This window comes from Meriones unguiculatus, chromosome 1 (genome assembly GCF_030254825.1).
Source record: "Meriones unguiculatus strain TT.TT164.6M chromosome 1, Bangor_MerUng_6.1, whole genome shotgun sequence".
Taxonomy (NCBI): Eukaryota; Metazoa; Chordata; class Mammalia; order Rodentia; family Muridae; genus Meriones; species Meriones unguiculatus.
Genome location: NC_083349.1, coordinates 58,750,589 through 58,891,630, shown reverse-complemented (window position 1 = coordinate 58,891,630; position 141,042 = coordinate 58,750,589). Strand labels below are relative to the sequence as shown.

Below are 141,042 nucleotides of genomic sequence, written 5' to 3'. Positions count from 1 at the left end.
TGTAGACAAGCGCCATCTTTGGTCTGTAGGGTCCAAACAGCAGCTCTACAACCTGAGATGCCCGCGCTGATGGATTTTAGACTTCCTCTAGGAAAGCGCCTCGCAGGTCTCCTGCCCTGTTTGTGTCTGCGGCATTTCCTCATACAGAGGGCGCTCTGAGCACACTCCCGGAGGTCAAGGGCAGAGCTGATAATTAGCACCAGGTACAGCAGCAGTATTTTCGGTGTTTCCATGTTTTGATGGCTCCGCCGACCTTATTTAAAGGAACATGTGTTAATCCATATGAAATACCTTCCTGGGTAGAATTTTAATGTTTTATTTTTGGTCAGATCATTTGACCACCAGTCATCTAAGCCATGGAAGGTGTGCCAATTTTTTTTTTTTTTAATGTATACAGTATTCTGCCTGCATGTATGCCTGCAAGCCAGCAGAGGGCACCAGATCTCATTATAGATGGTTGTGAGGCACTATGTGGTTGCTGGGATTTGAACTCAGGACCTCTGAAGAGCAGCCAGTGCTCTTAACCTTTGAGCCGTCTCTCCAGCTTGCTATACTGTCAATCTTAGTGCACGTCTAATAGATTCATGTCTGTGTGCCTTATAGGCTTTAGTCCTGCGTTCATCTACTGGATAAATGTTACACGCCACGAAGTCATCTGGTACATACTAAATATTCAATCTCCATTTCATTCTTCCATTAAACCAACACATTTGGGAGAACTTTTACAGGATGAGGCCATCTTTACCTATTGAGAATGTATCAGTGAACAAAACAGACCTGACCCTCCCCATTCCCCTCACCCCTTTCTTGGCTCTGACATTTTAGTGGAATTTACTTTCATTACACTGAAAATCTCAGCTTCAAGAATGAACTCTACTTTCTGGCAGGCAGGGGAGGCACAGCCTTGAGGCAAAACACAGCTACGGCCCAGCATGGGACAGACCTTATGGAGTCACAGTCAGCAGACACCGTTGTCCTCTCACTGTCCACATCTCCTCGGTCCCTCCTAGTTCACTTTTCCTCTACTGTTGGGTAGCATTACTACATTTCTCAAAATCTCCTCTGCACCAAAGAATTGGATTTATTCTATGGTATGCCACAGGCACTTGCTTCAACTAAGATAGTTTTGCATACAATGGAGATACAGATCATGGATGCTTCTTTCTCTTTCTTTCCTTTCTTTTCTTTTTTCTCTTTTCTTTTTTCTCTTCTTTTCTTTTTTCTTTTCTTTTTTCTTTTCTTTTTTCTTTTCTTTTTTCTTTTCTTTTTTCTTTTCTTTTTTCTTTTCTTTTTTCTTTTCTTTTTTCTTTTCTTTTTTCTTTTCTTTTTTCTTTTCCCTTTCCTTTCCTTTCCTTTCCTTTCCTTTCCTTTCCTTTCAGGGCAGATGCAGGAGCCACGCATGGAGGCCGTCCCCTCTGCAGCTACAGCTCAGGATAGAATTACATACTGTGTGCAGAGCGATGATCCTGAGCCTCCGCAGGATGCTGAATCGCTGCGGGGAGATTTAATTGTGTTCATTAGGCTACTTATTAAAGCAAGGAAATGGACTGAGGCCATTTAGAGAGATTTCACACAAAAAGTGTCTTCTCATTAACCCGTAGTTAATCAGAAACCCAATTAACCAATGTGCTCTGTTCCAGGATCCTCTCCTTCCAGACTCACTTCTTCTTTACAGCCATGACCAAATCACTGATCCGGAATCCACCATCTTACATCTACACCACGGAAATCAATGGATTATTTCATCCTCTACAGGACAAAATGCACCCAGAGACAACTGGGAACCTCGGAGAGAGATGATTGTTCTGTCAAGTAACAGACATGGATGAAACGTAGAAGCCTCGGGTTTTCCTCAAACCTTCTGCACTCTCTTGAATATGTATAGAACTGAAAATCCCACAAAAATGAGAAATGAACCTGGCACAGTGGCATGTGCCTGTACTAACAGCTTGCAGAGTCTGAGGCAGGGGGATGCCTGGGTTGAGGGAAGGCTGTTCTACCTAGGGAGATTGTGTCACAAAGCAGAAAGGAGCAAAATAAAGCAATGCAAAGTCACGAGTTTCTTCCACAGATGCCCTTGGCCCTGCCAATCTGGTCCTGCCCACGTACTTTCCTTGGTCATGTGAGTCTGTATCTTAGAGACACTCCTTCATGCTTCTCCTTCTCCCCTAAAGATTTCTCTTTATTTTTCACTCTCCGAAAATACTCTTCCTTCAAGTGATGATGGCACACACCTTTAGTTCCAGTACTCGGGAGGCAGAGGCAGGCAGATCTCTGTGAGTTTGAGGCCAGCCTGGTCTATAATCAGTTCCAGGGCAGCCACAGCTACACAGTGAGACCTTGTCTCAAAATAATAACAATAATAATAAAAATAATAATCAGAAAAGGAAAACAACAAAAATATCCCAAACATACAAACAAGCCAAAAGCCTCTTCCTTGGGGCTGGAAAGATGGCTCAGCCGTAGTGATGTTCTGGCAGAGGACCTGACTTCGGTTCTAGGGACCCACATTAAGGGGTTCACAGGGAGTTACTGCCTGTAACTCTTGCTCCAGGGGCTTCCACCGCCTCTGGTCTCCACAGGCACCTACTTGCATGTGCACACATACCCACACCTACACATGCATGCAATTAGAAATAAATTTGAGAAGTCAAATCTTAGAAATAAGCTCAAAATGTAGCTCAGTGACACAGTCACACACACACCCATGCACAAACACGTTACAAATGAATATCATTACTAGTGAGAATGCAAGCCAGCAGAACTCTTACAGAAGACAAGAGAAGTGCCGAGGGGTCCATGACTGGGTTTCTGTCTAAAGGAGTTAAGATCAGACTATCAGAACCACCTGCAGTGGTTCTAGAGTGCACCTAGAGTCTGAGGGGAAGGGAACAGGGATGGGGCGGTGTTGGTCAGTGGTTTAATGTGGCAGGCAGCTAGGTAGCAGTAAATTTTGGTGTGCTGTGGCTCACTAGGATGAAAAACTGACACAACATATATGCCTCATAATAAGCAGAAGGGAGGGTTTTCACGGTATTCAACATAAAGACAGAACGGTTGGTTGAGCTGGCAGGATGGATTAGCAGGTGCCACCAGACCTCATGACGGGAGTTTGATCCCTGGTACCTGCATGATGGAAGGAATAAACTGACTGCTCAAGCTTGTCCTCTGACCATATGCGCCGGGCGGCACACACTCACACACTTACACACACTCCCGAAAACACACACGAACAAATGTAACTTAAAAAGATAATTGAAGGGTGATGGATTATCCTGACACAGAACAGTTTTGAATGCGTGTCTGTGGGAGATGGGGAGGCAGAGAGTGAGGCGGACAGAGGCAGGGTGACAGAGCCAGAAATCGGGGCAAAGGATGCATAATTAGAGATGCAGAGACACAAACACGTCAGGCCAAAATATCGCAGACAAGAACTAATGCCTGACTCGGTGTACAGCACGGCGTGGCGGTTCCCGAAACGCTGTTCGCCTCCGACAGGAGCGCACGTCACCTTTGTTGCTGCTTATTGTTGATTTTCTCGGTCTCAGTGTTTTGCCTACAAGTGTGCACGGGAACCACGGGTTCGCCTCATCACACCCCCTAGGATTGGAGTTTCAGCCGGTCGTGAGCCGCAGCGGGGTCTGGGGAAATCGGACCCAGCCCTCTGCAAGTGCAGCCAACACTGTTAGCCGCTGAGCCATCTCCCCAGCCTCCGATATTTGTGTTTAAAGTCCCACAGGCGTGTGGGGAGGTTTTGTTAGGCTTCTCCTCTTGGCTGCTGATCTGGCCCAGCTGGGGCTCATCTACCTGAAGGCCCACAAGGTCAGCGCGGAAGCAGGTGGGGACGTGCTGCCCCCTGCAGGACACGGGGGCGCCTGCGGCCCCCGGCTCTGTTAAAGCGCCATCCACGAGGCGAGCCGCGCTGTAGTGTTTGTTCCTTGCACTGTGCGGCGCTGCTGCTCCAAGTGTCACTGTCCTGCAAGCAAAGGGCAGAAAAACTTCATGACTGCAGAAACCGGGCAAAAGGGGGATGGCCGGGAGGTAGGAGATTGGGGAAGTTGGGGAAGAAAGCTAGCGGGCTTTCTGCCCACGGAGCTTCTTTAGGCTTCCCCATCTGACCCTTTCAAGGAGGAAAGCCACCCCGACCCCCTGACAGACCGTTCTTGGGATGCTTCCAACAGTTCCAAACCTGGCTCCCACTCAGGAGAACTGTCTCAATGACTCCTGATTGCATCCCAAGGAAGTCTGGTTCCTAAACGAGGGGAAACTCCCAGTCACGGCTCCCTGAAAGCTCTCCAGAAGACGTTGAGGTGTGGTTTACAGAAATGGGAGAGCAGAGGCGACGTGAAGGGGCTTGGTCCTTGTGGGACTCTGTGAACAAGCTCCCTTTTCTCAGTTCAGTAACAACCAACAGAATGGTGCAGGTGCAGGCGCGTTCTCCGGAAGACAGGGCGCAGATTACGGAGGACGCCCACTGTATGTCTAGGGATCTGCTTGCCGAGTGCAGCCTGCTCAGTTCCCTGAAGCCTTTTTAGTGAGTGGCCCTGTGACCCACCTTGTCCCTGACTCGAAGGACCAAGCCACACTGTCCCCTCTCTGTGTGCTGAGCATCACGGGGAGGGAAACAGGACAGGACCTGGCTCTCCTCAGCATCATTCAGATCTGGGCTTGAGTCCTGGCTTAACAATTACCTCACAGCGGGATGATTTAAAATGTCCGCCAGCATTTCCTAATCCTGATTGCAATAGGAGACAGTCACCTGCCTCCCAGGCTGCTGCAAGCCTCAAATGTGATCCTGGACTGTCCTGGGGGCCCTGGCTGCCTGTGGTGTCCCCTGGTGTCAACTCTTCCCAGCCGGGGTTGGGGGGATGAGGGGGGGGAGTGATAGCTTTACAGCCCTTGTGATGCCTGGTCTCTGCAATGCCCTGCTCCCAGTGACCTGAATCCACTATGTGCATTTTTTGTTTTGTTTTGTTTTTATACCCTGCTCAGAAGTCAGCTGGTTGGCCTCAGCACCAACATCCTGTGAAGGAAAGAAAGCGAAGAAGCGTCCATCCTCCTGAGAGTCAAGGCAGGTGGGTGATATCAATTTATTTATCCGTCCTTCTCTCTCCAGAACAATATCCATGGAGCTTACCCTCACAGCGGCTTTCCGGTATCGGCGCCCAGCAGAGCATGCATCAAAGCGCTCTTTCCTAAATGAGGCTGCAAGTTTCTCCAGGTGTGGACCCCAGGCATCTGCCGTTTAACCCCTGTCAGATCACAGCTGGAGAAGCTCACCCACGCTTCTCCTGGTCCCAGAGTGCGCCCACCAGGGCCAAGCAACAATGAGCACGAGCAAAGGAGCTGGGAAGAGAAAGGGGAAGAACTCACCAGCTAAAGGTCTTCACGGTTTCCTCAGCCACGGGAGACCGAATTCACACGCATTTTAAAAGAAGTTCCTGAACCATGTTTTTCTGACATGTCAAGGCCCAGCCCATGGGGTCACACACCTGTAATCCTGGCACTTGAGAGGTGGAGGCAGAAGGATCAAGTTAGAGGCCATCCTTGACTACCTAGCGAGTTTGTGGCCAGCCTGGGCTACATGGAACCATGTCTTTGTAGCCAGCCTGGGCTACATGCAAAAAAAAAAACCCTAGAAGTTTCTTAAAGTGTGATTGCATGTCTCACACGTGGTCCAGCCAGTCCGTTTCTAGTCACTCACCCAGAGCAAGTGGAGTATGCAGCAGCCAAGGGCACCAAATGCTCGCAGCGGCTTGATTTTTTTTAAATAGTGGGTAAACAAACAAGGGAACCGGAAATAGTTCAATACCCATCAACAGATGACTGAAAAACCAGGGTCTGCTATACTCACGCAATGGAACAGTTATCCACAACGAAGAGAAATCAATTCACGAAACAACAACTCGGAAGGATCTCAAGGATCTTTGAGACACAGAAAAATTATCTAAGCAAAAACCTTCCACAAACTTCATAATTCCACTTCTATAAGATTATAAAAATGAAACATTAGTGTGTAGCAACAGAAAGCCCATCAGTGCACGCATGAAATCCTCAAGGTTAGCGCAGGGAGACTGCATTAGTCTCAAGGTTAGCCTGAGCTGCATAATAGTTGAAAACAGTCACACAGTGAGACCTCCATCTTAAAGGAAGGAAAAAAGATAGGTAGAAAGAAAGAAAGGAGGAAAGGAAGGAAGGAAAGGAATTGCGCATAGGGAGGGAGACGTATCACACACAGGCACCATCTGCTGGAATCTTCAGGGAATGGGCTGAGGAAAGTTGGGGAGGCGGGGGGGGGGGGGGGGAGCCCTGGAAGGCTCTGCCCACTGATATGGAGAGCAACAGCAGAGCCGGAGCTTCAGTTGAAGGCAGAGGGTTAGAGAGCCTTCCTTGTGCTTCAGGAGTCAACAAGGTCAAGAGGGGGAAAGGGGGCAGGGAAGCAGACAGAAGATGTGGGAGGGAGATGCCTGGACACCCCCCCTTCCGAAGTGAACCAGGGTGGCAGTGAGGTGTCATTTTGAAAGGATCCTTGCTGCCTCGATGCCTCACCAGCCAGAAAATTCTGTGAACTGTATTCTGCAGAAATTCAGAGCAACAGTCTCAAGTCAATCCACCCGCCGGAACCCTGCCCATAGAGTCCCTCTAGACCACAGGAAATGGACCTTGAGAGTTCGCAGGATAACCGGAGTCTCCAGCTGAATGCCCAGTCTATAGATTTTGGCCTTAGCAGGCTATTGTTCACAAAAGGCTTCCCTCTAGGCACTGTCTCTGCGTCTCTGGGTCGCTGTAGATGCTGGGAAGCAAACCCAGGCAGGGCCTTGGGTGTGCGAGGTAAGTGCCCCAGCCGTAAGCTATCCTCCCCAGCTGGTGCTGTGTTTCAATTGATCTTGCTCTGGGCGATGAGTCTGCCTGATCCTGGTGCCTGAACTATCGGCTCCCAGTTCCTGATGGGGGTACCTGCCCCGCACCCACTGACAGGCCAGCAAGACTCCAGACCCAAGCACTGTACAAGCCCTGCCTCTACGAGGGGTTTATTATTCCTCGGGCGCTTTCATCCTTTTGCTTCTGAAATTAGGAACTTCCCCTTCGAGAGGAAAACCAGGCAGATTAACGCTCCCCGCTGGAGCGACGTATGGGTCACACCTGAGTCCATTAGGTAAGTGCTGACTTCTGAGTGATCGGTCAGCGCCACCACAGCCTGGCCCCACCGGAATGTTTAGATTCATCAAGCTGAAGAGGGCAGTTAACCGTGAGGCTGATGAGAATGCTCAGCAGGTTGGAAACTCTCGCTGCGCAAGCCCGCTGACCTGAGTTTGACCCCTAGATCTCGCGGAGGAAGGGAGAATCAAATCCTAAAGGCTGCCTCGGACACCTCTGAGAGTGCGCATGCCGCCTGCTCCCGCACACACCGTACATAGACGCACAATACAGTGTTTTTAAAAGAATATAGCTAACTGTAAAAATCCAGTCCGTGAAATAACCCCAGAAGTCTCAGTGCAGTCGTGCAGGAGCCGTAAAAACCAAAGCGGGATGATCCCACCTTGGGCTAACAAGTGCTGATTCCGCACTAATGACTTCCACCGGGAGCCAGCTAGATGGAGTCCCGCACAAGGATCAAGGGATGTGTGAGAATTCATTGTTGTTGTTGTTTTCTTTCAAGACAAGAGTTCTCTGTGTAGCCCTGGCTGTCCTAGAACTCTGTCTGAGGCCAGCCTGCTCTACAGACAGTCTGCTCTCTGCCTCCCCAGTGCTGAGATCAAAGGCGTGTACAATCACACTTGGCTCATACAAATATTTAACGAAATGAGAGAGGCTACAAATAGACCCTAAATGAACTAAAACAGAATGAAATGAGTAAATAAGTACAGGGTTTGAAATAGGAATCAATAAAGACAGAAATAAAAAATTTAAATTAAAAATTTAAAGATGGGCCTGGAGAGATGGTTCAGCCATTAAGAGCACTGACTATTCTTCCAGAAAGACCCTGGTTCAATTCCCAGCACCCACACAGCAGCTCACAAATGTCTGTATCTCCAAGCCCTGACACCCTCATGCACACACACCAGGCAAAATATAAAATAAAAACAAATTTTTAGGCCGGGTGAGGTGGCACACACCTGTTATCCCAGTAATCTGGGAGGCAGAGGCAGACATATCACCGTGAGTTTGAGGCCAGCCTGGTCTACAAAGCGAGTCCAGAACAACCAAGGCTACACAGAGAAACCCTGTCTCAAAAAAAAAAAAACCAAAATAAATAAATAAATTTATTTTAATAAAAAGAAAAACAGTTTTAGAGATGAAAGCAAAGCAAAAGCAAAACAAACAAAACAAAAAATCTTGGAGTGGTGGCCTACACTTTTAATTAATCCCAGCACTCTGGAGGCAGAGGCAGGTGGATCTCTGAGAGTGAGAGCCAAACTCCAGCAACCCTCCACCCCACCCCACCCCCGACTCAAAACAGAACACACAAAGCCAACAACCAAAGAGGAAACCTCAAGCCTCACCGCTGGAATGGAGATAGACTCCCAAGGGATGGAAGACAAGCCACACGGATTACAAGATTCAGACAGTGACAAACATGAGAAACTACGAAAAAAAAAAAACCAAACATAGCCAACTATTTAAGACGCCATTAAAGCAATCCAAGCTTTGAGTCACAGGGACAAAACAAGGAGATCCTCAAGCTAAGGGTGTGAGCATCCGAGGAAGCTTCACCGCCCCAGCATGAGCCTGGCTGGCATCCCAGCAGGGAGCAAGGGCCGGCCACACCCTCCATCTGCTCCCATTCTCCTGACTGGGTGCCATGGTAGGCGGTGGGCTCTGCATGACTGTTACACCGAAACAGGGGGTCGGGAAGGTAGAGGTGGGCTGGAGGCCCCGCTCAGTGGTTGAAAGTGATTATCGCTCTTTGGCAAGCTCCTGAGTTCATGTCCCAGCTCTCAGTCCTGGCAGTGCACAGCTGCCTGTAAATCCAGCCCCGGGAGAGCTGTAAATCCAGGGGGCTAGCCCCGCTGGGCACTGCAGAGCCTCTCTCTCTGTCTCTCTCTGTGTCTCTCCCCCTCTCCCTTTCTCTCCCCCCACCCTCTCCTGACGTGCAGCTCAGTATCTATTGACCACAGCCGCTTGCCCCAAACCCAGCTAGTTCTCCAAGAAGCCCTGTGCGTTTTGTTTCACTCCAGACTCCATAAGAAATACATTTCATGCCTATATTTTTAAGTGAACACCAGGTAACACAGAAATATGTCCCTTTTTCCTGGGCTCCTTTTCTATTTCCATCAGAGGCCAAAGGGAATTCGTTCAGCTTAGGGAGACAGGGCAGAACAATTTCTCTTAGCATAAACCTATTTTTCTGAAAGCAGATTTTTTTTTTTTCCTAAGTAAGGGATCGGGCTGGACAGTCCCCATTGCTCCCGTTTGAGATGCGCTAGACTCAGGCATTTGGAAAAAAATGAACATCCATTCTGGACGTCGCTGGAGTCTCGTTATGAGCCCAGCTTTTACAGTTTGTATGCTTTTTTTCAATCTTTTCTGCAAACCCCTGGTATTGATCGTGTCATTCTGTTCATGCTTCTAAGGTTAGTGTTTTCTGCAGGCCAAGAGAAAATCCGACTGTGAGGGGTCGTTTAAGCTCACCATTTTATCGCATTAATCTAAAGTGTCTGTTTGATGGACTGAGTTTCCAGTGTCCACAACTTCCATTGCTCTTAGAGGGTCAATAGGTCAGTCTTTCTTTCCAGTGCCAAGGGTGGCATTCTTCTCCTTCTGCATAAGAAGACATTTCTCCTTTCTTCGGCATTATTGCTTCCTTTCTCTGCACCAAGTCTCAGCCCTTTTCTTGTCCTCTGTCCCTTCTGGTTCTCCCTGCCAATCTCCTGGAGCTGCATTCCACCCACCGGCCCGGACAGCACAAAACCTGTAGGCGTAGGTTGTTCATGTCATCCTAAGTAGAATTTCTCCATCTTAATTCAAGGACTCTGTGGAGCCCAGGCTCCATAGGCCGTTGCTTCAGGAATACTCTGCTTTATTTAAAATTTTATTTTATGTGGCGTTTTATATACACATATGTTTTTACAAAAGCAAAGAGAAAAGATTTACAATGAGCCCCCATCGCTTACCCTCAATCATTTTATGAACTGCTGCCAATCGTGGTCCACCTACACTTTCTGCGGCATTTTCAGCGCTGTGTATTTCTGCTAGTCCAAAGTCTTCCATCACTACCATAGTGAAGACATGGGAAGAAGGAGGAGAAGGAGAAAGGAAGAGTCCTCTGATCTAAAGATCTAGAGCTAGTAAGTAGAGAGACCCCAGGAGACCCATGAACAGACATGTTTACCCCAGGGGAATGCAGCACACAAAATAAACAAAATGCCAAACTTCATTCAAGTATAGGTTTGAGTTTCACTCTGCTAGGGTGTGGAGGTTAGCAAAGGCAACAGGCATGGTTGGCTGGGACCAACAGGGGAAGTACGGTTACTAAGCATTTGGAGTTAGTTCCATCGGGTCTTGATGCTAATGCCGAAGTGCCAAAGCCTGTGGATTCAGCCTCACAGAGCCTTCCAGCCTGTCAAGCTGGGGACGAAATGATGGGACCACTCAGGTCACGGTGGTGGGAGCGTGTGGCGGAGGCGTTTCTTTTGTGTCTTATTTCTGTGTGTGAGGACCTGTGTACGAGTGTCCAAAGATAGAGTTGGATCCCGGGAGCTGGAGTGACAGGCAGTTGTGAGTGCTAGGAAGGCAACTCGGGTCCTCTGGAAGAACAGAAAGTCCTCCTAACGAAAGTGCTATCTCCTCAGCTCAAGACAGGCATTTCTTATATCATGGTGGGCCAGCAAGTGGAGAAGAGCACAGGAAGTGGGTGCTGGGAATAATTTTTCAAGTCCCGCCCTGAATGAGACACTGCTGCTAGCCAACCTCCACTTCCCAAAGACCCCAGAACCCCTCCTCCACCCGCCCACCCCCACACCAAATACTGACACCAACTGGGGGATCAGAGTTCAAAACGTGAACCCGTCAGGGGGCATTTCAGATTCAAATTATAACTCACTTTCTTGCTTTAAAAACACAAAGCTGGGCTTGCATCCACCAGTGCCAGTGCCTGGAGAATACAAACATTTTCAAGCCTAAACTGAAGAGGTCAGTGACTGCATCAGAAAGCGAAACAAAAACCCTACCCAAGCAGTGACCGGGTAAAAAGCTGCCACAATGCCAGGCTTTTAGAAGCCAGGGTGTGGGCAGCTGCTGGGTCCCTTCCCTTCTCCTGTAAATGCCAAATGCCAATGGCTTTTATGCAGCTTGGCTTTCTCAGCAGAGCTCACTGCAGTATACAAAGAAGGGTTCGGAGGAGGACTTTCCTATTAGTGGACCAGAAGAGGGACAGAAGGGGGGAAAGAAGGAGAGAGGGTGGGGCCTGATGAGGGAGGGGTCTACAGCTGGGATATAAAGTGAATAAATAGTAATAAATAATAATAATAATAAAAGAAAAAAGAAGGGTGGAAATGAGGATGAAGGACAGCCTTGGCCCTGTGAGATCCCCTTAGCATAGACAGGGCGTCCCTAGCAGGGGAAAAGACTATTCCTCAAAGACTCCAGATTTTTTCAGAAGAGGCTCTGCCTGAGCTTGCCTTGCACAGCTGTGCCGGGGCTGGCTCCTGGGCTTTGCCAAGAACTATTTAACAAAGGTTAGGTTCATGCTAATGTGGAATTTTGACGTGTGTTTAATGTAAGGACTATCTTTAAAATGGACACACCTCTTTTCCTCTGCTGTTGAGAATTGAACCCGGACCTCATGGATGTTAGACAATAGTCCACCACTGAGCTGTGTCTCCAGACCCTTAATTTTGCTTTTTTATAAAAGAAAGATCTATCTATGTGTCTATCTGCCCATCTATCTATCTATCTGTCTACCTACCTACCTACCTGTCTGTCTACCTATCTAGCTAGCCAGCTGTGTGTATGTATGGGGGAGGGGGCAGGGTGCCTGTGTTTGCGTGTGCACATGGAATCCAGAGGAGGATGTCAGCTCTTCACAATCATTCTCAGTGTGGTCCCTTTCAGGCGGCATCTCTCCCTGAGCCTGAGGCTAGCGTCTTCTTGGCTAAGCTGGAAGCCAGAGGCCCCAGTGATCCTCCTGCCTATTCCCCTTTAGAGCTGGGGTTATAGTTTGTGTAGGACCCCTCTCCTGCTACCAGGGTGCTAGGATCCCAAGTCTTATCCTCACGACTGTGTAAGAGCTCTTAACCACGGGGGCATCTCTCCAGCCATCACCCTCCCGATCATCCTAACTGGTTCATATATGTTTATATGCTACATTGGGATTTACAAGGATCATGGTGACCTCAGGTTCCTGCTGCAAACCTCACCTTCAGGAGGTTGAGGCAGGAGGAATGCTGTGAGTTCAACACCAGACTGGGCTGCACAGTAAGTTCAAGACTAGTGTGGGCTACAAAGTAAGACCTTGTCTCAGCAAAGATTATATAACATAATTCAGATTAAAATAGTCTCGGGGAGCTGGAAAGATGGCTCAGGAGTCAGGAGTCTGGTCTGTCTCTTTCATCAGAGGGAATTCAGCCCAGTAAAAAAAATTCTGAGACTATTTTAAATTTTTATTTCTTTATTTTATGTATATGAGTGCTTTATCTGCATGGACTCCTGAGTTTTCCTTTGAACTCATCTTGAGAGAATCTTTCTCTGGCTCCAGTTTCCACTGAAGTAGGTCCCTTTTCCCACGGGTCTTCCAGAGCCCTACTCCTCCCAGGAGTCCACACGAGCTGATTTTGCTCCCAGGGTTATCGAGGGTTAAAGGCTTGACCCTGACTACCCAATAGGTTCAGAACCCATCCTTAACAATCCAACTAAACAAGTGACAGGGAGGAGAGGAGCGTTGTGCTTGCGTAACTGGGACTGTTGCTCACAAGTGAAACTGGGAAACCAGGTTCCTTCTCGTTCTTAAAAAAGATTTAAGAATGAACTCAAAAGGACTCGCAAGAGCAATTTTATTAGGGTTTTTGTTGTTGTTGTTTTAGTTTTGGGTTTTTCTGTGTAGCCTTGGCTGTCCTGGATTCTGTAGACCAGGCTGGCCTCGAATTCACAGAGATCTGTCTGCCCCTGACTCCAAAGTGCTGGGATTAAAGGCATGTGCCGCCACCGCCCGGCTTTATTAGGGTTTAATAAAGAAAAGCACTTTTCTAAAAAATATAAAAACTTTAATATAAAATCTTACAAGTAAAAAGAAAAGAAAAGAAAACCCCACGCAGTAGCTAACCAGATGCTAAGTATACACATCTCAGCGAACTGCTACATAGTTAGAACAGCGTTGTGTGTGCTCACCTGCTCTTCTCTGTTCTTCTGCAGTATACTTTGTTCATAGCTTGGTAAATTCTTTTGCTACCCACGTCACTGGCCTTCTGGACACGGAGTCACACAGAAATGCACAGTTATGTTCAAAGGTGGGGCCTGATGGGGCCTGCCTCCTGGGCTGGCAATGGCAAGGAGCTGAACTCAGGCTCTGCCAAAGCAACATTTGTTCTGTAAGAACCCTGGCCACTCCCCCTTGTGACCACCTTTGTGTTCAACTGATTTTAGGCTCTGCCCAAAGGATCTTGAAGCCCAGCTGGCATTTGCTCTGTGTTTTTCCAACCACAGTTTACCCTCTCGTAAGGCTCTTAGTTCCTCCTCGTCACCTCCTCCTCCTGGAAATGTTTACCTGTGTCCAGTGGCACTGAAAAGAAGGATGGAGAGATTGTGTGTCTCCCTTTCAAGTTCTGTTCGTGCCTCAATCCCTGGGAAGCATCCTAAGGATGTTGAGAGCACTGTCTGTGATTGACTAAAATGCTGAGTTGTTGTGGGTTATTAATATTCGTTATCGATTTATCTTTTAGTTAAACAGTGGTTATTCCTAAACCAGCTGTAAACCCAAATCACTACAGAGACTAGGATTTATTTAATTAAACTAGAGCACAATGCTGGGCAATAGTTACTCCATCCTAAACCTCCAAGCCCGCATAGTTTTCTCCTGTTCAGATTTAACACATAACACTTGCTTTTAGTCATATCTGAGGTCCGGTTCATCTCTCCTCCTGGTTCCAAGTCCTCTCTTGCTGATCTCTGCTCCTGACTCCTCGCACTCGCTTCTTTCTCCTCCCCTCAGGACCAGGATGTCCCACCCAGCCAGCAGCATTGGCTGGTTGTTTTATTGAAAATACAGAGAACAAATGGTGGCATGTTTACACAAACTTGAGACAGGTGATGCTTAGAATAAAAGTCACATTGCAATGTCTGGCTTGAAGCCAGATGGTGGGTTAGAGAGATCAGCATTTGAATGAACAAGGGTAAATTGTACATTATACCAACACCGAGTCTTCATCTCTGACTTCGGGGAAAATGCTTAAGGCAAAAAGATCCCAGGCTATGATCAGTTGTGATTCTATACTGAGCTTGTCAGAGGCTAAACGACCATGTTCCTTGTTTAATCAGATCTGTTCTGAGTACACTCTTCTCTGCCACATGTCAGCACTGAAAAGATAATTCCCAGAAACAAAGCTTCAGGCTAACTCCGGGCTAGGTTTCATCTTGGACTTGAGCCTGGACAGACCTGGGCCAACCAGCTCCAAGCACGACCAAAATGACCATGTATGGCCAAAGAGCCCGAGAGAGAAGCCCTGGATGTCTGGACACGCCCCTCCCTCCTGTTCCCCAATCAGAGTAGAGGCTAGGTCACCACCCCTAGAGATTCCTAGGACCCTTTAAAAGCCATGCGCCCTTGTCCCATCAGGGTCGCCAATTTTCTCTGATTGGTGGCGCTCCGCATGCTGGATTTTGCTGCAGAATAGACACTCTTTGCTTTTGCATACTGTTTGATTCTGAGGTTATTCTTTGAGCAATTCTCAAACCCTTACCATACCAGGCCACAGACGGCTCAAATAGGGGCCAGTATGTCCCATGCTAGCTAGGGGTAGATCTTTGCTCAGGGGAGGCCCTGCTTGGAAAGACTCAGAAAAGCTGACCCCCTTCAAGTCGTTTCTTACAGGGACAGTGAGTAGCCAGGTCTAGGCTATGATACTTCCTGGACTGGAGGAAATGAAGTTTGATCTGCATTTCCTGGGTGGGGTGGGGCACAAGCTCCACCCCTGCCACAGATCCTACGAGGCTCGTTGTTAGGTTTGAGGCTACAGGATGATGGGAGAGCCCACCCACTGCAGCCCCTTTCTTACCGCACCTCTGCCCCTACCCTCGCCCTGCCTGTCTGTGAGTCTGTAAATAGGCAAACAGAACCCCTGGGTGCCTAGTCAGGCCCTATCAAGGTGATGCGTGTCATTTTCACTTTCCCAGGGAAGCCTACAGATCTCAGTTATCAGAGTCTGAGGTATTGGGAGCGATGGCACTCCATACCCTCTTCCTTTGAAACCTCCGCAAAGAACACTCAGGCCCAGCCCCCCCTCCCCCCCCCCCCCCCCGCCTGTGGACCTGAGCGCTCATCAGAGACCGTCCATTCGGTCTGCCTCAGTGCCCCTGTTGTGATTGTGGAGATCTGGACTGTCACAGAGCTAGAGCCAGACCACTCTGGGCTATCTTTAGCTCCCTTGACAGCCCTGCGCTGCCCATTTCCGTGTTTGATCTAACTTCCTGTATCAGGTAAAACCCTTTATGGAATGTACAGACTCCCATGCCACAGGCTCGGCATGTCATTAGATGACATCTGCGACCCATCATAGATGCGTTAAGAAAAACTTTTTACCATCAATCCTTTTGATTTTTTTTCTGTAAAAATATTTATTTCATGCATATGGGTGTTTTGACTATATGTGCATCACAGGCATGCAGTACCCAAGGAGGCCAGAAGGAGACACCAAATGTCTTGGGATTGGAATTACAGATGTTGACACTGCTGTGTGGGTTCTGGGACTCGAACCTGGGTCCTCTGGAAGAACAGCTAGTGCCAAGGCACCGCTCTAGCCCCAGTAATTTATTAAGTAATAATAATAATAAAAAAAGTTGTTTGGTTTTTCTTTTAAGTTTTATTCAACTATTTATATATGTATATGTGGGGGTGGGCCTCAAAAGCCAGACGTGGGTGTCAAATCCCCTTGAGCTGGAATTACAGGTAATTTTGAGCTATCCAACGTGAGGGCTGAGAACTGAACCCAGGTCCTCCGCAGGAACAGTAGGAGCCATCTGTGCAGTTCCACAATAATGCGTTATTAAAAATGCTTTAATGCGAGGGACTGCCTCTGACATGAACTCAGTGTCTGGCTCTTTGATCACCTCCCCCTGAGGGGGGAGCAGCCTTACCAGGACACAGAGGAAGACAGTGCAGCCACTCCTGATGAGATCTGATAGACTAAGATCAGAAGGAAGGAGAGGAGGACCTCCCCTCTCAGTGGACTTAAGGAGGGGCATTCATGAAGAAGGGGGAGGAAAGGTGGGTTTAGGAGGGGAGGAGGGAAGGGTTTATGGCAGGATACAAAGTGAATGAAGTGTAATAAAAAAATAAAAATAAAGAATTAAAAATAAAAAAATTCAAAAAATGCTTTAATGCATGACTTTTTTTGTTCTATTATTATTATAAAAACCCTTGAAACTGTTACCGTTGGAACGTGGCATTAACGATAACTTAAATCTGTACTCACAGCTGTAGTCACGCACGTTTGACTTGAGGTGAGAGCTGTGTTTTCTGCATCCGGAGATGTGAGAGGGACCCTACAGGTGGTCATGGCAGGCGGGGAGGAAAATGTCACAGGTGGGAATGAAAACCCAATTCAGATTGACTTCATCCACCCACACCAAACCTCGAAGAGTCTGGGGCTGGGGGGTTTATTTGCCAGTGTATGCAAACCCAGTATAATTTAATGAAAAGTTTCTTGGTATAACACAATCCCTGGTGCTCAAGGACGCATATGCACTGAAACTCAACTCAGAGCACATGCCATGTCTTCTGAGAAGATGGGTTCTGGAGCTAGGCTGCCTGCATTAGCTTAAGGGCCTAGGAAGAACCTGGCCTGGTCTCGGTTGTACAGATCGTTAGAGGGCATTTGGGCTATTAGCTATCTCTTGTCCTGACGTGGGAGCTTGGGGGAGCCCCTGGCTATACAGATAGTGTAAGGGCCATTTAGACTAGGAGGTTTCCCTAGTCCTGGTTGTGGGAGCTTGGGGGAGCCTCTTGCTGTAAGGGTAATTTAGATTACTCACCACATCTGGTCCTGGTTGTAGGAGCTTGATTTGGCCTGGCTCAACAGATAACACAGACCACCTGTTTAGCACTTCCATTACCCACGTTCTGGCTGGAAGAACAGGTTTTTGTCAATTCCTTTGAGAGGCCCATCCCGTGTGCTTATCGGTCCTGGTTTTCCTGGAGGTCTGTGGGCACAAGGACCTTTATGCTGTGCTCTCTCTCAACAATCACAGCGGGTGACAAACGACTCAGGACTGTTTGCGGTTATATTTTTGTTTACTTCTTACAGAATTCCGCCTGCAAAAGGCCTCCCTTTTCAGGCTGTATATTTTAGAGAATGACATTTTTATCTGAAGTGAATCCATACAGCTTAAAAAGCAACTGTCTTGAAGCCGCTTCTGCGGCATTTCCCATGCTGACAGGGCTGCACAACCACCACTCTGGCTTTGAAATTTCCCAGCACTTTATGATGTGACTGGCTGCGCAGGAACCAAGATAGCGTGGACAGACATCGGTCCAACTGCTAGACTAGTTAGACAAGGGACCTTAGAAATGAGACCTTCCCCAAGAATCTGATGCTGGGAGAAGGGAAGGCACCAGCTGGGCGGGGACTTGTCTCCTGGCAAGACACGTCTTCACCCAGGTGAGACAACAGGCCAGACCTCCTTACAGCATGCCACAGAAGCCCTGATAAGGTGGGCCAAGGGCGAGCAGAACCACCTCTTTCTGTTTGTTTGTGTTTTGTTTTTCAAAACAGGGTTTCTCTGTGTAGCCTTGGCTGTCCTGGACTTGCTTGTAGACCAGGCTGGCCTCGAACTCACAGAGATCCAAAATGACATTGTGTGAACCTTGGCCCCCGAATTATCCCTGCTTGACTAACAAAATTGCCTACAGCCTGGGCTGGATGGAAGAGACGGAGATGGAGTGAAGGTTCTTGGGCTTGTGGGATCAAGGAGGGGCCACGAGGAGGAGAGAGGAAGAAGGAAGAAGGGAGCAGCCTATTATGGGTTGGCATAACCAGGGGACATGGCCTAGAGCAGCACTGAGGACTGGCCTGATGGAGCAGAAGCAGCCCATATGGATCATGTGCAAGTATTTATGGGGATATTGAATGGGAGAAGGCAAGATAGCTTAGAAGGTTAATGTCTGCCCAGTTCCAGAGATTTAAGGCTTATAATAAGTCTAACAGGCATCTATGTCTTCTATTGTAAAATAGCACGTTAAGGAATAACTGCTGCTGTATTAATGACCGGCGCTAATTAAAATTAACAGAATAATTAATTCATCGTACATATTCCTTATTAACTGTATGAATCAATATTAAATATTAATGTTTCCACAACAGTAGAGCAAGAATGTGTGAGGGACACAAAATGGAGAAAAGCCTAATTACTACTGTATCCAGGGAGAAATTTAGACTAATGAATAGACCCACTATTGTTAAACTAGTTTTGTTTCTGGTAAAATGTCTACTGACGCTGCCCATCATGTCTCATCAGTGACGGGAGTAACAGGAGACCCAAGCACTCCTCTGTTCTACAAGTCTCTGGAACGTTCTCAGAGGGAGACGCTCAGTGAAACACCTTCCTGTGTGTTTATGTGTGACCCAACTTTGCCTACAATCCTTCCAGTTTGGATGTTTGGGATTGCAATAGTTATCTGATTGTTGCGAGAGCCGAAAATAAATAATAATAATAATAATAACCCAAGGACAGCAGAACAGACACATACAAGTAGGATGCGCAGCTTAAGGAAGAGGAATCCAGCTCAGCACCGCTCTGAGTCGCTGTTTTACCAAGACAGACATCTAATCCCAGAGTCCTCTTGTTCTATGACATAGCAAAGCTCCTTGTCACTAAAGATAAAAAAATTATCTCAACAAAGATCTCTTTTCCTACTGATTGAATGACCTTTCCTTCACTTCTCAGCTTGAAGCATACTGAGTTACAGAGACATTCCATTGTGTTCTAGCAAGGTCACGTTCAGTGGCCATTATTTGCTCAGTGTTGGAGCCAGGCATCTGTTGGAGGGAGGGAGCTAGCTCATATTTTGGTGAATGCTCCCTACTGTACCTTAACCCCATCTCTGCTTCCGAGTCACACCCCAAATTCTTCCCCACCCGATGACTTACCAGCTTTAGAAATTCTATGACAAATGTTATTTCTTCCCTTTCCTTTAGCAAAGTATGAACTGAAGACAATTAACAAGACACTTCCTAAAAGGTTTTGTTGTATCGATAGCGTTGGGCAAATACCTAGGGAGCTGTCTGTGATAAAGGTTCTTGCCTGAGATGTCAGAAAGGTTGGGAAGCCTCTGGGAGGTGGCCTGGTACTCACTGGCTGCTTCTCAGAGAGGCAATGAAAGAGAAAAGAAAGACCAGCATAAAAGGAGCAAAGCCCAGAGAGATGGGGACTAGAAGAGAGAGGAGTCAGAAAGGAAGAGTTGCCTTGAACATTTGACAAGAATACTTTGTAGAGCTGGGCACGGTGACACATACTTTTAATCCCAGAAATTAGGAGGCAGAGGCAGAAGGATCTCTGGGAGTTCGAGGCCAGCCTGGTCTATAGAGCTCAACAGACTACACAGAGAGACCCTATACCAAAAAAAAATGTTCAAGAGTGGGCTTTGGTAGCGTTAGTTAGTGGTTAACAGACCATTGAAAGTTGGCCCAGTTCGTTTATGGAACAGAGACCCAGCTGACCCCAAACTCAGCTACTCTTGTGGCTCCCGTCTCCAGTCCTTTTAATCCTGGCTAGGACCGCGGCCTTAGATACTTTCTTCCGGTCGTAAGCCAGGCCGAGGGCAGCCATGCAGTCGATGAAGAACGTGCTGAAGTTGACGTGCCAGTGGTACTCACTGACGGAGTAGTCATAGGGGAAGGTGTGATGGTAGTTGTGGAAGCCCTCGCCTGGAACAGAGCAAGGAGAGCAGTTAGGGGCTCAGTGGCTGCTGCTTCCTCCTCTGTGCAAACCTTTTCCTGTTGGCTGCTTGAAACCTGGAAGAACCCAGCTGTTGAGTGAAGAGACAAACCCCCAGTCTTGCGTTCTAAAGTGAACAGATGCCCTCAGAGGCATCTCAGGAAACCAGCTGACAGCTTCTGCTCACACATGCCTGTCTGGGAGCCTTTGTCAGAGGAAGTTTCCATTATAAGATAAGAGGATGGAAGAGGAGCTGTGTCTGTGGGAACAGATTTTATGATGGAAAATATCAGAGCCTTAGGAAAGAGGACCCCAAGCCCCACAGGGTCTGCACACGGGTGGCTGTGGTTAGGGCAGGGCAGAGGGTGGGAGCGGAACTGTTGCTAAGCACGCCACACTGTTCCCCGTGAACTGCTGTTGCCTGGGTAACGGTTTCAACAGGGTGGACAGCAGCTACCAACACTTAGCAAGGAGTCGTGGGCAGTGTCAGCAGTTTCCTTAGCCACTCCTGGCTCACGGGACACTGCTCTGGCTGCTAATTCTTTGAACTTTGACCTTGGGGTGGGAGAGGCGCTAGGAACACAGAACTCTGAAGGACATCCTTCATGGGCATCTTGCAGGATGAAGAACAGAAATTCTGGATTCATGTTCCTCTCCGTGATCAGTTTGGCATTTTCCTGTTCTCTGCGTGGCTCTTCTTTCTGAACTGATTCCAACAATACTGACCCTTTTCAGGTTTCGGGAAAGAGTGTGAACAAGAAGAGTCATTGAACCCTGAAGATTAAAAAACACAGCTAGGGAAAGTCAGAAGAACAGAAAGAATGTGAAGAGCCAGAGGAAGTGGTGGAGGGACCGCTGTGGAAGGCTGATTTCTGCGCCACTGTGGCAGCTGTGACTGCTGCCCAACGTCTGTGCAAGACTGAGCTGGTCAACACCCAGCCACAGCCAGAGGAAGGGCCCATGGGGCACTTCCCTGAAGATTCAGACTCAGTTAATGGTTGAGAGAGGAGAGATGGACATTTTCATCAGTGGTGTAGCCACTTACCAGTGTCCGTGCTTCTGAGAATAAAGCTTCAGCTGTGCGCCACCCCAGGAAAACTCGCTGGGTCACAGACACACAAAAAGATATGTGAGTGGGAGGGCTAGTTGGAAAGCAGGGGATTGGCAGGAGTTGGAGGGGACAAGAGAGAGCAAGAATGACTGAAATCATGCACACGCATGGAAATGCCATCCATCCTTAGGTGTAATGAATATATACTAACTAAAACATTTTTAAGTTAGAAGAAAGCATGCCTGGGTTCTGGAGAGATGCTCATTGGCTAAAAGCACTTGCTGCTCTTGTGGAGGGCCTGGATACAGTTCTTGGCACTCACGTGGTAGCTCAAAACCATCGGTAACTCCAGTTCCAGGGGACCCCACACCCTCTTCTAGCTTCTACAGCAGCGCATGCACATGGCGAACACACACACACACACACACACACACACACAGAAGCACTCGTGCATGTAAACATAAATTAATCTTTTTAAAAACAATATCTCAACTCAGAACATAGGGGCCCGTGCCTTTAATCACAGCAATCAGGAGGCAGAGGCAGGCCGAGCTCTATGAGTTCAAGGCTAGCCGGGGCTACACAGTGAGTTTCAGGCCAACCCTAGCTAAAAAATAAAACATCAAAATACCCCCAGAGGTAATGGAAATTATAGAGAAAACAACAACAATTCCTTCTAACCAAACAACTCCAACCAAGACTTCTCAAGGTATACACTCTGGGCGGTGTGGCGTGTGGCTAAAGGCACTATAGGCTCTGAGTTAGACCTAACCATTCCTCCCTGGTTCTTGTCTGACGTGTAAAATAGAGTCCCCGTCTCTCTGTCTCTCTCTTAGTCTGTCTGTCTGTCTCTTTCTCTCTCTGTGTCTATCTGTCTCTCTCTCTCACACATACACACACAGGTAATTAAATAAAACAAAAACTCCAGGGCAGTCAAGGATGAGGTAAGAAGGTTAGAAGAGCAGATACAGAGAGGAGAATCACAAGAGAGATGAAGCAAGAGCCCGGCAGCCACTTTGCGACCGTGAGGATTCAGGAGCTGGGGAAACTCACTGTACAGCCTCGGCGCACTGGCCCAAGACACACATCAGCCTGTGTTAGGCCATTTCTCTGAGAAGCTCAGAGTCTTATAGCATAAGTGGTGGGGTTTTTCCTTCAAGCTGTCAAATCAAGACGCTATATAATGGTTGGAAGGACCTAAAAGCTGGAGGAGGATTCGGGAAACTACAGTTGAGGTTTGCTGAACTAGGTCAGGGTTTTCCCTCCATACACAGCAGGCCTGCGTAGAGAAAGCACTACGCTTTACTGGTCTCTCCTCTGAGCTTACTGGTCTAGTTATGCATCTGCTGCCCCTAGGAAGATGCAACCTGACTCGGAAGCAACTGGAAGAGGAGAACTTAAAAAGCATTCAGTCACAGTTGGTGATGGTTTGGGAATTAAAAATCAATGGATTCCATACTCCAACCAAGGACTATTCATGGAGATAACCTAGAACCCCTGCACAGATGTAGCCCATGGCAGTTCAGTGTCCAAGTGGGTTACATAGTGATGGGAAGAGGGACTACCTCTGACATAATCTGACTGGCCTGCTCTTTGATCACCTCCCCCTGAGGGGGAGCAGCCTTACCAGGCCACAGAAGATGACAATGCAGCCTCTTCTGATGAGAACTGATAGTCTAAGATCAGAAAGAAGGAGAGGAGGACCTCCCCTATCAGTGGACTTGGGGAGGGGCAAGCATGCAGAAAAGGGAGGAAGGGTGGGATCGGGAGGGGAGGAGGGAAGGGCTTATGGGGGGATACAAAATGAATAAAGTATAATTAATAATAAAATAATAATAATAAAAATCAATGGATTCGCCCTCATTTTAGAGTGGCAACCTAAGATCCAAAGAAATCATTAAAAATAAATTAATAATAATAGGTTTTAATCTGGCCTCTCCGGCTTAGCCTTGGTGCTCCAATCAACAACCCACTTCAAGTAGTCTTCACGGGAACTGACAACTTACCAAAAGCTGCCATCGAAACCAGGGGGTTCTCCCGGGCAGCAATGGTCCTGTCATAGGGCCGATAGCCGTAGAGGTGGGCGGCGCTGTTCACCAGCCAGGTGAAGTTGAGAAGCAGGGCGTAGCGCAGGAGCGTGCTGACACACAAGCTGTGCTGCAAAGTTTCGGCCCAGAGGTACCAGGGTATCAGTGTGGGCAGGATGAGGCCGATGAGCATGACGGCGACCTTGTAGTACCTGTGTAGAGAGGGCACACGCTGAGTCTGTGGGGAGGAGCCACGAGCACACTCTCGAAGCCCACATTCGCTGGGCTGGGCTGTCTCTTCTCATGCACTAGGAATGCAGGAGGGCTGTGTGTTATCCCACTCTTTACACACACACACACACATGCACACAATGCGCATGAGTGTTTTGCCTGCATGTATGTATGTGTATCACGTGTGTGCAAGTATCCAAAGAGATCAGAAAAAGGCACTGGATCCCCTGGAGCTGCAGTTACAAGCTGTCTGCCTCCATGTGGGTGCCGGAAATCAAGCGGGGGTTCTCTGGAGGAGCAGCCAGTGCTCTTCACCCCTGAGCCATCTCTCCAGACCTTATTTCACCCTTTAGGTGAGAAGTGCTGGTGGGATGTGGGTTAGAACACGGGTCTGTTAACCAGAAACCCGATGTTTCTTTTCACGGAGTGTGAGGCCATATTGGCCAAACAGGTCTGGCTCAAACCATAAACTCAGCTGGTAAATTCTGCTTGCTCAAGTTCTTGTCCAGCTCCCTTTGGGATGCTTTCTTGGGTTTACCTCCATCTTTGACACGGAATGTGTGACAAGTGTCCGCTCCCTGCTACTACCCCCTAGAGCTTTGCTCTGCTTTCCAGGAGGCATACTGAGTGCCCTTGGCCACCTACAGTCCTCTGTCCCTTTGGAGGCTTTTTCATTCTTCACTCCCAGGCCACCGACATTTCGAGGAATTGATTGACAGCTGTAAGGCAGTCTGATAGTCAGCTTTGTATTGACATTGTCTGTATTCAGCTTCTTGCCTTTCCACTCTGCCCTCTGCTTCCCTGGCCGGGGTCTTCTGTATCTAACTTGTTTCCCTGACCTTCACCTGTCAATCGAGGGCTGGCTTCACCTGTACGGGGGCAGCCGTTCTGAAGCGTGCCTCTGCCCCATGATGCCAAAGGCCTCCTTCAAGGAAAAGGACCATGTCTGTGGTGTCAGGCTTTATTTAGCTAGCCTCATGTGCTGTGTTTACATTGTCTCTGTCTGCGCACAAATGTCAGAATCACTTGTTTCCGAGGCTGGTTTTTTGTTTTTTTTTTTTTCAGTGACTTTTCCCAGAAGTCTTAGTCTCCATGAATGTTTCACAGTATAGACCATATTCTGCCTAACTTCTGGTTATTTGCATTCCTGCCTATAATACAGGCTTTTTAAAGAGAAGGACTGCATTACTTCTCCAACTGTGTCCATGACTATTCTCCATCAATGAACATTTGTTGCATTTGATTTGTTCCATGGAAATACCTCAGAGAGAAAGGAACAAAGCAATAATCCATGCTTATGGGCCTGTGAGACATTAGAGAATTGTTTCTTTGTTTTGTTTTTTATTACAAGCATGCAGAGTAAAATCCTTCAGCTCTTATTTAATGTGTTCTATCAGAAAAACTAGGGTCCCTAATCTCCATGTGCCCTGGGTTCCACCCCACCCACCCACTCACCTCCTCTGGAACATCACCAGCTTCTCGGCTTTTAGGTCAGACATGTCCAGTTTCCCACCCTTCTCTTTGACAGCCGGGTGTTTGCGCACCAGCAGCCAACCCACGTGAGAGAAGAAAAAGCCCCGCCGGGAATCATGGGGGTCGGCGTGCGTCTCTGTGAACTTGTGGTGGGCGCGGTGGTCTCGGGCCCATTCATACACATCATTCTGGAAGGACGGGAAAGAAGACCACACCAGTGAGAAGACATGCCCTCCTGGGGGAACCCTGTGCCCTGATGTTGCAAGGATACAAGACTTCACCTCAAAAAGTCCCCAGGGACCCGATCTGAAGGAGGCCTCGGGGAGCACCCTCCTTTGCACACCTGGCCCTGAAGCAGCTGACAGTCTCAAGCCCAGCAATCACACTGCTGCTTCCTTCGGTTGTGTGATGGGGAGATGGAGCATGGGGAGGTCCGGGTAGGGAGCCAGTAAGAGCATGGCAAAGAACACTAGTTCTCAAAGAAAGGGATTTGAGACAGGTTCCTCGTGGAATACCTAGTCATCGGGCGCAGAGACTAGGAAGCAAGTGCTCCTGGGATCCTAGGAAGCTGCTCTATTAAAAGGGTACAGGGATGTTCACCTGATGCCTTTACAAGTGACAGCTCACCCCACTCAGTGTCAGGGCCAGCTGTGTAATTCATGAGCCTCAGCACTTTTCCCAAGGACCTCTGGCTTATTTGCAACTCTTTCTATCCTTTCAAAAAGGCATCAGTGTCTCTTGTTGTTTTTCTGTCCCACCAGGACATCGGGAGCTGCTGAGGAATAAGTTGTTAGGTGGGAATGATTAGACACACATTAGAAATGATTAGGTGAGCGCCCAAAAAAGGGGGACTGGCTTGATTTCCTCGTACTGCCAACGGGGCCTGCTGGTGGTGTCTAAAAAGCAATAACAGGCTCCTGTCCCTTTCACTTTTCTCAGTTATGATTTTTTGGCCTCAGAAAACTTCAATAGCTGACATGCCCAGCACGGCGGTCACTCAAGGAACCACAGCGTCAACCTTTCCGACCTCTTAGTGACCAAGTGCAGGAAGAGGCTGAATCTCCTAAGACAGGAGGGTTTAATGAGTTCTCCGATGCCACAGACACAAGGCTTCTGCCTGCCATGGAGGTGGATTTTTATTATCTACAGCAGAGTTCCCAAGACTGTGGCATATTAGTTTTGATCCTACTGGGACTCCTGAGATAGACCTTACAGCATGAGTTTATTGAGTGTTCAAGAAACCAGACTCAGCATTTGGCTCATGAGCTGTAACCCATAAGGTAAGCTTGAACAACCATGGAGAGCAGCTCATACAATACGGAACCTGGGGACCTTGGGGAAAACAGTGGTCCTATAACAGGAGAGGCCTCCTATTGACTCCTATTGACTCCCATTTCCTGACTCTGGGACGCCCCCCCCCCCCCGTGTGGACCCGGCACTGAAAAGGACAGTGGCTGTCCCGTTGGCGCTCCTTGGGGTGCTGACTTGCTGCACAGTGGCCCCAGCCTTCACAGAGCAGACACAGCAGCTTCTTACCTGGAAAGCCATGGTGTTGGCGATGATGAGGAAGAGCCGCAGCGGCAGCCGCGCTTTATAACTTCGGTGGCTCCACAGGCGATGAGCCCCGGCTGTGATGCCCAAACCAGCAACTATATTATAGAACAATCCTGCCGGGAGATAGCGGGTCCCATTGTGGGTCCCTTTGGGTCAAGGCTGTCCCTTTGCTGACTCTAGTTCAAGTCTTCTTCAGAGGTTAGTGAGGGTCCTTTCTCCCCGGAACCTTGGGGTGCCTTGGTCTCGATAGCTTGTGGCTTTGAGCACTTGAGTAGTTTCATTATGCTCCAGTCTCTCTATCTGGAGATGGAGAAAGCTCAGAAGCCTCAGAAATCAAGATGGCAACAGGGCTCTTACTGCCCATCTTCAGGGGCAGTACCGGAACCTATCAACCCTGACCTTCCTCTATCTGTTCTAAGTTGTTCACTGCCACAGAGTAACCCTCAGAGCCTTGAAAAATAGCAACCAGAGCAATTTGGTTTGGTCAGTTACAACAACCCCAGATTTTAAGAGGTCACAGTTGTGCCAGTTCACCATCTGGGACAACAACATTTCAGTGATGACACACACCGTGCTCATATCAGGGAGAGCCAGCCCTGCACAGTGCTATGTTTCTACAACGGCCTGAGCTTGACCGAGAATGTTAATATTTTCACAGTTACCGCACACCTTGGGTACTGGCTGTGATTACTTTTGCATCTTGAAGAAACATAGCATAGAAAAGCCTGTTTATCCAGAATCAATCGCACTGTTGCAAAACTGCAGCCGTGGGCGGAAGCCCAGTTTCCTGTACCATTCATCTCCCAAGGTCTGTGCTGAGATCCCACACCTCTCCTCTGCTACATCCCTCTGACCGGCTGCTGCTGGCTGCCAGAACAATGCTGTGTGACTCCGAAGCTGGCAGCTGGTGGTGACTGCGTCAGGGCAAATCAGCTCGGTGCTGTTTGTGCCCTGGACGAAGGATGGCTACCGTGGCCTGCCTCACTGTCTTTGCAACCAAGGGCTCAGACGGATGTTAATAGAGAAGGAGGCCGTCTACCCTTGCTCTGTTCCCTGACTAACTATGCTCACGACAGCTGGGACCAGAATCACATACATGACCTGACCCTGAACCACAGAGGAGCCAGGATTCTGCAATCACAGAAGAAAAGAAAGGGCTTTGGCCAACGCCAGAGGCCCTCAGGGGAGCACCCTCAAGTGCCTGTGTTAGTTCCATGTCACAGGTGTGTCTGGGACACTGGCTTTGCAGGCACAGGCAGCAAGCACAAGGGGATTGGGACAAGAGCCCAAACACAAGGGTCCCCTCCAACCTCTTGTCTGCCAAACAGACAGCTCAGTTCAAAGATATTCGTTCAGTGGCCCCATAGTTGCTAAGCAACTCCTTGAAGCATTGTCCTAAGAAATGGGCTGGAGGGGTTTCCCCTCTTAGCCCTCATGTTAGCGCCCCTGCAGGACAGAGGCTGAGAACGGCTGGGAAAACACACACCTGACCTAAGGAACACGACCTTCCTGATCGATCGATCGATCCACGTACCACTGTTGGTACCTGGAAGAGCTGCAGTCTTGAGAACGGGCTCTCCTCAGCTGCGCTTCCTGGCACCGGCAGGACGTCTAAGGTGACGTTCCAAGGACCAGAGCTCACCTGCTGGAGCTACTCCCAGGATGAGGGCAGCCAACTTGTACATCGCTGCCCTCCTAGAGACAGCTACCAGAAGGTCCTCTGCCTTCCAGAGAGAGACCGCCGGCTCACCATCCCTCAGAGGGCAGCAAGGGGCCCTGACCTACAGAGCCCTGTCCTCTCTTCCTGATGTAAGGAGTCAGGGGAGAACCTACCTGAAGGCACGTGTCTGTGTGCATCAGTCCACAATCCCACGGGTCCCCACGGAGCTGAGCCACCACATAAGGTACCCAGTGACAACTCTCTTCTTTGTTACCACAGCCTGAAGGTCAGGGTTTCTCAATAGCCCGTGGGGCCCTCCTCAGGCTCCCAGGCCTCCCAGCACAGGCCTTGGTTTTCCTGTGGCAGGCAATGCTGACCCAGGAAGCTTTTCAGAGACTGCCAGTGCTTTGCCATACATTTGTCTCTCCGCCCTTCATAGGCTTTAACATCCGGGTTAAAGGACTTTCAGAACTGACACCCCTGCACCATCAATCCCACAAGGCTCGTTCCCAGACTAGTTATCAGTTATCAGGGAGTGGAGAGGAAATTCGAGGAATCTGCACAGAGAGCAGTTACTTTTCTGTCTTGTTAGAGGGTAGGGAGAGGCCTCGGGCACTGACTCAGGAATGAGGGGTTGGGGGGATTACCAAAGAGCCAGGTGTAGAGCTTGCAGGAGGGAAGCAAGGTGACCCCGTACAGGGCTCCTACGTGCAGCACGGCCATAAGGATGATGTTTCTCCAGACGTACTCCAGCTTGGGTGGGGGCCCCTCCTCATCCTGGTAGCTGGGGTCGTGTATGTCATCTTTCATTTCAGGACGGATGTCCTCTTCCAGGTAGAGGGGCACCGTCTTGAGCTTTTCTCTTCCTCCCTCCATGGCCCCAGAGGGCAGTGCTGCGACGGTAGAGGTGCCACAGTCGCTGGAGACCTTCAAAGAGAGGGAGTGGACGGTCAAGGGCAGGTACATGAGGGTAGCAAGGGGGTATTTCCCCTGTAAGACAGCCAAGACAGTGGAGGCGGAGACCGTGGCCCCGGTGCCCAATTCATACAAAGATAGAGCACACCCCTAGATGGAACAGAGAAAAATTCCCAGAAACTACACAAGATGTGTTGACAACAAGACCTCAAGGGGAGGGGCCAGGAGAGGAGGTGAAATAGTTGTACCTCAAGCGACACACAAAGGAAAATGCACACGCGTGCAGAAAGGTACTGGCGGGATGGGGTTTTCCTTAAAGTCGATTGACAATAAACTGCACATCCCTCACTTGTCTCATCTCCGGCTCCTACCAGATGTCAGCAGAATCCCACCTGGTACCAAAGAGCCTGCTGTGGGGGCTGGGGGCGGTGACTGGAGAAAAGCTGACCTCTTGTGGCAAGCGGGCCTTCATCTTGGTTCCTTGGAAGCCTGGATCCCGGTGTGACATCTGAAAGCACAGGATCCAGACTGAGGATGAGTCCGGAGGTCACCGAGCGCCACGTACCAGGCCAGCCGTACAGGCGTCACCATTCAGTCCTGCTGTGTGCGGATAATTCCACGCTCGGGATTTAAATAGAGGGCAGGTAGAGCCGGCAGTTGGTGACTGCGTCCGGTATTTGCTCAGAACGTTTCGTGGCTGCCAACAAGGGATAAAGTGTTAAGGCAGCCCCATGAGGAGATGAAGGCTGAAGGCGAGCGAGCGAGTGAAGGGAGGGGGCAGCCAGCAAGGCCCACACTCATCTAAAGTAAGGCTACGGCGTAGGGCACACAGTAAGAGAGAGACAACTTTGCTCCAGTTCCTAGAGAGACTGTTTTTCAGCACTCTGGAGAGCTTTGGCCAGGGGGAACGTGCTACTCTCTTGTCTTGGCAGCTTTGGGTATCCAGAAATCTGCTGTCCCGCTGGCACACAGCCCTTTGCTCCTCTCTCCTGGGCTTCACCTCTGTGGACCCTGGGTCCCTGCCAGCATCTTGGGCTAGAGGAAGCTGGGGTCCGGTTCTTAAGCTGCCCCGTTTGCACAAAGTATTCTCAAAATGGGAAATCAAGTCTGGGGGCAGGGTGAAGAGTGAGAGTCAAGGTCAGGTGCTTGGCAAATGTGTCACACTAGGGCCCTTGCACAGCGGGGACATCTCATCTGTGTCCATCACAATCCATCTCCTCTTTCCACCCACCAGGTGTGGTGGGGGGGAGGCGGCCTCCGCCCCCGGACCTCGAGGCAGGAGCAGGTGCACGGCCGCCTTCTCACTCAGCCAGTGCTGGCTCTTTCCACCTGCTCAGGATGCTCGCCACCAATCCAGAGCACCCTGACCGGCTCACGCGCACAGGGCTGAGTGTCTTTGCCCACGCTCAGTCACAGGACACGGTTCACAGGAGGCGGCCACCTCCAGACATCAGTGTCCAGTCCCTTCCCTATGTCCCTGCCTCGGGAACCTCTGCTTCAGAAGGGAGGTCTGAGGCTCTTCCATCAGGTTGGAATTTGGGCATCTCCTGTAAGGGAAAGGCAGGGATCCCAGACAGCTGCTTATAGACAGCAGAGGTGCAAACACTCGTGTTTGGAAAAAGAACAGTGAGGGGGGTACTGAGCAATTCTTACAAGCTAACTTAAAAAAGCTTTTGCAAAAGTCTCCCTGCAACCTATGACCCCATTTTAGGGAGGAGGAAACTGAGAGATGGAGAGAACCAATAACTTAGCTGTGGTTCTAGGAGCCAGCGACTCAGGGGAAACTGATGATCACTGTAGTGTGATGCCCCAGCCCAAGCTCAGAACGAAGCTGCCCTAGGGTCCCAAGACAAACTGGTTTTGCAGCCCATCTTCACTAGCTCCATGTCAGGGCCAGGAAGCTCAAACTGCAGGGCTCTGCACTCACGGGTCTCCTGAGACATTTCCCCCTATGCAAAGGAAGCCATATGAGGGCAGGCACGCCCAACTTCTTCCTCTGCAAAAGCTTCCTTGACCCCTCTGTTCCGCCCTCATCTAATGGCCAGGGACCCGACTGTTTCGATGGCTTTACCACACACTTTGCTTTGCTCACAACTTTGCTTTAACAGAGATATTGAGAACTATTTGCCCTGGGCATCCTGACGCACACGCTTCATCCCCGAACTCAGGAGGCAGAGGCAGGAAGATCTCTTGAGCTTGAGGCCAGCCTGGTCTATAGAGTGAGTTCCAGGACAGCCAGGGCTACACAGAAGAAAACTGTTTTGCAAGGCCATCTCACTGGTAAACGATAAGCTTCCCTTTTCGCAGGAACCCTGACCTTTCCTTGGTTTCTCTAGAGCATTATAAAATTTCTTGCAGTCATTCATTACTCAATAGACACTTCCCAGAGATGAGAGATGAGCTGCAGGATACAATAAGGGAGCAGTGAGCATTATACTTTCCTTGAAATGTGATTGTAAACGAGAGCTGGAGAAACCTACAACAGCTGTTGTAAAAGTAGGTGTGGAATTATCCAGAGCTGGGAGGAAGTGAAGGAATGGACACTTGTCCACTGCTTATGGGCCTGGAAGTTGCCTCGACTGTTCTGACGAGCAGCCTTTGAACCTAAAACAGATACGTGCACACTCCATCCTGCAGAAATTCCCACTCCAGAAAAACTATTTTCTTCCATCATGCCTGTAATCCCAGCACTCTGGAAGGCCGAGGCAGGTGGATCTCTGTGAGTTTGAGGCCAGCCTGGTCTACAAAGTGAGTCCAGGACAGCCAAGGCTACACAGAGAAACCCTGTCTTGAAAAACCAAAACCAAACCCAAACAACAACAACAAAAGCTTATTTTCTTCAGTAACTTTAATTATGGCAATGTTTTGTGTCTTCTGTCTGCGTGTACTTTTTGCTGTGCTAGGGATCAAACTTGTGGCCTTGCACATACCAGGCCAGGTGCCCCACCACTGGTTTTGTTTTTGTTTGTTTGCTTGCTTGCTTGCAGAATACTTATTAAGGTTGTTTAATATACAATTCTTCATTTGACATTTTGGAAGTCCTTTATTGCAAAGACAATCCTTTTGTCTGATGACAAGCAGCAGCCATAATGATCATTCTGGACATCCACACTGGGTAAAGTCCATTTCTTCTTGAGACTTAGGTTTCCTTCTGTGTTTCTGAGGTGATATGTTTATTATTTCTGCAGTGTTGGGTGGCCCCTGTTGCATCGGTAAGTCTGGGGATATACTTTCTTTAGAAGGCTGAGAAATTACAGATGAGTGAGAAGGTATGCCAGCTGATCTCAAAAGCTTCTGAGGCACTGGGTTTGGGCCTGTCTCTTCTGTCAGGGAACCTTATTGATGGAGCATGTGGCTTCACTACCTGCATGACCCTGCTGGCAGAAGCCATCTTGCTGCCCACCTTGACCCCTCCCCACCTCAAGCAGAGGCCTTTACCACTGGTTTTTAAGAGAGGGTTTCCCTATGCAGCTCAGGCTGGCTTGGAACATGGTAGTTTCCTGCCTCAGCTAGAGTAGCCGGGCACGTCACGGGCTTTGTTTCCTGTTGTTTTACGGGAAGAGCTTGAAGGGGCAGTCCAACACTCCAACACACAGTTGGAGGAGATCACCAGCAACTAGGTCAGACAATTCAGCCTCACATGTCATCAGTCCTGTGATCCGGAGCCTTAATCCCCGCAGTCAGAAGGTTGAAGCATGACCATCAGTTTGAGGACACCCTGGGCTGCAAAGCCAGTCTCTGTTTCAAAAACAAACTTTTCAATCCTATTCAGCACATGGGAGGCAGAGGCAGTTGGATCTCTCTGAGTCTGAGGCCGGCCTGGTCTACGCAGTGAGTTCCTGGCCAGCCAAAGCTACCAAGTGAGAATCTGTCTCCAAACAACAAACAAAACCCCTACTCAGCACAAAGGTCTAAACCCAAACTTTTCCTAGGCCCAGGGAAGCTCTGAAGCTGAGGGGACAGAGCACTTGAACCTACAATCTGCGCGTGGCCGTTTTCGAGGGTCTCACAGTGAGCGTCCTTCCTTATCAAGAACTCTGAGCTAAAATGAAGCAGGGCCTGGCAGAAGAGCCTACCTGGGCTTGAGCATGAGAGCCTCCTACCTGGGCTTGAGCATGAGCCCCGCTGCCTTCAGGAGACCCCACCTTTGGGACACTTGACCTTTGTGAACATCTGTGAGCTCCTCAAGCACCCAGAGGGCATCTAATCCAAACGAAAATTTCTTTGGTTCATTTATACATTTGTTCTCGGTTTTTTTAACTAAAAAAATGGACAATGGTGGAGAGCAGAAGCAACTGAGAGCTGCAGATTAAATTAATCATTTATCAAAGGAAAAAAAAAACAAAACAAAGCAACCAACTAGGGGCTAGGGAGATAGCGCCTTGGGTAAACTGTTTGCTGCATAAACCCGAGAACCTGAGTTCAGACCTCCAGTGCCCATGTGAAAAACACAGAGTGACAGTGCAAGCCTTTCATCCCGGGCCAGGAAGGCTGAAACAGGAGGATCCTCACGTGTTATGCACGCCTGCCAGACCAACGGGGCCCATCAATCTGTGAACACCAAGCTCAGTAAAAGACTGTCTCAAAAAAAAAAAAAAAAAAAAAAAAAACCTAATAAGGTGAAGAGCAATAGAGGAAGAACATGCAGCATATCAACCTTTGGCTTCAACACACACATGTATATGCCTGCACCTGCATAGCACACACACACCCCACCCCCACATACACCCACACACACCCACACACACCCACACACACACACACACACACACACTATCCCAGCATGGTGGTACATGCACTCTTGGCTACCTTTTCACTTCACTTTGTTCCCTTCCCTGGGGTAAAAGGCAAAGGGACCTTCAGCTGTGCCTTTTATACAGACTCGCACTCGTTGGCGATATTACTAGCTCTGATTAAAAGGAAGCCTATGAGACAAACAAGAACACTGCAGGACAAAACTGGAAGGAGACCGATAGACCAGATGTGCTCGCGTTGATTGCACAATACTAGACAGTGGAGAGAGTGATATTATTTAGTTATATTCAAAAGAAACACTGACCTCGGGCCAGAAAGCTTGTTGGCAAGCACCTGACCCTGGCCTGAAACTCACAGAGAGCCAGTCTCTCCAGCCCCATTTCACTTTTTTTTTTTGGTTTTTTGAGACAGGGTTCTCTGTGTAGCCTCGGCTGTCCTGAACTTGTTTGGTAGACCAGGCTGACTTCACAGAGCTCCACCTGGCTCTGCCTCCCTGAGTGCTGGGATTACAGGTGTGCGCCACCACACCTGGCTGGAATGTTTCAGGTTTTGATGAAGTGGGAATGATCTGATTCCCCCCCCATTCACACTCTGCCTGTGGGCTTTGACCTATAGTTATCTTCTCTGTGATAAGAAATTATTATCTAATTTTCAAGTGAACAAAGCAAAAATGGACACTTACATTCTAATCATGTTAAGGTTGTATTTATTTTTATTTTATGAGTCTGAGTGTTCCCCTGTATGTCTATGTGCTACTGTAAGATCTGGGGTCTCACAGCTCAGGAGTTCAATCGCACCCTTCCCAGAAACTCCCCCAGACCAAGACTTGTTGCAAAAGCAAGAGGTTTATTAACCATTGTACAACGGGGTCACTCCTGCTGGTCAGCAAAGAGTGGCACCGGGAGACAAAGGCCTTTAGGTTTTTAAAAGAAAAATTTCGGGAAATTTGAAGTTGCAGTTTTGGCAATTTAGGATTGGATGAGGAAGTTATAAAGTAAGATAATTGACTAGTCTTAGGTGCTCAAGCTTGGCCAGTCCTGCCAAGTGTGGATGCAGCTGCAATTGAAGGTGGGGGTGGTTTGCTCATCCTTGAAGATTAGGGGCTACAGACTTTTGGCTGGAGGTCAAAAGCTACTCAGAAGAAGTTTAGGTTCGTTGCTAAGAAACGCTATCTCAAGGACAAGGGTCTGGTTCTTCTTTTGCTGAGTGAAGGTCATTGCTTGCTTGCCCTTTTTTTATATCTGTCCTCACAGATAGGGTCACATTCCTTCACTCTCTGGAAAGGTACTAAGAGGCTTTAGCTTAACCTGGACCTAAAACTCAAAACTATAGGCTTTAGAAGACATATAGGTTACAAAGTTAGTCCAACCCTTTCACTACGTGTATGTCAAATGTGCACAGAGGCCAAAAGAGAGCATTGGCTCCTTTGGAGCTGGGGTTATAGATGACTGTGAGATGCTGTGTGGGTGGTGGGAACCAAACTCCAGTCTTTGACAAGAGAAACACGTGTTCTTAACTGCTGAGCCATCTCTCCAGCCCTTTGATTTTAATTTGAGAGAGAGACAAGGAGAGGGACAGAGAGCGAAGGGGGTAATGGGATAGGAATGTGCACAAGTGTGAAGCCGAGATGATAACTATTTGATGGAGTCAGGACCCTCTGTCCCCCTTTTGGTGCGGTATAGGCATCAAGTCCAGGTTATCAAGCTTGTGTAGCAAGCACCTTTACTCATGAGCCATCTCATTGGCCCAATAAGAAATATTTAATATAGTGGAATAAAGAATTGGGGTTCAAAAGCTCTCAATAGTTTCCAAAGTTAGGATGAAAAAACTAACATTTACTAGGGATACTTTTAAACTTCTATGTTCAAAATATTTACTTAAAAACCTTGGAATGGGGCTGGAGAGATGGCTCAGTGGTTAAGAGCACTGGCTGGGCTTCCAGAAGACCCAGGTTCAATTCCCAGTACCCACATGGCAGCTCCCAACCGTCTGTAGCTCCTGTTCCAGGGGAATCCGACACCCTCACACAGACATACATGCATTCAAACATCAATGTACATAAAATAAAAATAAATTCATTAAAAAAAAAGTTGGAATGGAGAGGAGCCAGGGTTACCGTTCACTGAAGAAAGGCAACCATAGACTTAGTAAATGCTCAGTCGATAGTGTCCAGAATATTGTTTTTAAAAAGTGATATGTCAGGCTGGAGGAATGACTCAGCGGTTAAGAGCACTTTCTGTTCTCCTCAAGGACCCGGCAAGGCCACCTTCGTTAACATCCTCCCTCTCATCAGAGAGGCCTTTAATAATTGTGAGGCTGCCAAACTCAGAAGCCATCAAATGCTTCTAACTCACCTAAAGGTTCAAACACCGTTACTTGAATGCTGAAGCAAAGAGCCTTGCACTGTCACATGATGATGTTCTATGTTACCAAGGGCTGAAGGGAGCGGAGCCCACTGTGGACCAAAACCTCTGAAACCGTATTCCCGAGTAAGATTTCATCCTGTAAGCCGACTTTCTCGGGCATTCTGTTATTGTGATGGATGAAGAGACTGGCTATCAGTCATTCTTTCCAATAACAAAGATGTGATGTGTCTTAGTCATGGTACTGTGGCTGTCAGGAGACACCATGACCAAGAGAACTCATAGAAGGCAACATTTAATCGGGGCTCACTTCTACAGGGTTGGTTCTTCGTCATCATCATCATGGTGAGGAATATGGTGGCAGCTTTTCCCTTCCAAATCAAGGACTTCATGACTGTAAATGTGATCATTTTAGTGGTGAGCTGAATTAACTCATTTTTTTTTCTTCCACAATGTGATGGTTTGAGTAAGAATGACCCTATAGCATCCTAGATTGAATACTTAGTAACCAAGGAGCTGTTTGAAAGCGTTAGAAGGGTTAGGAGGCGTGGCCTTGTTGAAGGAAGTCTGTCCCAGGGGGTGGGTCTGAGGTTTCAGAAGCCGTCTCTCCCTCTCCTCACCTCCCACTTTGTTTTCATACACTACACGAACTAGAGGGGAACAGCCAGGCGTCGTTAGATAATTTATTTGAGACTGAGCTACCCTAGAGTCTTGAGATTAGGGAGCTAACACGTCAGGCAATCTCAGTTTGGCACAGGAAAGTGAGGCAGTCGTGGAGAACACGAGGACCAGAAGCCGACAAGCTTCTGCAGGTTGCAGGAGGCACAGGAAGAGGCAGTGGCTGGAAGCAGTTCTCAACCACTGAGAGCGACCCCGGTGTCCAATGGCTCCGGCCCTGAGGTCAGTGGGTGGGTAAGTCTGGAGCCCTCCATCGGCCACTGACTGCCACAGAGCTGGAAAGCAGCTGAGTGTACGTGATCCCTGCAGCTGCCCTCCTCAGGCAGGGGGTCAGCGCCCAGGGAGACTGATCGCAGCACTGTGGTTTGAATCCACGCTCCCAAGGTAGGAGTCTCAGGAGGGCGAGAATCCAACTAGACCACAAACGTAAATATACGTGTGACCAGAAGAGGGCGCCAATGTGCAGCGAAGGGACGCTACCCCGGTGAGCAGCCAGCAGAAATCAGGTCACCCAACGCTCAGCAACAGCTTAAACCGGGGAAAAGGCAACAGCCGACCACCTCAGCCCCCACGCATGTCCCCAACAATCTCCATTTTTCGAGGGCCCAGGAAGGAGATGATCTAGCACCTCATCTTTTGTTTTCCAGCCCATAATTCTCTTATTCTCTTTTACTATAATTTTACAATACTGTAACTTTCAAATGTTTCTGACGACTTATTGGTTATCCTCCTTTAATTTGTCCGTCTTATTTTGCTTACCTATTTTTATTATTGGTCAATATTTTTTCTTTTACCTTAGTTTTGGTTTTGCCCCAAGTTTCCTCCTCTCTCTTCCAAATTTACAGTATTTTGACTTATTTTTTTGGTGGGGCTTGTTTATCTCCTTTTTTTTCTTTTAAGTCTCATTTTCCCCCTTTTACATTTATCTACTTTTTTTTTTTTTAGGGCTGGGGAGATTTCTCAGCTGCTAAGAGCACTTGTTTCTTTTTAGAGGACTGAAGTTAGATTCCCAGCATCAACATAGCAGCTCACAACCATCTGTAACTCCAGTTTCAGGGGATTTGACATCCTCTTCTGACTTCTGTGGGCACCAGACATGCAGGCGGTTTACAGACAAACACTCGGGCAAGCATTCATACACATAAAATTGAAATGAATTAAAGCTTTAAGGAACCACACCTTCTCATACTATTGGGACATCTTTCTGTCTGTTTTTTATGTTTATTTTCCCCAATCTCTTGCTCATTTCTTTCCCCTCCACAGCATTCTTCTCTACTCTTCTGTTTCCTATTATTTACACTTTTCTCTATTCTTTCCCTTTCTCTGCCCACTTTCTTCATCTCATTCACTTGTTATTTCCACATGTTCCTTAAATGGCTTTTAATTTCAAAACACTATCTATCTATCTATCTGTTTAACTCATTCTGTAGGCCAGGCTGGCCTCCAGCCCAGAGACCCACCTTCCTCAGCATCTCAAGGGCTGGGGTTGAGATGTTGGGTGTCATCACTGCCCAGCTTAACTTCACGATACATTCCAAAGTGGTTTTACCACGTTCAGTTGTATGGCCGCTGGCAATCCGTTAGTGGGCTGTTAAGAAATGAGTAAGCGCCTAGTAGTCACAGATGACCCGAGAAGTTAAATCAAAAGGATATAAACAGTTCAAACAGTCAACAAGATTGAGACAGTAACTAAGTTTCCCCAAAAAGTGAAAACCTAGGGCTAGATGGATTCATTGCTGAGCTCTATCAAACCTCTAAAGAAGAGATAAGACCAGAGTTCCTCAGTTTGTTCCGTCTGGTACAAGGCGGGTAGGAACTGTACCAACCTCATTTGTACCAAAGCTACAAAGTCACCACTACCTTGATATGAAAACTGGGTAAGAACACACCCACTAAAAAAAAATTAAGAAAACTATAAACTAATTTTTCTGATGAACACAAAAAATTCTCTTTTTAAATTTTGTTTGTTTGTTTGGTTTGTTTTGTTTTTTCCAGACAAGGTTTCTCTCTGTAGCCTTGGCTGTCCTGGAGCTCGCTCGGTAGATAGGCCTCGAACTCTGACATCCATCTGCCTGGCCCCCAAGCACTAGGATTAAAAGCGTGCGCCACCACCTCCTGGCGACAAAAAAAAAAAAGAAAAAAAAAGAAAATTCTCAACGCAATTCATGCAAGCTAAACTTAAGAGCACATTAAGAAGATTATGTGTGGTGGTGAATGCCTTTAATCCCAGCAAACTTTTGACAACTCCTACTCCCGTGTTAAACACTGACTTCCTGCTTTCAGTCCAAGCCTGCTTCTGTTTCGAGCTCCTCTTTTTGCCGGTGGAAAGGCTGCTGCTGCAGAGATGCGAGCTAAAAGCCTGCCCTGGGCCGTCCTCCCACCCCGCGCCCATTTCACACCCATCAACTGAATGTTGATTCTGCTCCAGAAATGCTTCTCCGACCTGCCTTCCTTTTCCACTCCCATGCCCCTCGTGGAGTTTTCCAAGGCCTGGATTTAGCCTTCCAACCCACGTGGTCCCTCCCCTCCTGCCACCAGTCACTTTCTTAAATACCGAGCTCTCTCACCGCCGCCCCTGAATTTTCCCAAAACTCCCACTGCCCACTCCACGCCCCTTCATGCCGGCTGACATCAGCCTGGGAAGTTCCCGGCGTGCTCTCCCCTCTACCACGCTCTGCCTCCTGCTCCATAAGCCTTTGCACTTCGTGGATGAAAATAAAACGCGCGCTGCTTGGCCTGGGACCTCCTCCTCGGAGAAAGCTGGCGATCAGAGCCCACACTCAAGGTCACTGGTGGGGCTGGGCTGGCCTTGCAGAGCCCAAGGCTGCATCCCCCAGAAAGCTCTCTGTTGGCTTCCTCTGTGACCGCCAAGGGCACCCACAGGCTTTAGGGGCGGAGCCTCCTGAATGGAGCAGACGCGCTCTGGGCAGAGTGGACGCAAGTGACCCTGGGGCCGATGCAGACGCTGACCGCTGACCACTGACCGCCGACCGCTGACCGAGAGTAACGCCCTCGCCCTAGCTGGACCTCAGCCGGCAGGCACTGGCACAGGGCCAGGCCTGGAGGTAGAAGATGGTTGCATGCTTCCCTCTAGCTCAAGGCCTCAGCTTACCGAGCGTTGGCGTGTAATAGAGCTGTGTGTGGGGTCACTAGGACAGTGATTTATAGTGTCACATGGCTGGGGGAGGGGGCGTGAGCGGGGGAGGAAGACACGCTGCCTGCGAGGCTAGAGGCATGGTTGGAGACTTTGGCTGAACAGCGGCTTCCACTTTACCCCAAGGGGACTGGCCTTCCCTTCGAAAGGGGAAAGAAAAAAAGGGACAGATGTTACAGTAAGGGTGGCGGTCAGTCAATACCGCTGTTGAAAACTGTTTACCGCACAAAACGTTAAACAGATTATCACAGGAAAAAAAAAAATCTCATTCCTGTGTACACAAACCAACGGAAAGTGGGTGCTAAAACATTTGCACACGAATGCGCAGAGTACACGAAGGCGCAGAGTATTGGTCGGGAGAAGAGGGGGACAACTCAGCTGCTCACTACAAATACGATGGAATGTTAATACTAAAGAGTAGTGGAAAACGGATTTATGCCGCCCAGGTGCTCCCTAGTGTAGTCCTGAGCCTTTCTGAGGGTGAGCTTTCAGGTGGGGGTGGGGGATGGGGGAGTGGGGGTGGGGTGGGCAACCACGTCTTCGGTTGACACATCTCAGGAGGCAGAAGGGGCGCTAGAGAAGCCGAAAAGCAAGGTTAGTACATTTAGAGACTCCCAGAACGGTGGACTTTGATGGATCAGGTCTTTGTTTCCGTGTTGGCAGGTTGGGCTACCTGCGTGCCGGGTTCCTGGCCTGGATGGTACTTCCATCGTGATGTCGGTTGTGTTAAGATCTGGGAGCCTGTTACAAAGGAGACACACGGAACATCGTGCCGGGGTGGGGGTGGGGGGACACCAGACGCGGGCCGTGTGACAGTTTCTCTGACGTATGCAGAACAGTCATGCCTAGGCACAGCATATTGGTTCATGCTACGGTGGGAAAACCATGAGGAGTCATTTGAATGGGCGTGGTGTTTCTTTTTGGGGTGAGGATAATGAAATTTTTTAAAAACTAAATGTAATGAGGCCCAGCACATCGGCGAACAGGTGAACACCATTAGTCCAATCACTAGGGAGGCAGGGTCCAGCCTGGCCTAACAGAGTGAGTTCCAGGACTGCCAGGGCTTCAGAGAGAAACCTTGACTCAAACAGCCAGATGATTAATAACGGTGGTGGTTAAACAAAATTATGAATAGACTATGTAGCTGTGACCTTTATTATTATTGTTGTTGTTTTGTTTTTTTCTGAGACAGGGTTTCTCCGTGTAGCCTTGGCTGGCCTCGAACTCACAGAGATCCGCCTGCCTCTAAGCACTGGAATTAAAGGTGTGCGCCACCACTGCCCAGCTGATTTGTGGCCTTTAAAGTGGTGTGTTTATAATGCCATTCATTCATTCAGTTAGTTTGTTTGTTTGTTTTGTTTTTAAGAGTTGGAGATGCCATCTAGGACATCCTGCTTGCATGGCAAGAGCTCTACCTACATCATCAGCCCCCAATAAACAAAGAAAGCACTTAACTTCTACTCCAAGGAAATGCCAGTTAACAAATGTAACTAGACCAATACACTCTGAGGAGAATTATTCTTACCCCCACCCTTCCTTCTAAAGACAAAAAGGAGGAGGAGGAGGAGAAGGAGGAAGAAGAAGGAGGAGGAGGAAGAAGGAGGAGGAGGAGGAGGAGGAGGAGGAGGAGGAAGAGGAAGAGGAAGAGAAAGAACACAGCCAGGCGTGGTTTTGGGCCTCCATGCCTTTCACAACCACTTTTCTCTCATTTCCTCTCCTTGCTGGCAGTCTTTCACAGCCTGGCCCTGCCCTGCCTACTCATTGTTCCTTGTGGGAAATGGCCAAGATGCCAACCGACTCTTGGATGCCCCCAGCACCAGCAGCACCATGAGTCAGCACAGCGTACACTGCTCTTTTGTGAGCTCTCTCTCGCCGCAGAGCAAGCTGGGTAGGACAGTGGGTGAGCAGCGGTCACCGGAGGAGGAGCGCTCTTTCTGCCTCCAGCAACCTCAGGACAGAACCTCTGACCCTGGCTTATCACTGGGGCTTATGGCATTTGCTCAAAATTCATTGTACAAAAGTCAGTGCTTTCTCTGTGGCACAGAACATTAAGTGCAGGTCACAGAACAGCCACTTCCTGTGACATTTGCCACCAAGTACCGCTGGTGAGGTTCAAGGGAACATCCACAACAGAGAAAGCTGCCCTTGGAATGCTCGGAACTTACAGAGAGGCCAGACTGTAGCTAACAAAAACAGTGAGGAAATGCCAGCACTATTTATAGGGTCTGAGGGGTGGGTGTAAAACTCAGGTGTGGCGGATGCTAGGGTGAGGCACAGGGGCACAGGGAGCTGCGTCTGTCACGCTGGGTGACTGTGTCCGAGTCCCTCGGAGACAGATCTGCAGCACCTCTACTCTCACTGCTTCTAAATGAACTACCACGGGTCAAGCTGGTCTCATCACCAGCTTCTGATGTGAGACAGGCATCCTCCAGCCTTTAGCTTAGTGGAGAAGTGTTACCGTCAGGGTCCCTGCATCTTGCAGCCTCCTAGACTCTGCGCTTGACTCTCCAGCTTGATGAGGTGCTGCATTTGTGTTTAGCACAGACCCTCTTCACATATGTAGAAGATGCTATCTGGCTTTTTCCGATCACTGTAATCTGATGTGGCAGGATTATCACAGAAGCTGCTTTCTGTCACACGGTCAGTCTTCGTCTCTTTGAAGTCCAGAGATCACATCACTGTTGGATTAAATAGAATACAGAGAAGCGTGTCCTTCAACCACAGACTTGAATTTCCCACTGTTAAGATTTATGATTAGTGAACCAGGGTGTTGTGGGCCCAAGCCTTTAATCCTAGCATTCAGGAGGCAGTAGATGGATCTCTGGGTGTGAGGCCAGCCTGCTCTACAGAGAGAGTTCCAGGTGGGTCAGGGCTACACAGAGAAACCCTATCTGGAAAAACCAAAGATAAAAAATAAAATTTATGAGTAGCTACTTTGGGTGTATTTGCTCAGTAGAGCAGCCATCCCTACAATGTAACTTTTGGAAATGTTCATTCCTGGCCACGGAAGAGGGCTCACGACTTTCGGTTCTTCACTGGCAGCTGGTTAACACCCAGTCTGCCTCCTGACTCCAGCCATTCCAGAGATCTCTTACAGGCTCCTACAGCCCCTCTCGTGTCTGACTGGGAAAAATCCTCCATGTTGTACTTCGTCCTTTCGGCTGAGAAATACCGCATTATATGGAAAGGCCACTTCATGATCACACATCCGCTGACAGACTTTTGGATTGTTTCTGCTTTTGCACTATTACAGAATATAGGTTTGAGCATTCATGTACAAGTGTTTCGGGTGGACACCTAGAAGTGGTCGGCTGGTGACCTGTACCTGCATGTTGTTAACGCTCTAGGAGATGGCGGGTCGCCTTTCCGAAGGAGGAGGTATCTACAGTCCCAGCTTCCCACCAGCAGCGAATGAATGCAGCGAATGAACGCAGCCGTCTGTCCACACCCTCAGCAGCACCTGGCATTTACTTTTCTTTTTCATTACAGCTGCCCTAGCTGAAAGGAGGAGCTTCACAGTGCCGCTAGTAGTACACCTCTCCTTGTACTACTGCCCATCTGTGGGTCTTCTGTTCACAAATGTCCATTCAAATACCTTGCTTTTGGTATCAGGTATTTATTGTTGCGTCTTTATTGTCTTTTTACTTTTGACGTGTATGGGTTCTTTTGCTGTGGGTTAGGACTGTTAGCGCAGTCCTATAGCTCTTCCGTCCATGCAGAAGAATTTGGCTCAGTCCTGCTAAGAGCAGAATGAAGGCATTCATTTTGTACTCTTTGCTTTTTTTGTTGGTCTGGTTTGGTTTGGGTTTGAAGACACAGGGTTTCTCTGTGTAGCTTTGGCTGTCCTGTAGGCTGGCTTGTTTTGAGCTCAGAGATGCCTGCGGGGCGTAAAGGCATGAGTCACTATGCCTAGCTCACTCCATATAGTAGTAGGCCCTGGTCCCAAGCCACCTTTTCAATTTCCTGATGCTATCTTTTGAAGGAAAAAAAAAGTCTCAATTTTAATGAAACCTAATTTGTATAAAAAGGTTTGTTGCTTTTAATGTCATATCCAAAAAATTATTGCCTTGCCTCATCTTATGTATTAGGACAGAGATGTATACCAGTGTTTTCTCCTCGGAGACTTTCAGCTTCACCTGGTATATTCCGAGTTCACAGCTGCACGTGATGAGGTCCTGGGCCAACCACGGCAACCATCATGTGTGGATATCACTTGTTTAACTCCGCTGGAAGACTCACTTCACCTGTCAAGTATTAGTTAATCGTAAATGTACGGCGTATTCCACTTAGTCTGGCTTTATGCATTTTTACTAATGCATATTAATATGTATTATGAGTAATGTACATTTTCTTTGCAGAAAGTTTGAAATAAGGAAATAAACTTCATAGGTCTTTGTGTGTGTGCTCAGTTATCTAACCCTGGGTCTCCTGAATTCCCTTGTGAATGTTATAATCTATATATTCATCCACCTAAGTTGACTTGGTAAGGATTTGCTTGAATTTACAGGTCTGTCTTGGGAGCATTACCATCTTTTTAAAAAAAAGTTTATTTTTTATTTTTTAATATTAATTATTCACTTTATATCCCAGCTGTAGCCCCCTCCCTCATTCCCTCCCAATCCCACCCTCTCTTCCTCATCTCCTTCCATGCCCCTCTCCAAGTCCACTGAGAGGAGAGGTATCCTCCCCTTCCATCTGACCTAGCCTATCAGGTCTCATCAGGACTGGCTTTATTGTCTTTTTGTGGCCTGGGAAGGCTGCTCCCTCATCAGAGGGAGGTGATCACTTTTTAAAAATTTTGTTATTATTTATTACAATTTATTCACTCTGCATCTCAGCTGTAGCCTCCTCCTTCAGCTCCTCCCGGTCCCAATCTTTCCCTGTTCCCCAGCTATGTCCCTCCCCTAGTTCACTGACAGGGGAGGTCCTCCTCCCCTACTATCTGACCCTAGCCTATCAGGTCTTATCGGGACTGTCTGGATCTTCTTTCTCTGTGGCCTAGTTAGGCCCCCTTGCCAGGGAGAGGTGGTCAAAGAGCTGGCCACTGAGACAGCCCCTGCTCCCCTTACTAGGGAAACCCTACGGTGACTGAGTAGGGTAGAGGCTGATTCATCAGAGGATCCTCCAAGCCCAGATTTTTTAGGTCTGTTGGTCTCCTTGTAGAGTTCCCGTCCGCTTCAGGTCTTTCTATCTCTCCCTTCTTCCATAAGATTCCCTGCACATACTAAAATCTACAGTCCTAAAGAAGCTAAACGAGGACCCTAGGGCAGAGGCTTAATCCTCATTCAGAAGAGCAAACAGGCTAGACATGGGAAATAGAAGCCAGGGAACAGGACAGGAGCCTTCCAGAGGGGGCTTCTGACTTAACCCACCAGGGTATCCGAAGCAGATGCTGAGACTCAGCCAAACTTTGGGGCTGATATTAAGGCTTCCAACCTACAAGGTTCCCTTTCCTTATTTAGGCATCTCTTTTCTTTCAATAATACTTCCTATTTTTCTTCGAGACCGGGTTTCACTCTGTGTTGGCTGGCCTGGAGCTCTCTGTAGATCAAACGGGCCTCACGGAGATCCACCTGTCTCTGTCCACATCCTCAGCAATCCCTATACTGCAAGTGCTGGGATCTAAGGTGTGAACAGCCAGCTGGTTCCTTCGTACTTTCTGGTGCAGCGCTGTGGAGAACTTGAGCATGACACCTGTTGCTTTTGATCTTGCGATGATTCAGTTCCCTGTCAGTGTTAAAATTATCCACGGCTGGTTTGTGGAGGTAAATTTGTTTGCCTGTTTCTGGAAGCACATTAATGTCATTCAGGTAGGTCCAAGTGTTTAGTTTTATTTCTTCCCCCTTTCCAGCCCTGGTAGACATTTTGGAGGACATTCCTGATTTTTCTATGGAAGCCATAGGGCATTAGGCAATTCATTCTTCATCATTATCTTTAACTCTTGTGACATGGCTTAATTTGCTAGGACCTTAATCTACTTTTAGCCTCCTACAAAAACATGCAAAACAAAAACAGAACTTATTAACATCTTCTGGGAGTGTTTACCCTTGGACAAGAAGAGGGGAATAACATTTGGCCTGGCTCTTAAAGGCTGGCAGAGTCAACATAGTCTCTGCTTCTGGGTAGTCAGGACTCCTGAAGTCCTGTTGGGTTGCTCGGGAAAGCACCTTCACACACTCAGGGTCACCTTCTTGCTAGATGCTCCATGACGACACACCCCCACCCCGCCTCCTGGGCCTCCCCTTCTTTCAATTTTGAGGTGGCCTCACTAGGCCTTGAATTTTGAGGTCTTTCTCCTTTACCCTCCCAAGGAGCCGGGAGTCCGGGCCTGCCCCACGGCCTTGCAAGGGTCTTTTCGAATGTTTCAGGTGAACAGACTCAGAAATTGAGGCCAGCTGCTCTGCGTACTCTCAGGAGCCCAGCTGGCTGGAAGTTCCTGCTGGGAAGTCAGACTTCTACAGCCTGTGCGTTCCTTTTATACCTACGTCGTGTCAGTGGAAGCAGAAGAGGCTAAGAGGAAAACAAGACGCAATGTGCCCATCTTAAAAGACTGTGAAAGCCTCCCTGGGATGGCCTGCTTTCTTCGGGCTACGACTGTGCATTAGCTCACTCACAAAACACCTGCCCCTGAGGACAGGACATTCCTGAGACAAGAACAGGCTGCACTGCCCAACCTGAGCCGCTCTCAGGCACTCTCTTGGCTGGGTCTGTTTGGCCATGATACAGAGACCTGGCACTTTTCCAAGCCGAGGTGCCAGCTGGTGATATTTCCGATCTAATGCCAACTGACTACTTGGTTTCCTGTTTCCGGAAATGTACCTCAAATTACACCTACGAAAGGCAGGGCAGGTTACTGGGGTATGACTCACACCTCGTAGTAGCAGAGGCTTAGCCCGGCCTGCCTCTTCTTCCTAAGCGCTGGGATTAAGAACGTAACACACCACCCATCCACCCACCATCTTTTTGTCTCCCTACGTCCTGGGAGACTATTATCACAGCCACAACACTGAAAAATATTGCAGTCAGATCCATTTCACTTTTATTATGAACAAACACAACCTCAGATGAGTAGAAATACTTTCGGAAGTTGATATTAATGAAAATTATTAGATTACAAACAACTACTGTTGCACATAATAAAGGAAAAATCCCACCCAAGGAAGGAAATGGAGTCCTGCATGTTTTCATAGCAATGAGTATACATTATCTAAGCATCCAGTCTCTGAAAAGAACGATGTGGATTAACAATGTCATCTGGGACGTAGGCACATGTCAAGTCCATGGTGGACAGGTACTATAAAAATGTGCAGGACTTAAATATTCCTCTGCCGAGGATCCCCAAATGTTTTATAAAGAGCATTGAGTCATGCTCAAACCTACCCGCTGAGGTAGGTCCGGGTTATTATCCCAGTCTCACAGAAGTAATACTGAGTCACATTATTGTTAAATGTCGTGTCCAGTGCTATGTATGGTTCGAGTTTGTCCCCTAAGTCATGGGTTGGAAACTTAATCCCCAAGGCAACAGTGTTGACAGCTGGGTCCATTAAGAGCTGATTAGGTTGGGAGGGCCCTTCCCTCATTAACATCCTTACCCAAGGAGCGAATTCATTATTGTCAAGAGCGGGGACTGATAAAAACAAAAACAAAACTAGAGCGGTAGGAGGCCCTGGCCTTCCCCACCAGCATAACACGGCCAACGCTTTCTTAACTTTTCTTTCTATTAATCTATTTCAACTAAAAGAAGACACTCAGGATACTAGCAAACCATGAAGAAAAGCTTTCTCTTTAAATGCTACAACCAGCTTTTAAATCTTAGAAAACAATTAACAAAACCTACGAATCACACACGCTCGAATTACTTCCACCATCCATCAGCTATGGGCACTTCATCCAAAAAGCCCTAAGAAAAGTTCCCCAAATGAAGCCCCCAAAGGGATTACTGCAAGTCAGCGCGCAGCTAACCCTCCAGCCAGGTCAGTTTCCATCCTGCCAGTTACAGGCTCTCTGGTTTCAAGGGATCTGCAGAGGAGGCCAGCTCAGGCTCACAAGCAACACTGGTTAGGGAAAAGGTAAGGCACCCAGGTCAGCCTTCAGCATGTCACAAGGGCTGTTAGAGTCAGGTCTTAGTTTATTAATCTGTCACTTGATTGGAGCTTTAAAATCTTGAAAGCAGTGTTCCTTACCGACAGATACTTAAACGGGGTCCCCAGCCATGGCATGGTTCAGGATCCATGGGGCAGGCTCAGAAGAGAGTTGCTTTTACTTTTCACATATTATTAAGTGGATGCCCAATAACCAGTGGAACTAAAATCATCCAAAAGGCATTTCCAAGGAACAGGGCCACAGGTCAGCTAATACACTCTACTCTCCCTCCAACCACTGGGGCTCAGCAGTATCTATAGCATCTGTTATGCTACCCAGTCAGGCTTCTGCACTGCTGAACGGAGCTACGGGGACAGATACGCCAATCAATCTGCTGAACAGAATCCTCTATGCAAAGTTCGCGGCATCTCAGATCTCCTCTTAGCTGAAGCTCTGCAGAAGGCCGTGGCTCCGGGTATAAGGAACTCAAACCGAGGCACTTACGAACACAACCTGGGTTCTTGTGCTTCCCCCGTAGCCAACATGCCCTCCTCCTCCCACAAGCACCACACCGTCACCCAGGAGAACTGATTAGCCCAAGGAGCGTTGCTGAATGCAAGCAGCACTGAGCATGCTCTACCCTGACTCATGTTGGAGGCTGAAAAAAAAAAAAAAAAGAAAAAAGAAAAAAGAAAGCTTGTCTCGCTCTGTCATCGGCACACTGGCACAACGGGAGCCTTTGTTTTGGAATGACTCGAGACAAAGAGCCCCTCTGAGCCACGGACGTTTCTACAAAGTTTGCCAAACTTTCTTCTTTAAACGTCAGTGTCAGCAGCCTGGGGAAGAGAGGTGGAGAATCTGACAGCCACAGGAAAGGGACAGCCAGCTCTACCTCACTACAGATACAGGATCCCTGCACGTCTTTACTGCCTGCAAGGACACGGGACATTTCTACCTAGAGCAAGACCAAATGTCAAAAAGAACAACAAAAAGCAAAAAAACAAAAAAGAACCACCAGCATACAGAGACGCCTAGCAGAAAAGAGGCAGATGCAGGAGCATGAAAAGATTATGGTCGTGTAGCCCACCAAGCAGAGCCCTATGCATAGGCTGGGTGGTCCCAGAGCTGGAGGCGTGTGTCAGCACTGCAGGGAATGCCTTACTGCAAAGAGAAGCGGGACTGAAGAGAGCTAACATCTAGCCTGCTCCTCCAGAGGGTCCCCAACTTTGTGAAGTCCCCTGGCCATGGGCTCCCAGAAGCTTTCCTTCGCAAAGTTAACAGGAGCTGCCTACAGTGTCTCCATCCCCGCTGCCCAACAGTGAGAGGAACAGAGGATGTGTTCAGCATCCTTTTTTTTTTTTTTTTTTCAGAGGGAAGCACTCTAAATGAGTATTTGTAGGATCCAGGTTGGACTTGTTTTTGTCTCTTCAGCTTTAACTGCGACTTAAATTCAACTCTTAAAATCATCCCATTGCTTGATGTATGGAAATGCCATAGCCATCCCTAATTTATGGGGACGATCAGCATCTTGAAGATGTAAGAGCAGAATTTAAGAAAAGTTGGGTCTGCAGCTCACAGAAAGCTCAAAACTATGAGTGACTGTCCTCATCAATCCCAAACATGCTTCACTGAAAACCTCTTGCTCTATATGTCCTTGTTATTATTTTATTCACCATCTAGCCCTGGCTGGCCTTGAGCTCAGAGATTCATCTGCCTCTGCCTCCTGAGTGCCTTGATTTTTAAGGCGTGCACCACCACGCCTGACCCTATGTCCTTGTTATTAAAGGAAAAGAAGATCCCTTTTCAGTAGAGACCACTTTTCCTACAAATCGTTTTTACTTTATTTACTTATTTTTAATCTTCAGCCTAGACTACTCTGATATATGTGTCACCAAGTCCCATACTTGTCACCTACTCAGAATTAGGAGGAGGCATACTGTGTGGAAGGGCTGTAGGCCTGAGCACAGGAGACGGCCCTCTCCCACCTCTCTGAAGAACCACAGCCTTTGTGTCCAATATGGCCCCTTAAGACTGACCTGCTTTGCAAGCTCTCTGCCAAATAAAACTATGTTTCCGTTCCACCTGGCAAAGCCTGGGCTAAAAACAACAGGAGAAATCTCGGAGGATTTTCTTGTATCTCTAACTCAGAACAAGCTTAAGAAGAGTTGGGGATGGGGCACAGACTTTAGACCCTTGAAACGTTGGCATACTCTGGAAGGTGAGCACTGACCTATATGGCTGCGCAGCTGCTGGCTTGGGAGGCATTGAGAAATGAGGTCAACAGGGACAAAGCAAAGAAAAAGACAATGGGAAAGAAAAGAGAAGATCAGCTTAGCATCAAAAGGAAGAGCGTTTGGCTTTCGATACACTTGTCCGTTTTACCGTACCAGAATGGGTTAACTTCATCATTTTAGCATCTGGGTAGCAATACTCAGTAGTTAATTAACAGAACGTTAAGCCTCTGCCAAGCTGGCTTTTGGATCAGACACTGGAAGACCCCAAATTCAGCCACTCTTACAGCTGCCGTCTCCAGTCCTTTTAATCCTGGCTAGGACAGCCGCCCTGGACACTCTCTTCCGGTCGTAAGCCAGGCCGAGGGCAGCCATGCAGTCGATGAAGAACGTGGTGAAGTTGACGTGCCAGCGGTACTCACTGGCGGAGTAGTCGTAGGGGAAGGCGTGATGGTAATTGTGGAAGCCCTCGCCTGGAACAGAAGCAGGGAGAGCAGTTATAGACACCCTCAAAGGCATCATGGTTCCATTTTCAGTGTGGGATTTGCACACCTTGCTCAAATAATTCCACTTCTAAGAGGATCTTAGCACTGTAGAGTATAGGTAATTTATTTCAAACATAAATTAAAAAACATGAGAAGAGTAGTTCTCTGAAGAGATGGTCTTATGTAAGTTATAAAAAGGAACATTTTAAAATTATTTTTAATATCTGTATGCATGTATATATGTATTTATACGTGTACATGTAAGGAATGGCATGCTGGTGGTAGTCAGAGGACAGCATGCAAGAGTTGGTTTTCTCCTTCTACTATGAGGGTTCCAGGGATCTAAATCAGGCTGGTCACTTTTGGCAGGCAAGTGCCTTTACCAGTTGAACCATCATGCCAACCCAGAAAGGGTAGTTTTCATTTTTATTTTGCTTTTCGAGACAGGGTTTCTCTGTGTAGTCTAGGCTGTCCTGGACTCACTTTGTAGACCAGGCTGGCCTTGAATTCACAGCAATCCGCCTGCCTCTGCTGGGATTACAGGCATGTGCCACCATACCTGGCTCAGAAAAGGTACTTTTAATAATAGCCAATGTGGCCTAAGTTAATGAGTCTTACACAGAGATGAGCACCGACCTGAAGAGTGTCATTGGATGACCAATAGCTCTTATCACTAAGGAGAAAACAGGCACAGGTCTGCATAGGAAAAAAACGTAACTCGAGACCTTTGTCAAAATCTGTTCTCAGAAAGGAGAGGAAAATGTGGGCACAGAGAACAGAGGCATGCATTCATTCACTCTGACAACTGACACCGGAGCCACAGATTCAGTCAATAATTATCATCAGGAGCCAGGTACAGTGGTGCACGCCTGCAATCCCAGCACTCTGCAGGCAGAGGCACGTGGATTGCTGTGAGTTCAAGGCCAGCCTGGTCCACAGACTGATTTCAGGAGATCCAGGGTTACACGGAGAAACCCTGTCTTGGGGGAAAAATATTACAATCAAGCGGTCCAGTACGCTTCCCCAAGCAATACTGTGGGGAGCAGAGCTCTAGCATAAAGTAGGAGAAAATAGAAAAACAAACAAAGAGAGGGCGGCAGGGAGGTGGTGAGAAGGCACGGGTGCTGATGGCCATGGTACAGGCACCGCTAACGGATAAGCCATGCCCAAGAACACTGTGGAGATAAAAGTGCTATCAAAGTGCTACCCATGTAGCATAGTGCACTACACTAAATTAGAACCAGTGTCCCTTTCACACAGTGCGGCTAAATAAAAACACGAGGCTGACATTCACGGAGTGCCCTGAGCGGACTACAGACCTGCCAGAGGTAACTAGAAAATGGAAGCACTCAAAGGGCCTACGAGAGGCTGATTGTCACCCTTTCCATAGAACCTTACCGCCTCTCAAAAGGATAACAATAAAAATTTACACCCCCAGTCTTACAGTGGGAAACAGAAAAATCAGGTCACTGTGACTCCGCTGGCCCCTGGCCAAGTATCTCCAGCAGCAAGCCAGCAGATGTGGTCAGCTGGGGACTTACCCACAGCTCCCATGGAAACCAGGATGTTCTCCCGAGAGCTGATGGTCTTGTCGTAGGGGCGGTATCCGTAGAGGTGGGCGGCGCTGTTCACCAGCCAGGTGGCGTTGAGCACCACGGCGTAGCGCAGGAGCGTGCTGACGCACAAGCTGTTCACGAACGTCTCGCCCCAGAAGTACCAGGGCACCAGCGTGGGCAGGATGAAGCACATGAGCAGGAGACCAGGCTTGTAGTACCTATGGTGACACCGTGTGGACATGTCTGAGAAGTGTAAGAGAGGACTCTGACACTTCCGTGAACTGTCCACTCCCTGCAGGCAGGGCTGGGTTCCCCCCTCCCCCATCCCCACGAGTAAAGTGTAGAAGGGACCAGCCAAAAAGAAAGCGGTGGAAGATCTGAGCCAACGCTGGTATCTCACTGTTCATGGGGCAAAGTGGATGCAACAGATGATTCTGTTATCACAGTCGCCTCCTGGGCTGCTGTCCCCCTGACCCTGTGTTTCTCTCATGACCTCTGGAGTCTTCCTGAAGAGTGTGGTGTCAAGCCTCCATTTCCTGCCACCAGCACTCCTAGTTCCAAGGGCCCACCCCGAAACACCACACTGCAACACTATCCCTCTCCCTTATGTAGACAAGGCCGCAGATACAACAAGGGGACTCCCGGTGTCCTTCAGCAGCCACACCCTCCTGTCACGGCCTAGAAAGTTCCTGCTTTTACTTCCTTGCTTAGGTCCTGCCTAACCTGTATCCCTCCCAAGAATGAGCAACACTTCCGCCTCATGCTGCTGCCAGAGAACCCGTTAGTAATTCTCGTGCTAATTATGTCTGCATGGAGGACTCCATAGAAAGAGCATTGGCAATATATCTTTTCAAGATTTTATTTATCTTATGTATGAGTGTTGCCGGGAGCCAAGGCCAGCTAGTGGAAAGTTACAGACAGCTGCAACAAGGTCGTGGGTGAGAGATTTATGTTTCCAGAACTTATGAGACATCTGTTCGTCAGGCTAGACATTCTGAAATCTTAGCGGACATTCTTGTAGTATCTTTTAGTAAATATTCTTGTGGTGTTCTGCATCATCGTTAATCACCCTGTTATGTTTTGTAAACTATTTTGCTAACACATTTTCCCTTCCTGCCTTCTCCCTATAAAGTTGTGTAAAAAATTTCAAATTAAAAAAAGCAAAAAATTATAAACTTGCTCTCCTTCTTCGCATCTCTTGTTCCTATCCCATTCTTTTCACCCCTCCTTAAAAACCCATTAAACTCCCGCTAAACAAGAGTGTTCTATCTGCATGTACACCTGCACGCCAGAAGAGAGCATCAGATTCCAGTACAGATGACTGTGAGCCACCATATGGTTGCTGGGAATCCAGCTCAGGCCCTCTGGAGGAGTAGATAGTGCTCTTATCCACTGAGCCAGCTCTCCAGCCCCTGGCAATATATCTTTCTTGTTCCTTTTTATCTCACACCTGGCACTTCACGGGGAAGGGCATCATTCCTGGAACACAAGGCTAATTTAGGTCACCGAATTCTGCCTGCACGGTCCCTCTCTGAAGCCTTGGTGCTCCGTGCAGCTGTGGATTCAACAGCACTCTCTCCTAAGCCATTCCCTTCAGCGAGCAATCCCCCTGCTCTGTCTGTGCAGTACGGGAACAGCTTGACCTGCATGATGTCCTAGCCTTGTTCTCCCGTAGGCTACCTCCTTCAAGATTAGGTCCACTGCACTCTGTTCTTCTTTTCCCCCACCAGGGAAATAAACAGGGCTCTTGTTCTGATTTGCATTTAGCTGCTTCCAATAAGACAACACACACAAAGGAAAACCAGTTTACCACCATGGCCTATAGGACATTAAAAGTCGTTTTTTTAAATGATGTGACCATGTAGACCCAGTAAAGCCATGGCTTTTATTTTATAATTCCTAATTTAAAAAAAAAAATGCAGAGTATAATACACCACACATTCATTCCCAGGACCAGAATGTCAGCTACTATCCTCCTCACTCACCTCCTCTGGAACATCACCAACTTCTCGGCTTTTAGGTCAGACATGTCCAGTTTCCCACCCTTCTCTTTGACAGCCGGGTGTTTGCGCACCAGCAGCCAACCCACGTGAGAGAAGAAAAAGCCCCGCCGGGAATTGTGGGGGTCGGCGTGAGTCTCTGAGAACTTGTGGTGGGCGCGGTGGTCTCGGGCCCATTCATACACATCATTCTGGAAGGACGGGAAAGAGGAACCCAGCGGTGAGAAGACATGCCCTCCTGCTGGATGGCAAGGACCTAGATGTCTGTGAGGGCCTGGGACTCTCAGTCTGACTCACAGAATCCTCAGGACTCTGGCTCAAGAACATGCATAGGGTAGAGATGAGGGACGCTTCTCTGCCTCACACTTGCCTTAGAGGCACATACAAAGAAAGCAACTTAAAGTCCTGGAGCTCCACAAGAGCAGGTCCCTTCCTGAGGCTATATGAAAGGGAGGATATAGCTTAGCCACAGTCCTCACATTTCAGTAACAAGTAAGATCCTTGCAGTTTTAATCGCATGTGTATGTGGATACAGGTGCATACATGCCATGGCCCCCGTGTGGTCCAAGGACAACTTTCAGTCATCAGTTCTCCCCTTCCGTACCACAGGCTCTAGGGATCAAACCCAGTCCTGCACGGAAAGCACCTTGACCCATGGAGCCATTTTGATGATCCACATGGCAGCTTTCAGCCAGTGACTACGGGAGCCCGTGGGGCCTCTTATCCCCTGGCTCCCAGAGTGAGGCAGACGGCCTTGGGTCCTAGGGCGCTGCTCTGTAGCAAGGTCAAGAAATTCCACCCTAACTCCTCCACCGAGTGTCAGGCCCTCCCGCCTGTATCAAGGACAGCACGGAACTCATAGGCACGTCTCCAAAGGACCTCTGGGTCCTGCCATACCTTCCAGAGTATACCACTGTCTCTTCCTACCCCTTGTCTCCCGAGAACGTGAGGAATCTTTTTTGTTACTCTGTGGAGCCTTGGCTGTCCTGGACTCACTCTGTAAACTGGGCTGGCCTCAAACCCAGAGATCTGCCTGCCTGTGCCTCCCTGACTATAGGGATTACAGGCGTGCACCACCGCACCCAGTGTGAGGACTCTTAAGTACCTCAAATCTTGACCAGGCAGAGGGGACTATGCTTTGGCTTCCTGGTTTCCTCTTGCTGCAAAGTAAAGCCACCATGGATGTCCTATGTCCTTAAGCCTTAGGATCCACGAAGGTCCCCTCCCAATTCTGGCCCTTTTCTCTGTTATGTTTGTTGCCTGAACACTATACTTCCGACCATAACCTCACACAAGACTGTAGTGTCGATGGAGCTAGGCTCTAGGTGCGGTCATCTGTAGAGGATAGTGACAGGCTCTACTACCTCAGAGGACTTATGTAAACGCGTGGTGTTTGCTCTAAAACAACAGAGCATTTCACCTTCTCTCCCACTGCAGAGGAGTCTAAGAGCGTGAGTGTGGCGTTCACTAAGAAGCCAGAGTCAGTGCTCCATCTTTTCCACTGAAGACCCACACCAACATGCTATGTTGACACCACAGGGACCGTGACATGAGCACCCGGGGATCTTCTCGTTTCCCTGCCCAGCGACGCTATGGTACAGGGACTTCAGCACTGAGTCTGCACGCTAGGGGACCACAGGGGAGCGGAAAGGGTGATGGCTGCCTGCGTAACTCTTACCACGCGTTAACCCGACAGCCCACCACGGGGTAGAGACGCAGCCGCGGCACCAGCTTCTCACCTGGAAAGCCATGGTGTTGGCGATGATGAGGAAGAGTCTCAGGGGCAGCCGGGCCTTGTAAGTCCTGTGGCTCCACAGGCGGTGAGCCCCGGCTGTGATGCCCAGGGCACTGATGACATAGTACAGGTACGCTGCAGGACAAGAAAGTTGGGGCATCACCATCAGGCCAGTTATTCAAGAGAAGTAGGTCAAAGACGGTTTCCTAACACTAGTCAGCTTCTCTGTTAGCCTTCGGATGAAGCTGTGGTTTTCCCCGAAGCCCTGGGATGCCTTTGTCTTTGAAATCTCATAGATTTTTACCACTCCGTGACACTCACCGGTCATCAGGCATCTCTAAGGGCATCATTCAGGGCCTCTCTTCTTTGACCTCTAACTGTCCTCTAAGATGTTCTGGTCAGGAAACTGCATTTCCTCAACCCACAACCCATACCCAAGGGCATTTCTGAAACAGCAGCCAGAAAATCTGGGCAATGTGTAATTGGAGAAGCCAAGTGGTGACACGCCGAATGGGCGACCGCACGCGGAGCTTTTTCCAGAGGTACAGAAGCATCTCAACACTGCAGCAGTATAGAGGGCAGTCATATTTGCACAGTGGCTCAAGCATTACCAAGAACACTGTTGGAGGCGGGGTTTTCTACCCCTCATCCCTTGTTGCAGTTCTACCAACCCAGCTCCCAAGGTCCGTGTGCCCAGTTCCCGTGTCTGTCCTTGGCCACACTCCCGGCTCTCACCCTGAGTGTCGGGTGCACTGCTTCCCTGTCCAGCTCAGGAACTGCCACTTGTAAAGTCTAAGTGGGACGGAGGAGAGCGCACCCCCACCTGTCCCCTCCATTAGAACCTGGGAGCCTTGGCAGGAACGGCCAGGACTGATCCCTCCCAAGGAACACCAAGAAACAAAGGACCTTCACAGGCTACAGAACTTAGTTGACATTAGAGACATCACACGTTGTACAAACTGTGTCCTTCTGTGGACAGATAACAGATTCCCAAGAACCCTCTCTCTTCCTTCCCTGTCCTGTCCCTCCTACATGATCCCAAGAGAGCACGAGATGGCATACTAAGGGAAGTTCTAGCCAGGAGACAGAGACACAAGAACCCAGGCAGTCTTGGGCCTCTTCAATCCACCTCTCAGTCTAGCAAACCGGAGGCTTAGATCCCTCTCCTGTCTTCTGGAGAAAAGTCTCCACAATAGTGGGTACGAAACACCTCATCACTTTTAACTTCAGGAATGGGCTGAGGGAGCTTTGCCCATTAGGTCTCTCACAGTGTTGTCAAAGATGTCCATTCAGCTTTGGGGTTAGAGTCCACAACGGTACAGAAGACCCTTAAAACAGCCCAATAAGGCTGGCAGGGCGCACAACTATCTAAAGGAGTACTCTACTCCTACTGCTGACAAAGATGTGCTGTCAAGACCATGAGCAGAAGCTGGGTGACAGCAGCAAATTTTTAATCCCAGCACCCAGGAGACAGAAACAGGTGGGTCTCTGTGAGCTGGAGGCCAGCCTGGTCCCAGGAGAGCCAGGGCTACACAGAGAAACCCTGCCTTGAAAAACAAAACAAAACAAAAAAAGAATGTTTGGTATCTGGAAAACTGTCAAGCACCATACCCCATCACTTGTAGGATCTAGGAGGACTGAGGTAGAGGCAGCTGACACTCAAGACAACCAGACCTTCCAAATACTGTCCCCAAGAGAGCTACCGTTAGTCCTACACTCAGACGCTGCTCCAGAAAACCTCCCGTTGTTCTGAAGAACCCTTGCTCGTGGCCCCTCAGAGAGCAGCAAGAGGCTCTGGTCTACAGGGCTCCAGTCTCTCCTTCCTGGTTCCGGTTTAGGTGAAAGCACCTGCAAAGTCCATGTATGCCTCTAGGGGGCAGCACTGACACCAACCTATACCCGTGTATCTCCAAGGAGCGGGAGTTAGGCAGGTCAGTCACAGGACGGCACACTCTCATCCTAACAGTTAAGGGCTGCTCCAGACTCTACTCCCTGCCAAGGAGGCATTTCAGCTATGGTGTTTGAAGGCGAAGAGGCCACAGCACTATGTGGGCACAGGAGAAGAGCAGCAGCTGGCTGAAGAGAAGGCCAAACATTCCCACAACCCTATTTTATTTTTGACTGGCTTGTGCCAAACCCTGGTGCCATACACCTTTGAACCTGGATAGAGAAGCCTGCTTCATCTTCCTCCGGGCAGACCCGCCTGGTCTGGCAAGACAGGGAGGTTACAACCCCCTCTGTTCTCTCCTAAATAGCACCTCATGGTTCTGCTTCGCCCTGGACTCAACAGGTTGCCCGTGGTCTAGCTCTTGGTCCTCACATCTCTTAGGCAGGCCCTGCTTCTCTTGTGGTCAGCAGGGCTGGGACAGGCTCATACAGAAAAGCTTGCTCAAAGACCTCAGCATCAATGCCAGAATACTCTCAGAACTCAGGGCCCTCGCTCTAACACCATTAGGCTCTTTTTCCAGACCAGCTGGTCCATCAGGAACCAAAAAGAAAGGGCTCCTGCCTTGGGTCAGAGGCCACCTCTCCACAGATCAAGGAGAAACCGGAAGCACTGGCTCACGACGAGGGGAGCTGCTCACCGAAGAGGCAGGTGTAGAGCTTGCAGGAGGGAACCAGGGTGATCCCGTACAGGGCTCCCACGTGCAGCAGCGCCATGAGGATGATGTTTCTCCAGACGTACTCCAGCTTGGGCGGGGGCCCCTCCTCATCCTGGTAAGTGGGGTCGTGTATGTCATCTTTTAGTTCGGGACGAACATCTGCTCCCCAGTGGTGAGTATTCTTTTCAAACTTCTCTCCTCCGTTCTGCTGTCCCCCAGAGGGGGGCGCTGTGATGGTGGTGGTGGCCGAGTAGGAGCCGGAGATCTGCGAGAAGAGGGGGTGGGGAATCAGGACTGCAGACGCGTGGGGGCAGCACGGGGTCCGTCTAACCTTACTGCTGGAAGGATGCCGGCCAGACCCCCGTGCCAAGGTTGCACGGCTGCGGAGGGTAACCACGAAATGGAGCAAGGGCAAGTTTCCCGAAACGTGCAGGCCGGCGGGAGCAAGCCTCATGCTGAAGGGGCAGGAGGGATGTTTTACGAGCAGGACCCTTGGCAACTCACAAAGGAAAATCTGCACGTACCGAAAAAAGGTCAGGTTTTACTTTAAGACTAAGAAACGCAAGTTGGGGGGAATCAACTGCGCTGAGTGAAAAATCTGGTCATCACCCGGGAAGAAGCAACTCGGAAATGACGGCTGAATGCACCCAGCTGCTCTGAACTCTCTCCAACCCCTAACCCACCTAGAAGTCCAGTCTGCAGCGGCCAACCTGAGAGGGAGGGGCCGCTTGGGGGGAGCTCACCTCTTGCAGTATGTGGGCCGGCATCTTGGCGTCGGATGCTGGGGTCACGTTCCCGGGGAAGAGAACGTGCGACGAGCCTCAGGCCTCAGCTGACTGAGGGTGCTATGGCTAAGTTTCTGCAGCCTGCTGGGCTGTACAAGCCCTGGGCCGGCGCTGGCAGTGGGGCAATCGTGTCCTGTGTGTCCTTAGGTTCGTTTTATTGATCAATGACCAGATTAAAAATCAAAAGCTGGCTGGCCAGGGCAGCCGCGGGCGGAGATAAGGAGAGGAAATGAGAGGACGCCAAAATCGCAGCTTGCAGCTACCGGTGTCCAGGAATAGGAATACTGCAGACACCAACACCGCATTGTCCCATCCCTAGCCAGGCGGAGGGGGGCGATGCTAATGAGGCTTTCGTAAATTCTGGCTGGTCATTGGCCGATGGGAATTTGGTACCACCTCGTCCTGGTGCTCTCATTGGCTCTGCACAATCTGCTGTTCCCTCTGCCTCCAGCTCCTCCCCACCTCCTCCCTTCTTTTTTCTGCCTCTTGGCTTCTCACCCATCCCCCGCCGGTCCTCCACCCAGCCCCCACCCTGCCACGGGGGCGCTTCGGCGCTTTCTCTGGGAGGGAAGAGCCAATCCAGCAGTGGGGGTTGGCTGCCAGGCCAGGAAGACTCGGCGCGGTGCACAGAGGCTGCACAGTTGGGAGAGCCACCATAGCGCCGACCACTCACAACTCCATCCGGTGTTTGCAGTTCCAGAAGCGCGTGGGAGGGGAAATGGCTACCACCAACAGAGAGCAAAGCCGAGAGGGGTCTGCAGCCCGCCTCCCTCCACAACAGGCGCCTCTGTAGTCCCTGTTGTAACAATGGCTTAGTGTAGCCCACCAGCTCCAGGATGTTTACCAGATAAAGTCGGAACTCTGGTGCCATAATGGAGTTTTCATAGATCTGTGGCTGGCCCGCTAACAGCTCCGTGCACACTCCGAGGGCACAGCCTCAGTCAGCAGTATCCACTCCTGCCCCCATCCTCAGACCTGCCGAAGGCACGTGGCAGGCTCCTCTGTTAGGTTGGAAGTTTGCAGTTTTCTACATGGAAAAAAACCGGGAAGCATCAGGTCGAGGCATTCACAAGTGTGTGGAACAGGCCGAGAGCGGGTGTGGAATCATTACACTGCAAGCCTCGCTGTGACCGCGCCATGGCTACTCCAGCCTTCCACTTGAAAGGGAGGACCCTCAGCCAGCAAGTTGTGGCGCTACCTCGGCACAGCCGGTGTGAAACTCATGCCCAAGCTTCCGGGCCCTGCTCAGAGAACCCTATGGCCCTCGGCCCTTTGGGTGCTGTGGCCTAAAACATCTCCCCAGCTTCCTCCGGGCCTTCCTCAAGAGAGCTTGTAGCCAGCAGTAGAGCATTCAGAGTCTGCTTCCGAGTCGGGTCACCCACCTCTAGGTGAGACCGAGCTTCAGACTTGCTTGCCTTCTGGTCTCGGGTGCCTGCCAACTTTCTGGCTAGTGACCAGACACCTCCATTCCAGGCCTGGCTTGCTGGCCAGTGCCAGGAATGCTGAAAGGGACCAGGTGTTCTCAGCAAATGGCAGTGGGGCTGGTGGCGGCTCAGAAGAGCTGTGATTTTGTGTAGGTGCTGCTCCCCCCTGGCTTGTCTGCGTGGTCTGCTTGGTTCTTTTTATCAGCCATAGGTTTCTTCTTCGTCCTTGACTGCTAGAACAAACTCCCTTGGACTGTGAGGCGTGTCTCACACTTCTGGAGGAGGCTGGACACCGGCCCTCTGATTCTGCCAAGAATGGGCCTCTGATTCACAGGTGGCCATCTCGCCTCTGTCTCCAGTGGGGAAGGGGTGAGCTCTGTCTCTGGCGTTTCTCTTTTAAAAATCGATATTTACTACTGCTTTAAATGTTGTGGACACGTGTTACATGTGAGTGCGGGTACTTGAGAACACCAGTGACAGTGGATCCCCTGGAGATGGAGCTGAACAGTCTAATGTGGGTGCTGAGACTCAAACTCTAGTCCTCTGGAAGAACAGCAAATGCGCTAACTGCTGAGCCACATCTCTCATTAGGACACTGATGTCATTCACGAGGGTGAGGCCTCACCTTCCAAGCTACCATTCCGAAAACTGATGAGGTTTCTCCAGATGGGTTCAGATTTCAAAGTGTTGCATTCTTTTGGGAAGAAGATGGGGGGTGGGGCAGGGTTCCTCGGGGATGCTCTAATTGCTGCTGAAGACAGTCCTACATCTGAGACAAACCTGCCTTTGCATTTTCTCAGCCTGCAGTCCACAGTGCTGCCGGCATCAGTGCCCAGGGCTGGTTGGCCATGTTACTTAAGCCAGCTGCCCGTGCATTCATTGTCTATCAGAGAAAGCGAGGGAGGCCTGCCAACACATCGGTGTAGGACAGGAGTCCTACATTTCTCTCTAAGGCGAGTTACTGCCCTGAGGAGAAAGCTCTGGGAGCCCAGAAAAGGGCTGAGTTAGGGAGAATGAGTTCCAGGTGGGAGACAGTGTAACTGTTGATAAGCAAGATAAGATGCCGCCTGGCTCATCCCACCTGTGCCAACTTCCGGAGCTCCTGACAGCCCACAGAATAAAGCTATGTGGTAGGAATGATGGGGACAGCATGAGGCTTGGCATCAAGACGTATTATGTGACCATCAGGTTAAAAGCTATAGGTATTATGGGCTACATGTCTGCAGCTGAGTTTACAGTGAGGCAGCCCTTTTGGCTCAGCAATGTTTGGAGGATGGAGATGGGAGCTCTTAACTCTCCTGAATGAAAAAAGGACACAAGGTATCATGGCAGCTTTTATTTTTGAGCCTGAAACTCAAGAGAGTAAAGATACAATAACCCCCACTTAGGCATCTTAAATAAATAACTTGGCCATGGCTTGAAGCCTGTACTTCTTACCATGGCTTCGGAGCCCTCTGGATCCTGATCCTTCCCTGCTTTTGTCTTTCTTTTAAATGTCCTCATTTCGCTTCAATCCCTTGATATTTCACTACTAAAACCTAAAAATATTCCTTTCCCTTTGCCTAAAGCATTCTGCCCCTCCAGTCTTTACCCACTGTTGACCTCACTGATTCCTGGTTTTGTTTTTCTGTTTTGTTTTTAACTCACAGGTTGGTTTGTTTACCAGGCTGGCTCCCCATGTCATGTAGTCTTTCAAGCCCTTCATGGTTTCTGCTTCTCTGACTTTTGTACTGAGATTTACCAAGAAGACAGGACTTGAGTCCGTGACCCAAGAAGGGCTTTAAATGGGTGCTTGTTCGTTGAACCTGTTATATAAATTATAAATAGGAGATATTTGAAATATTACCTCTTTCAGGGCCATTCTCTTTTAAGCAGTAGATGAGCATCTAGCAAAGGTGTTTTGAAAAGAGGCATCTTGGGGTGGGTATTGTTTTGGGTTGTTTTTTTTTTTTTTTTTTTTTTTTACTTTTTTAACCAGGATGGCAAGTCATGTAGGAATTTCAAGGTATGCAGAAGAGGGGAGCAGAGATGTGGCAGATGAATGGAGAATCTTTAGTCTACCATCACTATGAGACCGTGCGGGAAGTTTCCCATGGAGGCATGTTTCCTAGCTCTCATTGCTAAGCCAGAAGCAGGAACTAGCCAGGCAAAGAGCATAGAATGGAGCCAGCCACATACTTGGCTCTGCGCTGGCTTTGTCCTAGCTCAGCAAAGCACTTGCTAGGGAAATGCCTTTCTCAGTTTTTCCATGTTAGATGACTGTCACAGTGTGAACTCATCTTCTCTGAGAGAGAAAAGAAGCAAAATTGCTGTAAGCAGTTTCGTTCCCCATCATGTTTAGATACAAAGTTAAGCATCTTCTAATGTGGAATTAGGTCAGGCTATTCCCGTAAGCTCCATAAGGAAAGTAAATTAATAATGATCATTCTATTCACTCTTCCACCCATTTCACTTCCTTTCCTTCTTTCTTCCCACATCCCTCCCCACCCCACCCCCCAGCCTCCCACCACACCCCCAGTTTCTTTCCCTTCCCTGCCCTTCCTTTCCTTCAGGAACAATTCCAATCCAAATGACATTGGATAAGCAGGATATTTGCCCTCTGGGTGGTTGAACTTCCAGAGAGCAGAAGTGTCTAGAATTAGGTGTTGCAGTGTAAACCCCTGAACAAGATGTTCTGCGCCAGAACCCGAATGGGGAAGTCACACTTCACTCCCACCTCATCCCACTCCTGGAGGAGCAGCCTTCCAAGTAGAAGGCTGCTGAAGGAGGGCATGTTTCACAGTCTCTGGGACTCTTCCTTCTAGATCAGCTAGAGAGAGGGGCTGAAGGTCAGCTCTGGGCATACCATTCCTTTCTGCTGTAGAACTCTGAGCCATTTGAGAAATCTTACTCAAGACTGAGCCATCAAGTCTAGGAAGGTATGGGTGTTAAGGTAAAAGGAACATTCTGTTCTAATACTGTTGAAAAGTTTGTTAGCTTGCTTTAGAGAGCCACGTATGTGGGCATTTCTTATCTTGCTAGGGCCCTAGCATCTTTTGGTTTTCCACTTTATTCTAAAAAGAGAAATTAAGAATGTATAATTTAGTAAGCTGTCTGTGGGCTGGGAATGTAGCACAGTGTTAGGGCACTTGCCTAGTGTGTGCAAGACCCCTTTCCTACCGACAGCACTGCGGAAAACAAGGAGAAGAAAAAAAATGGTGCTATTGTTCACCCCTGTAATTTCTGTACTTGGGAGGAGGCTGAGGTAGGTGGGATTTGAATTTACAACAAGCCTCGGCCACATTGTGAAACCTTGTCTAAAATAAATAAATTGCCCCCGTGCCATTCACTGCATCACCATGAATGGCTGTTGAGTGTTTCGTAAACCAGTTGGCACAGGAATAATTTAGGTACAGGAGAAACGTGCTAGGCAGTCGTTTTAGAGCCTGTGTCACAAGCGGAGACAGCCGGACCTGGGCAATGTGACATCCCTTCCACATACTGGGATAGACATGTCCCTATCATATATAGACTGTCCCTCTTTTAGAATATGAGCATCCGTGTGACTTGCTTTGCTCTACAAAAGCCAAGATGTCACAGTCAACTTCAAAGTTCATATTTCCAAAATGACCAAAATTTATATTTTTCTGAAAAGTGAATTTAAAATTACCCTAGTCTCCTTCTCTTCTCTTTTTTTTCCTCCTCTTTCTTTCTCTTTTCACTTTAGAGAGCACTGTTCTCAGCTAAAGTTAATGAGATTTTTTGCTGTTGTTCTGGAAAAAAGCTTGTACAGAGTGAAAGTCTAGTCTGTGCACTTAGGGTGTTTTTGCTTGCCAAATCTATCTCTAAGAAGAGTTTGCAAGTTCAGATAAAACCAAGTTCAACAGAAGAGATGAAAGAATTTTTTATTTTACTTTTTGGAACAAAGTTGGAGTTCATTGAGGGAAAGTTTCCACAGACTTAAGCACAAGTGGAGAGAGACAGAAGAGAGGAAGATGGTGAGAGCAGAAAGAGAGGTGAGAGGGAAAAGGAGAGAGTAAGAAAATAAAAAGAGCAGCCAGGAGCAGTGGCACACGCCTGTGATCCCAGCGCTCGGGGAGGCAGAGGCAGGCAGATCTCTGTGAGTTGGAGGCCAGCCTAGTATACAAAGCAAGTCCAGGACAGCCAAGGCTACACAGAGAAACCCTGTCTCGAAAAACAAAAGCAAACAAACAAAAAAGCATGAGTACACACCCAGGCAGTGTGTGTAAGTGGCCATTTCTAGAGAGCAAGCCACCAGAATCCTAAAATATAATCTGTGGCTGATGAGATGGCCCAGCAGGTAGCGCAGCTTCCTGCCATGCCTGAAGATCTGAGTTTGATCCCTGGAACTCACAGGATGGAAAGAGACAATTCCTGAAAATTGCCCTCTGAAAATTGCCACACTCAACCATTGGCATGAGCTCTTTGGAACACACACACGCACATTCACAAAATAAATGAGTGTAAAAGTCAAAGAGAGGTCTTGAGGGAGGGCTTAGAGGTTAAGAACACTGGCTGCTCTTCCAGAGGTCCTGAGTTCAATTCCCAGCAACCACATGGTGGCTCACAACCACCTATAATGAGATCTAGTGTCCTATATGCAGGCGTACATGCAGACAGAACATTGTATACATAATAAATAAATAAACCTTTAAAAAAGTCAAAGATAAAACATGCCAAGAAATATGAAATTCAGGTGAGGTGGAACTCAGTTATTATTGCATTTTTAAAATGCTCAGAAGAAAGCCAGGCAGTGGTGGCACACAGCACTTGGAGACAGAGTCAGGTGGATCTCTGAGTTCAAAGCCAGCTTGGTCTACAGAGTGAGTTCCAGGACAGCCAGGGCTGCACAGAGAAACCCTGTCTCAAAAACAAAACAAAACAAAAATGCTCAGAAGAACAAAGAACAAACATTTTTGTTTTTTTTTTGAAACAGGGTTTCTCTGTGTAGCCTTGGCTGTCCTAGACTCACTTTGTAGACCAGGCTGACCTCAAACTCACAGAGCTCACCCTGCCTCTGACTCTCTAAGGGCTAGGACTACAGGCACACGCCACTGCTTAAGAACAGAGTAGGAAGGGCCCAGTGAATGGCCTTGACATACAACACGAAACTGGGAAGACAGCGTTATCTTAAAAACAGTTTCTCCCACAACTAAGAGGGAACGTGCTCCTTCCAAAGGACAAAGTAAAACGACTAAGAACCCAGAGCTAGAGGATCCACACTAAGGAGGGAGAACAGACTCACTCCCAGCACAGACACCAGAGACGAGGTCTATGCAGCGGACTCAGAGGGACCTGCCTTGGTGGGAGCTTTTTCAGGGGGCCGCAGGAGAGATTGCTGCAGGATACTGGGGTCAACGAGATGGCCGATGCCACCAAATGTATAATGTGGAGAGATGAAGACAAGGGTGGAGGCGGAAGGGGTTGAATGGCATTAGAATAGTATGTAGAAAAACAGGACACAAAAAGCAGTGGTCAGGTCCAGAGCAAAGAGAGTTGAGCAATCCTGAAGCCACTGTGTGAATGATATTTACACAGTCACCGTGGTACAAACACCGGTTACTGATTTAACTAGAATTATGACACACTGTCTCAAGAGGGTGGAGAAAGGGCAGCGTGCGGGTTCCTGCCTGAATGCTCGAGCGTGTGGGGGTCGTCACAGCGGTGTTGTTTAAAAATTACACGCCCGTCTTCCAAGGTGAGGGTCGTAGGTGAAACTCTTAAGTAATGTAAGCATGCAGTTAAAAATACAGAAAGGAATGCCGAGAGTCAGTTAAAAATAATTTAGAGGTATTCTTCTGAGGAAGAAAATGGGGAGGAAAGCGGGGTGCTACTATTTCCAAAACAAGTCTAGTGAAATTATCTCACCTTTTAGGTTATACACAGGTTTAACGTGGCCATAACACAAGACCAAATACCTTCGGGTGGAGGTGTAGCCCCGTTGGTAGAGGGCCCTAGCATTCACAGAGCCTCAGGGTAGATCCTCAGGACTGCATAAAACCCAGCGTGGAAGCATATGCCTGTAATCCCAACACTCAGGAGGTGGGTTAGCCTGGGCTCTGTAAAGCCTTATCTCAAGAAAAAGAACTGGAACGGACTTTTTTGTTTTTCTCTAATTTGGGCCAGGCTGGCCTGGAAGTTGCTATGCAGAGTTCCAGACCCTGCTGGCCTTGAACTTCAAGATCCCTCTGCCTCTGCCTCCAGAAAGCTAAGTATCAATGGTGTGTGCCCTGCCACACTTGGTTGAAAGAGACTTTTTATGTGAACAAAGTCCACTAGACACCTGACCCTCAATCTCAATCTCTCTCTCTCTCTCTGTGTGCATGTGTGCCAGATCTCTCGATGTAGCCCAGCTAGCACTGACTTTTAATAGTGAGGATTTTATATGCACATACAGTGGATTTTGATCAAATGTAGCTTTTAATTCTTGCTCCTTCCTCCTTAGGCTCCTGAGATTACAGTTGTGACACAGTGCCTGGTGTCTCCCAAATCTTTTAACGACGTTTTACTTCATATACCTTCAACTCCCTGCCCACAGTAGTCTACACCCCAGCACCCAACAAGGGTGGCACAGGACTGACTGAAAGGCCCCGGGAGATCCTGGGATCTGTGTCTGCAGGATTCTCTTAGGGGTGTTCATCATCAGCTGTTTTCCATTGTCCCTGGGTGGCTTCTCCCTGAGGCTATTTAAATTGTGGAGTATCACACTGGGCAGCGTCCCCCCACCCCCTCCTCGGCTACCTTACCAGTTCCAAACCCTTGACTTTTCTCCTAGCATTCGGCCATCTGGTTCCTTCCTGTTGACAAAGGAAGGGACGGCTGTGATAATTTTTACATAGCCCATTACCATCTCTCTACCGGATTGTGGAATAGTTTTCTTTTTTTTTTTTTTTTTCTTTGCTGTGAGCTCCAGGCCAGCCTGGTCTACACAGTGAGTTCCAGGCTTGCCAGGGCTACAGTTTTTGTCTCAAGAACAAGTGTGGGGGTGGGCACTACTGAGAATGGAAATTGCCTAGTGAACTGAGGGGAAAGCATGCACTCAAAAAGCTTTAGGCCACGGTACTCATGACCCTGCCCAGAATATTCACAAAGGAGTCCGCTTTGAGCATGTTCTGTTTGTTGTATGAATTCCAGAAGAGGAACTGCGTACAGCTCTGTCAACTGGTGCGGGTCCAGACCCTGGGTTTTCATGTTCTTTAATGGTCTTGCCTGCACATTCGCGCTGTCTCTTGTCTGTCTGTGGGTCCCTGGCTGTCCCGGAACTCACTCTGTAGACCAGGCTGGTCTGGAAGTCACAGAGATTCCCCCTGCCACTACCTCCCAAGTGCTGGAACAGGAATCCTAACAAAGCCTGGGTCTGGGCTTCCAGTCCTCATCTGGTCCCCTCTGCTCTGCTGTGGACACCACAGTTAAGTTTCTGAAACAGAGATTTTCCTGTCCTGCTTGAGTACATCTCCTGACTCCTTATCTCCAAGCAATCTAGACTCTCTGTGCCCGGCTGGCATTCACAGCCTCCCCTGCACATTCTCCTCTCCACACCCCTTCAGGCCCGGTAACATCGGCCTGAATCGTTCTTTAAACACTTGGGGCCTTGTGTTTTCGGTAACATCTTTCGCTACCACTTCGTGTTATTGAGTCTTTCGCGGAACTGGCGCCCTGCAGCCTACAGCTGTCTGCACGAAGCAGTAGGATCCCGCCCCGCTTAGCCAGGTCCCACCACGGAGGAGACAGTCGGGGGCCCAGAGCCCGTACTCAAGGTCACCCGTGGGGCAGAGCAATGTGGGGCCCGCAGCTCTGCGGTCTTTCCTCCTCCTCAGAGAGGCCTGTGGGGGGTGGGGGGTGGGGTATCCCCAAGAAGCTCTCCATCAGCTCCACCTGGGGGGGGGGATGATGACGGCAAGGTGCGCGCGCATTTCCCTCCCCCCATTAGCGGAGCCAGGCTGGAGGCAGAAGGGACCTCACAGCCGCCCCTCCCCGCGCGGCTAGGCTGCAGGGGCGGCGCCTCCTGGCTGGATCAGCCGCGGGCAGAGCCGCAGCGCGGCCGCTGATTGGCTGCGCGGGGTCAGGCGCTCTGGGCCGAGTGAACGCGAGTAACCCCGGGGGCGGATGCTGACCGATAGTAACCCCAAGGAGGGGCCCTTTGCGCTGGGTCCCTCAAGGCGCCTGGACTCCCAGGCCCGCCCACTGCAGAGAGGCAGGGCGGGAAGAGGCGGACGGTGGGGACGTGAGCACCTCGGAGCGTATGTTTCCACAGCGTTGTTCCTTCTGCGCTGAGCTTCCTTCTGTGGGAGTTTTAGTGGAAAGTTTAGAGACCACACAGCTGTTGGAGCACACAAATGACTGTAGTGTGTACCTTAATGGTCCTGGGAATTGATAGCCCGACTTACTGTAGAAAAGACAAGACTGGACGCTACAAGCGTCCTGCTACTCACTAGAGGCACATTTTCCCCACCTTATTCCCCAAGAGCAAAGGGGCTCGGATCTGTGGGGACTGACTTTTGTGGAAGGAAGGAGAAAAGAGACAGATATGTGGACACATGAATTGTCACGGGGGACCGCCATTGCTGGTGGGAGCCTAAAAATGGTGCAGGCAGTGTGGAAGACAATTTGATGTCCCGCAAGAAGAATTACCGCAGAGCCATGAAATCCGCTCCTGGTTGCCCACAGAGAGTATTGACAGCAGGTTCTCAAATATTTGCACGGAAATATTCATAGCAACACATTTCACACTTCCTGAAAGCTGGAGACAGCTGTACCCCAACAAAGGGTACTTCAGCTGCGGTACACAGCCCAACCCGGTGTTGATCAGCAGATGGGAATGGGGTACTGACAGACCTCGCAGTGTGAATGAGTGCCCAAAAAAGCCGTGCTGAGAGACGAGATCCACGGAATACAGCAAGCTGTAGGATTCCGTTTCTGTGAATTATCGCCAACAGGTAAATCCTAGAGGCAGAATGTTAATTGTTACAAGGCATAAGGAGCTGAGTGGAGCTGGGGGAAGACCACCGTTCACTGGGTGTGGGTTTTCTCCGGGAGAGATGAAAATGGCTTAGACCTAAAGGTGGTGTTTGCACATCATTATGAATGTGCGAAGTGTCACAGCAGTGTTTGATTTAACATAGCTAATTTTATGCTGTGAAATCCACTTCACTTTAAGTATGTGTATGTGGCAGAAATCATAGGCCATAGAGGAATCCTGCTGCCCTCTAAAATTTTCTAAGAAAGGGGAAAGTAGAGAGCCTTGAGTAACGCTGTGCCTGTCTCTGCCTTTCCCCTTCACTCCCCTCATTTCCTCTCCTTGCTCACAGGTCTTATATAGCCTGGTCCTGGTTACTCACACTGTTTCCTGTACAGAGTGCCCCAGAAGCAGATGTCCCGTTGGTCCTCCCAGCATCCTTACTTGGGCCCAAGTCTCTGAGCTAACGCAGCACGGGATGCCCATTCCGTTGTTTTTACTCTGGTGGTGACTATTGAGCCCAGGGCCTGTGCGTGCTAGGCAAGCTCTGAGCACTGACTCCCCTTTGTGAGCCCTCTAGGACATGGCTGTCGAGGGGTGACCTGGGGAGCAGATCTGAGTTTTGCCAGGAGGAGCAGAGCTTTGTTTGTGTCTCCAAGATAGTCCCAGCTCCTTGTAGCCTGGGCTTGTTGCCTGGGCTGTTTGCCCCTGTGTCCAGAGTAGCTAGTGGCCTGTGTCACGGAGATTTAACTACAGTTACAGCATGCTCCCGCTTCCGTGGCATTAGCCACGGTTCATAGGGCAACGCAAAGTAAAAACACATAATAGCATCTCTTGATTTCATTGAGTACCGACTGTTCAGGCTCAGGGAGACACTTCTATGAGAGGAAACTGGGACTGGGTAATGCAGCTCAGTGATGGAGCTCTTCCCCAAGCAAAGCGTAACCTCCGCCATCTCCCCTGCTCCCCAAAAAGAGAGGGTTGGTCAAGAGGACTTTACATGACAGTGGCTGCAGTTAGGAAGCTGAGAAGAGATGCCTGGTTTTTCTGATTTCAGAGTGCAGCCTGAAACTTAGGTGCGGCTGGATGTTAAGGTGGTCACGTGGTAGGAGTGGGGTGGGTTCTGGGAGAACTAAGGGAGCTTGTGCAGAATGGTTGCCTAGGTTCAGCATCCCACCATTCCCAGGCAGGGAGCAGGACTTTGGCTTCTTGGGGAAACTGAGAGCCACTGGCAGGTAATGGATACCACAAGAGGCTTCCGAAGTCCTCTGTCCTCCCTTAAACACGGGGCAAAGCCAGGCTTCTGGAGACACACTACTCTCTAACCGCTGTTCTCCAGGGGAAGCCACCTACATCGTGAATTAAATCCAGCCAGTGCAGTACCTGCTGCTGATACAGTAAAAATGGTGCCTCCTCTGGCAGCATCCAAGTAGACAAATGTCATTGTTGTATCATGGTGCCCTCCAGTCCGATAGACTCAGAACATACATTTCAAAGTCGTAACGTTGTATTTAGATCTGAGCCATGGCCTGCACCTTCTTTGCCAAGGAAGAAAACGCTGTCTGCATTTCCCATGAGCTGCAACCAGGTTAAAGCAGCTGCGTTTGGCATACTGTTAGAGTTTGTCTCCTTTGACCTTGAGGTGGTGGGCCACCTGACCCTGGAATTTAGAGAATACTGTTTCCTTTAACCAAAGCCTTGGGTTTCATCCGTGTTTCCATAATCCATTTGGTTTTGGATTAAAAATAACCAAGTACATATAGTGTGCTGATTTGTTTCAAATAATTTTTTATGTGTGTGTGTTCGTGTGTGCATGTATGTGTGTGTGCACTTGCTTGCTTGCTTGCAAGCGTTTAGAAAGCTAGGAGTTATTCGGAATGACAGACCTTCAGATTAGCTCTGAGTCATGATTTCATCTAGAGTGAAGCCAGCCTCAGATTTGAAAGTTAAATAAACCGGCAGAGCTTGTTCCAGCAGCTTTTTTTTTTTTTTTTTTTTTTTTTTTTTTTTTTAGACAGGGATTCTCTATTTCACAGAGCCCTGCCTGTCCTGGACACACTTTGTAGACCAGGCTGGCCTCCAACTCACTGAGATCCGCCTGCCTCTGTCTCCGTAGTGCTGGAAGGAAAGTGTGCATCACCACAACTCTAGGAGCTCTTGGAAGCCAGGATGCTGGTCAGGAAGCTATTGCAGGAACACAGAGCTTCCACAGGCTGTGGTGTCTGCCTTCACAGATCAAGTAGACAGAGAAAAGACAAAACAAAACCCACCTCCCTGCAGTGGGCAGGAAGTCCAGCCTGCTCTAGGAACCTGGAAGGCCCTCCCTGGCCTGCTTCTTTTCCCCTGCTGTGTCAAACATCAGCATTCTTAGGGGGCTCTTTGTTTTTTGGGGGCACATGTTCTGGAGATAAGAACAGACTGTGGGCAGGGCTGCAAGGTCAGGATGGGTCTCTTGCTGCTGCTCTCAGCCTCTCCCGTGTGCTCCACGTTGAGTCTTTGTGAGGGAATAGGATTCATGGAGTCCTGGCTGTTCCCCAGGCAGCCGCGTCAGTTTGTGGTGCGTTTGATTTAACGCCAACCGACTCTCTGTTTCCTGCTGCCAGAGCTTAGCCTCTTAGGAAGGGCAGGTTACTAGGGTATGACTCAGTCAGTCTTTGTAGATCCTGCTGCCTTTTGGTGTTTAAAGGTGCAGGAAGTGGATTGAGTGATGGGCGGGTCCCAGGAAGCTATATCAAAGCCCCAAAGTTTCCCAAACAGTCAGGTCAGCGGTGGCACATGTCTTTAATCCTAGCACTCAGGAGGTAAAGGCAAGTGTTTGAGGCTAATCTGGTCTACATAGTGAGTTCCAGGACAACCACAGCTACACAGGAAAACCCTGCCTAGGAAAACCAAAAGAAGAAAAAAGAAAACAAAAAGAAAGAAAGAAAAACACATACATCAATACAATGAGCTTTAAACTGACAGCAAAGAAAATGATGGCAAAATTTTTCGTATGCCACACTGACCCACTTGAATTATAATTGAGAAACTAGAAAACTCAGGGAGAGAGAGAGAGAAAAAAAAAGCCTTGTACTTTCAGTACCATAACCATCTTTCATGGCTCTTTTTGTTCAGCCTGTCACTCTGCCAATCAGTTGCATCATGAAGCTGTCGCTCTGGCTGCCTGTGAACCCCTTATCACTCACCTCAGTCTCTGGAGTGCAGGCATTACAGATGTGGTCCACCATGCCCAGATAGGATGTCTTTTAGTGTAAATATTAATGGTGATACATCACAGAGGAACTGGGGCTCATGAAAGGACCAAGCTCCAGACTCATTTCATTAGGATATGTCATTGCTCACTCAGCAAATTCTCAATTCCTGGGTGTCCTTGTTCAGAAAATGAGGAGCTGCCTACAGATCTTGTTTGTTTGTTTGCCTTTCTTTCCTTCTTTCTCTCTCTCTTCATGTAGCCCTGGGTGTCCTGGAAAGCGCCTGCTTCTTATTTTAACTGCTTCATGTCCTCCCCAGCAATCCTGTAATACAGTAAAGGGGCACCCAGCTCCTTCTTCCTCTAATTCAAGTTTCTTCAGCATCCCTCGTCAGAGTGAAATCTGTGGAAACATTTTCAGGATCCGGTCACTATGTCATTCTGTTAATCAGGAAGATGGGAGGAGAAAGACCACCAACTCAAATCATCATGGCCAAATTCATTAAAGCAAGCAATTAATTAGTTTACAAACGGGGGATTTGGTGGGTGAAATAGTCAGGGTTACAGGAGCAGAACAGAAACACGATAAGTTATTCCTACGGACCTGAAACAGACATTGCAAGGTGGGCATAACACGGTCTTCATAACAACAGGTAACATAACAAGGTGGTCGTAGATGGTCATATAACATTTTGAAACAAAGGTAGGGTTGCAAGATGGTTATTACCTTTTTGAAAAAACGTGACTGCCATTCCTGGAGCAGGCAGTGCAGACCCATTTGTAGTTAAGGTTACAGGTGGGGCATGGCCTGATCCCTGAGAAACAGAGGTTTAATCATAAACAGGGGTGAACCTAGATTGTTTTTATTATAAGATGGTTTTAAGCCTAAAATGGAGGGTGGCTGCTTCTCCAGTTCCCCATGAATTTTGGGTTGCCCCAGCACTACCTTCTAAATGTTTTATCCAGGCAGGGCTTCACGAAGTTCTGTCTGCCCTGCAACTTCCTATGGACCAGGCTGGTCTCAGACGTACAGAGATCCGCCCGCCTCCGCCTCCTGAGTGCCATCGTTAAAGACAGGGGCCACTGATCCTGGCTTGCATATTCTTTTTGGATGGATGCCTGGAAATTTTACAGATGATCACTCTGAGAGCAGCATGCAATATCATGAACACGGCAGAGCAGAGAAATGAAAGGCGTCGGATGAATCCTCAAAGCTCTGAGAGCGGCTGTTCTCAACGATTCTGGACACACCCAACCTGAAGACTTCTTGCTTCATGAAATAAGAAATTTGTTTGCTGTTAATGAGAAAGAGGAGCCTTTCCCAGAAGAGACTGTATTTTCTGCTAAGGAAACGTTTCTGCTTCATCCGAAGCCTAAGTTAGATGGAGACTTGGGCGTTTGCCTCCGTATCCCCTGCTGCCACACACTCAGGAGAGAAAGAAGGTTGTGTGGAGAGGCGTGAACAGTACTGCTAGTGGCTTATTTCCAGCTCAAAACCAATTATGCTATCCTGCAGGGTCACTCTTGGCCCTTATTATTTACCTGTTTTACAAGTTCTCTGCCTAATAAAGATCTTTTCTCTGTCTACAGAGTAAAACGTGGGCTCTAGAAAATCAATAGGGCCTTCTTTAGAGGTCATATTCCATTTCTAGCCTGAGGCTCGAGAGAGCTCAAGGGACTAGGTTACTGGGAGACCTTTACTTTTGATCTCCGGAAAGCTTTCTAGGATTTGAAAGGTAAACAGCTGCATAGAAGGCAGTGAGGGAGAGGACAGAGGAAGGTGACAAGAACACAGGAATGAGAGACCCGTGGAGGTGGAAGAAAGAGAAGGGAAGAATATCTGTTTGCGAATCAGAAATGTCAGCGTAACCTTCCAGTATGAGCATTTAATTGCTTTGCTGTACTGAAACGGGCTAATCGTCTTTAGCATCTGGGAACACTGAGCCTCTGGGTAATTTCTGGAATGGGGACCTGTTAGAAGTACCCTGCTGGATGAGGTTGCAGCTCTTGACTAGACCGATAGCCATTATGAGCTCCGTGCCAAAGGCCAGCTTTATCTGTGTAGACACAGACTCCCCTAGCCACACTTGATATAAGGCCTCTGACACAGCTCCCTGCTAGCTCTCCCCTCCCTACGCCTAAATGTTAATTAAGCACTGACATCCTACTCTTATGATTGGCGAGTGCTGTATAATGCAAATCAAGCATCCCTGAAGTACCAACCAACTATGTTCACCTATTAGAGCCTCCCACCTACTCCCCTAGGGGTAGATAGCCTTTGTTCTCTGGAATTAAAGTTGAAAAAGCCCTCAGCTGTTGCCAGGGAGTGTGATCCCCTGTACTGTTCCAGGCACACTGCTCTTCTTGTCTCTGGCCCCTCCTGACTTCAGGGGCTGCTGGGAGGCAGTCCCAGGCAGAAAGAGAACCACAGGAACCAAGATGGCTTTAAACTCTGCTCTTCTTGTGGCTCCAATCTCTGGTTCTTTTAATCTTTGCTAAAACAGAGGCCTTGGACACTCTGTTCCGGCCATAAATCAGGCCAAGGACAGCCACGCAGTCAGCCGATGAAGAAGGTGGTGAAGTTGACGTGCCAGTGGTACTCGCTGGCAGAGTAGCCATAGGGGAAGTCAAGATGGTGGTTGTGGAACCTTTGCCTGGAACAGGAGCAAAGTGTGGTAAAACTATAAGCCAGCCCCAATTAAGTGTTTTCTTTTTTAAGAGATGCCATAGCCATGGTGTCTCTTCACAGTGATAAAATACAAACTGAGACAGGGAAAGCAGTTAAGGGGCTCAGAGATTCCTGCTTCCTGCTTTTTGCACATCTCCAACCTATCCCGTACCTCAAGCCTTGGGAAATCCTGACATTGGCACCTGAATGGATGGACCCAGTGTTTTCTACTCTAGAGTCGACATCCCAGGCACCATAAAGAAGGATTCCAGAGAGCCTGGTCACCATGACCTGCCTGGTGAGAGGAAAGTCTCTACCAAAGTGCAAGGTGTAAAAGAGATACAGGTTCTTAGGAAGAGCCATAACGCTGGGAGAAGAGGGACTATGGGAATAACTCAGAGATCCGCCAGCCTCTGCCTCTGCTGGGATTAAAGCCACCGCTGCTGTCTTAGGGTGTGTGTCTCACAAAAGCGAGTAAGCAACACATCTTTTCACACAGCACTGGTGTTCCTCGTGAGGCAGGAAGCGCCAAGAGAACGGGCAGCATCAGCAAAAAATCAGAAGAAAGGAGGTCTGGCCAGTGACCAGAAGATTCCCTTCAGCTGCTTCTGGCTCCTGATTCTCTCAGCCTTGACCCTGTGACGGGGGAAGGGATGTTAGGCAAAGCCACTCTGGCTGCTGGGAATGTAACACAAATGGTACAGAACTAGCTGTCACCCCAGTATACACGAAGCCCCGGGCTCCATTCCTAGCATAGTGTAAACTGGCCATTGTACACACCTCTAATCCAAGCACGCAAGAAGACCAGAAATTTAAGGTGGTCTTCGGTTACATAGCACAGTTAGAGGCTAGCCTAGGGTACACGGGACCCTGTCGCCAAAAACAGAAGAAATAAAAACCCTCAACTCTTTTAAGTCTTAGAATTTCCCTCTGGCCTCCAAAATTCTGAGAACTCTCAAAATGAGCTCTTCTCTCTGACTGAAATGTAAATAAAGTTGTTCTTGACACAAGACAGTTGGCAATGTGGGGAAATGTGGAAACTCCACAACAGTTTGCCAATTCTTGGCAGTATTGCTGTTCCTGAATCTACTCCAACACTAACAATGCTCTGTGCTCATCAGGTTAGGGTGAGCGACAGGTAAGGAGAGTGGTAATTGAAGAAAACTACCCCCAGCCAGAGCAGCAAATAGAGAAAATCAATAAAGAAGAGAAGTCTTATCAAGGAAGTTACTCTGGCCAGGGTTTCTCAAAGTGTACACATCTGGTTTTCCATATTAGGGCTGCATAATGTAACAACATGCAAAATGGGGGAAGGTGACAGAAACTAGAAGGGAGAGTCATAAAACAATGACGAGGTGAAAATACTTTTCGGGTGGCATACTTGAAGTATGTCTTGAAGTGTGCCTTCTTTCTTATACATTTTAGGAAAATAGACATTTTTCCTACACATAAATACATCATAGATCAGTATGAAATACTGACACTACTGTTCCGTTTATTCACTTCCTTCCGAAAGCAAAGCAGCAGCCCTGGTGACTAGAGAAAGGCAAATTAAAAGGCCAGTGCATTTGATGGTGGTTTGACTCTTGGGTTTCCCAGGATGGTGGCTTCCAGTTCGCCCTTGAAAACATGAGCTTCACAGTGCCAGCTAAATTACCCAGAACGCCCTGGGAATGACCATGATGAGGAAGAGCCACAGTGAAAGCTGCATTTTATAAGTTCGGTGGCTGCCAGGTTAGAGAGCTGCCAAGGCGCCATTCATGCAACTCTAATAGCGGAAAAATGCCGCAGAACAAAGCATTTATTGAGTCATTAGCAGGCAGGTTCCATTATGGGGAGGGTGTCCTGGTGTCTTCTTTAGTTTTGGGGTAAAGCTCTGCTTTTTCCCTGAACCAGAGGGATGCAGGGTGCAGAGCGTGCTCATTTCTTCCTAGTAGAAACCATAACAGAAACTGTAAAGTGCCCTCGGACTCACCTGTAAACAACTGATCTTCAGAGGCTGCAGAATTTACTGCAGTTTGAGATGTCACACCTTGTACAAACTTTCCTATGCTCCTCACAAGCAGAGGTAACAGTTCCTCAAACAGCCTTCTCCCCTTTGCCATTCTTGCCTCCTGAATGCCTTTCTGTTGTTTGTTTGTTTGTTTTTGCTGCTGGATCCCCTCAAGAGCCACAGAGACAGTATTTAAACAAGGAAAGTTCTTCCCACATCCCCTCTGAGCCGGAACAAAGCCCAAGGTGATTTGCTACCTCAGACCTAATTTAGATTGAGAGCATCCCACAGACAGGAGCTAACCATAGCCTGAGGGGAAAATCCTCAGTGGGGCCTGAGCCCTGCAGCCACAGGAGGAAAGAAAAGCTTGGGAGCAGAGTGGAAGTCCTCTGTGGAGCTCCACAGAACTGTCGACAGTAGCTTCATACTATGGAGCTCTTGGATCCAGTGTCCTCAAATTAATGCAGCATATTGTCCTGATGGAAAAATGGAGCTAGAGTGTGTGCACTCTGGTGCCTGCTCCGATCATAGTTCTCAGGTGATGTCTCTGGTCCCTGAGATTTGGATTTGTTCCCTTCCCACAAGGATGGGCTGCTAATGTTCATGCTGAGAGTAGGCTGTATCTCATAGCACCGTCCCCAGAGGGCACTGGAGAGGGCCCTGCCCTCAGTGTTGGCAGAACGGCTTCATTTCTGCCCTCTATTCTTTTGGGCCACTGCAAAATGCAAGAGCCAAACTCTTCTGAAACTGGCAGTCTGGCAAATGCTAGAGCAAAACCATACTGGTTGCCAGTCTTGCATTTTTCTTTCTGACATACAAGAAGAGGCCCTAGTTTAAATATGGGAGGTGAAGACAGCCGAGTTGTACCACGTGGCTTTGTGTTCCACTACAGAGATTTGGAACACACATCTCTTGATTGTCATTCTCTTGGCCTAGTTGCTCACCAAATGGTGCAGGCACAGGAGTAAGTAGGTCACCAGGCAGGCTCTGTGTGCCAACATTCTCTCCAAAGTTGTAGCACACGCCCATCAACAGAACACCAAAAGGTAGCTGGTGAAGCCCTGGGCTTGGGACCCAGTTCTGATCCCTGTCTTGGCATCTGAGGTTCAACAATCACAGAATGTCTGGCCAAACGTGGAACTGAGACCTACAGGAAGGTGCTGTAGGGAGATGAAACCACGCGTGAAGCCTGCCCTCCTGGGAAGGTGTGGAAGGTCTCTACAGTCTGCTGCTCAGCCTCTGGGGTCTCAGAGGAGCTAAGGAACACAGGTGCTCCTCTCCATCCATCACGGCCATCTGCTTCTGGCCTCTTCCCACCAGGTCCTCTGTGGCAGTGATAAAATGATTTAACCGAAACAAAGTGACTTTTTTTACTCTTTACTATGTATACAGTGTCCTGCCTGCATGTACGCCTGCACACCAAAAGAGGGCACTAGATCTCATTATAGATGGTTGTGAGCCACCATGTGTTGCTGGGAATTGAAGTCAGGACCTCTGGGAGAACAGACAGTGCTCTTGACCTCTGAGCCATCTCTCCAGCCCCGACTTTTTCACTTTTAAACACTATTCTGTTGATCCTTATAGGCACCTGGGAAAACTGCTTTCCTGAGGAAGGAGTTCTTAGTCATATTTTGCTGGAGCGGCCTAAGGGATTCCCAAGGCAAAGTTTGAATGGAGCAAACATTCCTACCTCCAAGTTGTAAGAGCTGCCAAGTTTCCTACACCACTGCTCTCCAAGACAGAGCTGCCAGGGTGAGACCATTCCTTGTCTTCTGGAGAACCCTGACTCCCTCCACGCAGACAGCAACAAGTCGTCCTGGGTCTGTAGGGCTTCCTGCTCCTCCGGATTCAGGCCTCGTGGTCAGAGGTGAAAACACCAGTGGGTCTAGGGAGCAGCTGTGCCCTCGTCCCACACCGTGAACCCCATGGAGCTAAGTGAGGAAGGATAGGTGTGTGACGGTGACAACTGGTCTCGCTTAGTCCAGCATCGTCTATTTTCTTTTTTTTTTCCAAAACAGTTTTTCTTTGTAGTCCTGGCTGTCCTGGAACTTGCTCTGTAGACCAGGCTGGCCTCAAACTCAGAGATCTGTGTGCCTCTGCCTTTAGTGCTGGGACTAAAGGCGTGCACCACCACCCCCGGCTTAGTTCTGTTATCTTGAAAACAAGGGCTGCTAAAGGCTCTATCCTCTGACCCATTCGTGCCAAGGAAGGATGGAAACAGCGGTGAGCCCTGATATTAGAAGGTACAAAGTCATGGTATCTCTTCGCCTCAGCACACACAGGCAAGACACAGACCAGATGGGGAATGGAACATGAAACAATTTCTTTTTTTTTGCAGCCTTATTTCATTTTTTAAAAAGTAGACTTCTTTTTTTCTTAAAGATTTATTTATTTGTTTTACGTATGTGAGTATGCTGTCTTCATGCACATCAGAAGAGGGCATCGGATCGTATTCCAAATGGTTATGACCACCACGTGGTTGCTGGGAATGGAACTCAGGACCTCTGGAAGAGCAGCCCGTGCTCTTAACCGCTGAGCCATCTCTTCAGCCCCCGCCTTATTTAGTTCTTAAGAATATTTTGTTGACTGGAGTGTGCTGCACCCTGGAGCCCTGACCCACCACAGCAAACCTACACAATCTCTCCACAAGCTTTTACAGGAACCTGCTTCCTTCAGGGCAAACCAGCTGGGTCTGGCCATGGGTGAGGTCCAAATAGTTTTGTGGAACTGCCTACCGTTCCTTCCTTTTCAATGGTCTTTCCTTTTCAGTAGTCTCCTCTTGCTCCGTTTTCTGGCTGAGTTCAAACCGGAGTTGGTTCCCATGCCTCTCAGCTCGGGACTCCATTCATTGTAGCAGGGAGAGCTGGGTTAGGCAGCAAGGCGAGCGAGTCACACAACAAGGGCCATTCAGGGGCAGCTGCAGTTCTGTCCATAGGTGTACCCACTTAAGGTTTGTTCCCCAACACCCAAAACAAACAAACAAACAAACAAAACTGACAGTCTTGCATTCTAATCCCACTAATCTCTATTTCTAGCCCAATTAGCTTTACAAACCAAAGAGAAAGTAGGTGGGGAAACCCGAACAGAGAAGAATCATTGCCCTGGGTCATTAAAGGACAGTGAAAACACTGAGGTACTGCTTCGGGATAGGGAAACCTGGTTATCCTAAAGCCAGGTGGAAAACTTGCAGGAGGGAACCAGTGTGGTCCCATACAGAGCTCCTCCAGGCAGAGAACTGTGAGGCTGATGTGTTTCCCATCATCCTCTGCTTTGGGTGTGGCACTTTCTTCATCTGGGTAGCCTTGTTAACAGCCCACTTGAGTCTTTTATTTCAGCATGTGTGTCTTCTTCTGAGTTCTGTGGCATCTTCTCTGAAAGACAGGTGATGGGAGGGATGTATATGCCATAATAAAGGCCATGAAAGGAATCTGCATGTACATGTTATTACTGGCTCAAGCATGGGCACTATTAATGGCTTGCCTGTTCTGAGTTAATTCCCTGGCCCAGGTGGCACCTGGAGGATGCCAGGTGATGCTAACAGCCACTACTTAGACTCAGGGTCCTGAGTGCTGAACCCAACTGCCCAGAGATGCACTAACAGGAGAGAAGTGCAGAAGATGAGGAGGAGAAAGGTGGCAAACGTAGGCTGAGGCTGGACCACCTCATCAGAGGGGCAAGACTGACCTTTGGAATGGCTTTGTCTTGCTCCCTACAACCTGCTGGCTGGAGGTGAAATGTGAGACACATTTCTGTGATGGTAACACACTGCCTCTCTATAAAACACAGCCGAAGGATTCCGTCCCCGTCTCTGCTCGTTGGCATTTGTGGTGACAGACCTCGCAAACTGGTTCTCTGGAAGCATAAATCCTTTCTTCTATCCTTCAGGCTCCCAGAGGGAGGCACTGTAGGGAAGAGGGGTGGTCCTTTACCAACTGAGATCAGTAAGGAGCAGAATGAGAGTAGAAAAGATAAAGGAAGCTGTGGGGAACACTCTGATCTGTTATGCAGCTGGAGGAAGGCAGAAGTAGAAGCACAGGCCTGGATCCTGTGTCCAGGTTTACCCCATTATAGAAAAGAATCTGGAAACCACATAGACAAGGTTGGGAGTGGACCTCAGGATGACTGGGCAGAGGAGGGAGGTGAAACATTAGCACCTCTAGTAACAAAGGCAAACCCGAATGAATGCATAAATGTATACATGTTTTTTTTGTTGTTGCCAACAGGCTTTATTGTTTCAGGGCTCTGTCACCTCCCTTACCCTGCCTGTTCCCTCCCAGCTGAGCTTTCACATCATTCCTGTTACAACATCACATTACAAAATAGCCTCTAGAACCAGACTGCCAGAAAAGCAGTAAAAAAAATTTTTTTTAATTACCAACCATTTTTTAGGGTATCTAGAGACATATTAGTGGGAGGAATCAGGTTTTGTTCAAACCTGGCCTGGAAGACAACAATTCTTTAAACCTCACATTTGGAAGAACTTGGTGCTTTAGAGTTTCACAGGGAAAAAAAAAAAGATTAGGGTGAGAAGATGGGTAAGAAACCTACTTGCTGGGCTCAGTGGTAAAAGGTTTGCCTAACATCCTTGAGGCCCTGGGTGAGTCTCCAGTACACACACACACACACACACACACACACACACACACAGGCACGCACGCAGGCCACACGGCAGAAGAGTGCACATACTAAAAATTATACCACAGGGAATATTAAGTAAACACCCATTCATATATAATATGAAGGACAATACAAGGATGTGAAGAATGTCAAACTGCATTGATAATTCGTAAATTCAAAATGCCAGTAGATCCGTACAAGCCAGGTACTTCAAGCCTTATTGTACAGGTACTTAGCGGGTCAGTGTAACACCAGCACCCACAAAAATATGCAGCAACAGTGGTAGCCATCTCTTTAAGGTTAGATTTCAATTTAGAAGCAGCGGAACCATCAGCAGCTCTTATAATTGGGATGCTAAAGCCGATGTAAGGAGAGATTTTGACTTTCTGTATGACCCCGTAGCAGTGGCTATAGACAAAGATTTGATGGACCACCAAAGAGAACTACAGTTATTACCGTGATGCTCAGCTTTCTAACAGAAAAACTTTAGGCATGTTTCCAGCTAAATCACAGAGGGTCAGGAATCAAGGATAGCCCAACTCCTGTTTAAAAACACCAAACTGGAGTGCAGGGCAGTGGTGGTGTGCACCTTTATTTCCAGAATTTGGGAGGCAGAGGCAGGTGGATCTCTGAGTTCAAGGCTAGCTTGGACTACAGAGTGAGTTCCAGGATAGCCAGAGCTACACAGAGAAACTCTGTCTTGAAAAAAAAAAAAAAAAAAAAAACAACAGCAAAAAAAGACACCACCTGGAAACACAAAAAGAAGAGAAACAGAAATGCTATTCACAGTCATAAGACCCAGGAAATAGAAGTATATCCCCACAGGAAAGCTTGGCACCACAGACAGAACTACCTACTCGAAAACCAGACACAAGGCTACAGAACAGCAACAAAACGTCAGTACATTAGTGAGAGAACCGTGTTACCCACATTGACATCCACAGTCATTCTGACTTCTACAGCAGTGACAGCCATGACACTGTGAGAACCTATGCAGAAGCCAAGAGAAAGGCTAAAACCGGCGGTCTCTCCTGCAGGGGGACATCTGTGTTCCAACACTCATTCTAGTTTGACAAAACGCGATGGAGCCGTGCTTCCTCCTGTGGTCAGTCATCATACCATACCACTGTTCACGTTCTCATCATCTCTGTCACCATGGCGACAACATCCCTATTTTACTCACAAGGGCAGTATTAATTATTATTGTCCATCTGCTTAGAGTACACCTGCATCTGCTGCTAGCAAGGTCACTAATTCTTTAGGTCAGCCTATAGAGAGCACTGTAGGGAATTCACGAGCTGTATTCTTTGCAGAGTATAAACTCTTCCTGAGACAAATATTTTACCAAGTCAATGGATATACCATGACAAACAGAATACGGAGTACAAACTTCTAAAAACTAAGTGTCCTTATACATGACACATAAAAGCTTACTGTGGCAGTTTGAATGAAATGGCCCCGTAGGCTCGTTGAGAGGGGTACTGTTAGGAGATGAGGCGTTGCTGGAGTAAGGGTGGGCTTTGTGCTGTCTGGTATTTGCTTTCCTCCCCGCTTGGGGTATCCAGGCTCATCGCCTTCTTGGAGGACAGCTTCAGTTAGACTGCTCATTTAATTGGGGGCAGGGAGAACAAAGGCTATTTAAACCTTTGGGGGGTTGAGTACTGGCTGTCAGTGTAAGCATCCATCATTGGCCAGGGCCAAGGTGCTGGGAGTGCCTTATTTGCCTGAAGAGGAATTCCAGATGCTTGCTGCACACGACCTTACAAGGAGAGAGGAAGTTTAACTCGTAACCTCACCACCAGACTACAGGACCGCCTCAAGGGTGGCACGGGGCACCCTTGTGCCCTGTGGGGTAGAGGGCATAAAGCTACATGCACCAGGATATGCAGTTCCAGGGCAGGGAGGGAGCAGGCCTAATCCTGCAAGTCTCAAGATTTCCGGGGTTTGGATACACCTCTACCTCACTGTCGCTCTGGGCAGACTACCCCAGTCATGCTGCTCCCCAACCCCACATCTCCCCCTTTTTGTTTTATAAAGGGGAGGTATCATCATAGTTATCAGCCTCTAGGTTGGGAATGGTTTGGTATTGAACCAGAACTTCGTGGAGGCCATGGCCTAGCCAAGCTTGTCCTGGAAGTCATCAGCTAGGCACTGTAGCTGGTCCTTTTGCTCTGAAAACACGCAAACCTTTAAAGGTAACATTGTAGCTACTTTTCTACATTAACACATGTATGGAATGTGCAGTGTGCACAAATCAGCTAATGATGATTCTCTGCTCTACGTATGAGCAGGTGAAAGGATCTGTAAGCTTTCTAAGTCCGCTTGGAATATATTACCAAACTGTATACAGTGTTCTGCCTGCACGCCAGAGGAGGGGCACCAGATTTCATTGTAGATGGTTGTGAGCCTTCATGTGGGTGCTGTGAATTGAACTCAGGACCTCTGGAAGAGCAGCCAGTGCTCTTAACTTCTGGGCCACCTCTCCAGCCCCCAAATTGTAATATAAATTTCCATCCATGCTATATGAAAGGGTGGCATGTAATAAGTAATGAGGACCTGGTAGCCAACAAGATTATTGGCTAATGTAGAGACATTTATGTCTCAGCTAGTCTCTTGAGCTATTTTCATGTACAGGAATCAACATTTACATCACTCATGTCAGCTGTCTAATCTTAACATTGAAGGAATCCAGTTTTTTGCTTCCTGTTAAGAGAAGAGCAAAACCTTTCCCCTAACGCAACACATTTTCTGACTTTTATTTTGAGGTTAACACATCCTCAGTATATGATCCTGTTTTAACTCCACAGTCCTTTCTAAAACCCAGCGGTTGTTCTTTGTTTGTTTGGTTGGTTGGTTTTTGTTTTTTAGCAGCTGTGTTACCTTTCTCACTGACATTTTAAAATTTCTGAAGTCACTCTCCAAAATTTATTGCAAGCTCTTTGAGCCAATCTTTATTGGCTGCTTGTAATGATATTCTCCATTATATCTTCCCTCCCACCCCCACTCCCCCCAGTTCTTTCTTATATCGAGCACAGGAGTGTGCCATGGAATGCTGAAGTTGGAGCTAACTGTGTGAGTGTTACTGTTACTAACTGTGTGAGTGTTTCAAGTTTCTCCCTATGGGAGGGGGGCCATGAAGGGACCTATAATAAAGAGTTATTCCCACTATTAGGGAAAACCAGAAAACATGTTCACAAAAATCAAGCAAAGAAGCAAGAAAATTTTAAGTTCTGGGCCAGCTGGGTTATTTCATTTCTGTCATTCTTGGAAGTCAGGTGTTGCAGCTCTGTGTTGGCAGGCCCTTCGCTGAAAAGCTGACAGGTGTGCTGTGGCTAGAAAGTTCCAGCCGAGCTGACAGGCAGCTCCCAGCCAGAGTGCTGTGAGTGCCAGCTGCCATCAATTTCTCTTTCCCAGCGGAAATGTTTGCAGCAACGACGGCAGACTGTCTTGGGGACATTGGGGTTCTTTGTGAGAAGGATCTTTTCTTTCTTTCTTTCTTTCTTTCTTTCTTTCTTTCTTTCTTCTTCTTTTTTTTTTTTCTTTTTTCCACCTAGGTGCTTTTCTACCTTGACAGTGCACAGCAATTGACTCAGGGATGGTTGGGGTGGCTGCAGAGGGCACTGTTCCCCGGGGCGCTGAACCGTCCAGTGGCGGATTGGGTGGGACCAGAGTGTTCCAGGACAGAAGGGCCTTTTATTTCCTTCTAAGAGATCAGAAGGAAGCTGGAAAGTGCTTGTGGGAAGGGTGAGCCAGGGTCGAAGCAAGTTAAAGCTACCCAAAAAGGTCTGGACGAGGCTCTGCCTAACAGGCCACCATGCCTCCCGCCAGAATGAGAATGGACGAAAGCTTTGAACTGTAAGCCAGCTCCAGTGAAATATTTCTGTTATAAGAGTTGCTGTGGTCATGGTGTCACTTCACAGCAACAGAAGCCCTAACTAAGACATATATACCAGGGCACTTATGTACCAGAATGCATAACCCTAACTACCCTAACTAAGAGACTTATACCTCAGATACTGATGTACCAGGATAGTACGTAAACAAGGAAATCACGTATGTACAGTTTCAATATATATAACAAATATACCCACATATACTAGCAATATGGGGGACCTTATAGAGATAATATGTCTTAAGTCAGTCGCTGAGGTACAGATTTATGGCTGTACTCAGAATCAAATGCTTGGGTTATTAGGGACTCACAATGTGTAGAGGTGAATGCTTTCAAGGTCTTCCACAAACAACTGGCACATGTGAAGAATTCAGTTGAACTCAACAAGAGTGCAGTTACAGGACTAGCTACAGACTCAGTTGCAGTGACAAAAGGTATTACAGATAGCCACACAAAACGCACATTCTTCTAAACAAACCCTCAAAGCAGGAACACCAAGCACTGACTCACCACCAGACTGGGACCTCTGATCTGGATTAGACTAATTCAGCATAACGTGTCCAGTGCATTTGCCTCTTTCTAAACATTGCTCTTATTGTTAGCAAGTTTGTTTGATTTTTTTTTTCCTACTTAAGATGTGTCCTCAGCCTCTGTGATACATTTTGTAAGAGGAACAGTGTGTGATGTCTCTTGATGCAGAACCTTGGGTCCCTGGTCTCAGGAATCAGGGAGTAGATCATGGCGATCACTCGGTGCCCTGCTCCAAGCCACTCTATATTGTCTGAAAAACTGTGAAATAGCACTTCTCTCCGTTCCAAGTGCAGATGCTGAGACACAAAGGTCCTGCGTTTTGTTTAAGCAGATTAACAGTCATCTCTCTTGCACAAACCGTGACACACACTGACAGCCAGCTAGCCACACAAGTCAAGTACCACCTACGAATAAAAGTAAACCAGCAACATACAGACACATGGCGGATAAAAACCATCCCCGAAAAGCCAGGCCCGCAAAGCTAGTCAACACCACAGACCCACAGAGGAGGCTGCATCCTCCCACCTTGACCACGCAATAGGACATCACTGGTGCCCATCAGCCTGTCACCAGGCCATGTGACGTGCACACCACAGCCTCACAGGCTTCTCAGCTGTATCCCAGGGGTTCAGTTGAGCATCATGTCCTCGCGGGAAGCGGCCCGCTTGAATTGCCATTCGTGTAGACCTACATTCGGCAACCCTGCATCCTGAACATCATGGCATTATCTGGTTCCCTAGAGAGACATTTTCTGGAGACTGCATCAGACCTTTGACCTTTATCACAGCATCTTTGAACACCCTCGCCTCTTTAACCATTTCGTTGTTATTCTATAACTTCTGTTTCTCATATATGGAATCTATCTTACATTCTACAACATATATTCTATTATATAGAATAACTCAAGTTATTCTATAGCTTATCGTGCAGTGTGGGGTCTGAGATTTAATGTTAGTAATTAGATGAGAACAAAAGAATCTGTGATTGTCAGTGACCATACTATCACGTGAAATCAGTATTCTCTGGTGAGTTACAGCCAACAGAATCGGCTTGGCTTGCATACTTATCACTGTTCAATATTGTGCAAAGACACAAACACATTCGTCTACATTTCTGACATAGTCAGTCACAATTGTGAACAGAAGTGTCTCCAGAATTGTCAGCATTGGTTACAACAGAAGTACAAATTTAAATGTTAGCATGGATCCACTAGGTAAGTGAGATTGTACCTCTTAGATGTTTAGAGTCATAATACTGTAAGGCCAGGCCAACTTCACTGAGCAGAAGAACAATGAAAACTAATTTCTTTGTGTATTTCACTTAAGGACATAGAAAGGAGACAGGAAAAAACAAAACAAACAAACAAAAAAACACCTTTAACTTCTTACTCTCTTTGGTTCTGAAATACTGGTGCCAGATAATATACAAAAAAATAAGTGCAAATGATGGCAAGGTTTGTTTTCAAGAAGAAATGTAATCACTTTCTTCTTAAAATTATTTCTTTTAATTTGGGGGAATTATAATATAAATACATCATTTTGTCCTAAGTACTTAAATGCAAGCTGCTCACTGTGGACAATGTTATTTGTATATTTTCAGGGCTGACTTTGGGCAGCAGATAACCAACTGGTATGCTCTTCCCTGAGCATGACTATGCTGCTCTCAGCATTTCCTTACTGCCTCTAGTTTTTTTGTGTAGTACTGAGGCCTCACAGGCTTTCCCTCTGTCCACGTTAGCACGTTTATTGTTGCTGCTCAGATCATGCTCCGCCTGTCACGGTGGTGAGACTTTAAGGGTGTAGCTTCTGACATTACTACAAGACACAATGTCACAGCAAACTCCCTGATCCATTGCCCCTCCCAGTCTTTTTCCCTTCTTCCGCTGTGTATCTGTTGGGACAGATCATTTCTCAGTGAGGAGTAGTTAGGTGAAGAACCACAGAAATGGCTCAGTGGTTAAAAGCACTTACTGCTCTTGCAGAGGACTAGGGTTGGATTCCCAGCTGTCACACAGTTGCCATCTTCACAGCTGTCAGCAACTCTAGTTCCAGGGGCTTGATGCCTTCTTCTGACATCAGCAGACTTTTGCATGCAATTGGTGCATATGCACACCCTCCCCCACACACACATACACACACAAGCACACTCTAAAGAGATTAAAGGGGTGCATCATCATCACCTGGAGGACAAATAAATAAAGTTTTAAAAAACAAGCCAGGTGGAGACAGGAAGATCTGGAGTTTAAGGCCAGCCTGGTTTACAGCTTGAGGTCCAGGGCAGGTAGGGCTACATAGTAAGACTCTGCTTCAAACAAACAAACAAACAAACAAGCAGTTAGGTAAATGAAAAACAACAACAAAAATAAGCAAACTGTTCATAGTTTCATATTCTATTTAGTTAAATTATGATTTAGAAGTTATATTAAAAATATGAGTTGAGGAGAAATTAGTAGAGTTTTGCATATTTTTAGATCCTTAGTCTTCTTACGTTTCTCCAATCCAGTAGTGTCCCATGAAACAACTAAGAACATGAGCTGCTCAGGTCCTGCAGCCCCCTGAGCTGGAGCTGGGTATCCAGATTCAAATTGAGGAGATCCGGCCTGATGTGTGGACCACGCACAGGTTTCACCAAAATGCTTCATCCATCAGCAGAGACATTCAAATTGCAGACCGGTATGAAAAGGGAACGACTTCTTGGCTGTGACATTCCAAGACATCAGAATAAAAACACCCAGTCATGGGACAGTAGCTCATAGGACTGCCACCAAATCTCAATGTCATCACCCATGCTCAATGCCACACTGTGTGACCGAAACATGAAGGGAGCAGACAGACCCCTCCCCCATGCACAAACTACCTTTTACTTAGAAACAGGAGACTGCAGTTGACTGCCTCATCCTAATAAGGAAGTCTTTTATTATTAAACCCTGACAGTCATGCAGCCTGAAGTCATCTGATATTTTTCTGTTTCATGTTAAACAAACAAAATCTAACCCCCCAAAAGAAACCTAAGATTCTGCTATCGTGCTATCGACTGATTGTGTTTCACCACTGGAGCTGCTCTAAACATAAGCTGTAAGTTAAGGTCAACTAAAACTAAATTTGCTGTATTTTTGATTTTTAACTTGTTTAGGAAACAAAATGCTTGGCGTGAAAATACAAAGCCTGGGCTGGGTGGTGGTGGCACACATCTTTAATCCCAGCACTTGGGAGGCAGAGGCAAGCAGATCTCTGAGTTTGAGGCCAGCCTGGTCTACACAGTGAGTTCCAGGACAGCCAGGGCCACACAGAGAAACCCTGTCTTGAAAAACCAAACCTAAACCCAAACCCAAACCCAAACCAAACCAAAACAGCAACAAAAACAAAGCCCAGACTTTGAGTCTTAGAACCCAAGTTATAAAGTATGTCCCGTGTTTGTATTCCCAATGCTATGGAGTTGGGAGACAGGCAGATTCCTGGGGCCTGCTGGCTAGCCAGGCTACTGGGTTAATAAGAATGGTTGGAGCATTCACACAGCACACAGTAGAGAAACCATGGTAGTGCCCATCACTCATAATTCCACGATTCTCCCAGACCCATAGGAGGAGAAGCTCGGCTATGGTTCTGGGCCAAGGACATAGATGCCCTTTCTAACAGACACTCAGGACAAGGAACAGAAACAGCAAGGGCACTGCCCAACCCACAAAAAGCCAGGTGCCAGACCAGTACCTTGAGGATCTGTGACCAAGGGGCAGACACACCTTCTGTTCTATGTGCTAACATGGAACCACCCCACCCATGTACTGGGCATGCTCTGCAGGCATGGGCTTTGCCAGAAACCAATGGGTGCTGGTCCCCATTGGTTCCCATTCTCTTGCCTTTATGTCCAGAACACCAGAGGGAGAGCAGGGAGATTCTTCTGTTGACCCATTGGAATTTTGTTGAGCCTTCATGGTGACCCTAAGAGGTGGGTACTAACTGGAGAAAAGACAAAGAGATAAAAAAAAAAAAAAAAAAAAAACTCACCCATAGGTCTGGCAAGATAGCTCAGTATGGTAAAGGTGCTTGCCACAAAGTCAAATGACCTGTGTTACATCCCTGGGCCCTGCGTGGTGGAAGGAGAGAACTGTCCAGTTGTCCTCCAGCCTCTGCACATGTGTGATGGTCAGCATCCCTCATTCCCCCACAAGCGTTTAAAATTTCATTTTCTGTTGTCCTAGTTGTTTGCTGTTTTGTTTTGTTTTTTAGCCCAACACAAGCTGAAGTTAACTGGGAAGAGAGAACCAAAACTGAGAAAAATCCTCCCCTAAGATTGGCCCGCAGGTGAGATTGTGGAGTGTTTTCTAACTAATTGGTGATGTGGGAGGGCCATCCTCTCTGGGTAGTGTTCCGGGGGTGGACAGGAGAGCTGGCTGAGCAAGTCAGGAGGAGCAATAAGTAGCACTCCCCCATGGCCCGTGCTTCAGTTTCTGCCTTGAGTTCCTGCCCTAACTTGCTTTGATGACAAACTGTGATGTGGACATGTAAGCGAAATAAACCCTTTCCTTCCCCAAGTTGCTTTTGGTAAATTATCACAGCAACAGAAACCCTAAGGCATACTGTTGGGAACAAGGAAAAGAAACTTATTCTAAGTACTACCATTTCATTTTCAAACTCCATTTAATCATAGGGAGAAACTAAATTCAAGGTTCCAGGCCCTAGGGGAGCTGGGGACTTCCCAGTAGCTGAGCAGATCCTGGTGTAAGGGCATCTCAGGGACAATTTCCCCTTCTTGCTGCAGGGCCAAACAAGTTCATGTTCCCAGGTCCAGGAAGCTACTCCTATCCCGATTGATGGAAACTCCCTTGCTCAACCCCTTATGTCAAAATATGTTGGCCAATGCTACAGCCCAGCCTGCTCCCCTCGCTCTGTGGTTTTATCCTTTAAATGTGCTGCCCAGTGTCCCTTCAGGGTCGTAGCTCCCGAGTCGGTTCTGCGGCCCTGATCAATTAGGAGCAGCTTGGTTACAATAAATGTTTGTCATCTGCATTGACCTGGTGTTTGAGTTATGTTGGGTTAAGCGGCCCCCAGAATTAATATGGGTGTTTTGTTTGCACGTATGTTCACTGAATACCCTGCCCACAGAGGACAGAAGACATCAGATCCTTTTTACAGACAGCTGTGAGCCATCATGCACATGCTGGAAATCAAACCCCGGTACCCTTGAGGAGAGACCAGTGTTCTTAACCACTGAATCACCTCTCCAGCCCTAAGTAAATGTCATTAAAAAAGAAGAAGAACTCACAGTTACACCATCGAATTTGCAGTGGTGTTGGAAAATAAGCAGCCGGACTGAGGTAGGAAGATTGCAAATGAAAGACTAGCCTGAGCAATTTAGGCAGTGTCTTATAATAAACAAACAAGAATAAGAACCCAGGGGATATAACTCAGTGACACAGTGCCTGCATAGCCTGTGTGAAACCCTAAATTCTACACCTAGTAGGGGAGGGGGGGGAGTAAATCAATATCACTCTTTCCCTTCTGTCGGTTGTTAGTTTTATGTCAACTTGACACAAGCTAGAGTCATCACGGAAGAGGGAGCCTCAGTTGAGAAAATCTCTCCGTAAGATCCAGCTGCAGGCAAGCCTGTAGGGCATTTTCATAATTAGTGATTGATGGGGAGGCCCAGCCCATTGTGGGCGGGGCCACCCCTGGGATGGTGGTCCTGGGTTTTATGTTCTATGGGAAAGCAGGCTGAGCACGCCATGAGGACCAAGCCAGGAAGCAGCATCCCTCCACAGCCTCTGCATCAGCTCCTGCCGTCAGGTTCCTGCCCCGCTTGAGTTCCTGTCCTGACTTTCTTCAGTGGTGGACCATGACATAAGCCAAAGAAACCCTTTCCTCCCCAACTTGCTTTTGGTCCAGGCTCTTCATCACATCAATCGAAACCCTGGCTACGACATCCTGTTTCACTTCTCTCTCCTTTTCCTTCCTTTCCTCCCCTCCTTTCCATTCTTTCTTCCCCTCGTTATATGATGCCCAACCCAAGTGAAACTGTGTAAGCAAAGTGCTCAATTAACAGAGGTGCCTAGAATTGGGTCCCACAACGTATGCAGGTGAGGGGCCTCTGCAGGGGACTGCCTGGCACGGTGCTGGAGCTGGAGTGCCGAAAATAAGGCAAAAACACCCACACGGAGAGACAGTCTGCTATGTGATGTTGAACACAATACAGTGAGGAAACTGAACACTTAGTGAAAGAGGATTTCAAGTAATCTCCAAGAAAACTTCCTTCTGGAAAGGGCTAAAGTTCGGGGCGTGGCGCGGGGGGGTGCGGGGGACCTCTATCCTTGTCACTACTTACGGCTCTAGAACTGTGACCAGTGTGATAAATCTCAATTTAAGACCAACCGTCAAGGTTATGGCATATATGTTAAGGCAAAGGGAGAAGCCACACCTTCATCTCGTATTTAAGAGTGTTTTATAAACCCAGGAAGGAGGCTGGGGAGCTGGCTAGGTGGAAAAAGTGCTTGGCATGCAGTGAGGGGAGCTCAGCTCCCCAGCACCCACATAAAAGCGCGGCTTCCGTGGACGCCCATCTGTAGTTCAGGAGGCTGACTCGGGATTCCTGGGCAAGCTAGCTAGCTAAACCGGCACAGCCCCGGAGTCAGCGAGACCCTGCTTCAACTAAATCAAATGAACAGCGACCGAAGACACCCCGTTAAGAACCCGTGGTCTCTGCACACAGGGGCTCCTGGCTGCGCGGCCCAGGCTAGCTCGCGGACCCGCAAGCTTTGATCCCTAGTGACGCCAGCCTGCACCGCCCCTGAACTCCTGGCTGGCGTGCTTTCACGACCTACTCCTCCGTGTGCTTTGCTGAGGTGGCACTCTGCCTCCTAGGGACCGCCTTACCCTGCCCTGTTTGGTCTGGTTCCGTGACCTCCAAGGCAGCGGTGGGCCGGAGCCCACACCCGAGGTTTCTGCGTTCCTCCCTGGCTAAGGGGGCGGTCCGTGGGGGACGTTACCGCATCCCCCGGGAGGCTCTCCCTCGTCCTTAAACCCGAGCGCGACCGCAGGACGCGCGAGCCGCTCCGGGGCCGGGGGCGGCGCCACCTGATTGGAGCAGGCGCGGGCAGAGCCGCAGCGCGGCCGCCGATTGGCCGCGCGGGGTCAGGCGCTGTGGGCCGAGTGGACGCCCGTGACCCGAGGGCTGTGAGTGATGGGCAGCGACTCGGGCGGCTCACTGGGTTGGCCTGGGTGCGGCCTGGTTGAAGGCCAGGGTAGGAGTGTGAGCACCACCTGCGGTAGAGCAGGGCTGAGACCTTTCTCGCAGCCACCGCCTTCTTCGCTCAGGCTTTAATGGGGTATTCGGTCCGCACAGGGCGCTGAAGGTCTATAGGACAGTAGGGTTGGTGGGGGCACAGTAATGCCCGAGGTGTGTGCCCTTTAGTGACTTTTAAGCAGTTTGCAGCCTGACCTCCATGCTCTTGACCACACTTCCTCTTCTGAAAAAGGCAAGGCAGGTTTTGGCTGTTACTTGAGCAGCCTCTCTTCCACCCTCTATCCCCCCCCCCAGGGAGTGTGTGTGTGTGTGTGTGTGTGTGTGTGTGTGTGTGTGTCTTTCCTGGAAGGAGGGAAAATGGCTGAGGCATTTTGGAAGACAGCTTGGTAACCCCACAGAAAGTTAAATAGAATTGCATACAAGCAAATTACTCCTGGATATGTCCACAAATCGAATGAAAGCAGATATCCAAATATTTGTGGGCAAATATTTGCAGCACTCCTCACACTTGCCAAAAGGTGGAGCCAACCCAGCTGTTCACCAGTAGATGCACTGCTGCCCTGCCTGTGCTGTGCTCATGAATGGCCAACTGGCAACCACGAGGAGTGAAGTGCTACCTGAATGAAATGGGCTCGTGACCACCCCAAGGTACGGTGTTTATTGTAGATATGAGGGAATACAGCCAGAGGCATCTGGAAGAGTCCAGAGCAGGAAGAGAAAGTAGGAGACCAATCATGGCCAGCAGAGAATCGGGCCACAAAGGAGAACAAGGGGGAGAACATGAGAGAGGGACCCAAGATGACCAAGAGCCAAGAGGGCAATGAGGGTGCATGGCCAAAATGGCAGGGCTATATAGTAATGGGGCATGAGCTGGGGACGGTTAGGGTAGGTAAGAGCTGAGAGGAGGCACAGGTACTGAGTGAGCCGAGAAGCCAGCACACAGTTTGGTATGCTAACAGGCTAGAATCTGACAGTACTGATTTATGCTACACAGTGGACGATTGCCCAAAACATAGTGCTTGGAGTGGGCCAGCACACATGGGTCATAAATGGTCTAATTCCTTATCTATGAAGTGTAAGGCAAGTACATTCTTACAGACAGCACATTGGTTGGGAACGCCGGGAAAAGGCTGGCTTCTGGGTGAAAAGATTAGGTGTCATTGGTGAATGGTTATGAGAGTTTTGGGTGATGAAATGTTTTAGCAGGCTGTGGTGTCTCCCGGCACTTGGGAGGCAGAGACAAGTGGATCTCTGTGAGTTTGAGGCCAGCCTGGTCTACAGAGCAAGTTCCAGGACACCGAAGACTACACAAAAGAAAAGAAAATGTTTTAGGGAAAATGCCGGCTACACAATATTGCGAATGTACCAGATGCATTGGATTGCACACTTTGGGCTGCTTTTACATTTGATGTTGTGAAATTCTACTTTGCTGAGCATGGAAATATGTGGAATAAACAAAGCTACCTTTCACAGTCACTTTCCTCCTTTTTCTCATTTCTCTAGGGGCTCACAGTGTCTGTTATAGCCTGGCCTGGCCTAGGCTACTCACTGTTCCTGTATGAGAAATGGTCCAGGGGGATAAGGCCTGGTTGTCCTTTCTGACCAGGCCTTTGCCTGGGCCCACAGCCAACCCAAGTCAGCACAGCACATACTGCTTCTTTAAGATCTCCCGGTAGCTTGAAGAAGCCCAGAGTATTCCCAGTGGAAGAGGTAGGATCGACTTCTGTAGCAATCCCAGAATAGAATCCAAAATAGATTTGGGAACCTGTGGCATTTGTCCGAAACTCAGTGTTCAAGAACCAGCACTCTGCCAGTGCCATAGAAACTGAGTAGGACCCTGGTGTTTCCTATAGTTTGTCATGGAGACATGATGTAAAGAAGTCACGAGATCTCTGCCTCACATCACTGAGTCCTGATCAGAGGCATTTCCAGTAGAGAAAGATGCATCTGAGGAGCTCAGACTATACAGGAGGTTACAGTATGTTAGGAGAATGAAGAAAACGAAGGCAGGATAGCTTCTGCGGCGCTTACGATCAGGTGTGGGTTGACCGTTTGGATGGGCTGTTACAGAATCTTGTGCTGAGGTAGTCGACACAAGTTCAGCCATTGCCAGCCCAGGAGGAGAGCCATGCCACCAGGTTTTGCCTGGGTAGGCTGGCTAGTTTTATGTCAACACAAGCGAAAGTCAGCCAAGAGAAGAGAAGTGCAGTTGAGAAAATGTGTCCGTAAGATCAGACTAGAGGCAGACCTGTAATCTCCTTAGTTAGTGATTGATGGCGAGTCAAGGTCAGGCAGTCACAGCACGCGCTGATCTGATCAGATGACACTCCCTCTACTAGCCTGCAGCATCCCTCCCCCCACCTGCCACCCCCGAGAAATGCCGAGGCTGTTAGGATTGTGCCTTCCATCTAGTGGTCTCAGAAAGTGATTCTCAGAACGTGTGTTTGCGGTGGCCTAAGCCTTGAAGACTGATGTTGAAGGTAGAAGCTGCGTTTCTTTTTACTTCTGTAATCAGGTGCAGCAGGACTTGACTTTCTCCTGTGACTTGCTGTACAGCCTGAGACTAAAGAACTTAATCTTTGCAATGATGAGAGTATAGTGTGATTGCTTCTCTCTCTCTATTTTTGTCAAGCTTTCACCAGATTGGTCATCCTCAAGGGAAATATGGGTGGCACTTGTGATTGCTTCTCTTAATAAAAAACTTGAACTTGCCAGGTGGTAGTGGCGCATGCCTTTGATCCCAGCACTTGGAAGGCAGAGACAGGTGGGTCTCTGAGTTTGAGGCCAGCCTGGTCTACAGTGAGTTTCAGGATATCCAGGGCTACAGAGAGAAACCTTGTCTTGAAAAACAAACTTAACCAACACCTTATTAATTTATTTTGGTTTGAGTTTCACCTATAAACTATGGTAACAACAATAAAAATATAAGACATTATTTTCTCATACAGGCTTTGTGATTTAAGCTGTTCAGCCAACACAGTGAGGTAACTTTTAAACAGTGAATCAGTCCCTACAAAATGATGCCCACTAATAGTCATTACCTTTTGCTGTCCTGTTGCCCGTGCAACTCGTCTGTTACCTGACTCTAGATTTGTGTATTCAGGACATTTCCCATAAAAGGAATTACACAACATATGGACGTCTGTGTCTTATTTCATGGCCTGACAACAGTGCTTGCTGCTCCATCTGTGTTTTGTCATGATCAGGACTTCATTTTTTTTCCTTTTATGGCTGAGTAAATTTCAGCATATGGATATATTACATTGTTCACTCAGCTTTGGATGGTTATTTGTATTGCTTTTGTGTTGGGCTATTCCATGGCACAGCAGTGAACACGTATGTACAAGGGTTTTTGTGGACGTATGTTTTCATCCTCTTGAGTAGACCAGAGAGTAGCATTACCAGGCCACATGGTACCTCACATTTTAACTTTCTGGAGAATGGCTGGTATGTTTCTCAAAGCAGCTATACCACCTTAGAATTTCCCTTATCGACTGGTTCCAATTTTTCCATATCCTCAGCAACATTTTTTTGCTATTTTTTAAAATGTTAATTATTATAATTACAGCCATTCTAGTGGGTACAGAATGCTAACTCACTGTGTTTCTGATTTGCATTTCCTTGGTGGCTACTGACGTAGGGCTCCTTTTCATGCAATTATTGGCTACTCCTATTTCTGCCTTGTAGAAATCTGAGGTCCAGCACTTTTGCTAGTTGAGAGCTGGACTATTTGTCTTTTTATTGCTGAGGTATAAGAGTTCCTTTTAGATTCTGAGGCCTCATCCCCTAGGAGATGCACACTTTGTGCAGGTTTTCTTTCATTCTATCTTGCCTTTCCTTCTATTGTATTTCTGAGACAGGGTCTCAATATGTATATGACACTGGCCTCAGCCCTGTGATTTTCCTGCAAGTCTTCCAAGGAGAAAGACCATCCAGTGTGTGCAGAGAACAGGATGCCATACCAAAACCAAGGTTGATCTTGTTACCTTTCAGGTGCCTGCTCCATGGCTGGCTCAGAGTGACGTCAGCAGCATTTGATGGTCAAGACTTAGGATAGGGGCAAGCAACAGCTCTAGAACAGTTTGGCAGACAGGAGTTTGTCTGGGGCCCTCCAGGTGCTGGAGGTGGATGTGGAGAGGATCTGAAGGCCCAGGAAGAAGATAACCAGCTCTGTCTGCTCAAGACAAGGAACAGCTCCTAGCATTGTTTACAGAAAGGGGGCTGCAAGGAGGCAGACCCCCGCTGCCCTGAGTTCACACAAGAGACTTCCTGTCCAGGCAGAGGAGAAAAGTCCAGGAACAGAGCGCATCAGCAGGAGAAGAGGAAGATGGAGGTGAGCCAGAGGGTCCTAGCCTGCCCCCAAGACAGTCCCACAGGAAGGGCTGGTTCAGAGCAAGGGATATGGGAGACTGGGCATAACACTGTAGGCCGAAGCCTGGATTTTATCAATCCAAGAGGCAGTTTGAGGCGACCTGGCTTTGAACTGTTTCAGTCCCTGCTCAGGAAGTTGACAGTCCCCTGGGGTACCCTTCCAGGGAGTTACTTCTGAGAAGCGTCCTACCAGCACCGCCCCTCAGCCTCCCCATCTCTGCCTTGAGATGGGGGCCACAGGCAACCCTGGGACTCCCTTCTCTACTCTGTCTCTCCTTATGAGCCTCTTTGAAATGGTTGCTTTAGATCCTTACTTAAAGAACATTTAGATATCAGACTTGCTGCTGTGTTCTGACATTGTCAGGCTCTGGGGCTCACAAGAGAAAGGAAGGGTGCTGTGGGAGGGGCTCCACATCTGGGTCTGACCACTGAAAGACTTCCTTATAACTCATTTCATGTAACACCATCCCTGCTTAAGAATCACACCTGGCTTGGCAGTTCTTTCCCTTCATAATTTGCCTGTTCTCTTAGCTCTATCAAATAAAGTTATTTTCCTCTCCCACCTAGCAAACCAGAGGTCACGAAGATTAAGATGCACCACCCAGGCATTGTTATGTCTCTAGAGAAAGCCGCCTACCCTGAGGTAGGGAGGGTGCTTCAGTGAGAGTTTTCTAATGCAAAGACTCTACCACTGGACTATCCAAAGGATGCCAAGCTCTCAAAGGCTGACAATAAAGGACTTACGGATGACACCGTTAACCTGAGGGACAGTGAGAGAAATAAAGAGAAGGAATGGGATAAAAAGATAAGTGTATCGGCTTAGCATCAGAAAGGAAAGGTGTTGCCTTTTGATACTTGAACATTTTAAAAGAGGGCTGTACACAGCTGAGCTGTGGTGGCACACGCCTTTAGTCCCAGCACTCAGGAGGCAACAGGCAGATCTCTGAGTTTAAGGCCAACCTGGTCTACAGAGCAAGTTCCAGGACAGCCAGGACTACACAGAGAAACCCTGCCTCGGGGGGAGGGGGGGAGGCTGTACAGGAGTGGGTTAAGGTCATCTTTAGCATTCTGGTAGTGTTACTCTGTAGTTATCAGCAGAACATTAAACTTTGTCACAGCTGACATTTGGAACAGGAACTCAGCCACTCTTGTGGCTCCCGTCTCCAGTCCTTTTAATCCTGGCTAGGACAGCCGCCCTGGACACTCTCTTCCGGTCGTAAGCCAGGCCGAGGGCAGCCATGCAGTCGATGAAGAACGTGGTGAAGTTGACGTGCCAGCGGTACTCACTGGCGGAGTAGTCGTAGGGGAAGGCGTGATGGTAGTTGTGGAAGCCCTCGCCTGGAACAGAGCAAGGAGAGCAGTTAGGGGCTCAGTGGCTGCTGCTTCAGCTTTGCACACCTCTGCTGGGTTACACTGTGTGAAGGTGTGTGTTTGTGTAGTTGACTGTTGGCTGCTAAGTGGGCGGAGAGCTAAGTGCCGGCCTACTAGCCAGATCTTGGTATTGTTATTTCTGTGGCCCAACACCAGTGTCATATCTTGTGAACATTCGTCCTTCCTTTCTTGCCTATCAGATATAATAAAGAGCTGGAAGCTGAAAGTGGAGGGCAGAACTTCCAGGAGAGAGAGGGTCGCCGGCTGGACACAGCAACGAACAAACAGGGGCAGAGAGGCGGGACATAATGCCAGGCTTAGTCGGGCTAAGCTAGAAAGCTGGCCGGGAATCTGCCTAGCTAAAATGCCTAAGCTTTAAAATATTAAGAAGCCTCTGTGTCATTCTTATACACCTCTTACCTAGAAGGTACCTTGAACCTCAGAGAACTGTGCTGCTGTTAACTGAATAGATAACCCCAGTGTCTCCCACCCTAAGGAAACAAGTGTCCTCAGAACCTCTTAAATGTATTGAGCGATCTCACTTATGGGAGCTTTAGGGGAGGATGTTTCTCTTGTGATAACTGAACAAGGGAAGATGATTCTCCTGGGAAAATGCTTCACCTTGGAAAAAGCCAGAGGGAACATAAATACTGAACCAAACTCCAGAAGGTCTATGTCTATATGCATGTGTTTTGGTGGGCATGGGAGGGTTTCTATGCTTCTTACAACAGTGAACAAGCCCATCCTTTCTCAGGGTATTGGTGTTCCCTGTGAATGAGGGAGAGTCCAACAGAAAGGGCAACAGCAGCCAAAAGTCAAAAGAAAAGGAAAGGAGGTCAAGGACCAGAGTTCCCTCAGCTGCTGGCAGTTCACAGGGAGCTGCTCTCAGTTCTGATCTTGAGGGAGGGAGGTACTGATAAATCAGAGCCACTCTTTTGGTTTTTTGAGACAGGGTTTCTCTGTGTAACAGAGCCCTGGGTGTCCTTGTCTCCCTTTGTAGACCAGGTTGGCCTCAAATTCGTAGAGTTTTATCTGCCTCTAGCTTTGGAGATCCTTCTAACTGCTGATATTCTGAGACTTCTTGGGATGAACATTTGCTTTGACTAAAAGGAAAATACATATATTTCAGATTCAGGATAATTACTGTGGTAGAAAAATGAAAACCCTTACTGATCATTGGCAGAACTCTTCTTTCTGACTCCCACAAAAACACCGCTGACCTGAGCAACGGTCGGCAGCAAGAACAACTAATAAGAGATTTGGATCTTGAGTGTCTTCAGAGAGATTCGGGGTGACATGAAAAATAAGAAAGCAAAGGGATCTTCTGACACAGACATGCTTCTAACCACGGTTCCTCGTGGGTGTGTATTCTGTCTGCACAGCAGGTTGTCCATACTGTAGACTTAGAAGTGGGTGGGTGAGCACCGGGCAAAGGCTGCTCACAAAGGATTGTAACTTCTGCATTCAGGGCTCTGGGTATTAGATTGAAACAGAACAAAGCAGGATTGTGTATAGCTACTGGGACATCAAAAAAGAAAGCTTCAGAGATCAACTTTCTCAGATAACATGAGCATAGGTCAGAGGAGGAGACAAAATTCAAGAAGCCAAAGGGGGGGGGAACCCAAAAAAACTAAACAAACAAAAAAACAAAACAAACCTCCCTAGAATCTAGAATGACAGGAAACAGCTGGAGAAGACCCAAGAGTGAGGTAAGCAGACGGGGGACAGATAAACTCAGTGGGATCACGCAAGAGGCCGCTAGCCACTCTGGATGTGGACAAGTCTCACATTTCCGGTTACAAAACAGAATGCATCTCAAGCCACATGAGCCTGTGAAAATTTTCTAATTATAGAGTGAAAGTAGTTTATTTCAGGAGGATCGAAATAAGAGGATGTTCAGAGGTAGAAGATACCTGACTTAGAAAACTAGGGCAGGAAGATGAAAAAATATTCAAAACAGTGCACTTGAAGCTGAGTGAGCTAAGTCAGAACTACTCTTTCTGCATGTTACACAGCATGATTAAGTGCAAAACCCTGGGCTTTCTGTCTGTCCTACTGATCCTCCTGTGCTGGTCTTTCATTTCCTAACTGAAATGAGATGCTGGTCAACTCACAGGTGACAGGAGAACGACAAACTTCAAAGGGCTTAATATAAGCTGTGTGTAGTAGCCCCTGCCTTTAATCCCAGCTCTTGGGAGGCTGGTGGTTCTCTGTGAGTTCAAGGCCAGTTTGGTGTGCACAGCATTTTCCAGGACAACATGGCTACATAGTGAGACCCTGTCTAAAAAGGGCATTAATACATGTGGCATTTGGAGACCATTTCGGAACCTGATGTTTTTCACCTTTTCTTTTTTATAGCAGGCTTTTTTGCCTGACTTTCTTATAGGTTTTTTTGTTGTTGTTGTTTTGTTTGTTTTTTTTAAATACATAATTGGTTTAGCTTTTTGTTGTTTTGAGACAGGGTCTCACTCTGTAGCCCTGACTGGCCTGAAACTTGCTGCATACATCAGACTGGCTTTGTACTCTGCTAATAAATAGCAGAAGAACTGAGACACAAATGTTCATTAAAAACAAATCTAGGACCCTCGTGTGCTGGCTCAGACCTGCAGTTCCGGTATTTTGGAGGCTGAGGCAGGTATACTGTTGTAACTCTGGGGTCAGCCTGGGTTACAGAGTGAGTCCTGTCTTAGACAAACCTTATCTGGTCTTTCAGGTTTTTAGCAAAAGAATCCTAACTAGTAGGCCAATGGTTGTGGCCGTGCTGTAGAGCGCTGACGTACCTATTGCTCCCACGGATGTCAGCAGATTCTCCCGGGCGCCAACCTTCTTGTCGTAGGGGCGGTATCCGTAGAGGTGGGCGGCGCTGTTCACCAGCCAGGTGGCGTTCAGCACCACGGCGTATCTCAGGAGAGTGGCAATATACAAACTGTGTCGGAAAGTTTCGCCCCAGAAGTACCAGGGCACCAGCGTGGGCAGGAGGAAGCACAGGAGCAGGACGCCAGGTATGTAGTACCTGTGTGGGAGAGCACGCACTGCGTAAGGAGGGTCCCTCTGACATTTCCCCGGAGCGTCCACTCCCACAGTGCTCTCCTCCCGCCGCTGGGAGTAAGTATGGGTGAAGGGCAAGAGCGAAACCGTCAGGAGAGAATGGGCAGATGCTCGTTTGACTCACGCTGCGACTTTCGACTTTCGCAGGATCACACCACTGGTAGCCAGTGTGTCAAGTATGCGCGCCGGCCTGTCTCCTGACAAGAAGCCCATTGTTCTTCCCCAAATGCTCTTTATGCAAATGACAACCTCACGGCCAGTTCTGCCGCCTGGGCTCCTGCCCATCTACCTTTGAGTTCCTTTTTTTTTTTTTTTTTTTTGTCTTCCTGACAATGTCACTGGCACAGATGGTGGCATGTCCTGGCTCCATTTCTTCCCACCACTTCCTAGTCTTTTCTCTGCTTTCCATTCAGGAGGCCCACTGAACGTCCTTCATCATCCAAAGGTCCCTTTGGAGGCCTTGCTCTACTCTCCATCCTCATACGGAGCATGACACCCTCATTTCAAGGGACTTGATTGCATCTGATGATTGTGTGTGTGTGTGTGTGTGTGTTTAATACCCTCCCTTTGTGTTTCCTCTGAGCCAACTTCCTTCTCTCTGTACCTCTGAAGGGCAGACAATATTCTGCATATTCTGCCTTGTATCATGACTATTTCACATGTTCCTTGACTCTCGGGCTAGAAATTCCTTGAGGGAAAGACTTGGCTATATTTTGTGTCTATCCTAGTTAGACCAGTGATCATTAGATCAAATTGCACTTAATTTCGTTCATGAAAATTGCTCAAAGGACATGGAACTAAACAAAACAGTAAAGTATCAAAAAACAAAACAAAACAGTAAAGTATCTTTATGGCCTCTGAGCTATTAAAATGAGTTTGAAATGATGGTCTTAAATACACAAACCCAGAAATCTCTCAGCTTTTATTTACAAGTTATAAGTGAAAAGGTAAAGTTTCTAAACCCCAGGTGCCGTGGACTACATTTCTGGTTTCAACCTCTACCTCCATCCCCACCTGTCACTCACCTCCTCTGGAACATCACCAGCTTCTCAGCTTTTAGGTCAGACATGTCCAGCTTCCCGCCCTTCTCTTTGACAGCCGGGTGTTTGCGCACCAGCAGCCAACCCACGTGAGAGAAGAAAAAGCCCCGCCGGGAATCGTGGGGGTCGGCATGCGTCTCTGTGAACTTGTGGTGGGCGCGGTGGTCTCGGGCCCATTCATACACATCATTCTGGAAGGACAGGAAAGAGGAACCCAGCGGTGAGAAGAGATGGCCTCCTGCGGGATGGCAAGGATCTAGATGTCTGTGAGGTCCTGGGACTCTCAGTCCGACTCACAGAGCCCTGGGGACACTGTCTACAAAGAAGGCCTTGGGGAACACCCTCTCCTGCACACTTGCCCCCCAAAACTTATGTGGAAAAGGAACTTACAGTCCCAGACTCAGGAATAGCACTGTTGCTTCCTGACATTGTGTGGTACAGAGGAGGGAGGTGGGTCACAGCCCTCACTTACGTTAGCAAAGAAGAGTAGTTTTTCAAACAAGGAATTAGGGCAAGGTCCTAATGGAGGGCCTAATCCTTGAACGTGGGGTATGAAGCAGGTGGGCTTGGGGCCTGGAGTGCTGGTCTGTAAATACAGATGTGGGGAGCTCTGTCTCGATACCTTCACAATGACAGGTTGCTCAGCCAGTAACAAGACCAGGATGTAACTTATGAGCTTGGGCACATTTCCTAAGGACCTCTTATTTGGGACTCTTTCTAACCCTTTAATTATACACCAATAACCGTAGCCTCTTCCCTACAAAGAGATCAGGAGTGTTCAGGGTATAAACTGGTAGGGCAGGGATGATTATAGATGTATGTTGAGAACCTCTTACATGCAAGAAAATGAACTTTGTTTCCCGTTTTCCTCTTTTCCCACAATGGTGCCTGCAACCTGATACCCCCGGAAGCTCCCTTCTCTAACTCCCCTTCTTCTGTGTTATAAACTTATGCCTCAAACAGCCTCAAGAGCTGATTTAGCCAGCATGACAGCCACAGGTAATACTCCGGCACTGGTCTATGAAACCACTTATTAACACACTTTCATCGTCTGAAATGAGGGATAATAACAGTACTCATCTCTTAAGACATCTTGGAGACGTAGTTCATCTATGCCAAATGCTAGCCCAGTGCCTCACAGAGCCACTGCCACTAGAAATGTCTGCACTTACTATTAAGAGCCCTTGTATCTGCAACACTTCGTTTGCAGTCCCTTTGCAGTGGGACGCTGGGACAAGCATCACCAAGTGTAAGGTAAATGTCTGGGGATGGTGGTGGAAGCCAGGCTGGTGCCTGTCTAATGCACGATGGCTTCTTATGCTGAAGACCACACCAGTCACACTGTATGAAAGCACAGGACCCACTAGTCTTGGCTGGAGTCTCCTTGGGCTGGAGGGATGGCTCAGCAGTTAAGAGCACTGACTGCTCTTCCAGGGGACCCGAGTTTAATCCTCAGCCACCCACGGGGCATCTCACAACTGTCTGTAACTCGTGTTACAGGGGATCTGAAACCTTCACATAGATATACATGAAGTAAAAAAATCAAGGTACATAAAAGTAAATAAAAAATAAACAAATTGATTTTTTTTAAAGCCTATCCTCAAGTTTCCCTACCCAGGGACTCTGATTATCTCATGTTCTGTGAACCTCAGAACTAAGCATGTTCTTTAAATGGCCACAGAAGACTGGGAAAAGCAATGGCTGCCTGCCTGGTCCTCTCAGGCCTTTGAGTCCTTCTGCTCTGCCCTGGATCATTGGTAGAAGTAGCACGATAGCTGGGCAGAGCCAGACTCTTACCTGGAAAGCCATGGTGTTGGCGATGATGAGGAAGAGCCGCAGCGGCAGCCGCGCTTTATAGGTTCGGTGGCTCCACAGGCGGTGAGCCCCGGCTGTGATGCCCAGGCCAGAAAACAAATAGGACACACAGACTGCAGGGAAAGATAGTGGGGTCATCCACAGCAAAGTTCATCTGGGAAGAACGTGAGGACACCCTACCTGATGCTCTGTTGTATCCCTGTAAGGCTTGGAGTGGGGACCTGTTTTCTCATGAATCCTAGGGTTACAGATAGAAGCAGGATCTTTTGACACCAAAGCAATAGAAACTGGACATATCCAAATGTGTGGACATGCAGGCAGGATGTTCACGTGTCTTGACTTGTGGGTGAGAAAACTGACCAGACAGGAGACCAGGTTGCTCTCTGAAGAGAGGAAGAGTCAAGCCTTCGCTGATTGGCTGAGGTGGTAATGTGTGCAGAGAGGCCCTGTGGTCATTCTGAAGAACTGTAAGTGCAAGCGGATACAGCTGCCTACATCACGCACAGGAGCCATCTAAGCAAGCTCATGCCCTGCTCTCCCCGGGAACCAGCTGAAGGTTATCTTATGAGTTTATTTGCCTCTGTCCTATTGGCATGTTTCTAATGGTCTCAGGGACGCCTTGTTCTCTATGGCCGAAAGAGTTTATAACTTGTACAGAATGCCATCACCTCACAGACTCTCTACCGAGAAATGGAGATGGGCAAAGGAGGAGGCAGGTCGAGGGAATAGAACAAGCCAGGTTTAGGGAGCATTGTGCCACACACTGTGTCCTTTGAGCTAAGCTAACTTTCTCTAAAGCTTTCAAAGGCTGGCAACAATTCCCCCAGTGCTAAGGACCCGTAAACAGGGGTGTTTTCAGAACAGCATCCAGATCAGTCCAGGCACTGCCAAATTAGAAGAGACACATGCAATGACTATTTAGCAGCTACACAATAGCATGTCATCACTGTAGCTATAGAAGGAGGCCATGCCAGGGACAGCCCTGAATAAAGTCCTATTTGCACAGATGCTCAAGCCTCGCCAAGTATATTAATATTCTATATTCACTGTATACCTTAAATGGGTTAGGCTCTGCCACCATGACATCACAGTTGAGGAGATACATGGTGTAAGTGGTGTGATTTTCCAGGAGCACGGGACTGATAAAAGTGGAGCCGTGGTTTGCAGCGAGGGTTTCCAGAAGCATTCAATCTCTTCTGGCTCCAACTCCAGCAACTACATCCTGACAATAGGGCATTCCAGCATTGTCCCACCTGGCTGACTTCAAAGAGTCAAGAGTTGTCTAATCCATGATGGGAAACGGGGCACCGAGTGAAGCCGTCTGTTCCTCTGATTGATAGCACTGACATAAAAGCTGGGACCGTGGTGAACAAACAAACTCTATACAGTACTCCAAGGGACTCCTGGAAACAATGGATCCTCAAAGGCGACAGAACTTTAAGGTTGGAGATTTCCCACATTGTAAAAATGGCCCCATGTCCTTCTGAAGCCAAAAATAATGGATTACTAATGGAAAGATAGGAAAAAGAGAGCAAAACAACCTTGGCTTCAGGGTGCCATTTCACTTCCTGTGCTAACAGCTAAGGCCTGTCAAACACAGACAGTTTCATCAAGCTCAGAACCGAACCAAATGAGGCCTATAAGGAGGCTTAAACTGGACAGGAACTAGCAGGGGCAGAAACCATATGAAAACTTCCCTTCTAGGGAGGCGGAAGACAGAGAGGAGTCCATAATCCGTAGGAGAATGCCACCCATGCTCTGGGTTCGCATAGGAAGAAGACAGCCACCATAGCTGCCTCAAAAGGCCCACGGTGACAGACCTACAGATAAACCACCCTCCTATATGTGGGAGTGTGACACCATGTAATGACAGGAACACGATATCCCCGACCTGAAAGTGTGCTTTAGGCCACACTGGTGCAGGATCTGGAGGCTGGACATGTTCCTAGTTGCATTCTTGAGGCACTTCCAGGATGAAGCTCCAGAGTCACAATCTCAAGACCCAAAAGGACTGGGGCAGATGGAGCTAACATTGGGCCAACTAGCCTTTTTTTCTACCACAACCCCCCAAGAGAGAGAGCCCAGAAGGAACTCACAGAGGACACGACTCTAGACAACCTCCCAGCGTCTTCCTGAGGAGAACTGGCCAGAGCAGCCCCTGAACCTACACAGGTCCTGCTCACTCTCCCTGGTTCAGGCTTGGGGGAGGGGCGGTCACAAGCGAACTACCTGCAAAGCACATCTGTTGCTGATGCCAGGGGCAGCAATGCCATGAGCCCAGGCTTGTGAATCCCTGAGGGCCCGTGCTGAGGCAGGCCAGGAACACACTGTCTCCCTCAGTGTAATAGCCGAAGGTTGGGCTGCTCGAGTTTCTACTGTCTGCCAAACAACTGTGTGTCGGGGACCGGGAAGGCCAGTGCCGCCTCCACAGCGCCGGAAGGGATGAGATGGGCAATAGCAAGCCGGATGGGGAGTGCAACATGAAACCCTTCTGCACTCTTGTTCATTTTAAGGACATCTTGACCAGCATGTGCTGCACCCTGGAGATGTGCATGGCACAGAGGAGCCATCCACCCGTGCCCTTGAGTTGTGTAAGAGCCCATGCCGCCTTTATCCAGGGCAAACCAGCCTCATCTAGACAGGGGATGAGGTTCAAATAGTGGAATGAACAACCCTCTTCTGTTTTCTCCTGTACAGTCTTCCTTTGTTTTGTTCCCTGACTGGGCTTCATGTGTAGTCCAGAAAGCCCCTGGTCCAGTACCTGGGGAGGGCCTACTTCTCTTGTGGCAGGCAGGGACAGGGCAGGCAGACAAACAACGAACTCACACAGAAAAGCCTGTTCCTCCAAGCCACCATGCCCACCTGCTCAGCATCCACGCTAAGGGGTTCCCGGAACTGACACTTCTCCATCCAACTAAGCTCTTGTCCCAAGTCCAGCCAATCCCTCAGGAGCCAAACGGGAAAGGATGGAAAATCTTACATAACACGTGACCACTGACCTGGGTTAGACCTCATTAAGGAAAAGGGAGAGACCAAGAACACTGCGGAGCTCACGACGAGGGGAGCTGCTCACCCCAGAGCCAGGTGTAGAGCTTGCAGGAGGGAAGCAGGGTGACCCCGTACAGGGCTCCCACGTGCAGCAGCGCCATGAGGATGATGTTTCTCCAGACATACTCCAGCTTGGGCGGGGGCCCCTCCTCATCCTGGTAGCTGGGGTCGTGGATATCTTCCTTCATTTCAGGGCGGATGTTTTCTCCCCAGTGTTGGAGAACCTTTTCTAATTTCTCTCCTTCATTCTTAAGCCCCCCAGAGAGAGGCTTTGTGATGGTGGTGGTCGTGGTGGTCATCTAGGAGCTGGAAATCTGTCAGAAGTGGAATGTCAACAGAGTAGCTGCCTGCTGGGCAGCAGGGGAACTGATCTTCTCCTTGTAGGTCAGGGAAGAATGGAGTACAAGCATGGGCCCTGCCTCAGTGCCCAGATTAAGTAGGCTTAGCTGGAAGGGAAAGTTCCCTTCAACTATGAGTCCAACTAAGAACAGATGGCACAGTGAAAATAATTTGCTTGCTCTGTGTTAGTCACGGACATAGAAAGCAGAGGAAGTGGCTGTCTATGCCTTATGCTTTATATGGTTCAAGGAATTATCATTGCTTTGGTGTTTTAGCTCAGGCCTTGTGTTATCTGACCTGCATCTTGGAATCTCACCATCCCAGCTTCCTGAGTATTGGGATTTGAGGTAAGAGCTACTGGGGTCCTGCACCAATATTTTTTATAATATCCAGACCTGTCATAAAATTACTTAAGCCTGGAGTTGTTGGGTATACTTGTATTTTCTGCACTATGGAGCCAGAGGCCAGATGATGGCGAGCTCACAGCCAGGATGGCCTATACAGTGAGCTCCTGACCAGCCTGGACTACAGAGTCAGACATTGTTGCAATGTCTCAAAACAACCATAACAAAACCCAACTTGGAAGATGGGTAGCTTTCCTTTCCAGGAACAATTTTTATTTTTTAATTGTCAACAACGAGGTAATTAGGTAAATGCAAGTAAGATTGTTTTTTCATGGCTGAAGAGATAGCCCAGATGGCTCTCAGATGCCCAGAACTTACCAGAGCTGGGACCACAGAGTAGAATTCAGGACCGCTGGGACTGAAGCTGGATTTCTGTTTCAGAGTGTAGAGCCGTGAAACAAGCCAGGCGCTGAGCGGGAAACCTGTCCTGTGCGTTCTATATAGCGGCTGTCCAGGATCAGCCTCACTGTGTAGGCTGTAGCCCAGAGCTGTGGATTTAAGGGCATCGGATGGCCGAGTCCTGCATTTCCTCATACACCTTGATCCCCTGCCAAAAGAGGCAGAGTGTGCCGAGGCTGCTGGCCCAGGTAGCCCCAGGCACACAAGAAGGTGGAAGGGACAGGGACAAAGGAACAGGCACTGGCCAAGGCAGACCAATACGATGTTGCACACATCACACGTGATCCTAACGTAACACGGCCTGAATCCTGTCCCTACCTTTCCCCAAGAGAAAATGTTATGTGGGGCTGAGGAGATGGCGTAATGATTCAGAGTATCGGCTGCTCTTCCTGATTCCCAGCACCAGCACGGTGGCTCACGTTTGTTTGTAACTGCAGTTCAGGGGACCCTACACCTTCATCTGGCCCCCGAGGGCACCGGGCACTCAAGTGGTGCCTATATAATATGTGATACATACATTCACTCTGAAAAATACTATCTAGTTCAGCAGTAAGGGTGAATTCACGCCCGGGGAGACCCTGGCACACGGTGGGTGGCTGGACAACACTCACGGGGGAGAATGGGAGAGCCAAGGTGGCAATGACCCCTCACGACGCCATCCTGCTTACCTATTCTCCCAGGATCAGGAGACGGGAAAACGGCACTGAGTTTTGAACCAAGGGCTTAGTTGTAGCCCTCACCCGTACAGGGGAGTTCCGAGCTCAGGGAAAAATTATGGCACTGGCCTTCCCACCAACTCTGCGGGCTACCCTAACCCTGCAGCACACATCCGCACACACTCTGACCTGAGCGTGCACACATCCTGGGTCCACCGGTAGGCTCCGCAGGGTAAGGACTCTGCCAGGAATCAGTAGGCATTGGTTCCCCCCTGGGGCCACTACCTGTGCCTAAGTCTTCAGAACATTTTGGGACTTTTGAGAGATTCTTGATGTCCGGGTAGAATTTAGAAGTGTTTTGTTTGTTTGTTTCGTTTTGTTTGAGTCCAGTGGCGTTTTCAAATAGCTCGGTCCCATCAGCCAGTTTGTGGTAGGAGTTCCGAGCAGAAATGTGCGGCTGATGCCCAAGCTCTTAAGACCCAACCCTATTGCCCGATGCCTCACGACAGAGCCGGCCTTACGGAGCCCGCTGCTCGGCGTTTCGGTCCCCCATAAGGGAGAAACAGCCTCCGCGGGACGCTCTCCACGTAGGATGCACCTTCAAGGTGCAGGCTGCAGGGGCGGCGCCTCCTGATTGGACCGGGCTCCGGCCGTGGCGCAGCGCGGCTGCTGATTGGCTACGCGGGGTCAGGCGCTGTGGGCCGAGAGGACACGAGTGACCTCGGGGGCGGGTGCCGACCGGCAGTAACCCCGGGGAGGGGCCGCGCGCCTTTCCCTTTGTCTGCTCGGCGTTGGGCTCCGGCCCGCCGGGCGCGCCGGGGCAGAGCCTGGGCAGAGCCTGGGCGTGGGAGCGGAGGCGGGGCTGTGCGCGGCTGAGCAAGCCTGGGGACGGGGTTCGGCGGGGCGTCGGAGCGCCGCCGCTTCCTTCTGCCTCACGCCCCAGCTCTGCCGGAGTTAGCTGGGTCTCTAGGAAAGGTGTTTATGGAGATCCGCGAGCGGACGTGGCGAATGTGCCTTAGTGGCCCTGGAGTAACCTCCTGTGAACAGCCTTAAACGGGAAAAGGCTGGGCAGCTTCTCCCAGCCCGGAATTCCCGGGTGAGAAGTCCGCAGACCCGTCCTGGGACAGTTCTGATGATGCAAAGAGGCGGCTTCAGGGGCGCGCTTAAACGTGGGTGACAGGGCCGGAAAGTGGCTCAGCCACCGTGGAAGGCGGGTTGGTGACCCCGTGGAAGGTTGAAGAGTTACTGCACGACCACACAGCTCCTCTCCAGTTACACACCCAAGTCAGTTGGAAGCGAGTACTCCAGTCATGGTGCGCAGGGCTCATAGCGGCGTCGCCAGGCCCACAGGACCGTAAACTTGCCACCTCCGTTCTCTCGTTGTGATCGATTTTAATTGTCAGCTTGACTGGATTGAGACTCACTAGAGAGATCTATTTCTTGAGTGTGTCAGAATGGGCTGACTGAGAAGGGGAGAGCCACCTTGAATGTGGGTGACATCTTGACACACACTGGGGTCTGGACTGAATTTTAAAAAGGTGAGAGGAGGTCATAGGCAGCTGACAGGAGTGTCCTGATTTCAGACCGTGTCACCTCATGCTCCCCCTGGCAGAGCTGGCACACCTCCCTGCCATGCCTTCCCATGTGAGCCAAAAGGAAAGCTTCCCTGTGTTGCATTAGTCTGGTGTTTAATTAACAGTAGGGAGAGGGAAAACAGAAACGGAACGGGTACAGCTGTATTTCCAAGGAATTAGGAAGCAGACACCGGGAAAGGACCTTTTTACAGTGTGACCCAAAGTGTGGGGATCTACATTCATTCCCACCAAGACTGAAGAAAACGAAGAGAAAAAAAGGTGAGAACATAGGCAAAGTTAGCTGTGAAACAGGGTAGCTGGAGAAAGGGGGCTGCTCCCCAGGCTCAAACAACAGACTGGAGGGGGGGGGGGCTCAGGATAAAGTCCTCGCCAGTTGACAGCTCGACTTCAAATCCCCAGAACCCAGGTAGAGCCAGATGTGCCAGCACACATCTGCAGTCCCGGGACTCTTCCCGGGGGATGGGAGGGAAACAGATGAAAGCCCAGACTGCCAGCCCGCCTAGTCTGGCAACACTGAGGAAATGGATAGATTTTTCTGTTCACATAGGGTGGGATGTTACTATGATTGGTGCTACACTGTCGACAGAGGTACAAAGCAGGCTGAAAGAAGAAAGCCAGGTGGACTTGGAAAGGGGCAGGGAGGAGGTGAGGGAGGGTGGGATTAGGAGGGAACGAGGGAGGGGCTACGGCTGGGATACAAAGTAAACAACCTGTGAGTAATATAAAAAAATAAAAATAAAAAAAGATAAAAGAAGAAGGCCAGGTGTCCGGCTCACATGCTGTGTGATCCCGTGAAATACTCAGTCAAGTCCAGAGAAAAAGAGAAACTGGCTGTTGCCAGGGGCGGGGAATGGGCTTGGAAGGCGAGTGAGGAGAGGGCCCAAGGTTTAGGTAGTACAGTGTCTCTTTGGAGGGTGGAGAATGTTCTGAAACTAGGTGTGTTGGTTCCACAGTTTAGTGTTCACAGTTTACTTTAGAGGAAAATTAGGTGATTTACAGTTACCATCGCTTGTCTTAGTGAGGATGGAGGGCGAAACCTGACAAGATAAAATTCCCAGGCTCCCAGTAGGGCACATTTATGACCTGGGTATCGGCAGGGCACGCACTGGACCCACTGGGGAATCCGGGCCAGCAGATTGTTTGAAAGCTCAAGCACACCAGGACTAGTGTGGTGTGGGGATGTGATGCTTGTCTGTATAATTGTCCACAAAAGTGGCTGGCTTTGTGTTGTGAAAATCCACATCATTTTAAATGGGTATACCAAGAGAAAAATGGGGGCAGGGAGTCCTCTAGGTCATCTACAATTCTCCGAGAATAGGCGTTAAGAGCCTATGAGCATTCTTGCACCCTCTGCTGGCAATTTTAAAGAAAACACTTTCCTTTTCCTGACCCTATTACTGCTTCCTATGAGCAACGGCCCAGAATGAGAACCTCTGGGTTTTTTGAGCAGGTCCTCACCTGAACCCACCTGCTCCTTTATAGCTGGAATAGAGGAGCCTGGGGAGGGAGGTGGAGTGGGACAGAGCTGAGTGCGCCAAGGAGGAAGTTCTTTTGGTCTCCAAGGCACATTTTCCATTCCTTGAACCTTAGGACTATTATCTGAGTCCCTTGCTCCAAGTTCACTGACCGCAATAAGTCATTGTCTGCATCATAGAAAGTTAACACGGGTCACAGAATTGGACTCTTACTGTGACATTTACTGTGTTTTGTAGCGAAGACAGAACTAAAACCCACTTGAGATCTGTTTCATCATGGGCTGACTGTTGAGCCACAACTTTCCAACAGGGAACAAGACCCTTGAGGAGCTGAGAACAGAATAGAGTGGACAGAGGCCTGTTAAAATTCAGCTGAGGGTTAATGTTAATGTATTCTGATAAGGGGTGGAGAGACAGCTCAGTGGTTAAGAGCACTGTGTGCTCCTCCAGAGGTCCCGAGTTCAATTCCCAGTACCCACGTGGTAGCTCACAGCCCTCTACACTGGAATATAATGCTCTGTCTTCTGGCATTCAAGTACACTTGCAGACAGAACATTCACACAAAATAAAATCTTTAAAAGAAAAAAAAAAGATATTCTAAGACATCCAAACACTGGGGAGGCAGAAACAGCGGATCTCGGTGAGTTCAAGAGCATCTCGGATGCACAGTGAGACCCTGTCTCAATCAATCACACCGAAGTGTGAGTGTAGAGGCAATTCTGCTGGCCCTCAGGGACCTGGCGGTTGCTTAGGTCATGACCTGACGCCAGGTGCAGCAAGTGTGTTCCACCCAATAAAGAGCCACCTGCGCCCTCACTCTCTCTCTCTCTGTCCTTGCAGTTCTTTCTCTCTGTGCACTTACTGACCCTCACCTCCCACCCAGCTTTTCTGTCTCCCTCTGCTTGGCAGCTTCACTGACCCCTGAGAGCTGCTCCCAATAAACCTGCTTTTATACTTTTAATTTGGCTCGAATTGGCTCATTCCATCAGTGAGATAAGCTATTCTTTGTTGAGGAGCCTTGGAGAAGCTGAGGCCCACCCCAAGCCTGGCTACCCCCAAAACTGTTCTACCGTAGGCTATCGGCAGAGATGCCACCCCTTGGTTTCAGGTCTGGGCGCTGCCAGGTCTAAGATCGGTTCCCACAAACCCCTGGTGTCTGCTAGGAAATGTATCCAAACTGGGCTTGTCTCAGATCTTTTGTGGACAACTGTAGTCTGAGGCCAGGTTTTTGGGAACTGAGCTTTCGCCCTCCTTCTCGTCAACCCGTCTGTTCTCACGGCAACAGCTGCTTGAACCAAACTGCTGAGCTGATGTGCCTGAGGTGCGAGTGGATCATTTGTCTGTGCATTTAATTACGAATCCTAGAGTCCAGTTCTTTAGCTGGTCTGTCTTGAACACGGCTCTAGCTCTGAGCCCACCCGTGTGGACCACAGGCCCGTCCCCCTTCCTGCCTACCTGCAGCTGGCCTGCAGTAAGCCAGACACCCTCTCTGTTCCTTCATGGCTCAGAGCTCATTACAAGTCGGCACACCTGATTCCCAGGATCTCACCACCAACAGACAGATTATCCCAAACTATCTTATCTAAGCCTGCTCTGCTCTACGCTCCCAAAGCCTCTATCTTCCCACTCTTAAAAAAATCTTTTCCCTCTGATTTCTTTGCACTCTGCTCTCACAAGAAAAAAAAAATCTTAAGATTATGCTGTAAACTCTTATCTAAGGATTTATAAGTTGCTCATTGGCTATGGTTTAAAATCTATATAATCTACAGCAATATTTGACTTTAAACTTATAATAAAAGGCTTATAATTAAAAATCTATACATATATATGATTCAGTTTGTAGTTAGGGCATGTGTATGTGTGTATATGTGTATGCAACTCAAATTCTACTCCCTGCGTGTATGTAACTCTGTGTGTATATGTGCATGTAACCTGAATGCAGCTCTCATTTTAAAAATATCTATCTAGCAGCTCGATATGGTGACACACACCTTTAATCCCAGCACTCAGGGAGGCAGAATCAAGAAAACTGATGTGAGTTCAAGCCAGCCTGGTCTGCAAAGTGAGTCCAGGACAGCCACGGGTACACAGAGAAACCCTCTCTCGAAAAACCAAAAACCAAAACCAACCAACAAATATATATATTAGTTATATATATTAACATAATTATACAACATATATATTATGTTACAATATAACATAATATTATATAATATAACTACTATTATGTAATATATATATTAACACAAATGTTTTTAGATAGTAACCATGTCAATCATATGACTTATAAGCCGTCATTTGGCTTCATTGTCTCAAGATGACCACATGGTATAAAGCAAACTGTGGACAGGCAGCCTAGCCAAAGACAGGAGAGCCTTCCCAAGTTCCTGCTTCACAGAAAAGTTTACTGGTCCTGGCAGCCGAAGACTGACATCCCCCTGGGACCTGTGCCCTTGGCGAAGCCACTGATGCCACAGGGGCCCAGTGGGGTGGTTGTCTAGGTAACAGATAAGTCTCTGTCACTTTAATCAACTCATAGGCTGTTTGGATTATACTCCCTGCTCTAATTTATTCTTCACAGGTCTCTGATGGGAGTCAGTTCTTTTACCTTGTTTCTGAGGCAGGGTCTCTCTTGCCAAGCTACTCCCGTCTAGCTGGCCAGCAAGCTTCTAGGCGGTCTTCCTTTCTGTGCCTCCCATCTCTCCATAAGTGGACTGGAATTACAGAAATGCGCACTGCATTCAGCTTTGTGCAGGGCCTCTGGGATCGGCTTTAGGTCATCAGGCTTTTGCAGCAAGTGCTTTTGCCTGCTGAACCATCTCACTGTCCCCCAGCCACAGGCTGTCTGAATTGCCTTCTAGGGAGCGGGTCTCAAATCTACCCACGGATCAGTTGGTTACCCCTCCTACCGGACTTGCTGCTATTGTACTGGTGGGCACGTTCACTGACTACAGCGTCCACAGCCAAGGAAGGTTGTTAGGGAAAATTCTCCCCTAGCAGCCTGCACAGCATCTCCCAGCTGCTTCATTAAGCCAGTTATATGCAACAAATAATCACTGGCCTAGGATAATCATGAACATAAAACATAACAGGAAGGAATGAGACAAGGAGCAAGACACTGTGCAGGGATGCCTGGATTTTAATCCATCCAGGGAGCAAATTGGACTAATAAAGCTACTCCTTTGAAGCTGGTTCAGAAGAGCCCCTGATCAGAAAATCTTTAATCCAAACAGCTTTTCCTTGGAAAGATATCTCTCAGAATCTGCCTACCAACACTATCCCTCAACCTTTCCATCTTTTGTCTTTTAATGGGAGGAATTTCATTGCCAGGCTCTGGGGTCAAGACAGAAAAGAACAAAGCTGTGGGAGGGGCTGCAGGTCTGCCTGGGGAGCAGCTGGGCCTGACCACAGGAAGTCCGTTTTTATAACTATTCCGTGTAACATGATCCCTGCCTAAGGAGCATACCTGGCATGGCAGCTCTCTGCCCTGATATTTTAATGCAATGCAAGCTCTGTGCCAGGGAAGTTAGGTGGGTTTTGTTGTTGTTGTTGTATTGTTTTGTCTTTTTGGTAGTGTGTGTGTATGTATTGTGTGTGTGTGTGTTTTCATCTTTTATGTGGCCTGAGGATAGTAAACAGGGAACACCCAGGAAGACCTGGTTGGAGTTTTAGCTTGAGACATCTTCCTTAAGGCTCAAGAGAGATCTAGGAAAGTGTGCTATAAGTGGAGTTCTTTAATTAAAAAACAAAAACAAAACAAAACAAAAACATTTGCTGAGCTTTCAAAGGTCTGTTCCAACCTTTTGCTCACCTGCAGCTTACCTGGAAGGCAATAAAGTAATAAAAGGGAGATGAGAAGGAATAAAAAGGTCCCTGGAAGACAAGACTAAGAACAGAAAAAATTTCTGCTTGGCATCATAAAAGAGTTTGCCTTTTAATATTTGAATATTTTACAAGAATACTGTCTTGAAATGGGACTCTGTGGAACATCCTAACAGCATGGTATTTTTCAATATTTAAACAACATTGTTAAACCTCTGTTCAGCTGGCTTTTGGATTAGAAACCCAGAAGACCCCCAAACTCAGCCACTCTTGTAGCTCCCATCTCCAGTCCTTTTAATCCTGGCTAGGACAGCGGCCTTAGATACTTTCTTCCGGTCGTAAGCCAGGCCGAGGGCAGCCATGCAGTCGATGAAGAACGTGCTGAAGTTGACATGCCAGCGGTACTCACTGGTGGAGTAGTCGTAGGGGAAGGTGTGATGGTAGTTGTGGAAGCCCTCGCCTGGAACAGAGCAAGGAGAGCAGTTAGGGGCTCAGTGGCTGCTGCTTCCTCCGCTCCGCACACCTCTTACCCAGAGCACTTTGCTGTTGTTTAGTGAATAGATAACCCACTGCTTTCTGCTCTAGAGAGGCCCTGTTGTCCTTGGTATTTGACAACACGTTGGAAGAAAAATTGTCTCAAGGCTAACAGGATAAGAAGCTGATTATTCTGGGAAAATATTTTACACTGGGAAATGCCAGAGTGTCAGTATGCTCTGACCTATGGCAGGCTCCTTGACTGTGTACCTGTAATCCGGAGGGAAAGCCCATTCGTAGATGAGCGTTTCTGCTTCTACAAAGCTGAGCAGGTAGCACCGCTTTCCCCGTGGGACTGGTGTACCCTGTAAGTGTAGGCAGCTACAACAGAAAAGGCAACAGCAGCCAAGAGTCAGAGGAACCAGGGCCTGGCCAAGGTGGGACTTCTTCCAGCCATTGGGGCTCACAGGGGCTGCTGTGAGAACTTTGACCCTGGTGCAGGGGGATGCTGGTCAAACAGAACCCCTTTAATAAAGATTTACTGTATCATCTGATTTTTTTTCTGAAATTTCTGATTTTTTAATGACAATTAGTTACTCATATAGTAAACAAAACTGAATATTTAATACATATTTATATATTGTATCACTACTCTATTATTTACATATGAAATTTAAATATTTTGCCTATTACATTATTTACATATTACAATATTTACATATATATTATTACGTGTTGTATATGGAAAGATATACAAACTGTTAGAGCCACCTGGTAGCTCAGGTTTACGACAGAGAACCCGTGTAAAGGTGGAAGGACAGAACTGGCTCTACGAAGCTATCCTCTGATGACCACACAGACACTGTGGCATGTACCGCCCTGCTCACATCAGCCACACAGCCATCACACCGTGATGGTTGTTCTTTTGGAGTGGTGGGAGGGGGAGTTGTTGAGACAGGGTTTCTCTGTGTAGCCCTGGCTGGCCTTGAACTCAGAGATCCTCCTGCCTCTGCCTCTCAGTGCTGGGGTTAAAGGCATGTGCCACCATGCCCAGCTTGTGATGACTATTCTTGGCTGTCAAGCTGACTATATATGGAATTAACTGAAACTCCCAAAATGACTGGACACAGCAGTAGGGAGTTTTTGCTTACATAAATCATTTTAAAGCAGGAAGATCCACTACTCGTCCAGATCTTTGAGGGGGGGGAAGATCCACACCGTGAGCTGGAAGCCTAGATAAGGACATGGAGGAAGGAAGCCTCTCGCTCTATGCCTGCTTGCTCTCACCTAGCTAGCAAGTCTAGCTCTTCCCTGGCCCACTTCTTCAGGATGCTGGCGAGACGGAAGAGCAGCTGAGATGTGCAGCCTCTGCACTGAGCAGCTACTGGGTTCTAGGCCCTTCTGGTCATAGGCAGCCATTGCTGGACTAGCTGGACCACAGCCTCCAAGTTATTCTAATAGTCATTCTAATGTATGTGTATAATACAATACAATACAATACAATACAATACAATACAATACAATATAATATAATATAATATAATATAATATAGATATTCATTCTCTAAGCTCTGTTACTCTAGAGAACCCTGCCAAATATACAAACACACATATAACCACTCCAGTAAAAGATTCTTTGTATAATATGATACTTAAAATATTTTTTTAATTCTTCATTTATTTGGATGAAAATATTATTTTTATGACAATGAGTATGTGGCTGAATATTTACACAAATATACTGCAAGAAATAAAAACTGTGACTTCAAGAAGTATAAAAATTGCTGGGTAGTTGTGGCACATGTCTTTAGTCCCAGCACTTGGGAGGCAGAGGCAAGTGATGAGTTCGAGGCCAGCCTGGTCTACAGAGTAAGTCCAGGACAGCCAGTGGTACACAGAGAAACCCTGTCTTGAAAACCAAAAAACAAACAGACAAAAAATATAAAAATCTAACTTCCTTTTTTCAATGTCTGTGTACACAGTCAAAAATATTCGGGAATGAAGGTTAGATAACACCAACAAATAAAGTTCTAAATTTTATGGAATGGACAAAATCATTGAAAGATCTGTCATGAGTTATAACAAAACAGGTAAACTCCTTGACTCTGGGGTCTTGATTTATACGGTCTTAAGTGTCACTGGACTGTAATCCCAGCTATGTGGAGGCTGAACCAGGATAGAAAGTTCAAATCCCGCCAGGTAAGATTAGAAAAACCGTATTTCCAAGGTACAAATAAAAGATCTGGACAAAAAAAAATCTAACTGGTAGAAATTCAAGATCAGCCTGAGTGAGTGCAGGGCTACGACTAGAACCTTTTATTAGAGTGGTTGTGTGTGTGTATGTGTGTGTGTATGTGAGAGAGAGAGAGAGAGAGAGAGAGAGAGCATATTAGAGTTCTCTAGAGTAATAGGGCTTAGAGAATGAAAAAATATATAATATAGATGGATATGTATATGATGTATATAGACTTGTCTACTAGCTCAGACTGCTTAGGGAGCTGCTGTCTCACAACCTCGAAAGCTGCATGGAAGGCTCGGGGATGCAGTTCAGTGGCAGAGCGTCTACACAAGGCTGTAGTTTAATCCTCAGCACTTCAGGAGGAGTGGGATAAAGCGAAGGGGAAGGGAGGGATGAGGAGAGAGAACAAGCAAAGGCAGAGGAAAGGGAGGAAGAAACTGAGGATCCGAATGGCAGGTAACAGAGCTGAAGATGATGAGAGAGGAGAGAGAATGTGCTGTGCTCGCAGCTACATACAACAGCCAAGTCATTCCGGCTGAAGCAGGGAAAAGAGCATTATCCTTTCACTTACAGAACGCATGTCAGTTCATGTGACTCCATTTCTACGACAATATAAGAATTATAGGGTATGGCTGATTAAACTAAACATTGGTGAATGGAAAGACATGCGCAGTGGTGGTGGTGGGGTCCCTGAAACTTGGATGGGGCTGGAAGCTCATGAAACCACATCAGGGAGGTGAGCCAGTCCTCTGAGGATGGCAGCCTTTTAAGCCCATTAAACGAAGCCGTCATTGTTTTTTTCTGTACTTTATATGGCATGGCTAGTCATGACACACTAGGCTTATGGCTTAACAGGGTCTCATTCCCTTGGCCGAAAGTTCAACCGCCTGCCAAGCCTCGGTCCCTGCGAGCAGGCGCACGTGTACCCTACGCCTGCGCACAACCAACCCTCTCACTCCAAAGGCAGTAGGTTTTTGGGTTTTGTTTGTTTGTTTGTTTTTTACATAAAACATGTTGCCTGACTAAAACAGATGGCTCAGGTCTTCCTCGAAGCTCACCGAGTAAGGAGACCACCGAGTGTGAAATGCCATGGATTGCTGACTTACCCAGACTTCCAAAGGAAACCAGGACGTTCTCCCGGGGATCGATGCTCTTGTCGTAGGGGCGGTATCCGTAGAGGTGGGCGGCGCTGTTCACCAGCCAGGTGGCGTTCAGCACCACGGCGTAGCGCAGGAGAGTGGCAACATACAAACTGTGTCGGAAAGTTTCGCCCCAGCAGTACCAGGGCACCAGCGTGGGCAGGAGGAAGCACAGGAGCAGGACGCCAGGCTTGTAGTACCTACGCGGAGGGATCACGCACTGAGTCTGCGCAGACAGGCTGTTCTCAGTCCTCTGCACTGTCTAACTGTGTCTTTCCTCATCTCTAGGACTCCACGTCTTCCTCGCCTGACCTGACAGTGGCCTCTTCAATGAACGGCTCTGATTGGGCCACACGTTGCTGAAGAGACAAACTCCTCACTGTCAACTGTGTCAATCCTATCTGTAGCAAAGGCACTCCGGATGATGTCGAGTCTGTGCTATCTTTTTTCCTGTCATATCATTTGTAGGTCAAGGAAACAGACTGTTTCTGGACCCCACATAAGGCTTTAGTTCATTTTCGTATTTTTTTTCCGTGCACAAATGTCTTTCCATTGTTTTTGATGCCACGTTTTCATCAACCCCTCTTGTTCTCCCTGAGTGATCCCTGGCTCTTTCTCCCTCTCACGGTACAGACAGTATTTTGCCTTCCTTTATGGTAACTTTGGCTATGTGTATTATATACTTCCATTCTATATTCTAAAAGCTCCCAGAAAGTAAGAGCTCAGTCGAATTCACTGTGTCCATGAATATCCTCGGTCAGTGAATCTTCCATACATTTAATTGGTTTAATGAAATTAGTTTAGAGAGAAAGGAACAGAGCAACAATCTATGACTGAGGACATCCAAGCAATTAAAAAGTAGGGTTTAAAGTGATCTGTCTGTTTTTGTTTTTATTAAAACAAAAGAGTATTACTATGTAGCTCTGGCTGTCGTGGAACTTGCTATGTAGACCAGGCTGGCTTCAGACTCACAGAGATCCACCTGCCTCTGTCTCCCAAATACTGGGACTAAAGACATGTGTGCCACCACATCTGGCCAATGTGTCTTTTAAATTTTTGTCTGTTTATGTGTCTGTGTGTCTGTGTGGATAAATGCCACAGGTGACCCTGTGTCTCTGAGGGCCGGAATGGGATGTCAGGTCCTTTGGAGCTGGAGTTGGGGAAGTAAGCCTCCCAGCAAAGCTGCTGGGATCTGAACTAGGGTTTTCTGGAAGACCAGGATGTGCTTTTAACTGCTGAGCCATCTCTTCAGTCCCCAGAGTATCTTTGCTGTCTCCAGTTTCACTGTGTGCTCTGGCCAGCCTGGAATTCACAAAAGAGATCTGTCTGCCCCTCTCTTTCCAGGCTGGGATTACAAGCACACTTGGCTGATAGTTTTGGACATATAAACCTGGAAATTCATTCATCTATTCTAAATGCAAAGAGAGATGGGGAGATCTTGAAACCTTACCTCCCAAGCTCCACTCACCTCCTCTGGAACATCACCAGCTTCTCGGCTTTTAGGTCAGACATGTCCAGCTTCCCGCCCTTCTCTTTGACAGCCGGGTGTTTGCGCACCAGCAGCCAACCCACGTGAGAGAAGAAAAAGCCCCGCCGGGAATTGTGGGGGTCGGCATGCGTCTCTGTGAACTTGTGGTGGGCGCGGTGGTCTCGGGCCCATTCATACACATCATTCTGGAAGGACAGGAAAGAGGAACCCAGCGGTGAGAAGAGATGCCCTCCTGCTGGATGGCAAGGACCTAGATGTCTGTGAGGGCCTGGGACTCACAGTCCGACTCACAGAGTCCTGGGGATGCTGTCTACCCAAAAGCACCCTCTCCTCCACACTTGAGCCCAAAGCTTATGTGGAAAAGCAACTCACAAGTCCAGAGCACAATAATAGCACTGTTGCTTCCCACGGTTGCAGGGTGGGGAAATGGGAGATGAGTCTTAGTGGTCAGTTTCGTTAGCAGAGAACATGGTGTCTCTTTAAGCAAGTAACGTGAGACAGGGTTCCTCTCAAGATGTCTGATCCAGGGGCAGAGAGATTAAGAAACAGATGGCCTTGGACTTTGCTCTGTTGTAAAGGTACAAAAACTAAGTGTCATTGCCTTCACAAATGGCTTGTCACCCAAGCCAAGAGGCCCAACATATAACTCATGAGCCTGAGCACATTTCTGAATAATCTCTGAGCTCTTCTGAACTTTATCCTTTCTTTCAAGAATGTGCTAATGTGTCTCTTCATCTTGTTTTCCAATCATAGAAACTGGAAGCCTTCACCACACACATTGTCAGAGCTAGGTTATTACACATGTGATAAGAACCTCAGATATCGTCAAAGCAAAGTAATTATTTTTTTTCTGGTATTTTTTTCCCTCATCTTCCAAGCCAAATCCCATACTGTAAGCAACAGCCTATGGCTAGGTGAGTGCCCCTCCCCTAATTTCTTACAGTCTATCACAAATTTGTTGTAAGAACCATAGTCAGTGCTTGAGCTGTCTCTCTATCATGCTAGCCCTTGACAGGACAGCAAGGTCAGTGTATTTAATGTCTCAGTTTCCTCCTCTGTTCAGTGGGTAGAACAATGAGGCCTGTGTCCTGGGGTGGCTGTGAGGGAGTTATTCTCTGTCAAATGCTGACCCAGTGTCCAGCCCGTGGAACTATTGACATGTCTGCTCTTGTTACCTGAAACAAGAGAGTTCTTGAGTCTGTGGCACATCCCACACCCTATTACAGACAGCCACAGCAGAGCATGGTTTATTGTTGATTAAGTGTTTGTTTAGGAAACCACAGTCAGTGTCTTGAGGATAGTCTGTGGTCCTTTAAACCAAGGGACTGCAGCAGCCATCCTACGCAATAACCCAGGAAACTTACGGTTCAAAAAAAGTTATGCCTAGAGAACCTGTTCTGCTAACTTCCTGTTTCCCTTCCCAGGGACTCAGATGCCCCACGTTGTGGGGAGCTGTGTACTGAGAAGACCACTGAGGACTGCCTCCTGGGGCGCTGATGAGCTCGACTCCGCCCTGGGTCATCCACAGAGCGCGGGCACAAGCATGGACAGTGTCGGCCTCTCACCTGGAAAGCCATGGTGTTGGCGATGATGAGGAAGAGCCGCAGGGGCAGCCGCGCTTTGTAAGTTCTGTGGCTCCACAGGCGGTGGGCTCCAGCTCCAATGCCCAAAATGCTGGTCATATAGTAGACATGTGCTGTTGGGACAACAGAGGAGTCAGCTAGCCAATCGGGTCCAACCAGGAGAAGCACGTCAGAACACCCTCCTGACACCGGAGTAGGCTTCTCTGGGTTTGAAGGCGAATGTGGGATGGTCCCTGAGACATCATAGCATTCACCACCTCAAAAAAATCATCATCCTAGGAATTGAGGTGAGTCAAGAAGACCCAGGCACAAAGGGGCCAGAAAGGCAGGGTGCTGGAAAGAAGACAGGTCCTCAGCACTGGCCAGCTTTCATTGTCAGACCACAGGAACACTCTTCCAGGCTTGGTGCCCTTTGACCTTCAGGTCATTCTCCCAAGAGGTTCAAGGCCTAAACACGCTTCCAGGCCTAAATGCTCCCAATCAGGAATGTTTGGAAAATGGCGGTCAGAGCTCAACTAAAGGACCCTCCAGTTGAAGGGGAGACTCATGGGACACGGGGCCATGGCTGTTGGCCTGTTGTTAACTGCCGCATTTCGGCTCAGGAGCGGGAGTCTCGGGGCAAGTCAGCCCTGCACACATTGACACAGAAGCTCAGGCTTTACTGTTCACATTCCCGTGTTCACTGCACATCCTAATGGTTGGAGCCTAGTAATACTACATGTGAGCTGACCCAAGGACACAGATGGCGAAGCAGCTGGAAGGGTTATGTACTTGGCCACTCCTTGTTGTCAGAGATGTCTCTTCGGGTGGGTGTCCTGATGAAGATAAAAGCCAGCTGTTCATCCAGGCTCATAGCACTGTTCCAGTCCCAGCTCTACCGTACCGCACCCGTCCTAGTGACACAGCACCCCAACCTAGAACCCATACGAACAGTTTCTCTAGTGGGGAGCAGACACTGGGAGTACCCATCTGTTCCTCTGAGTACTAGCACTAGGACATGGGGCCGAAGCCTTGTTAGAAGCAGTATAAAATACCCTCAGGGACATCTGGAAACCACAGACCCTCAGGGGCAACAGAACTTAGCCGGGATTGGAGACACCAAACATTGTAGAAACTGCCATGAGTCCTTCTGCATCAAGAGTTAACAGTTTTCTAACAGTTTTGCCTCTTTGCCTCCTGTGTCCCATCCTGTTCCTTCTACAGGATTCCCCAGGACAGTCATAGAGACAGCGTCTGTCCTCAGGAAGGGTGCTGGCCTTATCCTTCTGAACCAGGACGAGGCCTCATGGGAGTCTCAGCCTCTGGCTGTGTGGTGATCTCCCATGCAGAGGACTGTGCCTGTAGTGGAGAAACCAGAGGAGGGCAAGCCCTGAAATCAGAGGAGGAAAGGGAAGGCTTGGAGCAGAGCGAGAGTACCCAGAAAGCGTGTGAATTTGCTTCCTGCTGCAGATCACTCGGCAAGCTGGTTTCAGAGCACTGACAATGCTACCTGAACAGGGGACCTGGGGTGACAATCCTCATACATCAAGTCGTGTTCTTTTTCGGCTGTCGGAGGTTGGTCTAATGCTAATTACTGACCCTGAGGATATGGATACTGCCCGCCAGATACACCCATCCTTGTTGGTGTGAGCCTGCCTAAGACATACCTGATTGGCTGATTAAACAGCCTATACCTGGGCAGAAAAGAATGGGGTGGGCGTGGCTAGGGCTCCCAGGAAGGGAGAGAGGAGGAAGGAGGGTACCATGATGGGTTATTCTGCCAATAGCTTGGGTCACGTAGATCCTTTCCCCTTCTCCGGGGAAGGATTTTAAGTGTCCACACTGATGAAACAGCTTTTCCCTCAGAGGAGGGTTGGAAAGGTTTGTACTTTAGCCCTCAGTATTTTCAGAAAGGTCTCAGTCCAGAGAGCTCTACTGAGTGGCTCTAAAATGAGAGAAAAGCTTTTCGTAATTCTCCTGCCAGGGAAATGGCACATCTACAGTCAGCTGTTATTTATGCATTTTCCTTTGAGATAAAACAGGAAAAGCTTCTAAGACCTAAAGGAAGGAGAAGGCTCCAACCCGGACCTGGATCCTTCTTGCAGAATTTTGCAACCTACATTTCACAACCATCATTCTGTGAGCTAGTCTACCCACCAGAGCCCTGGGAGAAGAGTAAAATAATTCAAGGTGCAGAAGTATCTAGGAAAGACTGACTGGCTCATCAGACCTCAAAGAAAACAAAGGGCCTATGGTCCACAGAGCTCCCAGAGTCAGGGCTTCCGTAGACCAAAAGCCTTCCTCAAGGCTCTGTTCTCTGACATGCCTGTTCCTGCCTAAGAAAGGTGGGCAGAGGGCAAAGACAGCTGGTGTTAGGAGGCATTAGTACCATGGCATGATATGGCTCAAGAGAAAGGACTTGCTGCAGGCTGGCTGGAGAATAGAACCGGAGACATTTCTGTAAGTATCCACTGGCACGTGCTGCACCCTGACGGCCTACCTGGAGTAGCAGAGCCACAGGCCTGTACACTTGAGTGTCACAGGAGCCCCGTTCACCCTCCTCCAGGGAAATTCAGCCTGGGCCAGGGGCTAAGGCCTGGATGGTTGAGTGGACAACCAGCCTTCTCTTGGACTTTCCTCTCCAGTGGCTTCTCCTCCTTCGCAGTACACTCTGACTCTGCTCCCTGACTGGATTCAACATGTAGCCCATGGAGTTGGTTTGGTACCCTATTCCCATGTCCCCTAGGTAAGGCCTGGTTCTCCTGTGGCAGGAAGGAAGGGCCGGGACAGGCAGTCAAGTAAGTGATGCAGAAAGTTTGTTCGGGGCTGGTTGCCGCCCTCACTGCTGCAGGGCCACCTCCCAGTGAGCCCTGCACGCGGCTTCACAGCTTAGTCCCCAGCACTCATCTTAAAGTACCCACAATGGCTAAGGATAGGTCACAGTGGTAGAGTACCTGTCCAGCGTACCCAAGGTCCTGGGCTTAATAAACAACAAAACACCCTGGGCTGCTTTTGCCAGAGATGTTAGCTCAGGATGTAATCCCAGTAGGCTCGAGGATTGCCGTGGGTTCAAGGATCAAAGCTAGCCTGGACTGCAAACAGTGTTCTAGGACAGTCTAGTTGACAGAGTGAGACTCTGAAAAATCAAACCAACCAAACCAGTTGTGGTGATGGACGCTATAATGCCTGCAATTGGGAAGTGGTCCCCAAAACTCACAGACTTCAGGCCATTCTCTGCGACAGAGAGCAGGCCAGGCCAGCCAAGGTCACATGAGCACCTGTCTCAGAGAGAGGGGGAGGGGGAAGGAAGGGGAGGGGAGGAGAGAGGGAGGAAAAAACAAAACAGGCCCTCTTGCTTCCCAATCCAACTGAGCTGTGTTCAGTCAGTTTATCAAGAACCACAGAGAAAAGGTTAGGGAAACCTGGACAAAGAGGGGCCTCTGCCCATTTCAAGACATCTCCCCCTCCTTAGAGAGAGGGGAGACACTGGCCCAGAACAAAGAAAGTTGCTCACCCCAGAGCAAGGTGTAGAGCCTGCAGGAGGGAATGAGGGTGATCCCGTACAGTGCCCCCAGATGCAGCAGCGCCATGAGGATGATGTTTCTCCAGACATACTCCAGCTTGGGCGGGGGCCCCTCCTCATCCTGGTAGCTGGGGTCGTGGATATCTTCCTTCATTTCAGGGCGGATGTCTTCTTCCAGGTAGAGGGGCACCGTCTTTAACTTGTCTCTTCCTCTCTGCATGGCCCCAGAGGGAGGTGCTGTGATGGTGGTGGTGGCGGTCGTATATAAAGGAGCCATCTGCAAGGATGAGGAGTGGAGAATTAGGAGAGTAGGCTCCAGCAGAAGGCACTTTCCTCTGGCATGCCGCTGGCCGAAGGATGCGTTAGAGGTCCAGCTCCTACTCCAGTGCCTGGCTTTCCTGAGGGCTGGTGGAAGAGGAAGTCTCCAGAAACCGTACAGATTTGTTGTCAAACCTCAAGGTGAAGGGGCAAGCCTCTTGCATCACTGGCAAGCCAAAGAAAGCCTCCTGCATCCACACAGAGGTACAGGCAGAAGCAGATCATTCCAAGCTTGTGAAATAAGAACTGGGAAATCAAGTGTCCAAAGTGTCATCCGCATCTCTACCAATGGATAGAGTACAGTACAACGTAGAAAAAAACGATCACGAGTTTTCAATAGTCTCCCCCTCGCCTACAGGACATCAGCAAGAGCACCAGGAGCACCAACTCAAGCTTCCCAGCCCCCTGGTTAAAGAGAAATTATAGCTCTCAGTTTGGACTGAATCCCTACACTAGTTCCCATCAGAAAGGACCAACCCAAAGTGAGGCTATTACCAGAACTGTTAGGGTCAAACCCAATGCTTTAGCAGCCTCCAGCAAGCTAGGCTAGCTCATTTTGCCATCTGTGCCCAGAGTACCAATTAGAGAGACCATAGTGACGAGCATGACACGGAGATTTATTTCATACGGTTACTATGGAAATCAGGGTTCCCTTCTTGAACTTTAGCATGGCTAATGAAATAACCTAAAAATAGCCACAATAGGACACTTAAGGGCCATTTTATTAGATTTTGGAAGGAAAACAGCAAAGCAAGCAAGCAAGCTGTAAATCTCAGCAGCTAGCAGGAGGAGGAAGGTAGAGAAAGGGGGAGAGAAGGCCGGGCCTTTGACTTAGGGTCCAAGGTTGCAGGGAGTTCAGCAGTGAGGTTGGCAAGTTGCTGCACAGTGGAAGACAGTGGTGGTGGGTGTCTCCGAAAAGAAGAGAGGAAACTCGGGCTTTCTGGGAAAACCTGCTTAGGCTTCTGGTTGATATCCAAAAAGAGAAAGAAGGAAAAGTTACTCTTCTTGAAGTAGAATGCGCAAGCTTAGCAGTATTGCATCGTAGAAGATCTGTAAGCGGCTGTGCGTCCAGAGGGGCTTCTGAGAGGATAGGAGCATTACCTCAGCAGGAGGAAAATTACTCATCAGTGGCCTTCCCTTACCCTCAGGTGAATCAGTTTTCCTGGGGAATAGTCTCCTGGTCAAGTGATTTACAAGTCTTTTAAGACAGGACATGGATCTCACAACGTACACAGAGCAGGCTGGCCCTCCTGTCTCTGCCTTTGGAGTGCTGAGTTTAAAGGTATGTGACACACCAAATTGGACTAACTTTTTAAAAAAAAAATAATTTATTTTTATTTTATGTGCATTGCTGTGTGGCCTGCATGTATGTCTGTATGACGGTGTCAGGGCCCATGAAACTGGAGTTACAAAAAAATGGGAGTTACCACGTGGGTGCTGGGAATTGAACCTGGGTCCTCTGGCAGAGCAGTCAGTGGCTCTTGACCACTGAGCCATCTCTCCAGCCCCTGGATTAACTCTTAGTGTAATATTTTAACCTTGGGTCAAATCTGAGTGTCTTGTCTTCACGCAGGACCAGAGCTGGACTCAGATTCACCAGATGGAAATAGCTTCCCCTCCCCCCCCCTTCCGGGCGCAGCAAAGTCCTAGTACCTTTTTATTTGATATTTTAAATCTGAAAGAGGGTTATCTGTGATGTCTCCCTTTCTAGTGTTGTCAGGAAAGTGAATGGTGGGGTCCAAACCATGAGGAAAAGAACCATTCTCAGTGGTCCCCAAGGCCGCTAATCTCGGTAACATTCCCTGTAAGATTCCAGACTCTAAAAAGCATTTAGGAGATGGGCTGAAATTAGGGCATGGAAGGGTTTAGGGTCTCAGGCTTTGGAGGGTGATCAAGGCGACTCAAGAATATGGAGTTAGGCTGCCATAGGACCACCTGGCTACAGATCCACTGTGAACAAGATGGGATGGGAGCTGAGAACATAAGGGCTAAAGGTTAATGATGTCACTATTAAGATGATGATGTCCGTTCCCACCATGAATATCCAGGAGTCCAGTCCTGAAGCTACTCGTCCAAAGGGATGGATATCTAGACTGGAGTTCTGGTCACACTCTAACGTATAGCTTCTAGGCAGCTGCATTAAAGCAGATGGTAACAAGACACCGGACCTGAGCCCCCAAACACTTCCGCCTGTATCTAGGCTCTGGCCAAGACATAACCAAGGAGAATGCCAACTTCTGGCCAAAGACAAGATTAGAATCGCAGTAAAACCACCTGACCAGCTTCTGCCTTCGATTCTCGTGAACACTGGGAAGGGAACAGGTGAAAGCAAGGGTCTGTCTTCAGGGATATGATGTGAGATTTAGGTTTATATAGAGGGCAAGAGATACACAGAATTAAGCTGCCCTGGCCAAGGTATAAGCAATCCTCTTATTGACCTATCATAGTCTCAGCTTCAATCTGTCTTACCAGGTGGTCGAATAAGTTGTCAGAACTGTATGAAGTCACCTCCTTAAAAAAATTCTAAAATTAGTTCTCACGTCATTTTGTCTGAGTGTTTGGCCTATATGTGCAGCATGTGTATGCAAGGTTCCTGCAGAGGTCAGAAGGGGAACAGATCTCCTGGAGTTAGGGATGGTTATGAACCACCAAGTGGGTGCTGGGAACTGAACCCAAGACCTTTGCAAGAGCAGCAGGTAATCTTAACCTTTGATCCATCTTTCCAGACCCCATGAAACCACTTTCTACGAGGTAAACTCCTCCTCAGGCTGGTGCCAGGGTGTTAGACTGCCCCTCCCCCAGCATGGCATCCCAAGGGAAGTTTGAATTCTTGAGTGTTCATTGTTCATAGCAGAGCTACTGCTCTGTAGGGTACTGCATAATAAATAGAATTTAAGGACACATTTGTATTTTATTCTGTAGGAAGGAACCCATATGTATACTTCGCAAATGCTTTGTTTGGTCTGGATGTCATCCGGATAGATCAGGTGTTGTGCAACAGTCCAAGTGCTAAGGCCAGGTTTCTCAGCCTGTGTGTTGTGACCCCTTTGGGCATCAGCCAACACTTTCACAGGAGTCGCATATCAGATACTCACATTATTATTCATAACAGTAACAAAATTACAGTTATGAAGTAGCAACGGAAATAATTTTATGGCATGGTGGGAAGGAAGAGGCAGGAGGGTCTCTGTGAGTTCAAGGCCAGCCTGTCCCACAAAGTGAGTCCAGGACAGCCAAAGCTACACAGAGAAATCCTGTCTCAAAAAGCCATCATCATCATCATCATCATCATCATCATCATTTACGGTTGGGCGTCATCATGTATTAAAGGGTTGCAGCATTAGGAAGGTTGAGAGCCTCTGCCTTAGAGTATTCGGACTCCTCCTGCCATTCATTCAATAATGAGGGAAAGGGGAGTCTCCGAGACTAGATCCTTCTGGACAGAAAAATAAGACAAACTTAGACAAATTGTCTTTGCTCTGGTTCTCTAAAAGAGAGTTTATTCCAGAGCCAAATATGAGTGGTCATGGCCTAAGAGCACTGATGTAGGCCACCCCAGTTTTCGTGTTCCAACATGGAAGTCATTTCATGAAGTTTTTACAATAACAGAACAAAGAAAGTCTTAAGTCAACACACTTTCTGAGCACATTGGTGGAAACACCAGAGAGGCAGGTTACAGCAAAGCAGGGAACTCTGGGATGGGCCTCAGGTGCGGTCTGATGACACTTTTGGTCTTGGGTTGGTAAGAGCTACTGCTGGGTTAAAGCATTTCAGAAGGTTCTGCCTGATAGTCACAAGGATGCTAGATCAGACCCAGAGGTGGAAAGCAAGAGCTAACGATGGGGTAGAGAAGCCCTTGCAGGGTGTGGGGTGTGCCTGGGCCGTACCCATGCTGTCCTGTGGGCTCCAGCACCCAGCAGCTGGGTCCCAGTTAACTTGCAATTATATTTGCTCTCGTTATAAGGAGGTCCTGTCACACGTATGTGTTAAGAGTTGGACAGCCCTGATCAACAACTCAAATAAGGGCTTTATTAGAACCTTTTTGATGAAATGTTCTAGAATTGTTTAACGTCACTAGCCTTCCTATATACAAATGGCAAGCATCCTGAGAAAGGAATCAGAGAAACAATACCATCTATGATAGCCTCACAAAAGGAAGCAAGAGACTTATACAGTGAATATTTTAAAACATTAAAGAAGGAAATTAGAAAGATACCAGAAGATGTAAAGGCCTCCTGTGCCCCTGGACTGGTGGGATTAATCCTGTGCTCCTGGACTGGTGGGATTAATCCTGTGCTCCTGGGCTGGTGGGATTAATCCTGTGCTCCTGGACTGGTGGGATTAATCCTGTGAAAAAGGCCATCCTACCAAGAGCAGTCTGTAAATTCAGTGAAATCTCCATGAAAATTCCAAAGCGATTCTTCACAGAAGCTAGAAAAATGATCTTATATTTCATATGGAAACACAAAACACCAAGTAAAGAAAGAAGAAAGAGAAGAATAAGGAAGGAAGGAAAAAAGGAAGGAGGAAAAGTCCTGAACATCAACAGAACATAAACAAAACAAAACAAAGCAAATCTGCTGGAGATATCACCATCCCAGATTTCAAGCTATTCCTCAGAGCTATAGTAATAAAAAGAGCATAATACTGGCATAAAAATAGACACACCAACTAATGAAATAAATTTGAGCGTCTACATATAAGCCCAAAGCCTCAAGGCCACTAAGTTATGACAAAGAGGCTAAAAATAAACATCTGAGAAAAGGCACCACATCTTGAACAAATGATGCTGGTCAAATTGGTCAGCTGCATGGAAAGGAATGAATGAAACAAAATTATTATCTCTCACTCTGAACTAAACTCAACTCCAAATGGATCATAGGGATACATATGATCTGATATACTAAAACTGATAGAGAAAAAAATTCAGAGTACTCTTGAACTCATTAGCACAGGAAAGGACTTTCTGAGCAGGCCTCTGGTTGTGCAGACATTAAGACCAACAACTGACAGATGGGATATTACGAAAACAAAAAGCTTCCATAGAGCAATGGATACCATCATTCAAGTAAACAAGCAGTCCACAGTCTGGGAAAAATATCATTACCTGCTACCCATCTGACAGAGGATTAGTATCCAGAATATATAAAGAACTCAGAAGCTAAGCACGAAAAAAAAAATGTCTTTAATTCCAGCACTTGGTAGGCAGAGGCAGGGAGATTCTGTGAGTACAAGGCCAGCCTGCTCCACATGGAAAGTTCTAGGATAGCCTTACTTATTTAAAAAAAAAAAATGGAGAAAGAAAAGAAAAAGAAAAAAAATTCTTAGTTCTATGGGGCATAGAACTAAGCATAAGGTTTTCAAAAGCTGAAATACAAATGGCTGAGATTTTTCTTAAATGTTTAACAGGGACTAGAGAGATGGCTCAGCAATTAAGAGTAACTATCGCTTTTGCAGAGGACCAGGTTCAGCTCCCAGCACCCCCACAGCAGCTGATAACCATCTGTAACTCCAGTTCCAGGGGGTGAGATGCCCTCTCTGATCTCTGTGGACATATTTGGTGCACATATGAACAACACACAGGAAATAAAAAAATAACAAATCCTTAAAAACAATTTTTAAAACATTCTGCATCTCCAGCCAGCAGAGAAATGCAAATTAAATCTACATTGAGATCTCATCTTATCCCAGTCGGAATGGCCGAGACAAAAACAAGCCATTGAAAAAAATGATGGCAAATCCTGGCATGGATGTGGGGGAAAGGACAACATTTTTTCACTGCTGGTGGGAGTGCAAACCAATGCAGCCATCGTGGAAATCAGTTCGGAAGTGCCTCGAAAAGCTGGAAACAGATAAAACACACGATCCAGTCGTATGACTCCTGGCCACATACACATCAGTATCTGCTACAGAGTTACTGATCATCCATGTTCATCACCGCTCTTCACAGTGGCTTGAAAAGCAAAACAATCCAGGTGTCAGTCCACCGAGGAGGGGATAATGAAATGCGGTATAGTTATGCAGTGGACCGTTAGTCCATTATGAAGAATGGGATTATGAAATTCGCAGGTAAGTGAACGGAGCTGGAAACAATAATTCTGAGTGAGGTAACCTGGGTATCCAGACGCAGAAAACAAATGACATATATTGTTGTTGTTTTGTGTGCTGGATTTGAATCTTTAGATATCTGTGTTTCATTTGGAATAGCCACGGAAGTCAGGAAATTAGTAAGGAGTTGGGGGTGGGAGGTGGGGTAGGGGGAAGACAGTCAAGGTGACAGGGGGTGGGCAGGGTTGGCTGGCTGAAATGGCTCTTCCCTGGCAGCCGTCATGTCTGAGCCAGCTGCCAGTGCAGCAGAGTCTGGGCGAGGAGGTGGCCAATAGGGGTGAGCCTAGACAGAGGAGGCATGGGGCCAAAGGGAAAAATCCTGGATACTTTAAAGCCTAGTTCTTTGTTGTTTGTTTGTTTGTTTGTTTGTTTAAACAACCTGTCCCTCATAACCTAGTAGCTATACTGGCAATTGTAGCCAAGCTGGTAAGTCAGACACCTCCTGGGTTTATGCTATCTCACCCAGTGGTTTGGTCACATCCTCCTGTACCTGTTTTTGGGGAGCATTTCTCTAACTACCCAGAATCTCAAATGAGCTCCCTTCAACTCTTTAGGGTGGGTGGGTTACAGCCCTGAGATTTATCCAGGATTTAATATTTCACATGAACTATCAACATGTACGTGTGACAGGACCTCCTTATAACGAGAGCAAATATAATTGCAAGTTAACTGGGACCCAGCTGTTGGGTGCTGGAGCCCACAAGACAGCATGGGTAAGGCCCAGGCACACCCCACACCCTGCAAGGGCTTCTCTACCCCATCGTTAGCTCTTGCTTTCCACCTCTGGGTCTGATCTAGCATCCTTGTGACTATCAGGCAGAACCTTCTGAAATGCTTTAACCCAGCAGTAGCTCTTACCAACCCAAGACCAAGAGCTTCATCAGACCGTACCTGAGGCCCATCCCAGAGTTCCCTGCTTTGCTGTAACCTGCCTCTCTGGTGTTTCCACCAATGTGCTCAGAAAGTGTGTTGACTTAAGACTTTCCTTGTTCTGTTATTGTAAAAACTTCATGAAATGACTTCCATGTTGGAACATGAAAACTGAGGAGGCCTACATCAGTGCTCTTAGGCCATGGCCACTCATATTTGACTCCAGAATAAACTCTCTTTTATCCCCTTGGAGAATTCAGTTGTGGTTTTGTATCAACACTATCATTGTATGTGAATTACAACCTTAATAAATATATTTATATATTGCATATATAAATATTCTTAGAAAAGAAACCCGTATCAGTGATTTAATTAAAAATTTTAAGCTGGCTATAGGCGTGCTCACCTTTAATCTTAGTTTTGGGAGGCAGAGGCAGGCAGATCTCTGTGAGTTCAAAGCCAGCCTGGTCTACATAGCTAGTACCAGGTCAACCAGGGTACATAGTGAGACTCTGTCTCAAAAATAACTTTGTGTGCACTATTTAAAGGTATTTTTGGGAGCTGGAGAGATGGCTCAGAGGTTAAGAGCACTGGCTGCTCTTCCAGAGGTACAGATATACATGCAGACAGAACATTGTATACATAATAAATAAATATATCTTTAAAAAAGGAAGATATTTTGATTGATGGTCACTGGATTTCCTTGTCCCTGGTCCCAGTGTGGATGGCTACATCGAATACATTCCAAGCATTTTTTAATGGTATCTCATTTCCTATTACCCTTGACTACTAGAAAACCTGGATTCTTAGGAGGAACCAAGATAGTGCAGACTTGCTAGTTTTCATGGCTACACAAATTACAGTAGCGATCTTCTCTGTGTGTTACATCTGTTACAATTCAGGCTCCCTTCCAGCAAATGCCCACATAGTTCAGTAGGATTTAAGTCTACAAAGAGTAGGCTTATCACACAAATGGCATTCCCCCAAATGGTTCAGCAGAACCCTAATGCCTCAGAAGAGCCCCTCAAAACAAGTAACCCAGTCTTCCCATTGAACAAAAGGCAGAACTTAAAAATATTTCAGAATGGAGCTGCTTAGAAAAACCCCTGAGGAGAGGCAGGTCCCACAATGAGTTGGGGAGAACTTAGCAGGGCTTCCTGGGCCCGGAGTCTGCTTTACCAAGCAACGGCGAATAGCAGCCAGTGCTGGCCAAAAGAAAAGGCAAGGCGTGTCTGGTTTCTTCTCTCCATCCTGGACTGACTTGCTGTATCCGTGGGGCAATCAAAGGGTGCCTTTTCTCCTGCCTGGCTTGCCAAGGTCGGCACCAGAGTTTTTAGGTTAAAAGCCTAGGCTCTAGCAGAGGAGTGGCCATCTGTCACCATGACGCCTATTAAAGCAGAGAGAAGAGTCATTCACTTGCCCTACCGGAAACAGAAACAGATCCAGGGGCCTACTGTAGCGCCATGCCTGTAGGAAAGGAGGGTATTTTAAAGAGGAGCTGGAGTCCCCAGCTCTGGCCACGTGCAGGGTTGAAACAAAGCAGCCCCAAGGAAGTGGAATTTTCCAAGGAATTTCATGCTGGGAGAAGGAAATGCCAAAAGCCCAAGCCAACTGGAGGCAGACCTTTGCTTGCAGAAAGGGGAGAGATTTCCCACAGTGCCACAGCTTCTCAGACGCCACAGTCGGGACAGGTCACACCGTGACCAGAACCACTTAATTACATAGATCTCTTGGCTCCTATTTAAACCTCAACCTCCTATCAGGACCCTGACAATGGATTTAGTGGTCACTGGATTTCCTTGTCCCTGGTCTCAGTGTGGCCACTTTGAATACGTTCCAATTTCTGCTTTTCACTATTAATTTGACTCTTAAACCTGGCTTGTTGGGGCACAGTTTGTGACCCTAAGTCCAGCATCACTCACGGTGAGGTGACTTTAAATCTGTTAAAGGCCTTCCTACCTGCTGTAGGGCATGGCTGCCACACCCTGCTCTCTACCTAGAGGCGGGGCTTCTCTCCCAGAGGCCCTTCACTACATAATCCAGACATCTTGGTTCCTTTGCTCTTTTCCCCACCCCCGCCCTTTCTCCCCCTTCCCCCTTCCTGCTCTTTCTCCCTTCTCCCTCCCCTGCTCTCCTTCTCCCTCCCCCTCCCTCGCTGCTCCCAATAAACCTGCATTTATATAATATAGCTTTGCTTCCCCATTAGCTCATTCCGTCTTATTTAATCAAACAGAATCCAGTCACATATTGCCTCACCCCGACTCCATCTTTGTGAGTGTTGACTTAGGCTTATATTTAAAGAGAAGGAAAGAGATATGTATATTAAACAGTCTTAGCCAGGTGCAATATGCCCTAGCATTGACCCACCATTGTCAACACTGTGAAATCTGTTCTTAGAAGGCAACTTTTCCCTTCTCTCAGCATCGGTTCCTGGCAAGTTTTTAACTCTTTGGGATACAGAGCCAAAGGGGAGGACAAGGTTGTGTGTTTGGTATATCTCTCCCTGCTGGAATATTTACAGTGGGACCCCTAGAGCTGAGGTTTTTCCCTAAAATTCTGGCATCAGGAATGAGGCTGGCTGTGTAGTATTGGGCGGCTACTTAAATATCAGCAGGCATGGAGGTCGTTGTGGTTGGACCCTTCTTCAAAATAGTCTGTAAAACCATGGATTAAAGCTGCCAAAATCAAAACCAAATAGAGTATCAGGTTCTGAGTCCTCTATCTGTTCCTAGGTGGAGGTGTGACATGTTGAATGCCTGGTTAGGTTGCTAATAGACCGTGATAGGGCAAGACAGTGCAGAGGTTCCTCCTTCTAATATTCTTGCTGAGGTCATTTCAGGTTTAATGAGTTTGATCTCCCCGGTGGAGAATTCAATGGAAAATGAGCCAAGTCTACTCTAGGAACCCCTAGACCAAGAGGCCCCAGCTAGCTTATCTTAGTTTCTGTTAGACTGCCTGCCTGTGTGGATGGAACTCCATCCAGCTAACAGCTTATCCTAGCTTCTGTTAAACTGCTTGCTTCTTCGAAGGAGCAGGAGGGAGATGCCGGGACATGGTTTCCTGTGCTGTACTCTGGACATCTGATGCTACGCTTCAGTCCCGAATACCTGAGTACTTTAGTGTAGTCCCAGCCAGCGGGATAGACTTTCAATAGGCTATAAGCTGTGCCTGAGTGGTGGGTTCCCTGTTACAAGACAAAAACTTGACAAATACTTTTTTTCCCCCTGAGGCAGGGTCTCTTTATGTATCCCTGGCTTGGCTGCCTGGGAACTTACTATGTAAATCAGGCTAGCCTCCAACTTTCAGAGCTCTGCCTGCCTCTGCCTTCCAAATGCTGGGATCAAAGGCATGAACTCCTATCCCAGCTAATTTTTATTTTCAGATGATTATCTAGCCCAAGCCTTTCTTTCTAATAAAGAACAAACTGTTCCTTCCCATAAGAGGTAATCTTAATAACCTGCTACTCACCTAGATAGGTAATTATCCTCAGAGTGAGACTAGGGTTTAGATAGGTTTGTGATAGGCAGGTAGACAGGGAGAGGGGCCAAGGCTAGGGAATAAAGGTGGCGAACTTCCAAGATGGCCAGCTTCTTCCTCCCCTTCCTAAAGTGAGATTTAAAACTTGGCAGCTTCGAACAAAGGTCCCGCTGGCTTTTGTCTCCCGTCAGCAGGGCCCTGCTTGTGGACTGGTGCAACAGATTCCAGGCAGGATCAAGACATGTTATACAATATGCTGAGCCAAGTAACCGTCCTGTCTTTTTATCACAGCAGTAGAAACCCAAGATTGAGTGCTCGCTGCTCTTGCAAAGGACTGGCAGTTCCAAGTGCTTATATCAGGGGGCTCACAGCTGTTATCCACCTCCAGGGGACCTGACGCCCTCTTCTGGCCTTCATCAGCACTTGACTACACAGTCACATAAGCCACCTACAGACACATACATACATAAAAGAGAAGTCTTTTTTTAAATTCCATGGCTGCCCACATGGGTGGTCCACAACCTTACATGGCAGCTGAAGCCCATGAGGACAAAGGAGGTGAGAGGATGGCCAATGTTCTGTCCCCATGCTTCAGGTCATCCAGTTCCAGTGGCGTGACAAGGCACCTCTGAAAGGATGCTACTTCAAGTAAGTCGCCCTTCCTCCTGATCAGAGACACTTAGAGACGCCAAAGGTTGAAGTCTGTCTAGTCAGTGTGCATTCTGCAGAGGGAAATGCCCTCAGAACCTCTAAGGTAAACCACACCAGTCAGCAAGACCCTAAGCATCCCACCAGGTGACACCACTGACAGAAGGAAAACTAAGGGCGCCATGAGGTTCCATCCAAGTCCTCAGGGAGCCTCAACTGGGTAAAGAAAAAGGGAAGGGGCAGGCAGGGCTCACAGGGCTCTATCCTTGAGAATTTCTCCATGGTTGCTGCTGGTGGGCACTTCTAAGGCCATGGCCCTCCCAGGGGAGCTATTGGCAGTTAATGGCTGTTGGGCTGGGTTTTCTCTGCTGGTGTAGGCCAATGGTAACTGCCCATGTTCCCATAAGAGACCCCTCACCTATGCTCATATAAGCGGCCCTAAGTAAACTACATGAAAGTAGTTTGGGGACTGGGTAAGAGGAATAAGGAACTAGAGTTGGGGTATAACAAGAGAGGGTAATGAGGTAAGGGTTATCAACATACATTGTATGCATGTATGAAAAATGTCACAATCAAGTATATTATCTATAAATTAATATATGCGAATGAAAAAGAAAACAGAGAAAGAACAGGTGGTTCAGCAGGTAAAGGCACTTGCTGCCAAGGCTGAGGGCCTGAGTTCCTTCTCCAGGACCCAAATGGTGGGAGGGAGAATGGATGCCTGCAGGTTGTCTGCATGAGCCTTAACACTCTCATTCACACACACGCACGCACACGCACACGCACACACACAGAAAGAAACGTATTAAAAGAGAATGAACAAAGATTAACTTTTGACCATCTACATGGTTTTAAGGTTTGTCTCTGGAGAAAGTAATTTGTAATAACACTGAACAACAACAACAACAACAAAACCAAAGAATTTGTTTTGTTTAGTTTTTGTTTTCTGATTCACACTCTTTCTGCATTGCTCTGGCTGTTCTGGAACTCACTCTGGAGACCTGGCTGGCCTCAAATTCACAGGGCGCTGCCCCTCTGCTTCCTGAGCGCTGGAATTACAGGTGTGCACCAGCACACCTGGACTAAGACAGATTATTAAAAAGGGACAAACACATAAGCATGCATGAATTTATACCCTCCACACACATGTGCTTATAAACATGTAGGCCTGCATTCTCATACATGCACAGTACAAACACACATGAAAAAGGAAAAAGAAAGAAAAAACGTTGGATGATCAAGTTTTTAGATTACAGTCCCACGTCCCACGTCCTCAAACAGCGGAAGGCAACATGGCTTTAAAAGATGGGGAAATCCCTCCGGGAATCCTCAGCTCTTCCACACCAGATAATTTACCAGAGACTCTGTCTGGGCCTGCCTGCATCGGTGGGGATCCACTGCATGGAAGCTCACCTCTTCTTGCAGCAAGTTCCCTGGCATGCTGGCTCTGGGATGCCAAGAAGTTCCTCCAAGGACTAAAAATTGTGGCGCCTGCGACTGCGGGACAGAGGAGGCTTCTGCCACAGGACCTGTTTCTGCAAAACAAATGAGGTGTTGCCACAGGACTTCCCCCCCGTGCCTTCCACACAGGGTGGTTGCCCAAGTTCAACCGTGCTGTGTGTGGGTCCTCTCCCAGATAGGCAGATTTAAAGGCTCTGGCTGGCATTGAATGACTGGATCCTATTTCCTAACATCCCTTTTATCTGCTGCCAGTAAGGGACAAGGTATGCGGAGCTGGCCAGCCTAAGGGCAGTCCTGGGTTGAGGTGAGTGTGGAGGAGGCCAGGAGATGATGCAGTCAGTTTGGGACTAAGCCAGAGTGATGGGGTGCTTCAGCATCCCAACGGCCCGCCCCTGCTCTTTACCATGAGAAATTGCTAAGG

At 48.1% G+C, this 141,042-nt stretch overlaps 4 protein-coding genes, 4 long non-coding RNA genes and 1 pseudogene across 11 annotated transcripts in view; 4 read left to right on the top strand and 5 right to left on the bottom strand.

Moving 5' to 3' along the window:
- LOC132648055 (uncharacterized) overlaps positions 1-2,006 on the top strand; it is a 12,042-nt gene extending 10,036 nt beyond the window's left edge. Inside the window, exon 3 of the long non-coding RNA XR_009586421.1 lies at positions 1,641-2,006. This is a non-coding gene — a long non-coding RNA (uncharacterized LOC132648055). The remainder of the gene's footprint in view (positions 1-1,640) is intronic.
- Positions 2,007-17,424: 15,418 nt separating this feature from the next.
- On the bottom strand, positions 17,425-30,939 carry LOC110552970 (stearoyl-CoA desaturase 4-like). The gene is made up of 8 exons (XM_021644647.2): positions 30,874-30,939; positions 29,562-29,693; positions 29,445-29,504; positions 28,729-29,071; positions 26,404-26,534; positions 24,850-25,055; positions 23,143-23,375; positions 17,425-20,075 (listed from the first exon to the last, which is right to left on the bottom strand). Exons 1-8 carry the CDS (start codon positions 30,937-30,939, stop codon positions 19,876-19,878), a joined length of 1,371 nt encoding a protein of 456 aa, XP_021500322.1. The 3' UTR covers positions 17,425-19,875.
- Positions 30,940-32,089: 1,150 nt separating this feature from the next.
- LOC110552983 (alpha-ketoglutarate dehydrogenase component 4-like) lies at positions 32,090-36,277 on the bottom strand (annotated as a pseudogene).
- A 2,951-nt stretch (positions 36,278-39,228) lies between these two features.
- LOC132655897 (uncharacterized) lies at positions 39,229-44,340 on the top strand. The gene is made up of 2 exons (XR_009593847.1): positions 39,229-39,857; positions 41,313-44,340. It is a non-coding gene; the product is annotated as an uncharacterized LOC132655897 (long non-coding RNA).
- A 2,622-nt stretch (positions 44,341-46,962) lies between these two features.
- LOC110552976 (stearoyl-CoA desaturase 2) lies at positions 46,963-59,737 on the bottom strand. The gene is made up of 6 exons (XM_021644660.2): positions 59,382-59,737; positions 58,621-58,903; positions 56,040-56,170; positions 54,286-54,491; positions 52,286-52,518; positions 46,963-50,732 (listed from the first exon to the last, which is right to left on the bottom strand). The coding sequence occupies exons 1-6, from the start codon at positions 59,403-59,405 to the stop codon at positions 50,533-50,535; spliced, it is 1,077 nt and encodes a 358-aa protein (XP_021500335.1). The 5' UTR covers positions 59,406-59,737; the 3' UTR covers positions 46,963-50,532.
- A 29,478-nt stretch (positions 59,738-89,215) lies between these two features.
- On the top strand, positions 89,216-91,731 carry LOC132655899 (uncharacterized). Its single transcript, XR_009593849.1, has 3 exons — positions 89,216-89,366; positions 90,921-90,995; positions 91,453-91,731. It is a non-coding gene; the product is annotated as an uncharacterized LOC132655899 (long non-coding RNA).
- A 1,993-nt stretch (positions 91,732-93,724) lies between these two features.
- Positions 93,725-95,406, top strand: LOC132655896 (uncharacterized). The gene is made up of 3 exons (XR_009593845.1): positions 93,725-93,860; positions 94,427-94,578; positions 95,134-95,406. It is a non-coding gene; the product is annotated as an uncharacterized LOC132655896 (long non-coding RNA).
- Positions 95,407-96,784: 1,378 nt separating this feature from the next.
- Positions 96,785-111,020, bottom strand: LOC132646031 (acyl-CoA desaturase 1-like). 4 transcript variants are annotated; one of them, XM_060390101.1, is made up of 7 exons: positions 110,434-111,020; positions 109,685-109,913; positions 108,649-108,937; positions 105,558-105,688; positions 103,746-103,951; positions 102,453-102,685; positions 96,785-99,639 (listed from the first exon to the last, which is right to left on the bottom strand). In XM_060390101.1, the coding sequence occupies exons 3-7, from the start codon at positions 108,920-108,922 to the stop codon at positions 99,440-99,442; spliced, it is 1,044 nt and encodes a 347-aa protein (XP_060246084.1). In that variant the 5' UTR covers positions 108,923-108,937; positions 109,685-109,913; positions 110,434-111,020; the 3' UTR covers positions 96,785-99,439. The 4 variants fall into 4 exon arrangements, with proteins under 4 accessions (XP_060246084.1, XP_060246101.1, XP_060246094.1 ...); XM_060390118.1 differs by having other exon boundaries at positions 109,685-109,854; XM_060390111.1 differs by having other exon boundaries at positions 110,707-111,020.
- A 6,373-nt stretch (positions 111,021-117,393) lies between these two features.
- Positions 117,394-140,814, bottom strand: LOC110552975 (acyl-CoA desaturase 3). The gene is made up of 6 exons (XM_021644658.2): positions 140,574-140,814; positions 127,731-128,016; positions 124,220-124,350; positions 122,634-122,839; positions 121,133-121,365; positions 117,394-117,773 (listed from the first exon to the last, which is right to left on the bottom strand). Exons 1-6 carry the CDS (start codon positions 140,598-140,600, stop codon positions 117,574-117,576), a joined length of 1,083 nt encoding a protein of 360 aa, XP_021500333.1. The 5' UTR covers positions 140,601-140,814; the 3' UTR covers positions 117,394-117,573.
- Positions 140,815-141,042: the final 228 nt, after the last annotated feature.

Excerpts from the sequence above, each read along its gene's own strand:
- LOC110552970 (XM_021644647.2), bottom strand. The coding sequence starts at position 30,939 with ATGTCTCAGGAGACCCGTGAGTGCAGAGCCCTGCAGTTTGAGCTTCCT. Across the intron at positions 26,535-28,728 it reads GCTCTACACCTGGCTCTTTG|GATTGTTCTATAATATAGTT; the intron begins GTAATCCCCCCA and ends ATCTCCCGGCAG. Across the intron at positions 23,376-24,849 it reads CTGGTGATGTTCCAGAGGAG|GTACTACAAGGTCGCCGTCA; the intron begins GTGAGTGGGTGG and ends CTCTCTACACAG.
- LOC110552976 (XM_021644660.2), bottom strand. The coding sequence starts at position 59,405 with ATGCCGGCCCACATACTGCAAGAG. Across the intron at positions 58,904-59,381 it reads CGGCCCACATACTGCAAGAG|ATCTCCGGCTCCTACTCGGC; the intron begins GTGAGCTCCCCC and ends CTCTTCTCGCAG. Across the intron at positions 52,519-54,285 it reads TTGGTGATGTTCCAGAGGAG|GTACTACAAGCCTGGTCTCC; the intron begins GTGAGTGAGGAG and ends GTGTCACCATAG.
- LOC132646031 (XM_060390101.1), bottom strand. The coding sequence starts at position 108,922 with ATGACCACCACGACCACCACCATCACAAAGCCTCTCTCTGGGGGGCTT. Across the intron at positions 105,689-108,648 it reads GCTCTACACCTGGCTCTGGG|TCTGTGTGTCCTATTTGTTT; the intron begins GTGAGCAGCTCC and ends CTTTCCCTGCAG. Across the intron at positions 99,640-102,452 it reads GACATCCGTGGGAGCAATAG|GCGAGGGCTTCCACAACTAC; the intron begins GTACGTCAGCGC and ends GCTCTGTTCCAG.
- LOC110552975 (XM_021644658.2), bottom strand. The coding sequence starts at position 140,600 with ATGCCAGGGAACTTGCTGCAAGAAGAG. Across the intron at positions 121,366-122,633 it reads CTGGTGATGTTCCAGAGGAG|GTACTACAAGCCTGGCGTCC; the intron begins GTGAGTGGAGCT and ends CCCTCCGCGTAG. Across the intron at positions 117,774-121,132 it reads GGTTTCCTTTGGAAGTCTGG|GCGAGGGCTTCCACAACTAC; the intron begins GTAAGTCAGCAA and ends GCTCTGTTCCAG.